The sequence below is a fragment of the Erythrolamprus reginae genome, chromosome 1 (assembly GCF_031021105.1).
Source record: "Erythrolamprus reginae isolate rEryReg1 chromosome 1, rEryReg1.hap1, whole genome shotgun sequence".
NCBI classification, from domain to species: Eukaryota; Metazoa; Chordata; class Lepidosauria; order Squamata; family Dipsadidae; genus Erythrolamprus; species Erythrolamprus reginae.
Window position 1 is genome coordinate 54,900,745 of NC_091950.1, and position 144,179 is coordinate 55,044,923.

Below are 144,179 nucleotides of genomic sequence, written 5' to 3' on the forward strand. Positions count from 1 at the left end.
TTAAAATCCTCAGATAATTCTTTATATAAATCTTAATTATTCCATCTGAATAAGATGGTCATACTACTAAAAAAGCTAGAATATTTGTATTATACATGGTTGATTCATAAAGTATTCCACTTCATGATAAGGTAATATTAATAATCAAACAGTGGGAAAGCTCACATAATATGGACTTTGTTATCCAAAGTGTGATTTCTATTTATTTAGGAAGTTATGTGAGTTTTATTTATTTTTGATGAGATATACTGTATGCCCAAAAAATACTAAATTAGATTTTCAGATTTGAATCAAGAGTAAAGCTGATTCAGTTTACTACGGAGCAATAAGGGCAGTGCAACATTTTTGTGCCTTTATTGTGTCTATGGAGTGCCAAGTGGTGAGCTTATACTCCCTGCTAAGTGATAAGTATGGCTCACATGAATGCTTCCAGGCCCCCTATAAGAACCATTCTAGACATCTGTTGTATTGAAGTCACCTGGATTAAAAATCTGACTATACAATCTATAGATTGGAATAGCCAGATTTAGTAATAGTAAAATTTCTCCCAGTTATCCTGGAAGAGTTCCAGCCAGTCATCACCGATGAAGTCAACAGTGTCATCAATGGTTTGAGTTCAGTCTCCTGTATTTTACATTTCTATCACCTATTGAAATCTTCTGGAAAGTGATGGTTGGATCAGGTAATTGTAAATGTTTATCTGCAGAAGGGTATGATTCTGTCTGCTTTGAAGGAGACAGGTGTCTTGGACCCTGACTCCAATGAACAGACAATTGCTGTGACCAATTTTGTACCCAATGGATCTGGACAATTTTCATCCAATCTTTAGCTGAAAAGGTGGGTGGTATAATCCGCCTTTGGAAGAAGCAAATTATCATTCTGGTCCATTTTTAGAGTATTGGGAGGCACAGTGTTATAGTGGCTTTCCTCCTTTGTTTGGATTGTAATCCAATCAGTGTTAATAGGAGGAGAAATCAAATTCTACCTTGAGAGGTAGATGACTATCTTGGCACTCCTATTTAACATCTAAATGAAACAGTTAATGAAATCATTTGTTCATATGGCTGTGGTATTATCAGTATCTCCACCCAGGATCAAGTGTTGCCCCTGAGGTTCTTTCCTTTGTACCTGAAAGCTGTTAGAGTCAGGATGTGGGGAGGAGGGAATGGACTCTGGCTCAAAACAATGGCTAGACTGATTGGCTGTGGATATTGATCCTCCTTCTTAACACCAGAAACTCCCCCCCTCCCCCACATTTAATTTTGCCTGAGGGTTACATTTGGAAACATTAAACTGCAGTTTCCATTGCTTTGACCATTTATCTAGTAAAGCTAAATCATTTACCATATTACAGATGCCTCCAGGAATATCAACCCTATTGCACACTTTAGAGTCATCAACAAATAGGCAAACTTTCCCTACCAAACCTTCCCATATGTCACTCACAAACATATTAAAAAGAATAGGACCCAGAACAGACCCTTGTGGCACACCGCTTGTAACCTGTCTCTGCTCAGAATACTCACCATTAACAATAACTCTGATGTCTACGCTTCAGCCAGCTGCAAATCCACTGAACTATCCAGGGATTAAGTCCAATCTTCACTAATTTATCTATCAGCTCTTTATGTGGAACCATATCAAAGGCTTTGCTGAAGTCCAGATAGGCAATATCCACGGCACCACCTTCATCCAACACCTTTATTGTTATCAGTGATGGCTGATAACAGTCGTTTTAATGTTTGCACATTGTCTGCAGTCATTGGTATGAGATGGGTGGCTATCTACATTATTTTGGTTTTACATTTCAGGGTCTAATAGTGACCCACTATATCTTTCTGAGCTTCCCAGTGGCACTGTCAGTGTTCAAGGCAATGCAATGCTGAAGGCATTAGGGATCAAGAATACATAATGAAGTAATGTAATGCTTCCACCTCCATAACTTCAGTTTAAATAGGAATATTTTAATAATTGAAACTATGAGCCCTTTTGTCACCTGGGTTTATTTCTCCACATACAATAATGGTTACCATTTTAAAGACCATCATGAAAGAAATGCATGTTTTATGTCTTCAACAAGGTCCTGGATGTCATTTTTATCTGTCCATTTGAATCAAACAAATATTTACTTAAGAGAAAAAGGACTCACATGAATCCTAATATGACAGATAGGGTTAATACAGTGAAATCTAACTTTACGTGTAGTTGCCTCTTATATATGTCATTAGGATTGAGGCCTGGTGTTGCCAAGATGCAGCAACATTTCCTTCCTTCAGATTCTTGTTTCAAAGTATTGTTAAAAAGTAGCACTTTGGATGATAGTTTTGCCAGATGTAGAGCATGTGAACTAATATCTGCATCCCAACAAACATGTGCAGGCAGTTAATAACAATAATTAGGTTTGACATATCATAAGCGAGCACGATGTCATGTGGCCACATCACTTAATGACAACAATCCTGCCATGCCCCATTGCCATCATAAAGTGAGTACCTAGCCAGTAGGCAGATAAGGCACAACACAAAAGTATTGCTACCAGGAATGGGTGCTGCTAGGCAGGGGAAGGGTGCAAGCAACAGTGATTCGTGACCTCTCTCAGTTTCCCCATTATTTTTGCTTGTGGAAAGCTGGCAGAGAAGGTAGGGAACAGTGATCACATGACTATAGGATGCTGCAACTTTTGTAAGTGTGAGTTGGTTGCCAAGAGTCCAATTTGTGATCATGTGACCATGGGAACTTTTAACATTGATTGTAAGTGTCCTTTTACAGCACCATTGTAGCTTCAAATAGTTGCTAAATGAACAGTCAGTAAGCGAGGGCTGCCTGTAAGCATTTCCTGCCTAAACTTGGGTTTTGACATTAGAGGGCTGATAATACTGAAAAATATTAATATGATCCACACATTCCTGGGAAAAGCCAAGCTTGACAGCAATTTTCTTTGACTTTATTCAATGTCCCTAATCAGTTCAACAATCTTTTTCATGTGAAAGTCCTCAGTTGATAGGTTGTTCACTTTGCTTTTGATATTATAAATCAACTCTTCTTGGTTCATTGTTTCACATTTTTTTGCCAGCTACTCAATAATCCCATCAACACAGTTATCACCAAAACCACCCTGTATTTGGCATGAAGTTCGCAAGAGGAGCAGGGGAACATTCCATTTAGCAATCAAAAATTCAATCATTGAAGCACACTTAGTAGCTTCCATTTCATAAGCAATAACAGTATACATTTTGTTCACGGGAACTTCCCAACAATTGAAGTGAAAGAATAAGTGCTATTCTTTAGCATTTAAAAATGTCAAAGCTTCTAGCATGCCAGTACTGTCAATTGTTGGTCACTTGTACTATTGGAAGTATTGTTTTTTATTCAATCCTCATAGGGCAGTAATAGCAAACCTTTTTTGGTTCATATGCCAAAAGGGGGGAGCGTGGGGGGTTCCACACCCATAATTTAATGCGGGGGCCGCCCCGCCCATGCGCATTTGACACCCCCACCGCTCCTGGCACGCAATGGCACACCAATTTTTTGCTCTCCCCAGGCTTCAGAATCTTTCTAGGAGCCTGAGGAGGGGAAAAATGCCCCCCCACGAGGCCCCCCAAGGGCAAGAAATGTCCAATTTTCCAACTTGAAACGGGCCATTTCTGGTCCTCCGGAAGGATGGGGAAGGCCATTTTCATCTTCCCCAGGCTCCTAGAAAGGCTCTGGAGCATGGGGAGAGCAAGACAAAATGGAACTTCCAGTCCAACTGGAAGTTGGCTAATGGAACGTTTCCAGCCTCCGGAGAACCTCCCGAGGGGGGGGGGGGCATTTTCATCCTCCCCAGGCTCCTAGAAAGGCTCTGGAGCATGGGGAGAGCAAGACAAAATGGAACTTCCAGTCCAACTGGAAGTTGGCTAATGGAACGTTTCCAGCCTCCGGAGAACCTCCCGAGGGGGGGGGGGGGCATTTTCATCCTCCCCAGGCTCCTAGAAAGGCTCTGGAGCTTGAGGAGAGCAAAAACGGGGCCTTCCTCACCCCCTCTGTTTCCTGACTCCCAATGGGCCCAGAAGGCCTGAAAATTAATCTTGTAGACCTGAGCTCACATACCCACTGATATGGCTCCACATATCACTTGTGGCACACATACCATAGGTTCACCATCATGGTTATAGGGTCACTCATCTAGGTGATGCAGTGCATGATCTTATTGCTTTATATTACCTCAAGGATACCTTATTCGATGCTGTGTCATGGAAGAAATGACTTAAAGCTATAGTTCTATTCTGCCAATATAACTGAATTAATTGCAGAGAAACAACTTTGAATAAATTGCCATATGGCTGCATTGTAAAGGACTTTTGATACCTGAACAAGTACCAATACAGTATTCTTCTTTTCCTTTACTTCATAGCTTAAGTACATGTTGTCATAAATAGTTACTTTTCCAAGAACAATAATTTTGAAGCTTTTTCTTTAAACGTTTTAAAGGAACTTCCTGCAATTTATCAGATATTCTATAAATTGTCAGTCATTTTAGATAAATGTACATATCTTCAAACTTTAAATTTCTTAATTTTTTTTAAAGTAAATTAGTGAATGTATATTTTACAAGAGTATTACACAACAATCATTAGCATTAAATTTTACAAAGCATAGCAGAGCAGCTGTTTAGATTTCTTATTCAAATTCCGGATTATTCTTGAAGAGATATTCTGCCTGTTGATTTAAAAAAATCCATGTAAAAAGATATGTTCAGTTTCTATAGGTTAAAGATAGCACTGCATTTCTTAAAATTAATGGAAGTACTGTAGACTGAATTATTGTTAGACAACCCTGGTAGTGATAAAACATTAGATCAGTGGTTCCCAACCTTTTTTTGGCCATGCCCCATTTAAGCATCTCTAAAATCCTGAGGCCTCCCCCCCCCCCCGGCCAGTCTTTGGAGAGGAGTGGTATACAAATCTAATAAATTATTATTAATAATTATTATTAATTCTATTATTCAAAAAGTGAACTACTCGTACGGAGGAAGCCTACAAGGCCATTAACTAGGTTTAAACAAGGTTCCAATTGCCCCCATTAAAAATGAAATTGCCACCCTGTGGGGCATGGGCCCCATGTTTGAAACCAGGGGATTAGATAGTATCTTGAACCAAAGCTATAATAGCAAATCTGCTTGGTATTCACAGTACAATTCCATCTATAAGCAATCTCATTATGAAAATGTGTCTCAGATGTGGAAGTGATTGCGCAATATATCTTGAATCCAAATCAAAGAAAAATGTAATCAATAGAGACAGAGAGCATAATGGAAAATTGTTGCGCTAAGGTTCCATTAATCAGATGAAAACCTGCATAAGCCAAAATCACCCACCATATTGAGATAACCTATTAATTAAAATCAAAGTCCAAACCAAAGCTATCTCCATAAAAAAAAGGATCTATCTCAAAACAAGGTAACCTGTATTTATACTTTGAAAGATAAGGTCTATTATTATGCAAATTAATGTTTAAGATAAAAATTCTGAAATGTTTATAAACTATGTCAGCTGACTAAGCTTGTTCCCCTTGTCATTCTATGCTGATCACCTAATCTATATTGACCTCCTGTTAGACTCCACCCTGAGGGTGGAGGGTGGCCTATAAATTTAAGTAATAAATAATAAACTAAATTACACTAAATATTTTGTCTCAGACTACTTTTTTACTTTTATTTTTTACTGGTAATGTGCCCAGTCTGTATTACAATCTATCATTTTCTTATATGCTAATGTTTGCTCATTTGGTGTCCCCAAATAGAAATCATCTCCATATGTACCTGGAAGAAAAACAATATTTTATGCATGCTAATAAGTCTGACTCTAGAGCTAAAATCAAAGTGTGTTTTTAAGACTGTAAAAAATGCTTATAACTATCCCTGATGGTTAGAAAACAGCCTACAGGGCTGTGATGGCAAACCTATGTCACACATGCCAGAAGTGGCTCGCAGAGCATTTCTCTGGGCATACCAGCAGTCACCCTTTGCTCTTTTGGATTGCTAGTCTTCAAGCATGCAGGAGTACTGGAAAACAGAAGCTCAGTTTCTCATTGAGCGCATATGCACTGGGAAACTGCTCTTCTGGCTTTCGGCGCTCCCATTTTAGCACTTGGTAATAGGGTAACAGCACATATATTATCTTTAGCATGATGAATAGAAATAATAATAATTATTATTATTATTATTGTTGTTGTTATTATTATTATTATTATTATTATTATTATTATTATTATTATTATTAATTAGATTTGTATGCCGCCCGTCTCCGAAGAAATAAGAGGCCAAGTTAGAAAATCTTATGGGGTACTGTTGATTTAGCTGTACAACATGTTTTTTATGTTTTTCTATACCAGATAAAATACAGTTTCAAAAAACAAGGATAGATAGATAGATATATAGATTAGATAGATAGATAGATAGATAGATAGATAGATAGATAGATAGATAGATAGATCAACAGATGATGATAGATCGATATAGATGGTAGACAGACAGACAGATATTCCCTTACCAGAAAGTCAACTGGGTCATCTGGCCTAACCATGCAACATTGATTCAAACCCTGCATAAGTGTTGGCATCACATGCTTCATTAAGTAGTTTCTCAGTGGAATTGACTGGGCTTCCAGAAGTTCTTGTTCTTGCCGCTTCACTTCTTCTAAACGCTTATTCTAAACAGAGACAAATATATTAAATTGCAGATAGGCATAAAAAAGTCTAGAGCAATAATATAAAAAACCTGCTTTTTCAGACCATATACCTGACTTTAGTTTCTTGAATTCTACACCCACTCGTTATCAAAATGTAGCAAAGTATGCACAAAAGAAAATGTCTACTGTGATGTTTCCTGTACATATTTTTCTATATAAATCATATCTAAACCAGCTGGACATGTTTCAGATATGCATGCATGTATACTCTGTAGATATTTAAAGCAACAGAAGTGATGCCAATCTTGATTGTGATACCAGATGACCCCACCCCCCAAAAAATTGCATGTAATTGCCCAGTAGAACAAGAAGCAATGGGTGGAAACTAAATAAGGAGAGAAGTAACTTAGAACTAAGGAAAAATTTCCTGATAGAACAATTAACCAGTGGAACAGCTTGGAGTGAATACTCCAACACTAGAAGTTTTTAAGAAGATGTTAGATAATCATTTATCTGAAATAGTGTAGGGTTTCCTGCCTAAGCAGGGGATTGGACTAGAAGACCTCCAAGGTCTCTTCCAACTCTGTTGTTGTTGTTGTTAGTTATGTTCAGTATAAAATCCACACTATTTATACTACCATGAAAGTTTAAATCATCTAAAGGGCTTTAAGCAATTATCTTATGCAGAAGTTTCCATTCATTTGTTTTTTTTTCTAATGACTTGAATTTGTTTCATTTTATTAGTTTTTGAATGTATGAAGACTTCACATCACAAATTTTAGCACAAGAAACTTATTATTTATGCAGGCGATTTGTCCAAATTTCAGTATACAGTATCTACAATATGTTAATTAACAATTAACAATAGCTGTAACTGCAAAACCTATTACAGTATCCTTTTCTTTTCCTAAATCTATTTGTTTCTTATCAGCATGTCAAACTAACACAGATATCACTTAAACAGTATACCGGTATCTAGTTTTGTTAATTCATTTGAGGCTGAGGTATGCTCAAGCTGTAGATTTGTAAATTATCCTCAACAGCATTCACAATATCCAATGTTTTGTCAAAAATGTAGCCCAAATAATAACATCATGATGCACGCAGAAAAGTGCCAAAAGCTATAAGCAAATTATGATGTAGGGCTGCTTTCATCAAATGCGATATAGCCCTATAGCAATGATGGCTAACCTTTTCCAGAACAAGTGCTCAATGTGCACAAGAACCCCCAAAATGCATATCCAAAAATTAACAATACAAAAAGCAAAATCACACTTCCTTTAAGTTTTCTGTTTCTGGCATACTTGTAGACAAATGCTGGGTTTCTCAATACTTTTTGTTAGAAAAGCTTATTTCCATTGAGTGAAACTTTCTACTCTTTAGTTTCTACAGAATAGTTATCAGAATTTTTCTGAACAAAATCTGGAGTGCTGCTTGGTTATTGTTTGGTGTTAGGAGATATAGGAGGTAAATGGGATATAGGAGATACAGGAAAATGGAAGCTCAAAAATGTCACGGAAGTAAACAGTGATGTTTAGAGCATTAGGGGGAAATGTGGCACTCCTTTTGGCTAAACTATTTATGAAATCTGATACAATCTACTTTTATTTGAGAGTTCTTCAAGTAATATTAAAAAGCATTTATTTGCTGCTGAAGTAGACATTTCATTTGGTAATTTGCTAATTGTAATTAAACTGGCTAAGATGACTTAAAACTCATTCATATTCAACTGTCTAACTACTAGTCTGGGATTACTACTCCCTTATGGAAATTGTTCTGATTCATTTGATTAAAAACTGTTTTGTTTGGGGGTGGGGGTGGAGGATAGAAGCAAAGCAGGAATTGAAGACCTCTGTCTACTTTCTGTAATGTGTTACTATCCATCCTTTTCAGCCAGTGAGTCTGTCTACTCCCCCTCCCATAACCCTTAATTTTGATAGAGCTAAAAGTCCTTTTATTGATGTTTCCCTTATAAAACTAGAGTACATTACTAATCTAGTATATCTGAATTTCTACAGGTACAGTATTAGCTACTTGCTCTTACTTGGTGAGTCACCAATCTTCCATTACTTATGCATGAAATGGATAACTCTTAGTAAAAGGTTCTTTTATTAAGTAATCAACACTCAGATCAGCATAGATTAACTCCAGGATCAATTTCAGAATAACAATCAAGTAAGCAAAACCCCAATCCAGAAATTGCCTTTAGCAAACAGCCCAAAGAATTCCTAACACCACCCCCAATCACACAGACAGGCAAGATATCAGAATATAAACTGATAGCAAACAGTATTCCTTATTAACACTGATGATATTATCTACCGGTAGTTAAGATAAAGAAATATTTGCAAGAAAACAAGCAAGCTCAGAGAGTATTCAAAGTGGCTTCTTAAGCTATCCCCATGCTTAATTCTCAGTGGAATAGTGTCTGATTAAACTTCTCATTTACAGTATTTCTGAAAATTCCCATCCCCTTATCCTTTTGACCTCAATGTTTTTTTTCCAGGGGATCCTATCTAGAAGTTCAGTAAGATAGTTGAAATTGGATGTCATAAAATCTATTGTGTCTACATGAGTCATGACTATATCCCAATTTCCCCTTCTGTAGTGTCTTGAACTCCAAGAATATGTTTTTGTTACTTGTAAAATTATCACTACTTTTCCTTCTTCAACTGGTTCCCTCCTTTTAATTCGGATCATATTTAGAATCACTCTAGCAGAAATAGGTAAGACTATGCAATATGACAGCAAGATTTGCTCAGAGGGATAGAAATTATAATAGGAGGTAAAGCTAACATTGTCTGTTCCTGTTCTCAAAAACTGTTTGCTGTCTCTTTCTGGTAATGGGACAACTAGGTAATGCAGATTTGTTAGTTCTCTAAGGCAGATCAGACTAGGAAATCACATTTATAGTAACAAAATCTTGCAAATTTGAATGTACTTTCCATATCTCTCCCTTAATGTTCATGAGAACTAGGGAGAATCTTGTCTAAGGTGTTTACTTGGGCTACACCTAGTACAGACTCAAATTTCTTTTATCTGACCATTGTTTTGGTTGTGTTTCTTCTTCCTGTTCTTCCTCCTTCCTATTACATCAGCCTTTGAAATAGGACAATAAGTTAAAAGTTGAATGAACTGAATTTTAAAGTACTGAAGGAATTTGATAAAGGTCTGGCTAAATATATATTATTTTTCTCACTTTTGGAGAACAGGCAAACTGTTGAATGATTTGAGGGCAAATGTCCTGTTTTTAAACGGTCTGGAATATAGGATAGAATATACTCAATATAGGAGTATTACATCAATATGGGAGAAGATTATAGATATTTTCAAATATTAAAAAAATGATTTATCAGAGGCCATCTTGGACTGGCAAAGGTATAGGTTTGCCCCTGTAATTGCATGTCTGTCTGTCTGTCTGTCTGTCTGTCTCTTTTAATTAACTTCCATAGTAGTTAGTGAGAATACTCTAAATAGAAAGTGTGATACTATTTTGCTACTGTGACGCTAGCAAAAGAATTTTTAAAAGTACACCATAACATCTTGATTGGCATGTGTGTGGTGGCATGATGGTTAAAAGGATATAGCTGGTATGAAAACTATACACAAAAAACACCAATCACAAAATTCCTTATTACAATGAAGTAAGGTTTCAAATGGGATGTCAAAAAGATTCATTTTTTGGCCCAATACTTTTCAATATTTGTATTCATGAGTTGCAAGAAGAGGTAACATGAGTCTTATCAGATTTGCAGATGAGCTGCCAATATACAGTACTAGAAGACAAAAATGAAATCCAAAGAAATGGGCTGAAACATTAACAAAAGCTAGTTGTATATTTAAAAAATAAATCAAATGTAGATATATAGAATGGGTTATACTTGGCAGTAGTTTATGTGAAAAAGATTTAATCATTGTTGACTATAAACTTGATATAAGTCAACAGTGTTATGTGGCTAGAAAAAATATTAATGCAGCTTTAGGCTACATTTACAGAAATTAATTTCCAAATCAAAGGAAGTGATGAGTCTATTGTATATTAAACCCACTTGAATATTGCATCCAATTTTGCCCCTCCTTAGAAGGCACATTCCCCAAGAAAGTGGGAAAAGTTCATAGAAAATCAAGAAAGATTATCAGGGGACTGGGAACTCAGTCCTATGAAGACTTTAGAAAGGAAGACCTAAACGAATATCAAATACGGAAACTAAGTTGCATGAGGAGCATGGGTAACAAATGATAACTTGGGAGTGTTCTTTAACAACACTTTAATTTGCTATCAAAGAATACATGTATTTAATGTCATTAAAGGAGACATATGTAAAACAATGAATTAACTTTCATGGATAAAAAAATTGGTGAAGTTTCCTAACAAAACAGTTTTACAGTCAAATCTATTTCCAGGAAATGCTGGGTGCTTGTTCACTAAATGTCTGAAATAGAGGTTGAACAACCATTTGTCTGGTTGAGTTCCTGCACTGAGGATTAGGGTGAACTCAACTCTAATAGTAATATCTAACTCTATTTTTAAAAACTCTGTTCAATTCAGCTCTTATCATTGCTCCTGAGAGTATTTATTTGAGTTTAGATATAAAACATCTAAAACTCTTAGCAACATTTCTTTTCAAACAAACTAAATAGAAAAACCAGGTGCAGGTAATCCTCAATTTACAACCACAATTGAATCCAATATTTATTTTGCTAAGTAAAACCTATAAGGAAAGACTGAATGAACTCAACCTGTATAGTCTGGAGGACAGAAGAAAAAGGGGGGACATGATCAAAACATTTAAATATGTTAAAGGGTTAAATAAGGTTCAGGAGGGAAGTGTTTTTAATAGGAAAGTGAACACAAGAACAAGGGGACACAATCTGAAGTTAGTTGGGGGAAAGATCAAAAGCAACATGAGAAAATATTTTACTGAAAGAGTAGTAGATCCTTGGAACAAACTTCCAGCAGACGTGGTTGGTAAATTCACAGTAACTGAATTTAAACATGCCTGGGATAAACATACTGTATATCCACTGTAAGATAAAATACAGGAAATAGTATAAGGGCAGACTAGATGGACCATGAGGTATTTTTCTGCCGTCAGTCTTCTATGTTTCTATGTTTCTAAGTGAGATATTTGTTAAGTGAGTTTTGCCCCATGTTATGTCACAATTGTTAAGTTAATCTGACTTTGCTTGCCAGAAGATTGCAAAAATTGATTACATGACCCTAGGACATTGCAACCATCATTAATATGAACCAATTATCAAGCATCTGAAACTTGATCACATGACCAGGGAGATGCTGCAATGGTCATAAGTGTAAAAATTGTCATGTAACTTTTTTCAGTGTTGTTGCAACTTTGTACAGTCACTAAATGAACCCTTGTAAGTCAAAGAGTATCTGTATAGTGCATTCTGAAAGATCCCCCCCCCCCCCGCCTCCTTTGGTATGAAATCTGTAAATAAGCTAAACTTTTTTTATATTTAGGATTAACTTACCCATTCTTCCCAATTTGCTATTTTCTGGGCCCTTTCTTCCAACTCCTGTTTTTCCAAGTCCGACTTTTCTTTAGCTTCTCTATCAAGGCGTTCTTCTGCTAGTTTCCGTTCAAATTCTTCCTTTTCTTCGTCTGTCATACCATAATTTCTAGGTTCACCAATGTTTTTGATTATTTCTTTTGTTATAACTCTGTTTTCCAGGCCCTCAAATTTTGAAACATCTTTCATGTGTAAAAAAAGCAGGATAGGAAAAAATAATAGATTTGTTATTACATTTTAATTGTTATAGACAAGCCAATTGTTTTCACCATTAATTTTTTACAAATTTAGTAAAAATTGTGCCAAATTAATGGCACCAAAGCAATATTATATATATATATATATATATATATATATATATATATATATATATATATATATATATATATATAAAATTAATATAGGTAAATGTATAGTGTTGTAATATTTGAGGAGACCATGTATTTATGTGATACATTATTTAGAATAATGTCTATATGTAGCAAAAGTAATGAAATTCGTCAAATGTACAAAACTGTTCATTAAAACAGTTTTAAAAAGTAGAAATGGAATATCTATGTCTTTATAACTGTTATTGATAACAGTAAGAAAATATTAAGTTATGGACATTTCACTATGATAGTTTTAAATCTAAGCAGTCATTTAATTCATTTGTTTGTCTTATTTATATCATATCTTTCCTCCAGGACCTCTAGGCAAAATATAATACTGTAATAAGGCTCTTATGAAAGGTGGGGAAGGTGGGGGCAGTCCGAATCTCCGGAGGGAGCTGGTTCCAAAGGGCCGGGGCCGCCACAGAGAAGGTTCTTCCCCTAGGCCCCACCAGACGACATTGTCTAGTCGACAGGACCTGGAGAAGTCCAACTCTGTGGAACCTGATCGGCCACTGGGATTTATGCGGCAGGAGGCGGTCCTGTAAGTAATCTGGTCCAATGCCATGTAGGGCTTTAGAGGTCATCACCAACACTTTGAATTGTGTCTGGAAACCAATCAGCAACCAATGCAGGCTGCAGAGTGTTGACGAAACATGGGTATATCTGGGAAGACCCATGACTGCTCGCGTGGCCGCATTCTGCACAATCTGAAGTTTCCGAACACTCTTCAGAGGTAGTGCCATGTAGAGAGCATTACAGTAGTCAAGCCTCGAGGTGACAAGGGCATGAGTGACTGTGAGCAGAGACTCCCTGTCCAAATAGGGCCGCAACTGATGCACCAGGTGAACCTGGGCAAACGTCCTCTTCACCATAGCCGAAAGGTGATGTTCTAAAGTCAGCTGTGGATCAAGGAGGTCTAACAACTGGCAACTTCAAATCTCTACCAACAAATGCTCCATCCTATACATTGTTAAAAAGAATCTGAATACTAAATACATACTTGGTAAAACTGAACTCACAGAGGACCCTCACTTAGTCAAAGACCTTGAAGTACTCATTTCCAATTACCTAAGTACCAGAGCCCACTGTAACAGCATTGCCAAAAAAGCATTAAGAATTGTAAACCTAATCTTATGTAGCTTCTTCTCTAGAAACATTGATTTATTAACCAGAGCATACAAAACATTTGTCAGACCTATTCTAGAATACAGCTCACCTGTGTGGAATCCACACTGCATATCAGATATTAATACAATCGAAGGAGTCCAGAAATACTTCACAAGAAGAGTCCTTCACTCCTCCTCACCTAACAAATTACCCTACTCCTCCAGACTTCAAATACTACATCTAGAAAATTTACAACTACATTGTCTCCAAACTGATTTAACTGTTGTTCATAAAATCATACATCATAATGTACTCCATTAGTGACTACTTCACCTTTAACACAAAAACACAAGAGCACGTAATAGATACAAACTGAATGTAAATCGCTCCAAACTTGACTGCAGAAAATACGATTTCAGCAATAGAGTATACGATTTCAGCAATAGAGTAGTCACCGCCTAGAACTCATTACCTGACTCTGTTGTTGCTTCCCCCAACCCCAAAATCTTCAACCTTACATTATCTACAATTGACCTCTCCCCTTTTTTAAGAGGTCTGTAAGGGGCGTGCATAAGTGCACTTTTGTGCCTACCGTTCCTGTCCTACTGTCTTATTATCCTTTCTATTACTACATTCTACTTATGGTATGTTATGTTAATATGTACTTGTTTGACAAACAAACAAACAAATAAATAAATAAATAAAATAATCCATATCAATGGGAAAAAAACATTTCTCACATGAATGTTACAGCAGCCCTGTGATCATTGGATCAAAATTCAGTTGCTTGGCAGCTGGCATATATTTATGATTGTTGCAGTGTCATGTGATCTGTTTTTGTGATCTTCTATCAAGCAAAATCAATTGGGCAGTCAGATTCACTTAACAAGTAAGTGATTAATTTAACAATTAAGTTACTAACTTAACAACTGCAGTAATTCATTTAACAACTGTGGCAAGAAAGATTGTAAACTAGGGCAAAACTCATTTAACTACTGCCTTGCTAAGCAATGGAAATTTTGGGTTCAATTGTGGTCATAAATCAAGGATTACCTGCAGTGAAAGAAACAAGGATATCTATAACTTAAAATAATCAACTGCCACAAATCTGAATAAAGTGTTTAGCAGCATATAATTAGATCATTTAGAAAGGCTATCTGAACTGTGTATGATTTTGTGAGAAGATTCTTCAAAGAGAGCTTACACATTCAATTGACAAGTGTGAATAGGTTCATGTGTGAGAAAAGGATGTGTTGTGTGTAAAAATGTATAAACAGGCAGTGTATAAAGTAGATGCTAGTCTCGAGACTATTCCCACTGTTACTTCATCTTTTGCTGGTCTCCCCAGTCATAATCAAAAAACCTCTCCAATCATCAGTGTAGCATTTCATATGAAAAAAGTCACCCAAATTTATCACATTGCTATTAATAAGACATCATTTGATCTAATGCAAATTTTATTTTCATAATTTAGTGATTATTGTTGTGGTGAAACAGAGGCTGTCTGGATTTTGTAAAAGAGTTAGTTTCTTTAATTGCTTGTACCTCACAATGCAGCTGAAGTTACACATGCTGACTGGGATGGGGCAATAATCCCTTTTTATATTTTAATTCTCCTTTTCTCATGTTGAGAAAATTGTCTCAGTATGAGTGGAAGGCAGAATTAAAATAATTACGGTAACCTATTTTCTTTTTCCCCTTTATTTGCTATTTTCAAGTTTGCTTAACAGAATTTGATGTATAATACTATGCACATTGTAATTTTAATTATTTGTTATGTACTGATAGTACATGAAAATGACACAAAAGATCAAAATAGTAGGTAAAGTGGAATGGAATTAAATATATGTTACATCATACCAATGTATTGTGGATGTATTTCTATTTCATCAAAATAGTTGAGAACAGTTTCATCCTCTGTGTTTAAGTCCCTAAAAAGACTGAGGGATCTTAAGTATCGATCCTGGGCATAATGTGTTCCAGCAACAATGCTTTCGGGGAGATTCATAATTCGGTTTTTCAAGAATTCATCAGAAGCATTCAAAGAAATAACATAGTCTACAAAGTAAAAAAAAAATCAGATAAATACTTCACACAATTAAAGGTATCTTTACTTTTATCTTTCAAGATATTTTACATATCCATGGACAAAATATCAATGTGAATAAATCATTTTTGAAAGACTGAATTCACATATTGTGCTGATTCAAGATATCGTTTGCTCAGCCAGAGTTTGTTGCATAGCATTAAGCGGATAACAGGGAATAGTATTTCATCATGTAAACATTATAATTTACATATTTCAGGATACAATTATATAATGAATGGTTGCATGATGACATCATTGTGTGTTTGTTACTTTGGCATCATTGCAGTTTATTACAGGTGATGCTGTGTGTCTTGAAGAATTCAATTCAATTCAATTCAATTTATTGGATTTATATGCCGCCCCTCTCCGAAAACTCGGAGAGTTAGTTAAAATCACACAATAATCTGGAAAGTATGTTTTACAACCCATGTTGGTTAGACTAAAATATAAGTAACCAACCATTATATTTAGTGCAATAAGTGGGTTAATCAAAACTCTTCGTGATTTATTTACCATTAGATGTATAATCCATCTTTTTATTTATGTGAATATCAAGGTATTTATGGCAGTTGAATTGTTAACTATAATTAATTACTTATATTTTTTCAAATTACTATTGTATTTACTGGCAATGCAAACCACTCATACGTTTTAATAATTTCAGTAACAAGTGATACCTACCACAATATTGCAACATAAACGTATCTATCTTAGTTTCAATCAATCATATATTTTCCCATTTTATTCCCCACTGAATGTTCAGCATATTCTGGCTGAATATTCTGGATTTATTAGAAATCCATTCTCAAGCAATGGAAATGATTTGACAGTGAATTTAAGAAGTATTTAACTAAGTTTATTTGATTTATTTAGCATTTTATATATTCTATAGCTCTTGGCCACTAGTTATGGAAATTGGCTAATGGTGAATTTTTAGTTTGATTGCCGATGTATTTTTTAGGATAGGTATTGTCCTGATTGTATTAAATGTAGAGGCATTTAAAACTATTGAGAAGATATTTTGACCCTTCCATCTGAACAATTGTAAATATATGAATGTTCAGTTAGCAATTCTGGAATTAGTTTTGGAGTATGAAGTAACTTCTTATATCTTGGGCATTTTTACTCTATTTCTCACCTGCCCCTAGCTTGCTGGACAATTTTTCAATGAGTAGTGGATACAGAACTGCACTGGCTAGATTCTGCATTTCTCATCAACTTTTTAAATTGATCAGTATTTAAAATACACTGCTCAAAAAAATAAAGAGAATACTCATAACACATCCTAGATCTGAATGAATGAAATATTCTCATTGAATAGTTTGTTCTGTACAAAATTGAATGTGCTGACAACAAAATGAAATTGATTCTCAATTAGTGTTGCTTCCTAAGTGGACAGTTTGATTTCACAGATGTTTGATTTACTTGGAGTTATATTTTGTTTTTTAAGTGTTCCCTTTATTTTTTTGAGCAGTATAATATCTTACATATGGGATTTGGAGTTGTGAAATCATTATGCTTGCAGTTATTTTTAAAGAAATTGTGTAGGAAGATGTGCTTCTGTAAACTATGAATGGGGAAAGGTCAAAGGCAATATGTAAACATACTTCCCCTCAAACACTTGTATCTTCAGCTTGTATCTTTTTACACGATAAATGCCATGGATGAAAAATATATGTTAACAGAAGAGGATGTGGGAAAATTTAAAGCAAAGAGCCTTTAGTTTTCAGCAGTATGTGATTTACATTTTTATTCTGAATGCTATCCATATTTGCCCAATCCAATATGACTACAACAAATCAAGGTTTAAATATATAGAATTGAAATAAATATTACAACTACACTTACCAGGAGTTATTAATTTGTCAAAGCGATGTATTTTGCCTCTCATATCATCTTCTTCCTCCTCCTCTTCAACTATTTTTATATAAAAATAAATAAATTAACATGGTTCTAATCACAACTGGTATTTTGCAGTTTGCAGTAGAGGTCTAGTATTAATGAGTATACAATTTAAGTTATTCCAAATATAATTGCTACCAAACCACCAGATTATACACCTTTCTTTAGTTTTACTCTTGCTTCTTTCCCTTTCATTTTTGTAGATATTGTATTGCTGATATTTGTATTGATATATGTATTGCTGATATTTTCATAAAAGCGTTTTTGTATCTAAGCTAAAAAATACAACCATTAGAAAGCAGGACAGACATGTTTCTATGTTTTTATTCCAACACTGCATTTGTCTAGGTTTTCCCACACTGTATTTGTTTAAATTTGTCATATACAGTAGAATTAATATACTGTATAATGGTAGAAATCTTAAAAGATATACATAAAATTATAGTCCTAGATAACCAGTTACAATGATCTAATTCTATTCCATTGTGAGTTTCAAACATTAAAAGGGGATGGGGAAATGATAGAATGAAAAATTTCATAAACACCATATGGTTAGAAGAATAAATACATTTTCACCTAGCATTTCAGTAAGTTTTACATTAAATATTAGGCTATGAGAAAACAGGAGACAATGTGCCTTGATTATTGATTGCATATTAGATTTTGACTAAATAATTCAATTTCAGCTGAAGAAACTTCTTGAAGAAGTGAAATGTCTTCAAAAAAAAAACCCTAGAAAGTTTAGTTGCCTCTTGAAAAAAGCACCTTTGGGACAACCATGACCTGGATGACTGAGAATCTCCATAGACAATTTTTTCACTATTTCATCAGCCTGCCTTTTAGAATTTCTCAGCAGTAGTCTTTCTTATCACTTGCTATGTGCTGGACATGTTAGCTATCCATGATTGTCACTATAACATAGGTGCTTTATTTCAGCACAATTTACAAGGCATAAAAAGTCTGTTATTGTGAAACAGGCCACAAGTAAGCAGCTGTAATGCAGCTTTAATGCAATGCATTGTACTGTACATTAATATCTAATAGAGCAGTATACAAATACTTACGATTAAAAAGATCTTTTGCCATGTCATAGAGTTTTGGAAACCCATCTAAAACATATCCTTGGTTTTTACAAGGCATAGATGTTAGCATTTCCTTCATGAACCGAACCACATAATTATCATCTAGACGACCTAATTTTAATGGGAGTTGTATTAATTGAGGCAGAGTTGAGTAGTAATTTGAAAATTACTATTATCTGGACACATACTTCTTATATCTGTAGTGTATTAGAATTACATAGCCATGAATTAGCCCAATTTAAATGATCCATAAACTAACTACAAAGATTAGCAATTCACAACATACTACACTAAATCATGGTTTGCTAGTTTGTGATTCAGTTTGTTACACAAATCAGTCACCTTTTTTTAAGTGCCATTGTAACTTTGAACAGTTACTAAACAAACTGTTGTAAGTTGGGGACTACCTATATTTCTGAAGTGATGTTCAAAAATAATTGATCATTAGATCTGCCAAATCTTCAACTGCAATGTTCAATATCATCATCATTTTAAACATTGTTTATCCAGTAAGATGATGACCTCTATATAGTGAGGTGCTAATACATGTGTAACAACCAACTCTGTCAGTTTCATTGCTGCCCATTATATTGCAAGCTGCCAAAGAGCTGATTTGCAGGTAATACAGGTATAGTCTTCAACTTACAACCACAATTGTGTCCAAAAATTCTGTTGTTCAGTGAGACATTTGTTAAATGAATTTTGCCCTATTTTACGACCTTGCCACAGTTGTTAAGTGAATCATTGCAATTAAGTTAGTAATGTAATTCTTAAGTGAATCTGTCTTCCCCACTGACTTTGTCAGAAGGTTGCAAAAGTCGATCACATGACACCAGGACACTGCAGCAACATAAATATGAATCAGTTGCCAAGCATCTGAATTGTGATCATGAATCCATGGGAATGTCAAACTGGTTTTAAGTGTGAAAAATAGTAATAAATCACTTGTGCTTTTGAACTGTCACTAAATAAACTGTAATCGGCTTTTGTGAACTGGTATGAATGGGTTCTATCACATCACTCATTCTGTACTATATTGTCTAGACTTTTGTAGCCAAGATCTGGTGGCTGTCCATTACAATACTGTTTTCAGCTATTTCTGTCATTTCTTTCCCGCTTACCATTTCTTATTCATATTTTATCTCATGTTTATGTCCTGATTTTCCTCTGATGTATCCATTTTAATCTAGATGAGACTGATAAACCTGGGAGATGATGACTGGATTCATATATTGTATCATCTAAAGGCATGGCAAATTGAATCAACCACAAATGGTTGAGATTACAAAATATTCAAGGCTATAAACCATGGTTTTCAAGCCACAAAATACTGTATAGGTTTACACAAAATCAATAAATCCAGGTTGTAGTTCCATGTTATTGTGAATCCAATCAAGAAAGTTAATTGGAGGAAATACTATACAAAAACCATTGAATTTACTCTTGAAGAGTGAGTTTGTGCTAATTTTTCATTTACCTGAATTTTGTTCCATGTTTTCTTTAACTGCATCTAGCAATTCCTGTGCTTCTTCTATATTATCTGCTTGTTGTTCTTCCTCCTCTTCCTCTTCTTCTTCCCCTTCATCTATAGACTCTGTTCCCTCTCGAGGAGCAACTATTTTTTCCTGCAGTTAAAATAAAATGCAAATAAAATTTGGACTACATTTTAATTCAACTGGGAAAAAATTAAAGCAACTTTGCACTGTTTTCTACAATCTATGACAGAGTTCCCCAACATTTCCGACTTTGTGGGCCAGTAGGGGCAGGGGTTGAGCTAATGGTTTCATGCAAGTGGTCAGCTATTTATCTCTACAGAGTAGGGAATTGAATAGTTTCTGTCAAAACTGACTCTGAATATTGTACATACTAAATGAATATTTTTTTAAAAAAAAAGATACAGTCAGGTTATCCCAGAGAATACTGAATTCCATATAAACACACCCTTTGTAAAAGGGATCAGCATCAAATATTTCAGATCCCGATTCTCCCACAAAAGTTGAAAAAGGTAAGCTTTAATTCCTCAATTGAAAATAGTTAACTAACTATAAATGCGATCTTGGCTATTACCAAACCTGTCCATCCAAATTCAAGGCTGAGTTTAAAAATCTATCCATGCTGCTGCAAACCTAAATCTTCATTAGAAATGTGACATTATCAAAGAAAATTTGAACCCCTATTCCCTGATTGGTTTTGCATCCTGAATTGGAAACCAGCTGTCATATCTGTGTTGCCCTTAGTCCATGATCATCCAATTGATTTAGACTTTGTACAAATCCAACTTTTGATTATTGTGCCAATAAACTTTAAACTTATTTTTAAAGTTTAAACTGGACTTCTATGTTTAATTTAAATAAATATTAAAGGGAAATGTACACAGAAGTCTACCATACTGAAATACAATATTGAACAGCAGAACTACTGTATTTTTCGGAGTATAAGACACACCTTTTTCCCCCATAAAAGAGGGTCAAAATGTTGGTGCATATACAGCAATTTTTGCATCCCAAAGCCCCACTCCACATCCCATTTTTGTGAAAAATTGGCCCATTTTTCCCAAAAATGAGGTGGACAGAGGATCTGAAAAACCTGCAGAGACCTCCTGGATGCTGGAGGATGGCAAAAATGCCCCAGTTTTTGCAAAAAATGGCCCACTTTTTTGCCTGTTTTCTTCCCAAAAATAGGGTGGGAGAAAGGTCGGGGAAGCCTGCAGAGAGCTTCAGGGGATTGGGGAAAGGTAAAAATGTCCCCATATTTGTGAAAAAGCATGCAAAAAATGGCCAATTTGTCACAAAAATAGAAACATTTTTGCCATTTCCCCAGCAGCCAGGAGCTCCTGCCAGACTTTCCAGACCTTTTGCCCACTCCATTTTTGTGAAACAATGGGCAAAACCCACCCCATTTTTCACCAAAACGAGGCTGTACAGTATTTGCCTTCTCATTACTCTGTCTAGCATGACTGGAGGAGGGATTCTGGGAGTTGAAGTCCACTAGTCTTAAAGCTGACAAGTTTAAGACTTGTGGACTTCAACTCCCATTCCTGAGCTAGCATGACTGGAAGAGGAATTCTTGGAGTTGAAGTCCACTAGTCTTAAAGCCGTCAAGTTTGAATACTCCTGGGTTAGGGGTTAGCGATGCAAGGGTTTTCAAACTTGGTAGTTTAAGACTTGTGGACTTCAAGTCCCATTACTGAGCTAGTATGACTGAAGGAGGAATTCTGGGAGTTGAAGTCCACAATAATTAATAATAATAATTTATTAGATTTGTATGCAGCTCCTCTCCGGAGACTAGTCCTAAAGCTGTCAAGTTTGAAATTTGTAAAACGTGTACATTGTTGTAAAAAAGTATACATGTTTGTAAAAAGTATTCTGCTACACTGGTATTTTATTAAATATATTACTATACCATTTGGTTCAGAATACCTTTTCGCTTGTTTTCTACCTCTAAAATCTAAGTGCGTCTTATACTCCAAAAATACGGTGTATATATGTTCCAGGTTTTTCTACTGAAATATTGTGAAGCAGAGAATAGAATGAACCTAAGTTATAAAGCATGTTTTGCATGCCAAATTAATTATTTCACACATCATGATATAAATCATAAAATGCATAATCTGATGACATAAAATGCAGGACATTTTTGTTTTTAAGTATATTCGTGTACAATTTATTTTTACACTAATATACTCCTATAATCATATTCCTATAATCTTTTATAACAGCCCACAACATCGGTGATCTGCTTACCAGATTTTCTATGGCTTTAGTGATCACATCCTTTATTTTAATGTGGTGCACTTTGTAATATTTGCATAGCTCTTCTGCAATTGAAGTTTTCCCTACTCCAGGAGGACCAAGTATACAAATTTTAACTGGCTAAAAGATAAGGATTTAAAAATGCATATTTTTAAATAATTTTTCATGCACCATGAACAAAAGTAAAATAAAAATAATACTACCTTTTATTCAGGTTCACAATAGCTGAAGCATATAAGATTTGGAAAAGTTGTTTGTTGGTTCAATTCTAGGCTTGCTGCCATCATAGAAGACTGCCTGGCAAAACACTATTGCTATAGTTGTTCTGCCAATCATAGTGGCACAATGATTGAACCATAGCAATCGTAAACAGGATGAATGCCATTGCAAAGGAGACTACCCATTATGGTGCATTGCATATTCCTATTAGGTCGTGGCTGCAACCCCTCTTCCCCAATTGCAGAAATTTACATTTACCCAAAGTAGGGAAATAGCTCTATCCATACTGACTAATCCATCTGCAAAATTTATCTATCTATCTATCTATCTATCTATCTATCTATCTATCTATCTATCTATCTATCTATCTAACGTAATGCTGCCCTTCTCCTAGTTGACTAAGGGCAGCTTACAGCAATAAAATAATACAAAGTTAAATTCTCCAATAAAAAGATAAAACAAGTAAAAATTTTTAAACTGCATATAAACAACATAGTCATTACTCATTCATACAACTGGCAGGAGCGGGAACTATCACTCAATGGCCCCAGGCCTGCCAACATAAGTGTGTTTTCAATGCCTTTCGAAAGGCGAGGAGAGTGGGAGCAAGTACAAATCTCTGGGGGTGAGGGTTTTAGAGGACCAGGGCCGCAACAGAGAAGGCTCTTCCCCATGGTCCCACCAGCCGACATTGCTTGGTCAACGGGACTTGGAGAAGGACGACTCTGCGCAACCTAATCTTGCCCAAAGACCACATGTACCCCAAGCTCTGTTTTTGTAGCCTTTAGAGGACTTTCATGGTGGCTGATTTCTGATGAAAATCTTTTTCCCACTAGGGATAGGAAACACAAGAAGGTATAGTGCTAGCCTTAGTACAGGCTTTTCGTGGTTAAAAGAAGTGGGGAAAGGAAATCAACTGCAGCCAGTCCTACCCACATAATGGGGTTTCACTCAATTTCTGTTGATAAAATCCTGTGTCAGACATAGTTAATTATAATGGGATTATATTTACACAAATACACAATCAAAACAAAGAATTTTAGTTAATGGAAGACGGATGAAAAGCATTCCTATCTGCATAAAAAGGGAATTCTTAATGCAGGTAGGAAATATTTAACTACATTCCCCACAATTTCAATCAACACTCTTCTAATTGACTTTGGCTATGTTTCCAGGGATAGTTTGTGTGAGAGGGTTGGGGTGAAATACCCACATTTATGCTGTTTTTAGATTTATTTATATATTTTTTCAGATTTCTGAGCTGCAGTTTCTTTATTCATCCCAGAGTTCAGCAAATCTAGAGCAGAATGATTGTTCTATTAATATATTGTACGGGAGTACTATATCTTCTCCAGTATATTGGAATTTGGGATCTGAACACAAATGAGATATTTTTATAGGTAATTGCTTGAACAACACAATCTTAAGCAGGTGTATTCAAAAGTAATTCTGGTCTATTCAGAGAAGCATAGTTCCATGTTAATATAGTTCAAATTTCAGTTTACAACTGATATATAAGTACATATTTTCTCCAAATTGTAAGGAAATAATAGTTCACCGTTCACTCATCCATTAGAAGTATGGATTTCCATTGTTATTACCAATAATCCACGAGTTACTTTATACTCATTGACAACTTGTTCAATGTTTTCTACTATCCCGCTTTGAGCAACCCATTTTATGTTGAAGTTCTCCTTCAAGAATACAGCTTCCATTCGTAGATTCACAAACAATTCATCCAAGTATGTTTGCTGTAAGAAGTGCAAGAAACTGTTATAGACAGTATTTATAAACAACCTTTCTGCATAGTACAATATATCCTGTTTCCCCCAAACTAAGACATCCCCTGATAATAAGCCCAATCAGGCTTTTGAGTGTATGGCAATAAGTCCAAGCACTTATTTCAGGGTTAATATATACTGTACATATATATATGTATACGACAGAGTCTTATTTCCGGGGAAACACGTAGACTATAAATGATAAAGTTTTCAAAGTACATTTGAAAAGTACATAGCAAGATGAAATTTATGCAAGATGTCAGACGTAGATCTTGCAACAGTGAGTAATACAAAGAACAATAATTACTTCTGACAGTTGGGCTTCAGAATTTTAGCTAGAGTACAGGTAGGTTGACTCAGCCTTCCATCCTTCCAAGGTGGGTAAAATGAGGACCCGAATTATGGGGTCAATATGCTGGCTATGTTAAAAAGTGCTATTGCTAACATGTTGTAAGCTGCCCTGAGTCTAAGGGGAAGGGCGGCATTAAAAAATTGAATGAATGAATGAATGAATGAATGAATGAATAAATAAATAAATAAATAAATAAATAGTTTTTGATTTACAACTGTTCATTTAGTGACTGTTCAAAGTTACAACAGCACTAAAAAATGTAACTTATGACCATTTTTAATAGTTACAAGCTTTGCAGTATCCCCATGATTATATGATCAAAATTCAGATGTTTGGCAACTGGTTCATATTTATGACCTTTGCTGTGTCTCAGGATCATGTGATCCCCTTCTGATAAGCAAAGTCAATGGGGAAGCCCAATTCACTTAACAATCAGTTACCAGCTGCAGTGATTCACTTAACAACTGTGGCAAGAAAAGGGCCAAGATGGGCCAAAACTCAGTTAAACAATGTCTCACTTAACAACAAAAATTTTGGGCTCCATTAAGGACTACCTGTATATGGATTTATTTTTTTTTAAGTTTCAACTGAATCCAATGAATATTTTACAGAATGGGTATTTTCTCTGTAACTCACATTATACAAACAATGTTACTGAAGTACTAGTTTAAGCTTACAAATCATATCCATGCACACGTTTATTTGAGTTTTTGACAGCAGCGAAAAAGTGGTTTGCTATTGCTTTTGTCCAGAGTGTTTTTTCAACTTTTCAATCTGCCCTAATCCCCTATAAATTCTTGGTGATTTTTCCCCCCCATTGAATAATTTAAAACTAATCTAAAGACAATTCAGAGTCAGCTGGGAACTGAACCTGCTGTGACAAAACCCATTGCAATATATCAACACAAACATAATATATTTTTAAAAGATTGAAATAGATATACAAGGAGAAAATATGAATACCGAAAATAGAACAGCAGACAACTTATCGGATATAATAACATTCTGACAAGCTAACTGAGGCAACAAAATTTAAGGCCTTATTTAAATGGAGTCAACGTGAGGGCCATACAAATCCTTGCTAGCAGTGTTCCCTCTAATTTTTTTTTGGGGGGGGGGGGGCGGAAAAGTATAGTGTCTGAGCGGCAGTCCCTTCGGGACTGGGCGGCACAGAAATAATAAACAAACAAACAAACAAATAAAAAACCCACCCTGTTTTGCGTCAGAGAATTTCAAAATAAAATACTGTACTGTGGGTCTATAACAGTGAGCTCATAATAGGGCAACTCTATCAATATCAAAATGCCACTTAAATAGTTGAGCTAGTTTCAAACTAGATTTAGATTTTCTTTCTCTCTTCCTTACTCCCATTCTTTTTCTTTCTCTTTTCCTTCCTCTCTTTTTTCTATCTGTTTCTCTCTCTTCCTCTCGTCCTCTCTCTCTCCTTCCCTCTCACTCTTTCCCTCTCGGCTTCTGGGCAGGTTTGGAAAACTCTTGAGTTGATGATGATTTTTAAGTGAGCGATTGCTCACTGCTCAGCTTAGAGGGAACTATGCTTGCTAGTAGAAAATATTCAGAAAAATAATAGTACCGTTAATTCTTTGCTTAGGAAAGCATTTTCCCTTGGAATCTTCTGTACTTTTCCTGGGCCCACGTTTTTGCTGATGCACTTAGAGAAAAACAACAATTGCATTTCAAATCTAGCCAAATCTAACCAAACATTAAAAATACAAAGTTTATTGCATTTTATCTTTTAAGCATAAAGCTGCAACATTAACACTTAATATTGAATCAATGATCAATGAAATAAAGCACAATCCACCACCTTTTTGATCAGGGCTACCCCTGCACTTCCACACAAAATTGCTGCAGATTGTATAAGATGTATACTAAGCAACTTGTTTTTAATAAATGTTTCACGATGCAGAGGAGTTAATTTGCAAAATTCTACATTTTTAGTTAAGAGATATGAGCCAGAGACATTCTTAATTGTATATCTGCTTTTCGGACAGGCATAACTCCATTCAGATTTATCATCTTTCAAGGATTGTGATCCTGGGACAATAATCACATTTTTCTTGTCTGGTTTCAGATTTACCGTAATATATTCTTCTTTTAATCTATTACTCATTTCAGGCAGGGAAGAATTGGAGAGGATAGATGAGACCTTCCAATGGTTCTGAGATTCCTCTGACAATAGCAAATGCTAAAATATTCTCTCCCTTAGCTCTATAATGCACACGTTTATTATATATTCCATTTGTCTTCTATTTAGAACAGACAATTTGAAAATCTGTTGCATACCATGACAATAAATCTGACAGTTAAAATTTTTAATTTTACCTTCACAATTTCACCCAGGGTTTGTGTTGATTCATCCACTGCAAGTATGTAATTGGTCCTCGGTCTATGATCTGCTATATTCTGCAATACTCTAATGTGAATGGATACATAGAATGTACAATGAATACATAGTATATAATAAAATATATAAAAGTGAGGAAATAATAATTTAGTTTCTTACATGTAACTCTTGAAAAATTGATTCAGTAGGGTTTGTAAGATTTAAAAGGGTATTAATTAATTATATTAAGTAAGGCCCAAAGTAATTAGAGATATCTATTTTATATTAGCATTCTACAAAAGAGATGGTGAACCTTTTTTTCGGGTGCTGAAAGCACGTGTGCATGTGCTATTGCAGAAGCGTGAATGCCCACACCCATAATTCAATGCCTGGGGACAGTGAAAATGGTCTCCTCCCATCCCCCCAGAGGACCTCTGGGGGCCTGAAATGGCCCATTTCCCAAACTGGTGGGCCCGGTAGGCCCATATTTCGCCCCACCCAGGCTGCAGAGGCAAAAATGCCCTCCTTCATCCCACCAGAGACTCTCTGGAAGCCTCCCAGAGCCTTCAGGTGAGCTGAAAATGCACATGCACACATGCACATTGGAGCTGAGCTAAGGTTATGGCTTGCGTGCCAGCAGATATGGCTCCATGTGCCATAGGTTCGCCATCAATGCTCTATAACTTGTTTTTTTGTTGATGTTCAATAAAGAACAGAAGAGACATCTAGAGAAGCAATGGAGGAAGAGTAAGTCCGAATCCGATCGAACACTTGTAAGAGTTTTTATTAAGACTTACAAAGTGGCGCTCAAGGCGACAAGATGCACGTATCATGCGGCCTTGATTGCATCAGCGGAATCTCGCCCAGCCACTCTGTTTAGGGTGACCCGCTCCCTTCTTAATCGGGGGAGTTGGGGAGCCCTTGCAGAGTAGTGCTGAGGAGTATAACACATTTTCACTGATAAAGTGGCTCGGATCAGGCCGGTCCTCGACTCCGATTGGATAACAGAGTTGACTGACAAGTCATTTGAGGTGACTGGGGCCCGTACTTGTCCATCTGTCTGGGAAGAATTTGATCTGGTGACACCTGATGAAGTGACAAGGCCACTGGAGCTGTGAGTTCCACCACCTGTTTGCTGGATCCATGTCCCTCCTGGTTGGTCTCGGCCAGCAGGGAGGTGATACGGAGCTGGGTCCAGGAGATTGTCAATGCTTCTTTGGGGAGGGAGTCCTTTCTGGATCCCTACAAGGAGGCACTTGTGCGCCCCCTCCTCAAGAAGCCTTCCCTGGACCCAGTCATTCTCAACAACTATCATCCAGTCTCCAACCTTCCCTTCCAATCATCGAAGCAGTGGAAGTGATGTACGGGTGCCTGGAGGCTGTTGGGGTCTGGATGGGTGTCAACAGACTCAAACTCAACCCTGATAAGACAGAGTGGCTGTGGGTTTTGCCTCCCAAGGATAATTCCATCTGTCCGTCCATTACCCTGGGGGGGGGGGAATCACTGACCCCCTCAGAGAGGGTCCGCAACTTGGGCATCCTCCTCAATCCACAGCTCACATTAGAGAAACATCTTTCATCTGTGGCGAGGGGGGCGTTTGCCCAGGTTCACCTGGTGCACCAGTTGCGGCCCTATCTGGACCGGGGGGTCACTGCTCACAGTCACTCATGCCCTCATCACCTCGAGGTTTGACTACTGTAACGCTCTCTACATGGGGCTACCTCTGAAAAGTGTTCGGAAACTCCAGATCGTGCAGAATGCAGCTGCAAGAGCAATCATGGGCTTCCCTAAGTATGCCCATGTTACACCAACACTCTGCAGTCTGCATTGGTTGCCGATCAGTTTCTGGTCACAATTCAAAGTATTGGTTATGACCTATAAAGCCCTTCATGGCATTGGACCAGAATATCTCTGTGGACAGCCTTCTGCCGCAGAAATCCCAGCGACCAGTTAGGTCCCACAGAGTTGGCCTTCTCCGGGTCCCCTCGACTAAACAATATCGTTTGGCGGGACCCAGGGGAAGGGCCTTCTCTGTGGCAGCCCGACCCTCTGGAACCAACTACCCCCAGAGATCAGAATTTCCCCCACCATCTTCGCCTTTCGTAAGCTTCTTAAAACTCACCTCTGTCATCAGGTATATGGCAGAATTGAGATATTCCCTTCCCCCTAGGCCTATACAATTTATGCATGTTATGTTTGTGTGTATGTTCAGTTTTTTAAATACGGGTCTTTTAATTATTTTAAATATTAAATTTGTTATATGTTGTTTCATTATTGTTGTTAGCCGCTCTGTGTCTACGGAGAGGGGCAGCATACAGATCTAATAAATAAATAAAATAAATAAACAACTACAATTGTTAAGCAAATCTGATTTTCTCCCATTGACTTTGCTTGACAGAAGCCACCTGGGAAAGTTTCAAATGATGATCATATGACCCCAGGACAGTGCAGCTGTCATAAATATATGCCAATTACCAAGTGCTCAAATTTGATCATGAGACCAAAAGGATGCTGCAATGGGAGTAAGTGTGAAAGCTGTCATTAAATGAATGGTTGTAAATCAACAACTAGTTGTACAGCCAAAAAAAAAGTATACTTACGCTGCTAAGTCAGTAATGTGAATGGTTGGAACCACATTTCGCCCATCTCCAAAACATGGTATTATAGGAGTCTCACCAAGCCAAGATAACTGCAAATATTTACGAAAAGTCTTAATCTACCATGTATATAGTAGTATGCTTTTCCATCCCACCCTTAAGAAGATAGCTTACCAATTAAAAGGACCACATTAATTACATGTTTTATAAGACTTAAATACTACATCTGGCTTTAAGTTTATACAGAGCCATTAAATGACAATAAATTACAGCTACAAATGGTAGAGAAAATTCATGATTGCACAACTGATCATGGTTTTTTTGTGGTGACAGAAGTAGATTACGAACCATGAGTGGGAACATCTTAAACAAGGAGTACAAAACTGTTTGGGGTTGAAAGCAGCACTTCAGTATTGAAAGATTTGTAATAGATCATATTTCAGAAACAGGTAAGCCAAAATAAGTAAGTTGCACTAGGACACAAATAAATGTTTTAATGAGCTTAAAACTATTTGTAAAATATGGTAATAATACAGATTTTTAACAGATTAACAGAGTTTGAAGGACCGTGTAAGATGAATGTGTGCACCCTCACTATCACAAACATAAATCCTTTTCAAAATGGCCCAACACCTAGCAACAGATTCTTCACCACGGATATGAATCAACTGTTGGTCATTCAGTTTTAGTCCAAGTATGCTAAGAGCCTTTTCATTGTCCCATTTAAAGTTAGCTATTTTATTTGCATCTCCATCACTTGAGGCATCCAAGGCAGTTATATCTGGTTGTTTAATTACCACAGTCCATAGCCCTTCACAACGTAACATCAGACTACATCCAAGGCAGTTATATCTGGTTGTTTAATTACCACAGTCCATAGCCCTTCACAACGTAACATCAGACTACATTTTGTAGACCAGGAAACATAGTTTGTTCCATCTAGCTGGGTTTTCAAAGATAATCTAGTTGTTTATCCCTGTAGTAGTGCCATTATTAATTCAACAATACAACTTTAACTATCTGATTATACTAACTGAATATTCTCACTATTAACTATCAATATCTCACTGGCAATACCTCACTAGGCCCATAACCAATGTTAAGGAGTGTGCAGAACCCTTGAGTTATCAAGGACATGCACAGAGGAAAATGTGGGATTCCAGCAGATATCCATGAGATATAAGTATTCAGTCATACAAAACAGTGTTTACTTTTAGAAACAGCACAAACAAGTTAAGCAGTCAATATCTCTCAATGCAACAGTAATATTACAAGCCTGTCTTTGTCTTACATATCATACATACATTATAACTTACAAATCCATCAAACTAACACAGAGCCTACTACATCAGTCACAATGAATCAGCAGAAAGAACAGAGAGAAAGAGAGAGAATCATGCTTCTGGCTCCCTCTTATGGCAATTTGCAACATTACCTCTTAAAGCTATGGTACTTTAATACAAACAAATATTCATGGTTAGCTTGTTTATACATTATATTGCCAACCCAACTGTCTTGTACATAGTATTAATAGTATTAGTACCTCCCTGGACCAAGACTGTATCCCTCTGTTAATGCAGTTTAGGGTTATATTGTCTTTTTGGCTGCCACTGCATATTGCTAGCTCATGTTTAGCTGGTTGTCCATTGACTTCAAGATCCCTCTTGTAGTCGCTGCTATTGAGTCTGGATTCACCCAGTTTATATGTATAGTTTTGATTTTTTTTACCAAAGTGTGGGACTTTACTTTTCTCTGCACTGAATTTCATTTTGTTAGATAGGACCCAGTGTTCAAGTCTGTCAAGATCCATTTGGATCTTGAGCCTTTCTTCTAGGGTGTTAGCTATTCCTGCCACCTTAGTATCATCTGTAAATTTTGTTAATTCCCCTTCTATTCTCTCATCTAGGCCATTTATGAAGATATTAAAGAGTACTGGGCTTAAGACGGAATCTTTTCATACCCCACTGCTTATTTCTCTCCGTGTAAACTTAGATCCATTGAGGACTACTCATTGAGTACAGTTAGTCAGCCAGTTGTGAATCCATCTGGTGGTGAATTTGTCTATGCCACTTTTTTCTAGCTTACGAAGAAGTAGGTTGTGGTCTACTTTGTCGAATGCTTGTCAGTGCCCCAAACAGCATCTGAGATATAAATCAGATTCCAGTCCAAATCTCTCATCCAGGGTTTGATTTATTAACAAAGCCATGTTGGTTACACTGTTGCCAACTTCTGCTGAAGTCTAATATATTATGTCCACAGTATTTTGCTGGTCTACTAATTTAGTCACTGTGTTGAAGAATGAAATGAGGTTGGTTTGGCATGACTAACAAACCCGTGTTGGCTGCTAGTTATTACTTTACTTGTTTCTAGGTGTTGGCAAATCTGTTTTTAAATTATCTTTTCCAGTATTTTCCCAGGTATTGATGTTAGGCTGATTGGTCTGTAGTTTATTGGGTCTGGGTTTTTTTTTCTTTTTTGAGGATAATAAATACACTTTAATAAGTAGCAACTTCTGAAATCCTCTAAGGTTCTATTTAATGATGGGGAAGGCTGCAATTTCAGGCTATGTACTTTACAGCTATTGCCATCTGCAGGCTTGAAGAAGCTCCATTTAGAAGACTCTGGTGCGATACTTAAGCCTTTCTACTCTGTTAAATTTATTTGTTTATATATTTATTTTATTTTGTCAAGTATGTATTGGTACTATACAAAGATGTAACACTGTTTATATACATGATATGGGTATTAATAAGAGTGAGACATTAGGACAGGGACGGTAAGCAAGCTGGTGCACTTATGCACCCCCCTTAAATTGTACAATATTAATTTTGTAGTACATTACCTTAAAAAAGTAGTGGAGAAGTCTTTCTTCAGCTCCATACTGAACACCTGAAGCAACAACGTATGTGCCAAATTTGCTTCTGCTCTGGGGAGAAAGATTTTTAAAAGTCTCTGTTCAAAAAAATTTCAAAACTTAATTGATTTCATTTCTATTGTAACAATCTATGTATTGAGATATAAAAAAATAAATTAGAACAGTAAACTAGAAGGAGAGAAAAGAAGTAACTGGGTGAGATGGGGGGAAAAGTCCTGTTTAGATATTATTTAAAATGTTAAATTTAATAGGCAAATAAAAACTTTTAAGTAAAGGCTAATTCTCAGGCTAATCTTCAAAATAAGCAGACATTTTAGTAGGTAACTTCAATCATTTTTACTTCCTGACAATTCCTTACTTTCAATAGCCTGCGTTCTTGTTAGCCAAGGAAAGGACTGTGCTGTCGCTGTACTGTATTTGGGGGTGGGAGGTGGGGGTGGGAGGAAGGAAACTCTTCAACTTCTTTAGAAGTTCTCAGATTATTGGTCCCCATCTAGCAGGGAGTTGTGAACATCAGGGGAGGCTTGCAAAACTAAATCCTTTTACAGTATTTCTGTCTTGTCCTTTGCAAGGATGACTTTGAAAAATTATGCCTGCATGAGAGTAAATGGATAGTTCCTACTATCAGAAAGTTTGGGAACCATTGTGGTATAGAATGCTATATATAATTATTAAAAGCTATACACTTATTATCTAACTCTAATCTCCTTCTACAAATCTTCTACAACCGAACCCATCCCATTGGGTTTACAACCCCTAGTGATCACAGAAAAGGAAGTGAAAGATCTATTTCACAGACAGAACCCTGTAAAAGCACCAGGCCCAGACAAGATAACTCCTTCTTGCTTAAAAGTTTGTGCTGACCAATTGACCCCATCTTCACCCAAATCTTCAACAAATCACTAGAGTTGTGCTATGTTCCTTCCTGCTTCAAACACTCTACTATCATCCCAGTGCCGAAGAAGCCCTCCATCAAGGAACTGAATGACTACAGACCAGTTTCTCTAACATCTGGAGTTATGGAAATCTTTGAAAGGTTAATGATGTCCCATTTGAAAACCATCACGGATCCACTCTTAGACCCCCTGCAATTTGCATACTGAGCAAATAGATCGACAGGTGATGCTGTTAATATTGCTCTACACTACATCCTACAACATCTTGAATTTCCAGTGACCTACACTAGGGTCCTTTTTGTAGACTTCAGTTCAGCATTCAACACCACCATACCGGACATTCTCTTAACCAAACTAAATCATCTAGCGGTACCTGAACACACGTAAGTGTATCACAAGCTTCCTAACAAACAGGAACAGCAGGTGAAACTAGGAAAAATCAATCAGATACATGTACAATTAGCACAGGACCCCCCCAAGGCTGTGTACTCTCACCACTTCTCTCTATACACCAATGACTGCATCTCAAACAATCCATCTGTTAAACTACTGAAGTTTGCAGATGATACAACAATGATAGGACTCATTAGAGACAATGATGAATCCATATACAGATGGGAAGTTGAACAACTAACCTTGCAGTGTGACCAGAACAATCTAGAACTGAACACACTCAAAACCGTAGAAATGGTGGTAGACCCTCCCATCTTGTCACATCTCACAATACTAGACAACACAGTATCAACAGTAGAGACCTTCAAATTTCTAGGTTCTATCATATCTCAAGTCCTAAAATGGACACCTAACATCAAAAACATCAAAAAAGCACAACAAAGAATGTTCTTTCTGTGCCAATTCAGGAAGTTCAAACTGCCCAAGGAGCTGCTGATACAGTTCTACGGAGGAATCATTGAGTCTGTCATCTGCACCCAACAAGACCGACACAGACTTCAGAGGATAATCAGAACTGCAGAAAAAACAATTGCTGCCAACCTGCCTTCCACTGAGGACCTGTATACTGCACGAGTCAAAAAGAGAGTGGTGAAAATATTTACTGACCCCTCATATTCTGGACATAAATTGTTTCAGCTCCTACCCTCAAACTGTTGCTACAGAGCACCAAGACAACTAGACACAAGAACAGTTTTTTCCCGAAATGCCATCACTCTGCTTAACAAATAATTCCCTCAACCCTGTCAAACTTTTTACTAAGTCTGCACTTCTATTTCTACTAGATTTTTCTCATCATTCCTATCACCCTTTTCCTCCCACTTAGGACTGTATGACTGTAACTTGTTTCTTGTATCCTAAGATTTTTATTAATATTGTTTCTTCATTGCTTGTTTGACCCCTCTGACAATCATTAAGTGTTGTACCACATGATTCTTGACAAATCTATATTTTCTTTTATGTACACTGAGAGCATATGCACCAAGACAAATTCCTTGTGTGTCCAATCACACTTGGCCAATAAAGAATTCTATTCTATTCTATTCTATTCTATTCTACTGTACTCAACTCTACTCTACTCTATTCTATTCTACTCTACTCTAATTCTATTCTATTCTACTCTACTCTACCCTACCCTACTCTACTCCTAGTGAAATCAGTAGCTGGATTCATGAAAATCATATCCATTTACCATTTTAGAGGATCATGATACTGCAAAGTTTGGAGCCCTGATCTACTTGCAAAAATAAAATATTTATAGCATTTATTCTTCCTAAGTGAAAGAATCAAAAAGAGCCTCTAGAGTAGGGCTATCAAACTGGACTGGATGCATCACATGCTGACCATGCCCATGCCCAATTTGGTGAAGGGGTGAAAAAGTTGTCATGTGATGCCACCGTGATGACATGAGTTTGACACCTGTGCTCTAGAGCAGTGATTTTCAACCTTTTTTGAGCCACGGCACATTTTTTATATTTACAAAACCCTGGGCAGGGCCGCCATCAGGAATTTTGGGGCCCCATACAGCCTAAGTGTCTGGGGGCCCCCCCCCGCCATTTTAAAACTACTTTTTTAAAGTTTTTAAGAAGATGTTAGATAATCATCTGAAAATAGCTGTAAATAAAACCCGATGTTCCCAGAATTAACTTTATTCATAAGATTATGATAGCAACAACTTGACCTTAGTTTTACTGGAACTATAGAATAATCATATAATAACCGCTGATGTTACAGGCCGTATAGCTATATAAAGAAGGAACTGTGAGGATAACAGTTCAAAAGGGACGGGGGTGGTGTTTGTTATGGTGTGTTGTTTTGTTGCTTGTCTTATAAAATGCAAATACAAAATTTAAACAAACAAATAAGTATATTGTAAAATGATAGATTATGTACTATCTTATTTTTTTAATGTTTACATAATAACTACTTTAAAAAAAAATCATCTGTCTGAAGTAGTGTAGGATTCCTGTCTAAGCAGGGGGTTGGACTAGAAGACCTCCAGGGTGCCTTCCCACTGTTATTCTATTCTAATTATCCAGGGGGTTGTGTAGTTATCAGTGGTATTAAAATAGGAGCTGTTTAAAAAAAAACCAACTACAATTTCATATTGCTTCACATCTCAATATCCTTTTCGATCTAGTTTTTACGCCCATCGGTGAACGCAGGTCTGAATGAGCCCGTGGTATCCAAGTTAATTTCAAAGTACACTGCTCAAAAAAAAGTGAAGGGAACACTTAAACAACACAATATAAACTCCAAGTTGTCAATCAGCGTTGCTTCCTAAGTGGACAGTGTGATTTCACGGAAGTTTGATTTACTTGGAGTTATATTGTGTTGTTTAAGTGTTTCCTTTATTTTTTTGAACAGTGTAGATCAGGGGTCCCCAAACTTTTTACACAGGGGGCCAGTTCACTGTCCCTCAGACTATTGAAGGGCCGGACTATTAAAAAAACGTGTGAACAAATCCCTATGCACACTGCACATACCTTATTTAAAGTAAAAAACAAAATGGGAACAAATACAATATTTAATATTTATTCTTCCTCTTTCTCTCTCTCTCCCTTTCTCTCTGTCCTTCTGTCTTTCTAATTCTCTCTCTCTCTTTCTCTCTGTCCTCTCTTTCTTTCTCTCTCTTCTCTCTTTTTCTCACTCACTCTCTTTCTATCTCTCCCTCTCCCTCTCTCTGTCTCCTCCTTTCTCTCTCTCTCTCCCTTTCTATCTCTCTTCTTTCTTCCTTTCTCTCTCCCTCTCTATCTTTCCCTTTCTCTCCCCCCTCTCTCTTTCTTTCTCTCTCTCTTCTCTTTCTCTCACTCACTCTCTTTCTATCTCTCCCTCTTTCTCTCTACCTTTCTTTCTTTCTCTCTCTCCCTTTCTCTGTCTCTCTCTTTCTTTCTCTCTGTTCTTCTCTTTCTTTCTCTCTGTCCCTCTTTCTTTCTCTCTGCCCCTCTCTTTCTCTCTCTCTTATCTCTCCTTCTCTCACTCACTCTCTTTGTATCTCTCTCTTTCTCTCTCTCCTTCTCTATCTCTCCCTCTTTCTCTCTCCCTCTTTCTATCTCTCTTCCTTTCTCTCTCTTTCTCTCTCCCTTATTTTTTTTCTCTCTCTCTTTCTCTCTCATGCACCACACCAGCAGCAGAGAGAGAAAGAGAGAGGTAGAGATCGGGCGCGTTACCGGGTGGTGGAGGCGGTGTGGGGCCATGTGTGTGTGTGTGAAGATGGGGAAGAGGGGGAGTTTTGAGGAAAAGATGGAAACGCCTCGCCCCAAAGAGGGAGCGAGAGAAACGCGCTGGAAGCGAGCTAGACAAATGGGTGGAGGCCAAGGTGAAGCCGGATGACAAGCAAAGCAGGTCCGCCTCCTTCGCAGAGGGGCGCGAAGAAGGTTGGCGCAGCCCAACGTCAGACGGCGGAAAGTTTGCTGAAGTCCACTGGCAGCCCGTCTTCATGGGCGGGCGGGCGGAGGGGCGAAGTGTTCAGCGAGCTCTTCGTCGCCCTCCGCTCTCTCTCTTTCTCTCTCATACACCACGCCAGCAACAGAGAGAGAAAGAGAGAGAGCGGAAGGCGGCTTGCTGGTCCACGCCCGCCTGGATAAGCGGTCCTGCATGGCCCCAGCGCCGTGGCCACCACCGGGAAGTCGGAGAGCAGCTTCTTGACGAAGCAGCTCGCTGAGGAAGTTCGCCTGGCCCACACTCGACGACTCGTCCACCAGGAAGACCAGCTCCAAGCGGTCGCTCTTCTCTCGCAACTGCCTCACCTGCCGCTTGAAAGCACGCCCGAGTTTCTCCACTCGGTTGCCCACCGCTGCAGCGGGAGACACCGGCAACGACATCCCGGCGGCGCCCGTCTTGAACGGAGCCGAGAGCGCCGCTAGGGAGCTCAAGTTGAAGGGGCGGTAGAGGTTGCGCGGCTGCCCGGGCGTCCATGCCAGAGCCCCGCCGACCCACAAGCACATCCCGGCGAGCCACCACATCCCTCCGGGCTCGTCCACCGTCTATGATTAAAGTCCTTTTTAAAAAAATTCCCTCGAGTTTCCTCACGTCGGGCCCGCGCCTTTCCCCCCCAGACGGCGGAAATCTCCTCAGTCGCCTCACCACGGCGTGCACGTGGCGAGGGCTGGCGCGCGTTTGTCTCGGTTTGGCGCTTTCCCGCTTAAAAATAAAATAAAATTATAATTACCCTCCTTTCGCCGCCCCCCTTGTAAGCCCTTCTCTACCTCTCTCTTTCTCTCTCTGCTGCTGGTAAAGGCAGGCAGCCGGCAAAAGAGGGAGGGTACAGACTGGGCATGTGCAAGGAGCCGCTGACTGCGGGCCCCAATTTGCCCGGGGCCCGGTACGGCGCTCCCAGTAGTACCTGTCTATCGGCGGCCCTGACCCTGGGGCACAGGGTTGGGGGGGGGGCGGCTAAAAAAAGTTTGGAGAAATTTTTTTTCTCTCTTCCTCCCTTTCGCTCTATTTCTCTTTCTCCCTCCTTCTTTCTCTCCCTTCTTCTTTTTTCTCTCTCCATCCCTCTTTCTCTCTTCCTTCCTACCTTCCTCTCTTTTTTGCTCTCATTCTCCCTCCCTCCCTCTATGTCTTTCTCTCTCCCACCTTCCCTCTCTTTCTCTCTTTCTTTCTCTCTCTCTTGCTCTCTCCCTTTCTTTCTCTCTCTTGTTCTCTTTCTCTCTCTCTTTCTTTCTCTCTCTCTTTCTTTCTCTCTCTCTCTTGATTTCTTTCTCTCTCTCTTTCTCTCTCTCTTGTTTTCTTTTTCTCTCTCTTGCTTTCTTTCTCTCTCTTGCTTTCTTTCTCTCTCTGAGCTTCGCGGCACACCTGACCATGTCTCATGGCACACTAGTGTGCCGCGGCACACTGGTTGAAAAACACTGCTCTAGAGGCAATAGAATCTTTGGCACTTTGTGGGAGAGCAATGAAATAGACAACCTTTTGTGTTAATACTTACTGTTTTCCCAAGTTTGATAATGTTTTTTTCAGCATTGATGTGTTCCACAAAATTAAGATGAGGTTTTCTTCTACGATAATCTTCTTCGGTGAAAGGTATTTCTGGATCTTCCTGGATAGAATAGATAGGCAGAGGATGCTTTTCTTAATGTGAACATTGTAAATTTCCCATGTTTTTCATTTGAAAGCTATTCAAGTCTTAATGGGAAGGAACAAGTTTAAGCTCAGTACTATCAAGATCGGTTCTCTCTCAGGGCTTATCTGAAAGCTGGTACGAGATAGCAATAATTAATCTCTGTTTTCAGACTGGTAGAAAAATAGTCAGTATAATTAGTGTAGGACAAGAAGCAATGGGTGGAAACTAATCAAGGAGAGAAGCAACTTAGAATTAAGGAAAAATTTCCTGAAAGAACAATTAATCAATTGAACAATTTGCCTTCAGAAGTTGTACATGCTCCAACACTGGAAGTTTTTAAGAAGATGTTGGATAATCATTTGTCTGAAGTGTGTAGGGTTTCCTGCCTAAGGGGTTGGACTAGAAACCACCGAGCCTCGGTGATGCAGTGGTTAGAGTGCAGTACAGTACTGCAAGCTACTTCTGCTGATCACAGTTTGGCAGATCGAATGTCAGTAGGCTCAAGGTTGAGTCAGCCTTCCATCCTTCCAAGGTTGGTAAAATAAGGACCCAGATTGTTGGGGGCAATAAACTTACTCTCTGTAAACCACTTAGAAAGGGCTAAAAAGCACTGTGAAGCGGTATATAAATTTAAATGCTATTGCTATTGCTGGAAGACCTCCGAGTCTGCAAAGAGGGACGGCATACAAATCTAATAAATAAATAAGGTTCCTTCCAACTTTGTTTTTCTAATTAATTATATTTATATTTATTTTTATTTATTTATTAGATTTGTATGCCGCCCCTTCTTTGCTTCTTCCATTACTCACCGGATCAAGTGGCTTGCTTCGTCCCCATGTCATTATTGTTGATAGAAGGATGAATATTTTCTGCTTTTCAAAGTGTTTTGATTCTGCCTGTAATTCTTTAATTTATAGCTTATAGGTTATAAATGGAAAATGTTTCAATATATACTTTATCACAAATATCGGGCTTTCCCCAGTACTACACAGAGAATAGCATTACTAAATACTGCATTGTAAAATTCTTATAATGCCCCTATCACCTGTGGGTTGGGTTGATACAGCCACATAGCTCATATTGATAGTGCTTAGTTGGAGAAGAAAAGAAATCAGATATCTTGATCCATTCACAAAGACTGTGATACTGTACATACATATCAGGGTTTCACACTTTTTCATTGCCTCTCCTTGACCACGTTCTGCTTACATATAGGATTATACAGCACAGAGGTCAAACCTGATTGCATCACCTGATATCACATAATCTATCATGATGTTTTTTGCCTTTATTGGGCCTGGGTGGGCCACAAGTTTGATATCCCTGTATTCAGAATAATTTTGAAGCTGGAGTAAGCTTGAAAACATATGACTTAAGTAGTGTGTGATAATCCTCTGTCGCATATCAAGGAGCAATTCCTATGCATTCCAGTTTAAGCATCATGATAAGCACTGCTAAAGTTCACCTGTGCACTTGGGTCAAGCTATTCAAATCAGCATTGTCACTGGACAACAGTATGAATGTCTAAAGATCCTATACATTTAGCACAAATTAAAAAACAAGGAAAACTACAGCAAGATATGCGCAAGTGAATTTCTGAAGGATTTGAAAAAAAATGTTTATATTTTAATGCTTCATTTGCAAAACTAGATTTACCATCTAAAGTTTGGTAAGACAAGATTATTGCATTCTCCATACTACGTAAAGAACACATTTAACTGACCTGTTGCTGCCCAGATTGCCTCATCAATTTGTTTGATGTCTTCAGTGATGTTATAAATAATGACGTCACATTCTAACATGTAAGTTAGCAACTGATCTCGAGAAGTTGTCTAAAAACGAGCAATTTATCTTAGATTATTGTGGGTTTTTGCCATTGATATTCATCTGTTATACTGTAAATCTCTCACTGCCTAGCTGAATTTAGTCACCATGTCATTTGTCATTATTTGGCATTTGGCATTATTATGAGGTGAGAACACAGTTAGCTTTAAAACCATAGTGTTTTTTCAATGATTTATCATTAAACCAGTATGAAATATCAAATGGAATGCAACAAGGAAAGCAGTGCAGACGTATGGGATGCTAAACACGGGGTTTTTTGTGTGTGTTTCGTAACAGTATATATAATAACTAAACATATGAATAAACTATATGAATCAACTTCTGAAACGACATACTGTATTTTTCGGAGTATAAGATGCACCTTCCCCCCCCCTCTTAAATAGGCTGAAAATTTGGATGTGGCTTATACTCAATGTAGATTTTTTGAAGTTTTTTCCCCAGTCCTAATCAGATGCTAACGATCTTCCCAGCTCTTCCCAGCTTGCAGGTTTGTTTTCATTGTTACTCCCTCCGAAAAAGGTTTTTTGAGCCCTAACAAGGTAGTAACGATCTCCCGATGTGCGGGATTTTTTCAATCCTATTCCTTCGGAAGAAGGTTTTTTCCAGCCCTAAGTCTTTGCAGGCTTGTTTTCATTATTACTTTCTCCGAAGAAGATATTTTTTCAGCCCTAACCAGGGGATAAAATAATGTGCTGAAGCTGACCAGACTAAGGAAACTAGCCAGATGAATACCTGGTAGATAGATTCCCCCCACCACACACACTATTTTCTTCTCCCAAAACTAAGGTGCCTCTGATACTCCGAAAAATACTGTATGTTATCTGAATCTGTATAAGTGCAATATAGTTTCCAAATAACAGAAAAAAATACTTCCATTATGTTTTTGCACAGGGAAGCCTTCCTTCCTTCCTTCCTTCCTTCCTTCCTTCCTTCCTTCCTATCTTTCCTTCCTTCTCTCTCTCTCTCTTTCTTATTTATTTATTTCCATCTTTTAATATAATATCTTACATAAAACTCAAGGCAAAAGGCATCCTCCTCCTGAGAGCAGAGCTTTAAGGATAATATGACAACTCAAAACTGATTTTCATTGACATGTAAAATTGAAGTATATGTAGAAAATGGCTAGTACGTATTGGCATTATTACAATACACAATTTATCATATTATTCCTTTCTCTAACTAAGAATGCCTATATCCACAATATGCTTTATTTTGTTGCTTTATATTGTAAGTTCCTGCAATTTTAAAAATTATATGCGAATCAAATGCACATCAAGGACTTTATTCAATAAAACGAACACTTACTGAATATACTTCCATGGCAAAATCTGGCTTTGTATTTTCTGCTTGTGAAAGAGTTCCCACTATTTGATATATTCCTTCTTTTGGTTTAATGGGCCCAGCTTCAACAACTGATCTTCCTTCCTCATCTTCTTCCTCTTCCTCTGCTATTTCTTCCAAGGCGGCTCCAACAAGACAACTGGCCAGATACTTACAATGTATAATAAATGATAAGTAGGGGAAAGGTAATTCAGTGTTATTAATTAGAATTTTTCATTATTGTCTGTCTGTCTGACTGTCTGTCTGTCTCAATCAATCAATCAATCAATCAATCAATCAATCAGTGTATCTCCAGTAGAAAGATCCACCCTGTGGAACATACTCTCTCTTGGGATCGGGCAGGTATCATTCTTCCAGCCTTCAAAGAGCTGGCTCCTCCCCCAAACATTGGGATGGGGTCTAATTGGAGCCCAACAATTGTTTGCTATTTGGGAGTGGCATTCCTAGGTGCTGTTTTGTCATATTTCTTTTTACATATTTCCTCCTTTTGTTTTAGTTATTTTACTGTAAGTCACACAGAGTTCTGATATATAAGATAGGAAAACCTGTTAAAATATTAAAATAAATAAATAAATAAATAAATAAACAAATAAATAAATCCCCCCCCCCCCAAATCTTTCTCTCATCTTTCGACCCAATGTTCTCGGCAACATATTTCGTGTACAGCTCTACCTGTATTATTAGGCTATATTAACAGAATTTTGCAACACTGAAAGTTTTCCTTTTAATCTCTAGAATATGTGGGTAGGTCCCTTCTCAAATGCTTCCACCCTACTTTCCTTTTTATGGACAGTGACATATCTTTTACACATAGATTATCCAGTCCGCAGCTTTTCTTCCTGTTTCCCAAGATCGTTCCCACATAATGTCCATATAACCCTCTTAAATTTCTGTTTAACTATTCAATGACAAATAGATTTAAGAACAAGCACTGTGAAAAGAACAAATTGATATAAGATCTTATGCACTCTTATTTTCTCCTTTTGCTATCTGTTCTTGTTCAATTTGTAATTTGTAATAAATCCAGTTTCCTATTTTGTCCAAATTAAAACCATACACAATTTATTGATCAAACCTCTACCCTGTTGTAATATTTTTTCTTGGTGGAGAAAATGTTTAAATTCCACAATCTGATTAAAACCAATCCTGATTATTATTTCAACTGTCCTCAAAATAGATCGGTCTTCCACATTTTCCTACAGTAAAGAGGATAGCCTGATCTCAATTAAGAGGCTGTTCCAAAAGCACAGAAAAGTGACATCTTCTATTTACATTCTCCCAAAGCTCTGACAAACGTGTCACTATACATAGCTTCTCCCTGGATGTTCTGATTGGCTAGGCCAGTGAGGCAAACATATGGCACAGGTGACATGCAAAGAGCCATATCTGAGGGCAAGCGATGCATTGCCCTATGTGAACTCCTGCACGCATGTGCGTGCTGGCCAGCTGATTTTTGTCTGTTTTCGCTCTCCCCAGGCTTAAAGCTTCCTGAACTCTGGGGATGGTGAAAAATGGCCCAATGGACCAACCATAAATTTGGAAATGAACTTCCAGTTGGTCCACTGGGTTGCTTTTAGTTTCCAAACTTCCGGTTAGCCCATTGGGTCATTTTTTGCCACCCCCAGGTTTTAGGAGGCTTTCCTGAACCCTGGGGAGAGCAAAAAAACAGTCCAATGAGCCTACTAGAAGTCCGGAAGCTTCAGTGAGGCCTGTGCACATCTGCGGGGGGCGGGGAGGCAGTGCGGAACGGTTGTGTACATGCATGGAGGCAGTTCAGGGCTTATGCAAATGCGTGGAGGGAGAGCATTGCATTATGGGTGTGGGCACGTGCGTGTATGCTATTATCCCCATGAGCGCACCTTTTGGCACCTGAGACAAAAAAGACTTGCCATCACTAAGCTAGGCCAATGCTGCTTGGAGTAGTCATACTCTAGTTCAGGGGTAGTCAAAGTTGGCTCTTCTATGACTTGTAGACTTCAGCTCCCAGAATTCCTGAGCCAATCATGCTAGCTCAGGAATTCTGGGAGTTGAAGTCCATATGTCATAGAAGAGCCAACTTTGACTACCCCTGCTCTAGTTATTGTCTCTGGTTTTTCATTTCCAGAAGGCCTCAGTGAATCAAAGTATCAATCAGAACTAAACCCAAAAAAAGAGGCCACTTGAGGGCAATAAGGCCAAGATCTTGGTTGTTCACCAGAAATTTGAGAAAATTTCCAAGCAGCCTTTTGAAGATTAAACCACATATATTAGGTGTACACCATTGGAATAGGTGCCATCACTTTGTGAAAGTCACAGGTAACTAGCAAATGATGAGGATGTAAATGGAATATATACCTTTCTAGATGACACGTCTAAGAAAAAAACAACTCTATACAGTATTCTGTGACCATTATATATGATAGGCCTGATATTATCTGAGACAAGCTCATGGAGGACCTGAACACCTAAGAACCAGCCTAGGGTAGGAAGGCTGGAATTCCCAAACAATGGAAATTATTCTTAGCCCAAATATTGGTTCCAGAAACTCTGGAAGGAATCCAATGGAGCAAGAATTGGTACAGCAGCACATCCCAAGCTACAACCCAATTCAACAAATAGGTATTCACACCACAGTGACTCAGTCACAGAATTCCTGATTACAGATAAGCCCTCCTCACAATCAACCTCACCCTTCCAACCATGGTGTTGCAGTAATGTAAAAGATTGAATAATCTGTCTTTCATTGTACAAGTATACCTTCAGTAACTTGCAGCTACCTACACTGTTAAGTACATTCAGTTATGTACACTGCTAAGGGGGAGATTGAATGCTGACTTTGACAAAGTATTGGAGAATATGTAGATGCAGTAGCTATGTCTGCATTGAGAAACTAGACAATCATATTTTAGCCTACAATCTTGTGCAAACTCCCATGTCAATGGGTGTGGACTAGCATTAGAACTTTTGATGAATTGAATTAACTGAATAAATTATTGCAAGTATGTTATACATTGATGGACATGGGCAGTTCAAAAATGAGAAAAAATAAGTAAAAAACAAAATAATCAAAATCCTGCCCTTGAAGGGAGGAAACACAAAGATATACCGTAGATATGAATATGAAGAAGCAACAAGGTTTAATCTCCTTCACAAAATATGGTTGTCAGAGTTCAAGAGGCAAGTCTTTTCTGTCCTGGCTCTCATCCTTTGGAATATTGTACCTCTTGATATAAAGATTTATGCCCACTTCCTTTAGCTTTCCAAAAAGGCCTTAAAACATTTATTGAGGATTGTTCTGGAGCCTGGATGGGGAGGTGCAATTTTGGAAGTGGTTATTTGATTAAGTAGAAGGTTTTACTTTTAACTCTTTTTTTTACTTGTTAATTGTATTAATTCTGTTTTTATACTTACTGTTCTAATATTTTGCAGTACTATTTTTATTCCATTGTAAACCGCTCAGATTTGTGTGATAGCATATAAATTTAATAAATAAGTTCATAAGAACGAAATAAGATCTAGACGTTGGGAGGAGGTAAAAGAAAAAGCCACAAAAATACCATACTGTATTTAGTTAAAAGCAACACAGGAAAAAGGCCTAATTTGGGCTGAAAATATGATGCTGTCCAAAGTCAAGTTGATTTTTTGTTTTCATGTCTCTTTTTTTTATTCATATAAAAAAACGATAATCTTCATAATCATTATTTATTCCATAGGACAGAATATACTAAGTTCATGATGGCTGACTTCCTGCAAATAAATATCAGGAGGAGGGCTCCAAAAACAGGTTGAAAATAAAGCATTTTATCTTTAAATACAGAGACAGTGATGTTTAGAGATCAAAACATTGGGAAGACCCTTGAATGCTCTCTGTCCAACCCCTAGATCTTATTACTACAGACCAGGGGTAGGCAAAGTTGGCTCTTCTATGACTTGTGCACTTCAACTCCCAGAATTCCTGAGCCAATCAGGCTAGCTCAGGAATTCTGGGAGTTGAAGTCCACAAGTCATAGAAGAGCCAACTTTGCCTACCCCTGCTACAAACGATCGCACTGAATATTGGGGATTGAAAAAATTGGCTGCTTTGAATGGCTGTAGGAAAAGTAGGTTATCTTGCATTAACCTTATGCCATCAACTACCAAAGTTCAGCCGATATTAAGACATCCTTCGTTTCCTTTCTCACCCATTCCCATATAACCTGTTAAATAAGTTATAATATACAGTATATATATATATTACGACTGGGGGGGGGAGTCGTGTGGACTCCTTCCCCAATGCTTCCTCTCCTTTCCAACCCTCTCTACAAGGTGACGACGGTGTCACTCATTCAATCGTGCCGACTTTCCCGTAACTTTGTTGCGATGGGAGATACATCCGTCGAGTCCTCGGCTTGCCCCGAAAGCGGACGGCCACCCTCCCTCCCGTTTCGGAGCAGCGCAGCCTTTGCGTCCCCCCTCTCCACCTTTCCAATGTTTCTGCCGCAGTAGGTGTCCAAATGGTTGAGGAAGATCCTCTGGCTGCGAATTATCTCTTCTGCCTCCGCCACCGCCTCCTCTTCGTCCGACATGGTTGCGGTTGACAAAAACGCCCGAGGTTGCCAGGCAACCGACCCATGCGCTTGGCATGGGGGGGGGGGGCAGCGAGGGAAAGGGAGGAGGAGCAAAAGGGCGAGCAGCCAAAGACCGGGCGGGGGCGGGGTCTAAGTCTGAAGGGAAACCTCCCGTCCTCCGCTACGCCAGCCTCTTAAGCGGGCACAAGTCGGAGTTGGAGTATTAAGTGATTTATTACATCTCGCACAGCTCCTCAATTGCAGCCGGAACCCCCTGTGCTGAAAAGCCTCACTCCAATCACCCTGGAGCGCTAAGGGCATGTTATACATACATTTATCAATCCAACTTGGTTTGGGGTGAAGTTGTTAAGCAGATGTTGGATAACCGTCTGTCTGAAGTAGTGTAGGGTTTCCTGCCTAAGCAGGGGGTTGGACTAGAACACTGTTTCCCAACCTTGGCAACTTGAAAATATCTGAACTTCAACTCCCAGAATTCCCCAGAATTCTGGGAGTTGAAGTCCAGATCTCTTCAAGTTGCCAAGGTTGGGAAACACTGGACTAGACCTCCAAGGTCCCTTCCAATTCTGTTGTTATTATTTTACAATGTAGGGAAAACGGATAATAATAGAGAGGAAACAAAGCATGTACCCTTAAGATTTTATTAATATTGTTTCCGCATTGCTTATTTGACCCCTATGACAATCATTAAATGTTGTACCTCATGATTCTTGACAAATGTATATTTTCTTTTATGTACCCTGAGAACATATGCACAAATTTCTTGTGTGTCCAATCACACTTGGTCAATAAAGAATTATATTTTATTCTTCCATCCATTCATCCATCCAACTCTTGTGTGTACTTATAATTAGAAACACTGGCTACATTTACTTATTACACTACATCAATTTTTCTTAATCCTAGCACCCTTTCTCACAGGTCCTCAAAATCAAAATTATGCGGCAGCCTATTTTGAAAAGTAATTCAGTATTAAAATCCCTTCAAACTATTATGAGAAATGATAGAGGCACTGACTGCAACAATATTAATTTTTAATATAGTAAATATTGATAAATGTAACCCATACAAACAGAAGCTCCATAATTTTTTAAAGTAAGAAGGGGTCCTAAGAGTATAAGACCCATTGTACAGATCATTTATGTGCCTTTATTTAAACGTACAACCTCTAACATAAATCGGTAAACAATAAACATGGCCAGGCTATTCACAAAGGAATATGTAGTCAACTACATAAAGTATATTTCCTCCTATAGGTCTAAATGTGAGCATATATATACTCAATTGTTGTGCACTTCATATTTTTAAACAAATGTACAAAACAAAATACAGCATTTTAATAGTTGAAAGTATAAATTCCTGGACTAAATTATCAGCTACAATAAAACTATCACCCAAATAAATTCAAAGGCGCAAGATATATTTAAGACCTTCAAATTACAAGTTCATCTATCCAAGAACTAGGAATGTTATCATTATAAGGCAGAAAGTATCACTGCACAGTGCTACTATGACTGCTATACGTAAACTTGCATTTAAAACAGGTCCTTTTTGTAAGTAGTAAAAATTAAAAACAAAAAACCACAGCACCATTAGCAAATTTCTTATTTGGGTATCTAACTGTTCTCTCAATTCAAATCCAACTTGACTCTTTGGTTTTGAATTAATATTGTGTTGTACGTTAATTTAAAACAATGGCTAAAATACTTAAAGGTAATATAGAAATATTTAGTAACTGGGAATATATTAATTAAGGCGTGCAAAATACTTTCCAATATACTGTACATTGTGTAAACATTTAAACTGTAAATAACCCTTTATAGAATATGCATTCCATTTTAGCAAAAACTGTAAGAAAGATGGGGCTTTGTGAAGAATGCACCTTTTAAATTCCTTATCTTGTGCTTATAACCATTTGTATTTCAATTGATGAATACATTCATTATGCCAACAATTCATCTTCTGTTCAGGATTCAAAGTTTGCAACCCATACAATAAACACTGCTTTTTACTGCTCATCAGTATGGAGCTTAAAATGTTTGTGAGTATTTATTATGATTTCCTAGTGAGCTAGAGAATCTACAACAAATGGAGATAAATATTGTAAATGAAAAATCTATTTTACTAAGCTTGGCAAGGCAATTTTCTGTTTTTCACAAAATTCCAAGTTAGTCTTGGAAAACACGACTGTATTGTGCAAATTTTGAACAAGCATTATCTTGTTACAAACATTTAATATCAACTGCAGCATTGCTAAAACTAAGCACTGAGTTAATACAGATTAAAATAAAAATATTATTTAATAATTTGAAAGAAAATTAACCAAGACTATAACTTTATTTGGAATTTTGAGAACAAAATGAGTCATTTACTGAGAACAGCTTCAGTTAGGAAGGTTATAGATAGTGCTATTACAACTAGTAGAGCAACTACTGCTAAAAGCAAGGAATGCAAGTTAAACAAAGTATTCCTTTGCAAGTTCTCAGCATAATCTCAAAATTCTCAGTTACATTTTTTGAGCTCTCTTTTGGTTGTGGATTCAATCAGGACTGCCCATCACTTTTCAAATCTTCTAGTCTTTGTAGTAATGCATTTCCAAAAGCTTCTCGATATGCTGGGCTAACTGAGTCTAACAAAGAGTAGACAGTCTCATGGTAGGGATTCTGCAAACTGTCATCCATCTGGTCAAAATCATAAGCAACCACCTACAAAAGGAAAATATATTTCAATAGTAAGAAAGGATCCAGTACAATATAGACACATGAATAAAGTAAGACAATATAAAGTGTTCTGCAGACCTGTTCCCCCCAACTCCCCCCCTTTGGATATTTAAAAAACAACCAATAACATCAAATTCTCAAAAACTGATTACAGTAATAATGATGTAGTTCATGGATTTATATAGCTATAGTAAATCAGGTAATTATGAAGCATTTATTGCATCAAATTACTGATTCCTGGAAATTAATTTTCTATATAAAATATTTGGAACTTAAGGAAAAGGAAGTCGACTGCTGTTGTTTAGTAAATAGTCTGCAGTAAACACTTAAAAATACATACACAAAAAGAACATTACCCTGAGTCCTGCTTCTGTCAGCTCTAGGCAATATCTGTTCTTCTCCCTAGTTTCCACATTGATGTATGCTACCTCCTCAACACATGGGAGATTTTTAGAGACAAACATGTTGCTCACAGCAAACAAAACATCATTCACAACAGCTTCTGCTTCTATTCTCATGTCTTTCACATCGGTTCCTTCAAAATGGTTCTCAGTTCCAATGTTACTAGATTCATCCATGGAATTATAATCAGTCTCCATTCTGCACATAAAAATATGTGTATAATATTTAGTATATATCCAAAGATCTCTTACATTTCTTCAGCCATAACTTTTAATACATTTCTAAATGTGATGTGAATTTTCAGAAAATCTAGAACTATTACATTAGGCAATAGGAAATTCCAAATAGAGCACACTTTATTTTTTAAAAATACCTGAATTTTAAAATTTTGAAATAAACCTTCATTTCATGATTTAAAGTGGAAGTTTCAAGTTTCAAGTTTCATTGGATTTATATGCCACCCCTCTCCGAAAACTCGGGGCGGCTAACAACAATCATGAACAATATACAATAAAATCCAATACTAAAAGCAAATTAAAACCCCTTAATATATAAAAACCAAACATACATACAAACAAACATACCATGTATACAGTTGTAACGGCTTAGGGGGAGAAAAAAGTCTTAATTCCCCCATGCCTGGCGGCAGAGGTGGGTTTTAAGTAGCTTACGAAAGGCAAGGAGGGTGGGGGCAATTCTAATCTCTGGGGAGAGTTGGTTCCAGAGGGCCGGGGCCGCCACAGAGAAGGCTCTTCTCCTGGGTCCCGCCAAGTGGCATTGTTTAGTTCACGGGACCCGGAGAAGACCCACTCTGTGGGACCTAACTGGCCGCTGGGATTCGTGTGGCAGAAGGCGGTCCCTCAGGAAGCTTTTGGTACCCTCATGTGTTCTGAAGAAATTGATCTGTATTCAACACAGTGGCTATTTCTACTTTCTTCTAATTAACCTCATCGTTTATTACTATTTCCAATCTAAGCATGTTTCTTGGAAGCTTCATTCCCACTTGCTGCAAGCTCCTATTTTATAAGTCACTCCTTTTTTGCCACTCTCCAAGAGCTTCTGAGATCCTACAATCCAGAGGCCCATATTTCTCATCAATCCCACAACCCTTTCTCAGTAGTTCGTGTGACATAACTCTCACTCTCTATGCAACCTGAGAACAATGTGTAACTCATGGTTGAATTGGAGGAATCTTTGATGCTGAGTTTGGTTGCTGACTTGCCAATGTTTTATTACCCAACAGGGTAACACTATCAGTGAAATGTCGACAAGCTAAATGAAAATACAGGTAGTCCTTGACTTACTTAGTGACCATTACAACAGCACTGAAAAAAGTGACTTACGATCATTTTTCAGAGTTATGACCATTGAAGCATCCCTATAATTATGTGATCAGAATCCAGATGTTTGGCAATTGGTTCACATTTATGACCGTTGCTGTGCCTTTTGCGACTTTGTACAAATTCAGTGGGGAAGCCAGATTCACTTAACAAACAGGTTACTAACTTATTATTAACTGCAGGATTCACTTAACAGCTGTGGCAAGAAAGGATGTAAAATGGAATAAAACTCACTTAACACATGTCTCACTCAACAATAGAAATTTTGGGGTCCATTATGATCAAGGACTACCTGTGTTTTCATATATTGGGAACAAATGTAGGGTTGCAAATCATCTATATGAATGCATACAGGACACTCTCTGGCTGGCACAACTTCCCTGTTTCTCTAGAAACCATGAAAGTTGTAGCCCCAACACCTCTGGAATTGCACACGTATCACCTCTCCTATGAGAACTGCTTTGGTTGCTGATTTGCTTCTATGTGCAATTCAAGGTGCTGGTTGTCACCTTCCTGGCTTGGGACCAAGTTATCTGAGGGACTGTCTCTTGCTGGTCACATCTACTAGGTAATATATGTTGCGGGTCCCATCCTTTAAGGAGATACATCAGGCGATATCCAGAAGAAAGGACTTCTCCGTGGTGGCTACCTCTCTCTGAATCATCATCTCCTCAAAGATTAAACTGACCTTCCATTCTAGCACTTTTTTGAAAGACCTTAAAAACTGATTCTGTCAGTGGGCCTGGGGAAACCAGAGTGGGATGGACCCAATTACACAGGGGTCCACAATCTTGGCAACTTCAAGACTTGTAGACTTCAATTCCCAGAATTTTGAGAAACGAAATCCTCAAATCTTAAAGATGCCAAGTTCAAAAACCTCTGGGCTGGGGTTATTATTTTATTAAATTTATTTTTTATTCTTTTGATTTCTTTTAGCCTGTCTTTCTATGTCCTGGTAAGAAGGCCAGATCCTGAAGATAAAACTTAAATACTTGACCGCCTAATGAGAAGGACTCACTGGAGACGAGCCTAATGCTAGGAAAGATGGAGAGCAAAAGAAGAAGGGAACGACAGAGAAGGAGAAGGTGGCTGGATGGGAGTCAAACGAAGCAATCGGGGTGAGTTTCAATGGACTCCGGGAGATGGTAGAGGACAGGAAGGCCTGGAGGAACGTTGTCCACGGGGTCGCGGTGGTTAGAACCCGACTTCGCGACTAACAACAACAAAGCCTGTTAACTGTTCTGTTTCCCCCCATTGTATTTGTATTGTATATTGTTGTTGTGAGCCGCTCCGAGTCTTCGGAGAGGGGCGGCATACAAATCTAATTAATAATAATAATAATAATAATAATAATAATAATAATAATAATAATAATAATAATAATAATAAAGCCGCCTTGAATTGCCATGTGCGGGCAAGGCGGCGATATACCTTTTCTAAAAAAAATAAAATTAAAAAAAATAAAATAAATAACACAGGGCAAATGCTAGCAGCGGGTGCTCCTTTCTACTCCGACTTTAGATTGAACAGTCGCATCACCACCCCTGCGGTCCCCCCGTGCAGCCCCCTCCACCCCACCTCCTTTTCTAGACGATTTCGCCCTCCGGTCGCGCCTGCATTATCTACCCGTATCCATTCTCCTTCGGGGTCTGCCCGTCGAATAGGCCTTGCATCAGAATCGCTCCCGGCCAATTCAACTAACGGAGACGATCAGCCTGTGCTTCTCTCTCTCTGCTCCCAACAGCGAAGCCCACTCGGTTCGCCTCTTCTCACTTTCCAAACTGTCACGTGCCACGATCACCAGCGACCGGAAAAAAACAAGAGGCGCCACTTCTCGCTGCCGATTGAGCTTGCACGTGGTTTAGGGTGGGCGGAAGGGGGCAATCGTAGGACCGAAGGAGACGAGGATCCGAATGGGGCTGACCCAGGGATGTGATAAGCCTCTCTTAAGGACACGATGATTTCATTGCGAAAGCACGAATAGTTTAGGCGATAGATAGATAGAGGGATAGGGATAGATAAACTATATGTGGATATCGTTTAGGCCAGGGCTCTCCAACCTTGGCACCATTTAAGTCTTTCTGGTTGAGGGATTCTGGACGTTGAAGTTCACAAGTCTTAAAGTTGCCAAGGTTGGAGACCTGTGGTTTAGGCCACAGGAGTGGGTAAAGCTAGCTCTTCTATGGCATGCGGACTTCAACTCCCAGAATTCCTGAGCTAGCATGATTGGCTCAGGAATTCTGGGAGTTGAAGTCCACAAGTCGTAGAAGAGCCAACTTTGGCTACCCTTGGTTTAGGCTTTAAAAAGAAAACAAAATTGCCCCTTATCAAATTCAACCTCGCATTCACCTCCGCTTTGGATTTATTTTTGTCTTTTATACGTCTTTCCACCGGAACTAATATGACATCTTTAAAAAAAAACAGCTATGGAGGAACGATTGGAAACCTTTGAATATCTCCCTGCGGCCGCTTGCGAACGCTGCCTTCCTTTTTTGATGTCGACATTGACTCGCAAACTGAAAGGCCTCGGCTACTCTTGTTTTTCTCCCTCTTATCTCTACATCCAAAGGCGTAAGGTCAGGTGACTCCCCGCCCTCTCCCACCCACCCAACCCGGTTCACCGCCCGGGGCCTTCTTCTCCTCCTCCCTTCCGCAGCCCAGAAGATGACGAGGCTTCCTCGCAAAGACTTGACGTCCTCCGAAGCGTGGTTACGCGACCAGGCTGAGCGACGCAAACTGAGCCTAAGGGGCGGGAAACGGGGGCGGAGAGAGAGCGAGAGCGAAAAACAACCTCGCGGCCAGACTTCTCTGCGGGACGTCGAGCGAGCTTCTGGCGGGGGCGGGAGGAGGAAGCCGAAGACACCCCCCCCCGCGGGCCGTGGAAACCTCCCACGCCCGCCCCTCTACATTTCCCAGGGGGGGAGGGGCAGGCAGGCCTGGGAGAAGATGGCGGCGGTTATGAGGGGCGAGATGGAACCTCCCGCTCTCGCCGTTGTGGCGGTGCTCTTGACGTGAAGCCTCCTCGAGCAGGGACTGAATAGACGAACCGCGAGGCTCTCTTCCTGACCACTAAACCGAGACTTCCAGACGGGTCCCCGCTTCTCCTCTCAAGCAAGGCTCATTGTCCCTGTCCTCCCCTTTCAACTCCCTCTGACATTCGGTTGACAGCCTCGGCAGTCACGCCCCTTTCTGGAGTTCCCGACCGGTGGGGCTGTCGACCCTCCTCTTCTCCCCCCGCGTCCATTTCCGTCCTCTTGAAGAGACCCACGTCTGGCAAACTCCCAAAGACCCCTTTTGTGGATTCCTTCAGCGCACCCCCCTCCCAATCTCCTTTCCTTCAACTTCCCTGCGCTTCCCCAGCGATCTCTCTCTTTCCCTATAGACTTTCTCTCTCCTCCCGGCCATCATGCCTTGGCCCTTCTCGGAGTCGATCAAAAAGAGGGCCTGCAGGTATCTGCTGCAGAGGTACCTGGGGCACTTTCTCCAGGAGAAGCTCAGCTTGGAGCAGCTCACGCTGGATCTTTACCAAGGCACCGGCTGCTTGGCGCAGGTGCCTCTAGACAAATGGGTAAGTGATCCAGTTTCAGCTGGCAAAGGAGAAATTGTATTTAGTTTTTAAAAAAAGATTTATTTGCAGTTTAAAATATATATACTGTACATCACAATAGTCTTTTATAGATCTTTATCCATTTAATTGTATTTCATTGTTTTACAGTACTATATACATTGTACTTTTTTTTTGTAGAAAATTTTGTAAATAGAATAGAGGAATAAGTATAGATTTATAACCATATAGAACAGTGATGGCGAACTTTTTCCCCTCAGCTGCCTAAAGTGCATGTGTACACACTATTGTGTTTGCGCGAGTGCCCACACCCAAAGTTCAATGCCTGGGGAAGGCAAAAATACCCTCTCCCATCTCCCCCAAGGCCCTCCAGAAGCTGAAAATGCCTTCCCAGAGCCTCCGTGCAAGCCAAAAAATCAGCTGGCCAGTGTGCACATGGGTGCTGGAGATGAGCTTGGGCAACGGCTCACATGCCGGCAGATATGGCTCTGCGTGTCACCTGTGGGGCCTGTGCCATAGGTTCGCCATCACTGATATAGAGTATAGAGATATCAATGAGTAAACATGGCAATATATAGCCAAATAGATAGAAAAATAGATAAGTGAAATACCTATGTATTTGTGTGCCCTGATACGTTGTATCATACTACCTTGTTTCTACCCAATTGTACCATTTATTCCATGTCTCATCAAATTCTATTTCTCTTATTCCCTTAATTTCCACTGTCATTTTACCCATTTCTATGCATTTGTAAATTTTATCTATAGTGTTGTTTTCTGACAAATGGGTAAGTGATCCAGTTCCAGCTGGCAAGGGAGGAATTTTGACAGGTGTAGCCAGCTTGTTTGTTTCAGTTTCCTGCCTGTCTTCTCTTTATTGCTCTGATCTGGTCCCAGGCCATTGAGCAATACTATCCAGTTCCGGCCAGAAGTAATGAATACTTTTATTTAATGAATGCTTCTAGGGGTTTTAAACTGTTTTTATATTGTTTATTTGTTGTACGCTGCCCAGAGTCTGAAAGGAATTGAGTGGCTTATAAATTATCATTCCATTGACAAAATATTGGAGAGGGATAGAGGCTGTTTGGAGCAATCCAGGTTTGATAAGATTTAAAAACAGATTTACCTGTGAGCAATGAATATCTTATTCCCAAATAATTTGGATCATAACCCAAGTACCTTATTTCCATCCTTTTGAATTGAAGCCGTCATGGTGGCATTGAAAACAGTTGTCTCATTCAGGTTTTTTTCAGTTGGTTCTCTTGGAAGAAGTGCAAATTCATGTTAGAGTTAACATCTTAATCAACTCATATTTTAATACATTTTATTTGGTCCTGAACAATACCATAATAGTTTCAAAAAGAAACCAGGTAAGGAAAATATATCTAGTTTATGGATATTCTTCAACCCCAGCATTACCTCAGAGAGACCTGGTGCATAATCTTGGCGTCCTTCTGGACTTGCGGCTCCTGTTTTTGGTGATGCATCAGTTGCACACATACCTGAACCTGAATACTGCTCACAGTAACTCAGGCCAATTCAAGGTGGTGGTGGTTACCTTTAAAGCCCTGCATAACTGGGACTGAAGTACTTGAAGGGTTGTAGGACTGCCTTTTTCCAAACCTTCTACCTGCCCAACCAGATTTAGCAGAATGGGTATGCTGCAAATTCTGTCTGCCACAGTGTCTGCTGGCAGGGACTAAAAGACAGCAATTTTTTGCAATAGCCCCTCCTCTATGGAACCTTGTCCCTTAGGCTTAGCAGATTAGAATTGCTGCAACCTTGTTAGCCTTTTTAAGGCCTAAAAACCTGACTATGTTTCAAACCCTGGGGCACTGAATTTTAATTTATGCTGCCCATGTCTTCTACAAGGTGACTTTGGACAGCTATTTCAATGTGTTCAGGACCCCGTTTTCTGACTATATTGCTACCTAACCAAATATCATGACTTGTGTAAATTAATTTTGTTTCCATTGTTTTATTCTTTTTTAAATGTTTTAGTATTTTGATATTATATATATACTGTATTAGAAAATTTTCATCCTGGTACTGATCATCTCTTGAATGTTAGAGTTGTTTCCTTTCTAGCTTTCCTTCTCCCTTGTAAGATACCTATAGCTGTTAACATTGGTCTTCAATGCATTATGATAGCATTGCTTTGACTCAGGTTACCCGAAAGGGTCATTGTTAGCAGTATCCACCAATGATTTGTTGAGTAAAATTGATGTTGGGTAAAATTAGTAAGCCAAGCCTTTTTGTTCCTTCACTTTAGCATTAAACATCCTCAGTTAGTTTACCTATTAAAACTTTTTATTTCATTCTCTAATACTCTGATACATAATAAATATTAAGTCAACACTAAATGCAACCACCATTTAGTGTAACATGTAAGAATTAAATATGCATGAATACTAAAGATACCATTTGTTTCTTAAAACATAGGGTCTTTTTAAAACAATTGTAATTATAATCAGTACTTTCTGTGTTACGATAAAATTGACAATGTTAAGTGTTCGGAGATGCAAGATAAGTTTCATAAAATTTGCCCAATAACAATTCTTTTCATATAATGGACAGCTAGAATTCTGTTCACTACTTGATCTGGAGCAGATTCCCTGTCTTTGCTTAGTCTATATTTTAATAAAATATAGAATATTACAAAAAGAATTTATCTTTTGACTTGAAAATGAACTTTAAAAATTTTGTGATGTAGAGGAAGGTAATTATGAAGGTTAAGGTAATTCTAAATACAGTAATACCTCGTCTTACGAACCTAATTGGTTCTGGAAGGAGGTTCGTAAGGCAAAAAGTTCGTAACATGAAAATGTTTCCCATTGGAAACAATGTAAAAGCGATTAATGCATGCAAGGGGGGAAAAAAAATCCCCAAATGGCGCTCCGCTGGGTGCCGCCGCCTGGCTGTCACCTTTTAAAACAACCGGGGGGCTTCTCGGCATTCACCCGAACCCGAACTTTTCGGGTTCGGGAGGGTGCCGAGAAGCGCTGCCGCCCGCCTCTCACCTTCTTAAACAGCAAGGGGGCTTCTCGGCAGCCTCCCGAACCCGAAAAGTTCGGGTTCGGGTTCCGAAGGCTGCCAAGAAGCGCCCGGCTGTTTCAGAAGGTTACAGCCGGGCGGCGCCACTTGGCGGAGCGTCGTTTTTGCGATTGGCGGGGGCATTTTCAGCCGATCTGGATGCTGGAAAGGAGGTGGAGAATCCCAGTAGGAAATTCCATGGGCGGAGCTTTGACGTCACGAAGATGTCCTTCCTGGTCGGCCGAAACGTGGCCTTGTAAAGTGTCATTATTCTAAATGGCAAGAACCCTTCTTCATTTGAAACTATTGGATTTATTGGGTAGTTTTGCTGTGACTTATTTTCTAAGCTGTCTGAAAAGTTCTTCATGTTTATTGAAGTCCATCTTGGAAACTAATAAATGCTTATTTCCATTGCTATAGCCTGAGGATGTAGAGAGAATCCCTGGAGAGGTGCAGTTTATCACATCCATCTTGTCTTGTTGGGCACTAATGTTATCCAAGACTAAGCACCTGAAAGAGATTTTTCAGTGTCCTTAATTTTACAGTCTTTAAATGTATTTCCTGATGCCTGTGGTTTCCTGGATATAGCCGCCCCGAGTCTGCGGAGAGGGGTGGCATACAAATCTAATTAATAATAATAATAATCATCATCATCATCATCTCAGTTGTATTCAGTATCATTTTTACGATGTTTGGCTTCATTGGACACAATCCTACTTATTAAGCATTCAAAGAACCAACCTTTCTCTGCTCTCATGGCTACCAAGTAGAACTTCCTACTCGGGAAGGAATAGAATTACTTTGCCTTAGTTCTTCCAACCCATTCAGGTGGTTCTGAAAGATACTTATTATACTTTTGGAGGCTTCTGATATTGCTTATATGACAAAGATGGTCATGTTTCCTCCACCAGAGTCCCTCTTTGGGTCATCCGTGAAGGAAGCCAGCTTGGTTTCAATCTCATGCCTAGGCTTCAATCTTGAATGTCACATGTCTAGATGTAAACTGTTTCTTCCACTCTTTCCACAACTCTCCACAAATATTCAAGGCTTGTTTGGTGAGCTTTTTGTAAATTTGTTTTCCTTGATTTATTGTATATTCAGCATTCTGTATTCTGACTGACATCTTTTAGAGCTTCTAAGCCTAATAAGCTCCCTGGGTGATATTTTCTAAAGGAGTAGGTCATGCTAGGTCAATAACTATAGGAAAATGCAATTGAGAACATCAATAATGGTAAAGATGTTTGAGCTATAAGCTGAATTCCTCAGGAAATATATATTCTTAAATAAACACATATTCTGTTATGTGTACTTTTATGGGATTGTTTTTAATTACGGTAATTTTTTGTTGTTTCATCATTTGAAAACATTTGCCTTGTTTCAGTATTTTAAAATGTCATTATCAATGTGTTACTATTAATACTTTTCCACATCTTTTTATTACCTATTAACACAGTAACATGTGCTTACATAAGCACAAATTGTTGTTGGCAAGTTTTATATACATTTTGTTAAAAATAACAATTTATCTTAATTGTAATAAAGCTTTTACAATCAACTTTTACCTGTTAGGTATGTTTATCTGTGAGTATGAAATTAAAGTTTGTAATACTTAAAATGGTAGTGATAACTACTGTATTTCTGGGGGTATAAAATGCACTCCCCCCCTCCAAAAGTGGGTGGAAATGTCTGGCATCTTATACGGTAAACATTGCTGAAGCCCTCCCCTCCCCGTCTCCCTGCCGGTCTCCACCCTTTGGCCTTTGCCTTCCAGCAATTTTCCTCCTTACCGTAAAAAGTCTGGTCAGTTTCAGTTTCTGCCTCCCAGAATACCGCCTTTCACCTGTTCCAGGCTGCTGATATCACCATCACCCATCGCTGCCCATCACCGTTGCCGCCTATCAATGCCTCCACATGCCCCGTTTTTGGCCCATCCCTACTGCCTAGAACGGGCTGAAAATGGTTTGTGCAAAGATGGCGATAGGCGGCAGCGGCAACTTGGGCAGTGGCGATCCCTGCAGCCTAGAACAATTGAAAGGTGGTATTCCGGGAAGCAGATTCAGCTGCCAATCTGTTGCTTGTGTTAAATCAGACTATGCTGAAGCTGACCAGACTGTTTGCTGTTTGCTGAAAAGAGGCAATTTGCTGGGAGGCTGAGGCAATTTTTTTCCTTGTTTTCCTCACCAAAAACCAAGTGCATCTTATAGTCTGGAGCGATTTATAGTTCAAAAATATGGTAATGGAATTTGTTGACACTGGATATATGAAGCGAAATGTATTACTTTATTGCAGCATAAAAGTTATAGAAATGGGTATATCCAGCCATATTGAGTATGTGAATTTCTATGAATGCATATCCGATTTGCATTAAAAATACAGATTGCAGAGGAGAAGGAAATAGGATTAAGGAATTTGTTTTTTTTGTTTTTTGTATTATATAGTAAGAGCTACGATGCATCAGATGAGAAAGCTGGATATATATAATATTCTATCATATTTTTTCCTCAATGGTTAACCATATGTCAATAATTACAAGCAGGACATTAGTACATTAATATTTTTCATGTATGTTTTGCACATACCAGAACCATTGTATACTCATTGTGACTAGTAGACTTTGGTAATTTTAACCTGTATGGATTGGTCTAATCATCTCCCAAAGGCATCCAAATTGACAATCATCTCTATTATTTTAAACACACTGGGATTTTTTAAAAATTGTTTTTGGTGTGTGCAATGCTTTAGCTTCCGTCTTCAAAAAGAGCTTCAAAGCACACAAGAGTATGAAAATAAGATCTGTCTGCAGTTTTTCTACCCACCTATTTTCCTCTAATTATGGGGCAGCTTCGGAAGGCAGCCACAAGGTGGGATCTAATAACCATACACCAAATACCCAAAAGTATTTTTTTTAAAAATTCTGTATCCACATTTCCACATATCGAAAAATACCTTTTGAAGATTGAATCTAAAGCATTGTACTACCCTAACGGAAACTTCTATTTTTTGGCAGCTAAATGTGATTTACCCTAGATACAGAAGAGAAATTAATTACCCATATTGATATTAAAAATGTAATTAATATTACAATTTCTGATAAATACTACAAATTCTATGTTCTTCCTGTGCTTAGAGCCTGAACGAGATTTTGGAATCTGCAGATGCTCCATTGGAAGTTACTGAAGGATTTATTCAGTCAATATCTCTGTCCATTCCTTGGGGCTCTTTGCTTCAAGATAACTGTGCACTTGAAGTAAAGGGTTTAGAGATGGTTTTCAGACCGAGGCCTTGTCTAGGTAAGTTAATAACAGTTGCTTGTCATTACATATTGTATAATTTTTTTGCATGTTGGAAGATGTAGATTAGTGTAAATGAACTAGTATCACAATACAGATAGTTCTTACTTAATGACCTTATTGGGACTGGCAACTCCATTGCTGAGTAAACATCATGTAATTGTCTCACATCGCAAGAGAAGTCCTGGCAGTCATGATTCCAGTTAAGCGAATCATTCATGGTCTTTAAGCAAGACATTACATGATGGCATCACATGACCTGCTGGTTTCCCTGTTGACTTTGCTAGCTGAGAAGGTTGCAAATGGTGCTCACATAGCCATAGGAACACTGTGGTAAATATGAGGTCTGATGATAACCCACTTTTTCAGCACTGTTGTAATTTTGAACTGTAATAAACAAATAGGTGTTAAGTTGTATCCACTTAATTTTTGCTAAGTGGAATATCTGAATATCAAATAGGTATGGTATCATGAGCCAATATGTATGTTTATCCATGTCTAATCAGATAATAAGGAAATAAGTATTACTGAAAATAATCTCCTTGACTCGGGACAAAGAATATTGGTCAGTGTTCAAATATATACAATTTTTGGCTCAAATACTTAATTTCAAAACTGATATGCTTTGTCTTATAAACAAGTTTGTTACTTAATATAAAGACAGCTGTAGGCTATTGATACGTATATAGATTCACTGAATTTACAACTTGATATTTTAAAGAAGAGATTGAATAGCCACTTATTTGAAATAGTAGAGGGTCTCATGCTTGAACTGGGGATTGGAGTAGAAGACCACCAAGGTCCCTTCCAACTCTTTTATGTTGTACATATTATAAACTCACATCTGATTTAAAGTTTCTTCATAAAATAATAGTTTTCATATTGCTTTTCTTTTGTTCAGAATCTTGACCATAACTACATAATTATATCTATTGTCTGAATTCTGACTATATGGGAAAAGCAGTTTTATTTTATAATGAGGACCCAATTTGTTGGGGGCAGACTCTAAACCACTTAGAGAGGGCTATAAAGCACTTTGAAGCGATATATGTCTACTATTGCTATTATGTAGCCATATAATTTTCATTTATCATATTCATGCTTGGAGAGGTCCTGCTTTTCATTCACAGGCAATATAAAATTGCTGATTAGCATCTCAGAGCATTTGGAAAAATCCTCAGAATGCTTAAGACCAAACCTATTACACGTATTAGGTGTTTGTAATATAATTATCCATATTTCCATGTTCTGCTGTAGAAGTCTACCCTTTTGAATTCTACAGCAGAACAATGCCATATTTTTGGAGTATAAGACGCACCTTAATTTTGGGGGAGGAAAACAAGGAAAGAAATTCTGCTTCCGCCATCCAGCAATTTGCCTCACGGCAAACAGTACAAATGATGCACACTGTTTGCTGTGTATTTCTGTGCATGTGTGCCTGACCCATAGAAATAGCAAAGAATTGGACAAATGTACATAATGGCAATATATTAATAATTTTATTATTATTATTAATAATAATTTATTAGACTTGTATGTCACCCCTCTCCAAAGACTCCAGAAGATGCCAGAAAGTTTTCTTAAATGTAATCACACTAACTCCTCCCAATTATTTAAATAGATCTACTCCAAACATGACTAAATCAAGATTTAACTCAGATGCCTTATCTTTATACTAAAGAGGACACTGTTACATTTCAGATTAAACTTTAAAGAGCTTTAAAATGTATGTGGCTTTCTGGAAGTATAGTTATTCTCTGATATTTAAAAGAAGATACAATACTACTAGGTCTAGTTGGATCAAGAATTTATCTTAAATAGCTTCTTCATTTTGTTTAGAATAATAATAAAGCAGTCTTTAAAAAAACCTTGAATAATTTGAACATTCTACAGACATTTATAGTTATTGACTTACCACCTTGCATCCAGTTCAGCAGAAAATAACAACCTGTGTCTCTTTCCCAGCAATTTGGCTCCTTGCAGCTAGTTTCACTTTCAGTTTAACAGGTGGCCTCAAATTAGCTGAAGGTGGGAAAGCTGATACTGAGCTGCTTGGCTTAACAGGCTCTGTTCTGTTTGCTGAAAGGAGGTATAAATTTCTAGGAGGCAAAGGTCACAGTGTAGGGGTGGCTGAGTGGGGCTATATCCCATGTATAAGATGCACCCAAGTTTTCACCTTCTTTTGGGGGGTAAAAAGAAACATACAGCACAAGCATACCATACATAAACTATATAGGCCTGGGGGAGATGTCTCAGTTCCCCCATGCCTGATGGCCATGAACTCCTGCACTAGCCCAGAGGCTTCGCCGAGCGACGGCGAGTTAAAGTCCCCCAAGACAATAAGTCTGGGGAACCCCACCGCCAGCCCGGTTACCTCTTCGAGCAGCACAGGTAGGGCTGTTGACACATAGCTGGGAGGCAGGTACGTGAGCAACAAGCCCACCTGAACCCCTAAGTCCAACTTCACCAGGAGGGACTCACAACCTGCAATCTCTGGGGCAACGAGTCTACGCAAGCAAAGGCTCTCCCTGGCTATAATAGCCACTCCTCCCCCCCTTTCCTGGGGTCGAGGCTGATGCCAAATCTGAAACCTGGCTAGGCAAATTTCAGAGAGAGGAACTCCTACTTCCGGGCGCAGCCAGGTCTCAGTCACAAATGCCAGGTCGGCCTCCCTATCCAGGATCAAATCCTGGATGAGGAGAGCTTTATTTACCACCGACCTGGCATTGAGTAGCAGCAGCCTGAGCCCAGGGCCAGAATTACATTCGTCACCAGTGCCCTGGGTTGAGCTCACGGAGTTGGAACAAGGGATTGCTGTTAAGCAGCGTTCTCTCCTTCCCCTAGAACAGCTAGCTCCATGGCTTCTGCCATATCTGCCTCTCCCCAGCAGTACTGGGATATTCTGACCCTCTGCCACCTCAGAGATAGGTGCCCCCTCCCCTCCTGCCTCTCCAGCGTCAGGTGGGCCAATTAAGTCAGTCATACTATTTCCATTCACCTCGTCAATACCACACTCCCACCCACCCCACCCATCCCACCCCACCCATCTCAATCATTCATCCCATATATGCTCCTAAACTCATTCCAATTATTCATCAATTAAAAAACCCCCCAATAATTTAGTTAAAAATATAAGTTAATTATTAAAGCACAAAATAGAGAATATAAAAATCTAAAAATATAAATATATAAATATATATATATAGAATATAAGAAATTGGTCAGCAGCAAAATAGTTTTGAGTTCTTAGTTGCTAAGTTCTGGATTAATTAGAATGTTCAAAGTCCTGGGTAAAAAAAAAAGATTTCCTATTACTGATTCATCCTCGTGATTTAATATTGCTAGTGGCTGAAGTTGACTAAAAATAAAGCATGTTTGACTTGTTTTTGTAGCTTCTAGTTCAGAACCAATGTATTGGTCAAGCTTTATGACGAGTAGCATGCAGCTTGCAAAAGAATGCCTTAGTCAAAAACTGACAGATGAACAAGGAGAAGGGTCCCAGCCTTTTGAAGGACTTGAGAAATTTGCTGAAACAATTGAAACAGGTACTGTTTGCTTCATAAACTACAAAGTAAATGATCAGTTAGTCAAAAAGTATATTTTGTTAATTAAGTCACAATAGTGGTCAAATTTTAAAATGTTGTGGCATTATTTAGTTGCATATACAGGTGCATATAGGTGCTGCTGTGGTGTGATGGGACAGGTTTGTATAAATTACTTTCACAATAGTTAGAAAAGGGAGGTCAGTGACAATGTTCCACATGTTCGTTCAGCAGTCTCAATTGCCCAATATTTTAGTCCTTAAACGTTTTCTACCCAGATGGTTTGAATTGTTAGAAGAAATGCATATACCAATTATTTTTCTTACATAGTGATTAGTGCATTGTAATCTGATTTTACTTGGGAAGGTGGGGGGGGATGAAAGAGTTCATTTGCCTATATAATTAAAAGGAACAATAGCAGCATCGTTATTTCAATTTTTTTATCAACCAGAAGCCAGGATAGAATTCAAAAGCACTATGCGTTTATTTTATGCTATCTATATGCAGGAATCTGATAATCTAACAATCAAGGCAAATTGGTGCCAAATAAGAGTCAAGGGAGTTAAAAAGAGTAGCTGGACATAAATCTCTTTTAGGATCGTAGCAGTTCCAAACTCATGAAGTGTTTAACTCCACCCTCAGGCTCAGTCTGGACATTCCTACATCAGTCAGTGGATGTAGGAAATAGTAGTAGTATCTACTTAGCTGATTATATAGGTTTTTAAGTATTTCTTTCCTTCTGGCTTAATATATTATGTGATCAATTATTATTTATAAACTGTAGTTTATTGCTCAGTGTGATGTGTATTGGATTTGATAATATGATTCTTTCTGCCTAGTCAGAATCAAGCAAGTGTAACACTTATTTCTTATCTTGGTATTTTTTCTGTAGTTTTAAGAAGAGTGAAAATCAATTTTTTAGACACTGTTCTCAGAATTGAACATGTGCCAGATAATTCTAAAAGCGGAACAGCACTGGAAATTCATATTGATAAGTAAGTAGATTTTGTTTTTGTTTTTTATTTTAAATGTTGGCTGGAATAGAATCAGTACTTTATGAGAATTTAAAATAAAGCTTCTATTTATTCCTCAATACAGTGATCCCTCGATTATCGCGAGGGTTCCGTTCCAAGACCCCTCGCGATAATCGATTTTTCGCGATGTAGCGGTGCGGAAGTAAAAACACCATCTGCGCATGCGCGTCCTGTTTTCCATGGCCGCGCACGCGCAGATGGTGGGGCAACGGCAGTTCGGAGGCTGGCAATGGTTGTTTTTCATGCCGGCCACCCCCCCCAGCGCCTCCGGGCTCCTCGCCGCTACCCCCCGCCCGATTCGCCCCTCTCACCGGCTTTCTTGGGGCACAAGTCCTCCTTCAGCAGCGCTTGTGGCAACGGCTTCTCGGCTTTTTCCTTCCCTCCCTCCTTCCATCCCTCCCTCCTTCCTTCCTTCCATCCCTCCCTCCTTCCTTCCCTCCTTCCTTCCCTTCTCTCCTTCCATCCCTCCCTCCTTCCATCCCTCCCTCCTTCCATCCCTCCCTCCTTCCTTCCTTCCTTCCATCCCTCCTTCCTTCCATCCCTCCCTCCTTCCATCCCTCCTTCCATCCCTCCCTCCTTCCTTCCTTCCTTCCATCCCTCCCTCCTTCCATCCCTCCTTCCATCCCTCCTTCCTTCCTTCCATCCCTCCCTCCTTCCATCCCTCCTTCCATCCCTCCTTCCATCCCTCCCTCCTTCCATCCCTCCTTCCATCCCTCCCTCCTTCCTTCCTTCCATGTATAGTCTGGAGGACAGAAGGAAAAGGGGGGACATGATCGAAACATTTAAATATATTAAAGGGTTAAATAAGGTCCAGGAAGGAAGTGTTTTTAATAGGAAAGTGAACACAAGAACAAGGGGAACAATCTGAGGTTAGTTGGGGGAAAGATCAAAAGCAACATGAGAAAATATTATTTTACTGAAAGAGTAGTAGATCCTTGGAACAAACTTCCAGCAGACGTGGTAGATAAATCCACAGTAACTGAATTTAAACATGCCTGGGATAAACATATATCCATCCTAAGATAAAATACAGAAAATACTATAAGGGCAGACTAGATGGACCATGGGGTCTTTTTCTGCCGTCAGACTTCTATGTTTCTATGTTTCTATGTTTCCATCCCTCCCTCCTTCCATCCCTCCTTCCATCCCTTCCTCCTTCCATCCCTCCCTTCCCTCCTTCCCTCCCTCCTTCCCTCCCTCCTTCCTTCCTTCCGTAAAAAGCACTTAAACAATGACAGAATAAAAAACCCCAGCCCTCACCTGTGTTTGAATTTCATTCACTCAGTCATTCATTCATTATTCTGTATGCCACTCAGTCCCAACACTTTCAACCCACAAATTACCATTTCCCATCCCCTTAATGTACTGTACTGTACCTCTACCTGTACCTGTACTGTACACATTGAATAACACACTTAGTCATCCTGATAGAAATAATAACAATATTTATTTACATTTTTACATTTTGGGGGGGGGGGTTAGCATAACTAGGATAAATCGGGATCTTCTTCTATCACCATGTCTACAATGGATGCTGCAGGTGATGGTGTGACAGACCTCGTGGTTTTTGTGACAAACATAGTTATGGGCAGTTGTTGGCACATTTTCTTTTTCTTGGCTAACATGGCTCTGTATGGTGCAAAGGTGTTGTCAAGGGAGGCCTTAAATTGTATAGACCGAGTCATGTTGGGATCCCAAAGTTCCACCATGCGTTGTACATTTGCAGCAGCTCTGTTCAGTTCTGCAAGCCGCTCAAGCGTTAGGCCAACATCTTCTTCCTCAGCTTGTTCAGCTTCCTCTTCCTCATCTTCTTCACTTGCTGACCTGGTCAGCTCCTCCAGATCTCTGTCTGTCAGCGGTAGGCCATGCTCATCAAGCAAACCATTGACTTCCTCTGGTGTCATGTCAACGAAGCCTTCTCCACCCAGTGCCTGTGCCAGCTTCACAGAGTTCTGGCCTGCAGCATCTTGAATTTCTTCGGGAGCAAATCCCCTGTAATCATGCACCACTTCTGGCCACAATTTCCTCCAGCAGGCATTCATTGTCTGTGACTTCATATCCATTAAGGCATTCTGAATGTTCTTCAGACAAGATGCAATTGTGTACTGACGCCAGTAGGCCTTCAATGTGAAGTTTTCATCAGCATCCATTGCTTCCACGATGCTTCCAAGAGAATTGCGCGTGTACAGTGCCTTAAATGCGTGGATAACACCTTGATCCATCGGCTGGATAAGCGATGTGGTGTTTGGTGGCAAGAATTCGACTTGCACCCCATCATGTTCATGTGCCAGGTCATCATGGCCTCCAGCATTGTCCATTAGGAGAAGCACTTTGAAATTGAGTCCTTTGGCAGCCAAATAATCCTTCACCTGTGGGATGAAGCACTGATGAAACCAGTCCCGTGTGAGGGGTTTTGTAATCCATGCTTTAGGATTATGCATCCATTCTTATTTCTGTTCTTGAGGGCTCTTGGATTTCGTGACTTATAAATTAGCCCTGGCTTCATCAAAAAGCCTGCTGCATTCCCACACATGATCAAAGTCACTCTATCTTTCATGGCCTTAAAGCCAGGGGCTTTGGCTTCATCTTGCATCAAGACAGTCCGTGAAGGCATCCTCTTCCAGAACAGGCCTGTTTCGTCCATGTTGAACACCTGTTCTGGAAGGTAGCCCCCTTCTGCAATTAGATCTTTAAACGTGCGCTGGCAAAGTTTTCGGCTGCACCTGTATCTGCTGAGGCAGCTTCTCCATGCAATGACACACTCTTCAGGCCATAGCGCCGTTGAAATTTGTCAAACCACCCTTTGCTTGCTGTGAATGTGGCTGGGGCTGAAGAAGCAGAAGATGTTGATGGCTGGGGGTCTTCAGAGTCACCAGCACCTTCATCTACAGAGAATGACAGGAAAGGGAGAGAGAAGTGACTTGAATGAAAGCATACAGTCCTTCCATCCCTCCCTCCTTCCATCCCTCCCTCCTTCCATCCCTCCCTCCTTCCTTCCATCCCTCCTTCCTTCCATCCCTCCTTCCATCCTTCCTTCCTTCCATCCCTCCCTCCTTCCATCCCTCCCTCCTTCCATCACTGCCTCCCTCCTTCCTTCCTTCCATCCATCCCTCCCTCCTTCCATCCCTCCTTCCATCCCTCCCTCCTTCCATCCCTCCCTCCTTCCTTCCTTCCATCCCTCCCTCCTTCCATCCCTCCCTCCCTCCCTCCTTCCTTAAAAAACACTTAAATACAGTAATGACAGAATAAAAAACCCCAGCCCTCACCTGGGTTTCCCTCATCTGCATCGCCTCCTTCTGTGTCTTCAAGACGGTTGTACAATTGCTGCGCCTTGGTTCGTATAGTGTTCGTATCCAAAGCAATGCTCTTTTTGCGGCAGTCTTGTACCCACACAGACAAAGCAGCTTCCATCTTCATAAGGCGTTTGTTTCTAGGCGTCACCATTCTTTTTGCAGCCTTGTTGAATGTTATCTGAGAAGTTTGCCTTATCTTCTTTTTGTCTTTCCGAATGTATCGCACAATCGATTCGTTGATCCCATAATGCCGACCAACATCTACATTAGAACGTCCCGCTTTCAGCATGTCCAAAAGTTCAATTTTCTCCTTGATTGTCAGCATCTTCCTGCTCTTTTTAGCGTCGCCGCCTCCACTCCGCATGCATCGTTCAGGAGCCATCTTCCAAGAAGTCTTCACAAACAGCTCCAAGAAACAGCTCCAAGAAACAGCTCCAAGAAACAGATCCAAGAAACACCTCCGACAAACAGCTCTGACAAACAGTTCCAAAAGTTTCAAAGCAAAGCACGCTGAGCAAACAACACTGATTGGCCGAGATTTCTGTCCATCAGCATTGTCGGGCGAAATGTTTGCAATGACAACGCTGATTGGCTGAAATTTTGCTGTATCACCATTGCCGGGCAAACTTATTGCAATGGCAAAGCTGATTGGCCGAGATTTCGGCCAACCAGCAATGGTAGACGTCAGTTTGGTGATGACGCGTGATGTCATCGGGCGGGAAAAACCGCGCACGTATTTTTAATTTATTATTTTTTGAAAAATCGCGATATAGCGTTTTGCGAAGATCGAGATGGTATTATTTGTTGAAAAATCACGATATAGCGTTTCGCGAAGATCGAGATCACGAAACTCGAGGGATCACTGTAATAGAACTTGACATTGATTATGTCTGTAGCAATAGTGATTAGAATTTTAAACTTGTAAGAATATATAGCAATTTTGTAATTAAATTGGTGCATTAATTTTATTAGAGGTTAAGTTGCATATGCTTCTGTGCCCATGTGATACAGTAATGCTTTGCTAGATTTTTATGGAGATTCTCAATTATCCAGATCATGGTTGTTCCAAAGGTGTTTTTTCCAAAAGGCAACTGGTCTTTCTTGGGTTTTTTTCTTTGAAGCTATGTATGTGATATAAACAAGAAAATTATAAATTTGTATTCTATCCTTATTTCATTATTGATTTCACTGCTTACAGAACGGTGTACTGTGATGAAACTGCTGATGAATGTTCTGGAAATGTACATCAGCCCACAGCTTTTGCTCACAAATTATTACAGCTCTCAGGTGTCTCTTTTTTCTGGGAAGAATTTCCAGCATCAGCAAAGTCCTCTCCAGTCTGTTCTACTACACAGTTGGTAAAATTCTGTTTATTTTTTATTGTATTTCTATAGTACCAGAAATTCAAATTTCAAAATATCAATTTTGGTAGGTTATACTATAAAAACAAAGCAAAACTACAGCTGAGTTGTCATTCAGCAGAGACAGTAACCTTCCATCTATTGAGACTAGATAGTTACTCTCCTGATCAGTATTCCAAGAACTTGAATACCATTTGTCACGATGGAGTGTGAAAATATACTTTAAAATATACGTGTGATTGTTGCTTAACATTCACTTGTTTAGTGATGCATTTGAAGTTCTGATGATGCTAAAGAAGGGGCACAGTGGTCCGTGCAGTTGCAGATGATGTAGCATCCCTAAGGTCATGTGATTACTATCTGCAACTTTCACTGCCAGCTTCCTTGTTGCAAAGTCAGTGGGGAAATTGCAAATGATAATCATTTAACCACCCCTACAGTTGTGTGGAATTTGCCTAACATCTGAGACAATCAAAACTGCTGTCATAAGTTGGTGTGGTTGCGTGGCTGTTGTGCTTTATAACTTTGTCACTAAGCAACAGAGCTTCCTCTGCCAGTTATCATCAGTAAGCAAGGGCTACCTGTATAAATTGTCTATGTATTGTAAAAATTACATATTTAAAAAAGCAGGTTTTCTCTCCCAATTTTCATATTTCTCTGCCAGGCATTTGTAGTTTTGAATGTCTATTTCTGTAAAGGCTAAATCGAGCAATTTAGCATTTACCAAAATGTTGTTAAATCCATCCATACGGATTATCATGCACCTTTGTAAATATGGCAGTAAAGAATATTCTAAATATTCAACGTTGCTTCGTGGTCAGTTATAAGACTACTTTATCCCAAAGTCAAGTAACCCTTCAACTTACCATTACCTTTTTTGGGGGTGTGGGGGCATTTTCCGGTAAAGCACAGGCCTATCACCACCAACTACCGTATATACTCGAGTATAAGCCGACCCGAGTATAAGCCGAGGCACCAATTTTTGCCACAAAAACTGGGAAAACGTATTGACCCGAGTATAAGCCGAGGTTAGAAAATGCAGTGGCTACCTGGTAACTTATAAAAATGGAAGACAATAAAATTACATTAATTGAGACATGTTTTAGAATATTTATTTTAAAGAAAACCAGTAAACTAGCTCTGTAAATTTAAAAGAGGGTAAACAAATTAACAATATTAACAATAAATTAAAAAGTTAAAAAAGTAGCTCGATCAGGAACAAAGCTAAAACCTAAGAGTTAAAATCCTTCAAAACTGGATTCCTTCTCATCATTAATTGGATTTACATTATTGTTCTGTTTTTATATATGCTGTGAGCCACCCTGAGTCCTTGGAGAGGGATTGCATACAAATCCATTTAAATAAATAAACAAACAAACAAACAAACAAATAAATAAGTGTATCCAAAGAAGAGCTTCAGCATTAGCTGCTGTGAGGTTATCAGCATAGAAAACCAAATAGATAGATAGATAGATAGATAGATAGATAGATAGATAGATAGATAGATAGAAATAGATACAGATAGATAGATAGATAGATAGATATAGATAGATAGAAAGATAGATAGACAGACAGACAGACAGATAGAAAAATAGATAGATAGATAGATAGATAGATAGATAGATAGATAGAAATAGATACAGATACAGATAGATAGATAGATAGATAGATAGATAGATAGAAAAATAGTTAGATAGCAAAATAGATAGATAGAAATAGATACAGATAGATAGATGATAGATAGATAGATAGATAGATAGATAGACAGATAGATATAGATAGAAAGATAGATAGACAGACAGACAGATAGAAAAATAGATAGATAGATAGATAGATAGATAGAAAGAAAGAAATAGATACAGATAGATAGATAGATAGATAGATAGATAGATAGAAAAATAGATAGATAGAAAGATAGACAGATAGAAAAAGAATTCCTGTCTAGCTCTGCCTCATAACACATTATTAGATCCTATCCAAGCAAGGACAGCAACTACCACAAAATACCATTTTTAAACAGTTTAAATCCTTTCAAAGGAGGGGGAGGAGAATCTGACAGCAGGGGGCCTTTTTAATCCGAGTAAGGGCAATGCAAAGAGAGCAAGGAATAGTTACTCACCATTGCTTTTTTCCACTCTCGGTTGGAGCAAATGGCTGCCTCATTTGCTTGAGCTAGGGAGAGGAACTACAGCGTGCGAGAGGGGACAAAAGCTGGTGCCTCCTTGCTCTGGCTCAAGCAATGGCGCCCTCGTGTGGTGACTTTGTCAATGACCCGAGTATAAGCCGAGGCTGTGTTTTTCAGCCCATTTTTGGGCTAAAAAACTCGGCTTATACTCGAGTATATACGGTATGTTATTCTTTAAAATGCCTTTAAGATATATTGTCTGTTTGTTAGGTTGGTGGTTAGCTTTGTATTAAAAAGAAGTGAAATGGGTAGACATACTTCTGAATTAGCATTTTCCCCCAAATTAGAGTTATCTTGCTACAAATTAGAACAATAAAACAAGGGAGTTTGTATAATAGTTTGACATATACTAATCGCAAAAGCTCCAGCTCATAATTTAAGTGACCTGTATCATGTTCTAGTCAGAACATTATGCATTATTATTTATTAAATTAAGTACTGTCCATCTGACTAAGTGTCTCTGGGTGGATTTTAGATAAAAATCATAGAACCGTACAAAAAGATAGAATTAAAATAGACTAAACAGGATGACAAACAAGTAAAAATAAAGAAAAATGATGTTAAAAAGGCAGAGAAAGCATCCTTAGGGCACCTTCAAGGTTGCATAGTGCTCTTGGATCCCCATGCAGGTTGTCAGAGTCAGAACTTCATGCTCTTCTAGAAGGCCAGAATATAGGGCAAGGACAATTGCTATAAAACCATAGTTAAATTTGTAATGTTAACATTTTTTTATTCCATTATCACAGTGTTTCTAGTTTTGTGCTGTACTGAAAAATTTTGTACTGTAGTTTTCTGATGGCTTGAACACATGTATTTCTGCATACAGCCAAGAAAGTGTACTTATCTATATTTTAATGTATTTTAAAGTTAACAGAACCAAAGCTTTCACCTAGCTGGAATCCAAAAATTATGTACGAGCCGCATCCTCAACTAGCACGAAACGTACCTGAAGTTTCTCCCTCAGATCCCGTGCAAATATGTAAGCTGATTGGAAATATGGAACTCAGTCTTACATTAAAACAAAACGAAGTACTTCCAGGAGCAAAGGTTAATTGTTAATTATAGTCCTGTTTTTTCCCACCCCTGGTACATGTTATTCAAGTTTTAGTATAGATGTCTCTCTTTATTCTACATTCCATTTTTCTTTGACAAAGCTTTTGTGTACCTAGTTGAACTCTGTTTTGTCTACTATGTAAAAGTGAAGGATAAGCATGTTGTAATTATTATGCTGTTGCATGTCCATTATTTAAAATCAGTGCAGATGATCTGAAGTATGTGTCATTAACTGATGAATGATTGCTGTCTAGGCTTTGAACTTTATTTCTATTTTAAGGCAAAGAAGGGGGAAAGAATCAGAAGAAATAAATACAACTAAACAAGAATACAGGCAATTAAAACAGCGGTGTTTTAGTTATAGACCCAGTCAAGAATAAAAAATCAAGTTAAATTAATACAATGTCATTTGTAACATTTTAAAATCAAATTATTTAACTAGTAATCACCATTTGTCAAGTTTAACTCAAAGACAAGAAACAAGTATATCAAGAGCAAAACAATAATAGCATTTCTTTGAGTTTTTGCAGAACTAAAACTTGTGTGCTTCAATATTATATAGAAAAACTATTGACAGCAGAAAAAAGAGGAACAGAGAAACCTTTGAAATAATCCCTAATTGTCAGGTGCAAAGAATCAGGTCTATTTATAAAATTGTAAGATAAAAGATTTATTCCAGCCCATACATAAGGAATCTGATAAACTAAAGTACAATAATAAATTGGCCGATAAGAATCAATAGAATTCAGGAGGGTTTTGACTTGGGGCACTTGTGGGAACCCAGTGACTCTAAACTGATGATGCTCTTAACTCTACTCCCACCCTCCTCTGCCTGCTCTTCTATACAAAGATCGTTTTAAAATATGAAAATGGGGCTTTTTAAAAATCTCTTTAATTAAATCAATGATACATAGAGACTCAATTTCAGTCAGGATATAGAGTAGATATGTATATAGTAAAACCTCCACAGTTGACCACTTCCCTAAGTTGATTGATCAATTGTATGTATAGTTTTTCAAGCACTGTACATATTTCATAGGTTTTACTTGACTTATATTTTGTAGTTGTGCGGTCTTTGGCGGTTCTGAGCTTGGTTGTTTTCTTGCAGGTGTTGCATTATCCAACTGCAACATCATCAGACTGATGATATTACCTAGTTGGGTAATTAAATGTCTGCAAGAAAACAACCAAGCTCAGAGGGAACCAAGGACTTCCCAGTTCAACCCTAACCCACAAATATTCTTTTCTATTGATACCATATATTTCAGGTGTTTAAGCATGTCTACACACAATAATAAAGCATTGAAGCTCCAGCTGTTAATTTCTATGTATGTAAAAAGAGACTGTTCAGTTTGGAGATACCAAAGAACATTTATAAACAATTAAGCTAAAATATATCAAAAATAATATGCAAGTTGGATTCCAATAAATCATTATATTTCACAGACTATCCACAGTATATTTCATAAGATAAAAGAATTAAAATAAGAGATAAAAGTTCTGTTTTTGTTCAATGGCAAGATTAATAACAGAAAACTGGTTCTTATCAAATCTTATCAAATCTTTTTTTAAAGTTGGATGTAGATGGACAGATAGATTCCATACACCTGTTCCTGTCACCCAGACAGGTACATCTTTTATTGGATATGTTTGCAGCCATTGCCAGACCAGGTAAGTTGAAACTGTTGTTTAATATGATTAAAATAAAGGGAGCAATCTGAGTTTTGCATGTTGCCACAGGTTTAAATATTTACTAGACAACGTTTTGTGTAGTTACAAGAAGGGTACAGCTTTTAATGGGGAAGCATGGTTGATAATGTTATGCCATCACTGGAACAGTGGGATTAAATTATTTCAAATATAGGCTTTGAAGCTTAAGGTGGAGAAAATTATCTTTCCTGGGACTTTGGAATTCTATTTTTTTTGTTTGCAGAGAATCCTAGCAGAATAGAATTATCTAATAAAGACAGAAAAAATCGGCCAATGCAGCAAGAAGATGAGTATCGGATTCAGATGGAGCTCAATCGTTACTTGAGAAAAGAAACTTTGCCAGTAGGCACACAGTCTGATCTGAGTTTTTATGAAGCTGAGGCAGCTAGAACTCCTTCAAGTCGTGGTGAGCAAACAATCCAAGCTTCATAGTGTGAGGGCATATTGCTATTTATATGGGTTTGCACATAATAATAGCGATTTTTAAATCGTGATTTGTGGATTTGACCTTATGGAACTAAACATTGCATTTAGCCAAAACCAAATAAGCCACATAATAGTTTAGCATGAATCATCGACTGAAGAATTGAGTTGAAAGAAATTCAACTTTATTTGTTTTCCTCATTTCTGCTACCACACAATCCAGAAGGGTTGACAGCTTGCATTAAAAACTCATTAAATACTCACAATACAACCCTTGTACAATCAGCAAAACAACACCACTCAAAGGGAAGTACAGTAGAATCTCTGATCCACAGCCATATTTCATTCCATAACTTTGGTTGCAACCTGATTTGGTCGGGACCCAAAACTAATTTTGGAAATGGCACAGAAGGGGAAATCAGAAAGTTTGTGAATTTTTTGTTTGAATCTAATTCCATCGTGTTCAGAAGCATCTGTGACCAGAGGTTTTATTGTATTGTTATAAGTAAAAACCTGAGTATTATCAGTTCATACTAAATATTTTAAAGTCATAGAGTAATGTCAAATATAATATATATTTCAAACTTCACAGAATGAAAGTAAAGGACCTACAGTAAACTAAACACTGGGACATCAGGTTTAATTTGGAATATGGTACATTTTTACTGTCTTAACAGCAATCCCAGTGTCAACCTTGTGACATAGCAAGAAACAATGAGACAAAAGTAATAACAGCATATCTAATATCATTCAAATTTCACCTCTAAAATATTTGCATTCCAACATATGATGCAAGTAGATAAGTTGTGATATTTGGATTATGATGCCTATTTTGTTACTTGCACATTATCTCATTTGTGAAAGCTGATAAGTAGTTAGTGATTTTTGTTAATTATATTAATAATTAACTAATGTTAAATATGTACAGTTTATTTTTATGCATTAGATCAGTAATGGCTAACCTCTTCCAAACTGAATGCCCAAAGCGTGCACCCACCCCCAAAATTATTATTATTATTATTATTATTATTATTATTATTATTATTATTATTATTATTTATTAGAGTTGTATGCCGCCCTTCTCTGGAGACATGGGGGCAATGCACATGCAATCCCTATGCATGTGCTCTGCCCCCGTGCACATACACATCCCCCGCATGACCCCCGCATGTGCTTGCAGTCCCCAATATGCTCCCACGCCCCACACATGCATGCACTCTCCCTGCATGCGCCCTGTGCATGGCACAACAGAGAGTGAGCTGGTTGGCAGGAGGTGCGTGTGCAGCTGAGCTGGGGCAATGGCTCACATGCCCACAGAGAGGGCACCACAGGTTCGCCATCACTGCATTAGATAGTACAGTAGTCCCTCACCTATCGCTGGTGTTACGTTCCAGACCTGGCCGCGATAGGTGAAATCTGCGATGGGGAATTTATCGACTGATAGTACTTATTTAAGTATTTATATTGTAATTGTTTGGTAAGTTTTCATTGTTTTAAGTGTTTATAAACCCTTCCCACACAGTATTTATTTTAGATACAGTATTTAAATACAATTTTAGATTATTATTTTTTTTGAAAAACCTGCCGATCGAGTTCGGCGGGCTGTTTAAATCTGCCGATCGACTTCCTCAGAAACCCGCGATGAAGTGAAGCCGCAGTAGGTGAAGCGCGGTATAGCGAGGGACTACTGTATACTTCTAAATTACCGTGATAGGGTGAGAAGTTGAGAGTAGGGAAATTGATGTAGAAGAAATTACAGATAATCTTAAATTATGTAGTGGCTTTTAGGGAAATATGGTATATAAGATTCAATTCATAGTACATATATATTGTTTTCCTATTTCTCTTTGTGTGACATAATGAATTATTCAATGCTTCTGCTTCTTTTCTAAATTGTGGTTCTCTTCCAGATAAGAGATTGTATAAATTCTGTCATAATGCTGTTTTTGAGACCTACAGCTTTGTGCTTTTCCTTAAATTGTGATTGGTTTTTTTTATATTGAATGTTACAAACACTATCTATTCTTTTCTTTTAGAAGAAGAGGTGTTTTTTTCAATGGCTGACATGGAGATGTCTCATAGTCTTTCTTCATTGCCACCTCTTGGAGAACCACCAACTATGGATTTAGATCTTTCTTTAACTAGTACATATACTGCTACCCCAGCAGGATCTCCACATGGTGCTGCGGTGGTATGTAATACTTAACTGTTTGCATTTGAATAAAGAAACTATGTGTTTTGGAGTGATTTTGTTTGTAGAACATACTTAACAAAATTTAGCGATAACCATGGACAAAAACATGCATGCCAATTATCCAACATACAATAACATTTACTACCTCAGTACCTAACTTCTGTGGGTCTGAAACCATTCTTATTGCAACAAGTTTGGTACTGGTTAATTGTCTAGTTTTTTTAATATATGTTTGTAAATAATAAAGTCTGTAATGGCCTGATAGGCCTTAGAGTCAAAATGCATGGATTGTGGACAAGCTAATACTCATTCTCCATCAGCTCATTTGTCGTCCCCCCCCCCCAAATTATTTGTTTGTTTGTGTTACTACATCTTGTATGCTGTTGTATTTCTGGAGACATTGAACCTCTTATAGTATTTGTATAATAAGACTCAAAGGAAAAAAAAACGTGTGGCACTATTCACATGTAGTATACTTTTACATCTTTCCAAATCCCTTCTGAAGAGTCATGTGTTTTTATAGTTGTCCAAAAAACAAGCAAAACAAACCCCCTACCAGTAAGTTGATATCTGGAGGCATACTTTCTAAAGGCGGGGAGCCATTGCTGAGAAGACTTAAGCCTTGAAGCTGGCATTCCAATAGTGTGGGGGCTCATAACAAACTCTTTCTCCTGGATCTTACTGGACAGTCAAAATCACCTTGGAGAATGTGGTCACATACAGAGGTGGCTGCTAAGGTGGAACGGTGTTGTATGCTTGCCACGGGCGCACCTGCGTGTCCGCCTGCGATTTTGCTACCTGTCCAGGTACAGTAGCAGAATTGTGCTGGACTCTGCTAGCACTCAGAGCCACGGAGGCGAGCACACAACACCGTTCCACCTTAGCAGCCCACCTCTGGTCACATACAGTATATACAGTGCCTGAGCTGTTAGAGCTTTAAAGGTATAAATCAGCACCTTGAATTGTACCCAAAAAATATCTGGCAGCCATTACAACTCCAATACTAGTGGTATTACATTGGTGAACCTTGGTATGATCATAACTACAGAGATTGTTGTATATTTTACAGCTGAAACTTTTGAATGGCATTAAAGAACGGCTGTACTTAACCTCATTGTTATAATTAAGCTGTGAGGTGACAAAAGAATTAATTATTGTGAATAGGTGGAACTAGGAAAGGTTGCAATAGGCACATAACAAGTAACTGTTCGTAGATATTTCCAGTTATATTGCACCATCTGGAAAAACAAGAATCATGAGTTCAAATTGCAACATAGCTCCATCTTTGACTAAATTAGCTTTTCAGTTCACAGCTACTTTGTCTTGGTAGGATTCAGTTTAAACTAGCTCTGCCATTTAGCATCCAACAACTCTCAGCGACAATCAGGACCTTCATCCCATTTCTTTTTCATCATTGCGTAGACATACTTAATTAGGTATCATCAGCATATTTTTACTACTTCACATTGTACTGATGGCTAGTTCCTATGGATTTGTGTCAGTGGCGAAATGCTCCCAGTTCGCTCGTCCTTGTAGATTGACAGAGAGCCTGTCACAAAGGAAGCACAAGGCTCTGACCATCTGCCCAGATGCCGCCATTTGGGTTCTTTTACCCTGTGCGCATGCTCAAAGCTTTCTGTGCATGAGCAGAAGGTAAAAGCCTAGCTGCCCTGAGTCTGCGGAGAGGGGCGGCATACAAATCTAATAAATAATAATAATAATAATAATAATAATAATAATAATAATAATAATAATAATAATAATAGAACCTAAATAGCAGTAGGTGGGTGGAACTTCGCGCTACCTTCGTGACCGGCTCTCCAACAACCGAAAGATACGAACGAACTGGGAGCATTTTATCCCTGGTTTGTGTAGAGTTCAGAAGTAGTAGGGAAGAGAGTAAGCCTTTCATTGTTATTGTTTTTGTAACAGTTGAGAGAGTGGGTAACATCTCTATAATTTATTATTAATAATAAAGTTACAGAGTGCTGAAATGTTATATAATGGAAGCATAATTTGTACTGTGTTTTATTGTTGTGAGCCGCTCCGAGTCTTCGGAGAGGAGTGGCATACAAATCTAATAAATAAATAATAACATTTATGTTCTTATTTTAATAGCAGTCAGCATGGGGAGACTTTGATCAAAGCAAGCAGGAACTGCCACAGTTAAGAAGTGCATCATTTATACCTAACACTGATCATTCAGTTCCACTACGAAGAACTTGTAAGTGAAAATTGGGGAATATCATACTTCATTATTCAAAACCAATGTAACATATTATTTCAACATAGTGCAATGGAACCTTTTTGTTTCTTTTAGTGCTGTGAATAACACCATGCATATTGTTACATATAGTTTCAGTTTAAAAATAAAATTATGTTTACTTCAGAAAATTTGGATAGTTGTATTTTCATAACTGCATTTAACTGTTAACAATGCAAGAATGTCACTAAGTTATGTTACTGCCATATAATGTATTGCTAAGTGTGAATTTGAATATGATATACCACATGCTTTTTAAATAAAAAATGTTTGACTGTATTTTTATTATTGATATGCATGAATATTGTATCTAGATACCATCTTATTTACAGGTATGTAGAGAATTGAGCCATATCTGAAATTCTGTTTACTTAAGAAAGTAAATATTTTAAATATGTAATGTATTAAAAATGTAATTGATACTAATGCTACTTTCTTATGTAAGCAGCTGTTTCAAATATGTCTCAACTACATAGATGATATCTAGCTTCTGTATATATTATTTGATTAATAATACATTGCAGTAATAATATATTACAAGTGTAGCAATTTAATACTTAATGCTGATGTTGTAGTAATTAAAAGTAGGGTTAAATTGTGAGGACATACTATTGAAGATTATTTTTAAGTAGTGTAATTTTTATTTCATTCCAGCTCTTCCATCCAGATCTATTTCAGTGGATGAGTCAAAACCTGAACTTCTTTTTAGGCTAGTAGTGGGTGCTTTCTCGGTGTCTGTGCTCCATATTGATCCTTTACCACCACCTGAAACTTCACTAAACATTAGTCCTCTAACATCAATGGCACAGGATTTTTTTACCCGGATAGAAAAAGTTGATCCAGCTCAGATTCCCACAGAAGATTTTTTGTTGCTCCGAAAAGTATTTGCAAAGGCTTGTTCACATGACCACCTTCGGTACATTTTTTTCTTGTTTATCTAGTAATGTAAGAAATAGAGCCCAGCAGTCTATATGAATGATGATAGATTAACATTAATTTATTGTTTTGTTAATATATAAATTGACATTAAAACATAACAGCTTTCAAACATAAGAGAATCCTGTGAATAGAAATATAGTACGCTTTGAATCCCTCCTAAATGTAGTAAGAAAGTGGTTGCTTCAAATCCACAGTAATTTATTCCATAATATGGGCATCATCATTGACAATTGAATTTGTTTTTGATATGAAACTTATTACAATAGAACCTGTTTAAAGTGCCTGGTTGATGATTTTAAAGTATGGATACAAGGATTATTTTTTAAAAATTGTGTTTTGTTTGTTTATTTGTATCTAGCCTTTATTATTTTTTTATAAATTAAATTCAAGACAGTGAATGTATCCATCCTTCCTCTCCCTATTTTCCGTACAACAACAAGGTAGACTGGACTGAGAGAGACCCAGAGTTAAGCAAAGTTACCCAGCTTTCATGCCTCAGGCAGGATTTGAACTCATGATCTCCTGCTTTCTAACCTGGTGCTTTAATCACTAGCTCAAACTGGCCAAATTACTCCTTTTCCTCTATTGGCTAAGAAGTTCCACCATTCTCGGTTACATACCGTGTTTCCCCGATAGTAAGACACCCCCGATTGTAAGACGTATCGGGGGTTTCAGGGGGGTCGGCTAATATAAGCCGTACCCCGAAAGTAAGACATATGTCTTACTTTCGGGGAAACACGGTACTAAAAGCGAGGGAGCTGTGCGCCCAGGAGAGTCTCCCTTACGCAGCCTGGTGCCAGCTGGCGGTGGCGCGCTGCGCCCAGAGCTTGGGCCACCCGGCGGGCGAGGCGGCAGCCCTGGATGAAGCGGCGCGGCTCTGGCTGCGGCACGAGCGGGAGCTCCGACTGCGCTTCCTGCGCAAGCCCAATGTGTCGGAGGCGTCGGAGCAGTTCGCGGCGCTGGCGAGGGAGCTGCGCGCCCAGGAGAGTCTCCCTTACGCAGCCTGGTGCCAGCTGGAGGTGGCGCGCTGCGCCCAGAGCTTGGGCCAGCTGGCACCAGGCTGCGTAAGGGAGACTCTCCTGGGCGCACAGCTCCCTCGCCAGCGCCGCGAACTGCTCCGATGCCTCCGACACGTTGGGCTTGCGCAGGAAGCACAGTCAGAGCTTCCGCTCGTGCCGCAGCCAGAGCCGCGCCGCTTCGGCCAGGGCTGCCGCCTCGCCCACTGGGTGGCCCAAGCTCTGGGCTCAGCGCGCCACCGCCAGCTGGCACCAGGCTGCGTAAGGGAGACTCTCCCCGTCGTCGTTTACAAGCTCCCCGCGCGCCCCTTGCCTCGCTGCGGCGCCACCGCCTCTTCCCCGGCTTGGCAAAGCAAAGGACGGCGCTGGTCCGAAGCGAGCCGACCGGGCGGCGGCTTGCAGCGAAGGCGCTCGTCCCAGCAACCGAGTCCTGCCGAGGCTCGGCTGCAAGCGGCCAGCGAGGCCGACCGGCTCCGAGGCGAGCGGCCGGAGCTGCGCCCTCCTTCGCCCGCCTCCTTTCCGGCAGGCAGGTGGGGCTGCCCAACTGCGCAGAGCGGCTCCTCCCCTCCAGACACACGCTTCCCCGACACGTGTCTGCGGCTCCACGCGTGCACACCGCTTGGAGCCCTGAGGTTGAACTTGGAAAAGGGCTCACGAGGCTCCTGTCCCACGGCTGCCCTTGTGGACTCTGGGGAGATGCCTTCGGGAATGCGACCCTTTCAATTTTTTTCCAATGTAAGACATACCCCGAAAGTAAGACGTAGTGGGGCTTTTGGGGGTAAAAAGAAAGTAAGACACTGTCTTACTTTCGGGGAAACACGGTAGTAGGCAGTTGAATATGTTTAGGAGGCTCCGAAATCTGGACTACAGAGCAAGTTTTGCCATTAATTTTTTTTTTTTAAACCTTGACCAATTTTTCTCTTTAGTGGCAGATAGCACTTGGAGTGAATTACTTTCTTGTGTTTGAGATACTGTTGCATATTTGAAAAAGTTAGCAAAACAGATGTTTTATTCTGGCAGTTAAAATTATGTCTTTTTACAACTTTATAACAATCAGTAAAGAGCAATTACATGTGTGTTCATTGATTAATAGTTGGTTCTCTTATTTCTCATGCTAGATTTATAGGTACAGGCCTCAAAGTGTCCTATGAGCAGCGACAAAAATCAGCCTCTCATTGTTTAAATACAGATTTATCCATTGGACAGATGGAACTTCTGGAATGCCTCTTTTCCACAGACTCCTATTCCCAAATTCCTCACTATACAGAGGTAAATTATGTGTGTGCAGTTAATATAAGTAGTTGAAACACTACTGAGAAAAGTATGAAATTGTACTTATACTTTTACTTACACATAAATTGCATTCAGTGCAGTGGTGGGTTCTAAAAAATTTTCTACCAGTTTGCGCTTGCGCAACGCTCCTTCCGCCAGCACTACTGGTTCTAAGAACCTGTCCGAACTGGGAGCAACCCATCACTGATTCAGTGGGTAAATGTGTAAACATGATTGTTTTATGACAATTGACTTTTTGGTAGCTAGATGTTTCGATTGGAAATACCTATTTTGAAAAAGTTGCTATAGGCAGAAATATTCCCCAGTTGGGAAAACTAACATTTTAATATAATATAATAATATAATATAATATAATATAATATAATATAATATAATATAATATAATATAATATAATATAATATAATATATAAAAACTGTACACACCCATGATTAAAAATGGTCAGGTTTTTGAGATGTAAAAATAATCACCTCAAAAAATTTTCTATATTCATTCATTCATTCATTCATTCATTGGATTTCTATGCTGCCCCTCTCCGAAGACTCGGGGCAGATTACAACATATAAAACAGTAAATTACAATAAAAATTAATCCAATTAAATTAAAATTACATAGCTATCTAAAATCCCTAATTGTATTAAAAATCAATCATATTCATTCGTACAGCAATCATACAATCATTCGTTGGCCAGAGGCTAAGATCTAATTGGCCCATGCCTGACAACATAAATGAGTCTTAAGATTCTTAAGACTTTTTAATATATCAACTGTACAATTCAATTTTTAAAAAGCCTGAAATATTGTATTTCAGTTAAAATATGGCATTTTAACAGGTGTACAGACTTTCAATATCCACTATAGAAATTCATGCCAGCCAGGGCTTTTATAATCCAGCAATCAGAAAATAGTCCAAAATGCTTAACTATTTCCCCCTTTTTAAAGCTCTTTTTTCTCCAATCTCTAAAGGTGTTGCAAAAAGCAAAATAATAATAATAATAATAATAATAATAATAATAATAATAATCATCATCATCATCATTATCATCATTATCATCATCATTTTAGGGATCTAAATTCTATTAGATTACTCTAGATAACCAAAAAAAGCAAGGAAGATAATGAACTCTCTGGGTTGCTTGGTAAAAGATCATGTAATGAAGTGAGGTGAACAATAACGTTCTTATTTTCCCCAAAAATATTTTGAGCCTTGTCATTCTGATAATCTGCTGATAGATTGGTAACCACCCAAAGAGCAGATTTATTTCCTATTTCATCACTCCATGTCTTCATTTCCTCTCTAGTGTTTTAGAAGGCTGATGCTGAAAGAAGAATAAGAGTAAGGGGATTTCACAGTGGGCATGTGGAAACCCAGTCACAAAATTGTAGACAGTGCTTTTGGTTTTTCTAAGTTGTGTCTTAATTAGAATTATTACCAATTTTGTTATCTTTCTTTTAAAGCTCCTTAGGTTTAACTGTGAAAAGCAAGAAAACAAGTTACATTCTTCTTCATGCCTTCAACTTCATTACAAGCACTTGGACAACAAAGGACCTCAGGTAAAGTTGATAAAAAGTTTCTCTGAGTTTTGAAAAATATAAATACAAATTTATGCAATTTTGTAGAAATTGTATTTTACATTTGTAATAAGTCTGTAGTGTTTTATTAACAGGGTAGCCAGGGGAGACTGAGCTCTGTTCCCCAGAAAACAGATTTACAAATCAAGCTGAGTCCAGCATTCTGTGAATTGGATATTAGCATTGTAGACAGACTAAATTCATTGCTTCAACCACAGAAGCTAACTACAGTGGAAACTATGGCATCCCACATGTACACATCTTACAACAAACATATTAGCCTGGTAAGTAGAAAATCATTCTGCTTTACTTGTGTACTGGTTACATTTTGATTAGTTATAGCAATATTTGATTTGTTGGAAATTTGATGCATTGAAATTTTTGTTTTTTATTTGTTTACTCATTAGTCATATATTGTAACTATCCTTTAGATAACTCAGAGCAGTAAACAATAAAAAGGCAGAAAACAAAACTAAATTGTGGTAAGATACAAAGCAGAATAAAAATTTTACCAAGGCAATTCAGCTATAATATTAGACAGAATTGCAAATGCTCCTGACTGAGTCCCTGAGGAGAAAGCCAGACATGAAAAACATCACCCTGAAAATATCTTTTAGTGTAGTGATTTTTACATATGAGAAGGCCTGAAGGTTTCTCCTGGTTAAGTATAAGATGGGCAGCAAAATATTTAAATAAATAAATGCACAAATACAAACATTAATTTGTGGTGGTCATCCTCAACCTATGACCGTAATTGAGTCTGGACTTTCATTTATAAATTAAGGCACCCGCATGACCAGTGTTCCCTCTAATTTTTTTGGGGGGTGGGCGGAAAAGTATAGTGTCTGAGCGACAGTCCCTTCGGGACTGGGCGGCACAGAATAAATAAATAAATACATACATACATACATACATACATACATACATACATACATACATACATACATACTGTGTGTCTATAACAGTGAGCTCATAATAGGGCAACTCTATCAATATCAAAATGCCACTTAAATAGTTGAGCTAGTTTCAAACTAGATTTTGATTTTCTTTCTCTCTTCCTTACTCCCATTCTTTTTCTTTCTCTTTTCCTTCCTCTCTTTTTTCTATCTGTTTCTCTCTCTTCCTCTCTTCCTCTCTCTCTCCCCTTCCCTCTCACTCTTTCCCTCTCGGCTTCTGGGCAGGTTTGGAAAACTCTGAGTTGATGATGATTTTTAAGTGAGCGATTGCTCACTGCTCAGTTTAGAGGGAACTATGCGCATGACTGGATGTAATTTTCTGGCCTTTTTTGTGATGATAGTCAAACAAAATTCAAGATCATTAAACAAATGCCACATTCATTAAGCCCATTCAAATATGGGCATTTGTTGTTTTGTTTTGTTTTGTTCAGAAATCAGCAAAATATGCTGAAAACTGACAAGGAACATTGTGAAATACCGTAACCCATCTGATATGCAGTCACATGACTGCAGGAGGCAATGATGAGACAAGACTACCTGTATAAATAAACATATACAGTAAAGTTACTAAAATATACCCCGTCTAATGGAAATTATAGATATTTGCTAGAATTCAGAGATCTATAATCTAGTCTTCAATTACACTGTAGTATCCATATGTCTAGATTTCATCATTTTTTGCCCAGTTTTAATTATGAGACATGGGGAAGTTGTCCAGCCCTGAGCGAAGGGTTAGTTTGCAAAAACTTCCAGTGCGAGTTTAGAAATCTCATAAATAGTTTTATCATTTGTTTTAGCACAATATTGTATATATAACAACCACAAGACATGTGGACAGTTTTAGCTAAGAAATATAATACATATATTTCAATTATGTTCCCCCTCCCCCTGTGCTTTAAAAACAGCATTTATTTTTTTATAATTATGCACTGTTTCAGCACAAGGCATTTGCTGAAGTTTTTCTGGATGATTCACGTACTCCCACTAATTGCAAAGTAACGATTCAAGTGACTGCACCATCACTGAAGCTTTCAGTTCGCTTCCCAATACCTGACCTACGATCAGATCCAGAACGAGGACCATGGTTTAAAAAATCACTTCAGAAGGAAATTCTTCAGTTAGAATTCTCAGACACGGAACTTAAAACAGAATTTATTGAGGGGCCATCTTCAGAGGAAATTCAAATAGAGCTCACTTTTAAAGAACTAACTGGTAAGATAAAGAACCAATAATACTTTATAACAATTGCTGCCATGAAGTGCAAATGATCAGATAACAATAGCATATTTACCATTCCCTTTAGGAAGGGAAATGGAAATAGTTTTATACATTTGGCATATAAGTGAAAGTAATTAATTATAACTTTAAATAAAGCCCTTATGTTTTTGTTGTTTTAAGATGGAAATAGGAACTATGGCCCTTTTATGACTTGTGTACTTCAGAATTCTGGGAATTTAATTCCAGAAGTTATAAAGGGGTCATAGCTCCCCACCTCTGTCTTAAGAGGATGCTGTCTGCAGCATATATGATATCTACTCTTCTTTGCAATTGAGAATCATGGTTACAAAGACAAAACAATCCTAAGTTTTCTTTATGATTTGTTATTGCTTTACTATTGTAAATAGTGCATATGTAATTATTTTCTCTTGTTTTCGTTGCAGGATCATTTGAAGAGAACAAAGACCAATCTGCTATACAATTTTTTAAAGTTTCCAGTGGTGTTCTTGGAGAAATGGTTTCATCAGACAATTTTGACTGGCCACGGTAAAGCAAGATATTTCATCTTCCTCCTGCAATCGTAAAATGTTGACACACTGTTACATTTATTTTCTGTGTAAATCTTGGGTTTTCTTACCCCAAAAAACATATTATTGAAACCAAATTAATTATACTCTGACAAATTTGCAAAAATAGTTGAATGTCATTGTAACCGTTAGATATTGTATTTTAAAATTTATTTTTATAAATTGGATGTGTTCCCTATTGCTGTGGAGGTGCTTTACTATACCCCCAGATTAAACATTTCTCAAGTCAAGCATGGAATTCTATGTTTCTATGGCATTAACTAGATTGTTCTCTTGACAATAATACAAATGATTTACCATTGTTTCTGCTAGAATATATTTAAATTCCCTACTTTGATTTACACCAGTGGGATTTTCTGGTGATCTCCTATCCAATTATTAACAATCTGACTCTGTTAAGCCTTTTCCAGATTTGCCAAGGAAAGTTAGGTCCCATCATCTCAATCCATCATAACTACTCTAATATAATAATCATTTAAAATTAAATGAAAATTACATTAAAAACCACAACAATACACAAGCACACAATAGATACAAACTTAATTGTAAACCACTGCAAACTCAAGTGCAGAAAATACGACTTCAGCACAGAGTGATCAATGCTTGGAATTCACTGCCTTACTCTGTGGTTTCTTCCCCAAACCCCCAAAACTTTAACTTTTAGACTGTCTACTCTCAACCTCACTCCATTCCTAAGAGGTCTGTAAGGGGCTTGCATAAGCACACCATTGTACCTACCACCCCTGTCCTACTGTCCTATTGTCCTCGTTTATCTGTACTTACTTTGCTTATGTTTATATTTATACCTATACCTGCTATCTTGTAAATATTTGACAAAGAAATAAATACATAAAGTAAATAAATAAATAAAAACAAGAGTTGCCAACCTATGGCTGCAGCCCGCTACAAGGTTGTAGTGTGTTGGCCACCGGGCCGTGGGAGTGCCTGGCCAGAGTGTGCGTATGCATTCACCGCACACACTTGCACTACCGTCACCTTGAGTGTCACATGGGTGCTACTGTTGATGTGAGCATTGTGCATGCGCATACACATGTAAAGGCACCGCCCCCCCCCCCCCCACTTCTGGCCACCAACCCAGAAAGATTGAGGAACCCTGATTTAAAACATCAAGGATAAAAATATATTTGAGACACTTTACAAATTAGCACATCATGTTGTGAGCTTATAAAAACATGAAAAAATACTTGAAATGTAAAATAAATAAATAAATGAAATGAGAACAGTTGACAATACAAGGTGAAAAGGGATGCTATAGGAAAAGGACAGAAAATTATGTATAATGTTTCCTGCTTACCTTTTATTACAATGTATCATACATTTAACTGTTTGGGGAATTTGCCTTTTTTGGAAAACAGGATTGTACTGAAAATAAACCCACTTGCTGTACACTCCATTTTGGAAAGAATGGCTCCAGAGGAAGAGGAGGAAATTGATGGTCATTTTCATGAGGAAGAAGAAGGAGGATGTCAATCCCTGAAGGAGCTGTGTGATCTTAGAAGACCAGAACCATCTCCCTTTTCCTCTCGTAGAGTAATGTTTGAGAATGAAGAGGTAGGATGAATATTCATGTTTAGAAATCATTTATATGATTTTGGAAATCTACATCATACCTTTTTTAAAGCATGTTTGTATCATAATTTTAAAATATAGCAGCACAACTAATGAAACTAACAAAAAGAATAATGCCAAGTAAATACAACCTGATTTCAATTTAGGAACTTAGAATTAATTTTGTGCTGCTTCATTTATAATTATGTCTTGAAGTTGTTGATAGTAAAATACTGTAAAACATAGTATTTGTCCATCAATTCATAACATTTCTAGCCTACAGAACAATTGTACTCAGATTCTTTTTTCATCATGTACATGTATACATCCAAACTAAACTGTGTTTCTCTTTGTCATATAATATATGTGGGTACATGCATATGTATGTATGTATGTATGTATGTATGTATGTATGTATGTATGTATGTATGTTGTTCATGTTTATGAAATATATATTGGAGGTGGAGACCCTTTGAGAACTGTATGCAATGAAATTTCATTTTAATGTATGCCGATTAGTGTAGATTCAAAGTGATAATAAATTTATTCTAAGCCTAACTAACTCTGGATGGTTTTACAATCAAAAATAGAAAACAAAATAGCTTGAAGGAAGCAGATAGAAATAAAAGCTGTCATCCTACCTTTCTTAAAGCAGCCTGACCAATGATGACATAGCGCTTGGAGGAATAGCTAAGCTTTTAAAGCTCATTTAAAGGAGAGGTGAGGGCTTTGTGGATCTCCAGGGGTATTATTCCAGAGGACAGGTACAGCAACAGAGAAGACTTACTTCCTGGATCCAGCTATACTGCTTAATTGAAGGGACCCTAAAGCAAACTGGTTCTGTTGGGTCATACAGGACAGGCACACATTACTGAAGGGTAGATGATTCCTCAAATAATTAGACTCTGTTTATTGCATGACTTTAAAAATAATCACAGTCTTGAATTGTACCCAGAAGTTCTGCTCGACTAAAAAGGGGTTTCATTCCTACCTAGATATATACACTGCTCAAAAAAATAAAGGGGACACTTAAACAACACAAAAACTCTTTACAAAAATTAAATCAAACTTCTGTGAAATCAAACTGCTCACTTAGGAAGCAATACTGACTGACAATCAATTTCACATTCTGTTGTGCACATTCAACTTTGTAACCGAACAAAGTATTCAATGAGAATATTTCATTCATTCAGATCTAGGATGTGTTATTTGAGTGTTCCCTTAATTTTTTTGAGCAGTATATTATGAGGTGGCAGATCTAATAAACAGTATAACTGTGCCCAGTAAGCATGCTTTTGAGAAATGGCTTGTACTCATTAGTGTAGTGGTATTTCCATTGATTAATGATTGTAAGCTGTTTAGCCAACATGAAACCTTATTTACGGTGATTAATTAGCATGATTACAAACTATTTCCCTAAGACAGATCTGCACAACACTAAGAATTGCCAAAAGTTTAATTATAAATTTTATTATAAACCTTGGAATGTACACTTCAGATACCTTAGCAGGTCCCTAGATTTAGAACTCCTCTGCATAACAAATTATTTGCTTTCAAAACATTTTAGTTTAATTAGTATATGTACATGTCTCTAAGACAGGGGTCCCCAAACGTTTTACACAGGGGACCAGTTCACTGTCCTTCAGACTGTTGGAGGGCCGGACTATAAAAAAACCCTGAGGTTTTCTTACGCCGCCCTGGAGGAGGAGGCGAAGTGGAGCAAGTCCCCAACTCCTTGCCGAGTTTTCTCTTTCTCTCTCTCTCACTCCCCTTATTCCTCTCCTTTTCTCTCTCTCTCTCTCTTTCCCTCTCACTCTCTCACTCTCTCTCTTTCTCTTGCTTTCTCTCTCTCTCACTCATTCTCTTTCTATCTCTCCCTCTTCTTTTCTCTCTCTATCTCTCCCTCTTTCTCTCTCCCTCTCTTTCTCTCTCTCTCTTGCTTTCTTTCTCTCACACTCTTGTTTTCTTTGTCTCTTTCTTTCTCTTGTTCTCTCTCTCTTGCTCTCTCTCTCTTTCTCTCCCCTATCTCTTTCTTTCTATCTTGCTCTGTCTGTTGCTCTCTCTCTCTTTTTTTTCTCTTTCTCTTGTTCTCTCTTTCTCTCCCTTCCTTTCTTCTCTGGAGGCCGGTGAAAGTTTTTCTTATTTTGAATGTTGCACGCGTGTGTGCTTGCACTCCCCATCCCCCTGACAGCCCACCCGGGGGGGGGGGCGGGGAGGCTTGGCACCGGCTCATCCGCAGCGGGCGGGGGCAGGGGTGGCTGCATCTCCCTTTCCTTCTCCCACGCCTATGTCTACCGCCGGCGCCTCCCACCAAGCCAGCAGCCATCGCCACAGGTTCCTCGGGCAGGAGCTGCCACTTTCCTACAGGCAGCCCAGGGTGGGCTGCCCAGAGGGAAGTGGCAGCTCCCCCTGAGGAACCCGCGGCGGCGGCCACTGGCGGTAAACATAAGCGGTAGGAGAAGGAAAGGGAGATGCGGGCGCCCCCACCCCTGCCGCGGATGGGCCGGTGCTGAGCCTCTCGGTTGTGGCCTCCCCGCCCCCCCGGCAGGCTGAGTGCGTGCGCACACGCGCATCTCAAATCTCACATTAATTGATTGGCCTGTGTTGAAGAAACAACAAAAATGGGATAAATATTTTAACCATTTTAATTTTTAAATTGAATTAAGTTTAAACAATTTTTTTTGAAAATATCTCCATTTTTTTCTGGAAAGAGGATATATTAAAATTAATAGTAGAGCGTGCATTTCTGTTTGTACTTCTGATTTTATTATTTTTGTCCCTATTTTATTTTCCCCATTTGTTTCATTTCTAGATGGTAATGCCAGGAGATGCAGTGGAGATGACTGAGTTTCAAGACAAAGCAATCAGCAATTCCCATTATGTTTTAGAACTCATGTTGCCAAATGTTTATTTAACATTACCAAGCAAGAGTTTTTATGAGAAACTTTATAACAGGTAAGTATAAAATTAAAGGTCTTTGGGAGCCATCAGAAACATTTTGAAATAAAAACTTAGGAAGGTAACTTTCTTCCCTTGCAGCCCATTATTATATCTTCCACATGATCTTCAGAATTCTTCAGCCTGCTGAGAGATATTTTCAGCAATTACAGGGAAGTGCAAGATACTTAGTTTTTCAAAGAAAAAGCATGAGGTATTTTAGAGGACCAGCCTATAAATTGATTCCTCATTTCTGGCAAATATTTGAACCATATTCATATGTTTGGTGTATCTGCTATTTCTAAAGAAATATAGGTAGTCCTTGATTTGCAACAGTTTATTGACTGTTTAAAGTTACAACAGCACTGAAAAAAGTGACTTATGAGCATTTTTCACATTTACAACTGTTGCAGCATTCGCATGATCAAAATTCAGATGTTTGGTAACTGATTCATATTTGTGACTGTTGCAGTTTTCTGAGATCACATGATCACCTTTTGCGACCTTCTTACAAGCAAAGTCAATGGGGAAGCTAGATTCATTTAACAACCATGTTACTAACTTAACAACTGCAATGATTCACTTAACAACTGGCAAGAAAGACAGTAAATTGGAGCAAAAGTCACTTACCAAATGTCTCACATAGCAACACAAATTTTGGGGCTCAATTGTGATAATAAGTTGAGGACACACCCTTTTTGTCTTATCTTAATGTTTCTTCCAAATACATTTGACAAATATAGCAAATATAGGGAAGGAAAGATAAATTACTAACCTATATACGACATACCAGGTGTTTCTGATGCATAGGTTCACTCCTCTCTTTAGGATATATTATTAAGTTTCATACAGTTAACCATTTTAAAAATACTTTTCCACAGCATAGATTTGTCATGATTCATTTTATTCTCATATTCACTTGGTTAATATCAGAGTTTTTTCTTTCTTTCTAGGATTAGCAATGATCTACTATTGTGGGAACCCACAGCTCCCTCTCCTGTAGAAACATTTGAGAATATTTCATATGGTGTTGGGATTTCAGTCGCCAGCCAGCTGATCAACACATTTAGTAAAGACAGTTTTAGCCAGTTCAAATCTACTATTCATTATGGTAATGTATTGCATAAAATATATATCCAATTTTATTCTGCTAAACAAAAAATACATGTACGTATTTACGGTAATCTATTTAAAAGAATTTAAGAATTAACCCTGGGAAAATCTCTGCATAAATATTCTCGACCTAGATATACTGTTCACCTAAGTATATAATGAACTGGTTATTTTGATTAGTTTCACTAATTAAATATTTAATTGGTTTTATAGATGATGAGAGTGGATCTGAGGAGGAAACATTACAATATTTCTCCACTCTTGATTCTAATTATTGTTCCCGAAGAAGGAAAAAAACCGAATTGCAAAACAGAAGCACACAAAATTTTCTTTCACTTCTTTTAAATATAAACCATGGATTATTATCAATATTCACAGATATTAAGGTGAGATCCTAAATAGGAATGACTACTGTGGGTTGAACATGTGGGATTTTATGTATAAAACACTATTTTGGTATGCTGACATTCGGCATGCAGACACCCTTTAAAAAAACAGAAAACAAACAAACTACGTGTTAAAATCGCTGTTAAGGGAGCACCTGGGAAGTTCAGGGCTATTGACTATACTGAGAAGAAAAAAAGATCTTCAGAAGGCAGCAGAGACCATTTCAATAATACTGCTTTAAAAACCTGCATATTATAGACAGAGCACTAGGTATCAGTATCAGATCAAGAATGTCTTTATCTTTGTGTATTAAGCAGCATAAGATGCTTATGAATAATGCTATTCATTCTAAACAAAGGCTATCAGATTCAGCCAGAAAATGATGTTAATATACCTTTTTCACTATTTCTGCAGCAGGATGATGGAGGAGTATTTGAAGACAAACATGGAGAATTTTGGTTTCAATTTTGTAACGGTTCTTTATTTTGTGTAACCAAGTATGAAGGTTTTGAAGACAAACATTATATATGTCTCCATTCGAATAGTCTTAACTTATATCATCAAGGTATGAAATTGAAATATTAGTGTAGATAATGAATTTGTGTTCAACTTTTGGAAAAGATGGGATAGTAAAAATCATAAATGTATTATAATTTTGGGGGAAAATGCAAAGTTTTGCTAGTATTAAAGGAGTCTTCGGAGAGGGGCGTCATACAAATCTAATAAATTATTATTATTATTATTATTCATTCTGAACTATTGTGTTGCTAAAAATAGAATGTTATTTATTTACACTTCATTCAGAAAATTGGAATTAAGAGTTTTTAAAAGAAGATAGCATGACTATCACTAAAATTCTAATTAATATAAACTATTGATATCAAAATATGAGAAGTGGAACAAAAATTAAAAGGTCAATAGTTGATGTACTTATTTATCCACCCCATTTATATTCTGCCTAATCTCACAACTCATATTTTGATATCAATAGATAGATATATTTAATTAGAATTTTATGATTTATAAAACTATATACAGAGAAGGATGGAAATAATTTGGAATAATTATGTCAAAACTGGATAGTATAATATTTCAGCTTGTAAGAGGTGCTTCAGAATAGCAATAGCATATTTATAGACTGCTCCATAGTGCTTCACAGCACTTTCTGTATATTGCCCCCAACAATCTGGATCTTCATTTTACCAATGTTGGAAGAATGGAAAGCTGAATCAACCTTGAGCTGGTCAGGATCGAACTCCTGGCTGTGGGAAGAGGTTTCTGCAATACTGCATTTTAACCGGTATGGATATCAGATCTGTAAATCCCAGAGAGATTTTGCATATATACTCCTGCTTGTTCCATACAACTTTTACCATACAACTTTTTTTCAAACACATCTCAAACGTTAACCAATCTAAATAAAAACTAAGACTAAAATTGTACTATACTTTTAAAGCATATGCACCTTGGTTCATGAAAGTAATAGGAATGAATTCCTTAGTTTTAGTTCCATTTGAATCATTTAATAATTTTATCAGTTTATGTCCATGCATGAAGAACTTCAAATCAGCTGTGGCAAGCTTTCAAACAGCTACTTTACTACACAAATACAGAGTGCTATTTTATCTTCAAGCAATGCACCTCGCATAGCTCTATTAAAAGATCTACTGATGAGTGTGAAATATGTTGATAATTTTTTAAGAGTGACTCTGGTTAACAATGTCTTATACATTTAGAATATTAGAGGACACTGTTAGTCATTGGAAGATTTATTGGAGTATTTTCATTACAGAAAGAATCTGCAATGTACTGTAATCTAATTTTTCAAATACCTTTTCTGATTTTTGTGTGTGTGTGTGTGTGTTAATATAAGTATTCAAATAACTTTCTGATGTTTGGCAAACTTTGATGTTTTGTGAAATATATTGTATAACTTTTTAAATGTATATATAATAGAAAATGGTTTGTGTAAAACTTTAAAGCAAAGACAAAACAATGCTTTGGCATGCAGTTTAAGCTTCATTCTGCAAATCCATAAACTAAAGGTGCCTTCCTGGAATTGCATAGTAATTTCATGATTCCCCAGAAGTATATATTGTTCCTAAGAAATGGTGTGATTTTTGAAAATGCTGCAGACAAGTGCCACATTTGTATTCCTAATCCCAAACACCTTTTGTTTTTGAATACAAAGCATTCATGCTTACTATGAATATTACCAGACTTTGTCTAGCTTCATTTATTCTGAAAGATCATAGAATATATGTTTTCATTCTGCATTCCAAATAGCATAAAGTAATAAGCAAATCATCCTTTTGCAGGAGTGGTAGAAGAGACCGTCTCTCTATCCGAAATAAAACTGCCAAGTGCAACACATCCACATTGGCTAGAACCTACTGTTTATTTTTCGGAAGAAGAAGGTTCTAATACAACTTTTTCAGATGGTGTAGGAGCAGAATGCTTAAGCATGTTGTCAGTTGCCATTAAAATACAATCAAATAAATCAGAAACAAATACAAAGGTTTGTATTTGGAATTAACTTATTATTTGTCTATTAATATTTATTTTGGCTTTTCTGTGAGAGCTTACAATAGCATATAGAAATATCCCCCCCACCCCGCGCCCCATTTTATCCTCACAATAAATTCATTGGATAAGATTGTATGATAGGAAAATGGCTGGTAAATAAAATCAGGAAGGAATTTGAACCCATAATTCTATACATTTGGTTCTGCTTGATAGGGCTACCTGGACATCTAGTCCAACAATTCTGGAAGGTACCACTTTATCACTGCACTGTAAAGTCTTTGAATTTCCAGTCATGTAATAACTTATTATACTGTTTACATACACAAGAGAGCCGGGGTGGTGCAGTGGTTAGAGTGCAGCACTTCAGGCTACTTCATTAGTTCAGCAGTTCAAATCTCACCACTGGCTCAAGGTTGACTCAGCCTTCCATCCTTCCGAGGTGGGTAAAATGAGGACCCAGATTGTTGGGGGCAATATGCTGATTCTGTAAACCGCTTAGAGAGGGCTATAAAAGCACTATGAAGCGGAATATAAGTCTAAATGCTATTACTATTGTTATTCTTGTTATATTACTAACATTATTAGCATTGTTAGTGTTAAAGAAAGGATAGGTTATGATTTTCATTTAATTCCAAACATTTCAAACCATTAAACTAACTAGATATACTTTGTTTTCTAGGAGTTCTTAGTTGCAGTTGGGTTAAGAGGAGCCACTCTGCAGCATAGAGTGCTTCCTTCTGGTTTAAGCTGGCATGAGCAGGTATATATATATCACTTTGCTATTTTTTTTTGTTTTCAATTACCGGTACTTGTCTAATATAGCCAAATGAAACTAATGAGAAACATTATAGATATTCTCAGGTATTAACAGAAAAATTATTAATTAAATAAAAATGCCTAAATACAATTTAAATATACAGTACTCCACAGAATTGAGAGCACATATTGCTAAAGAAAAAGTCGACTGGGAGAATGACATAACTTATTTGAAAGAAAGTCTACATCATGAACGTACAGCATCATTTTTATGATCATCCTTGTCTTACGACCATTCGTACAATGGCTGTTCAAAATGGCAAGAGGTGACCTGAAATTATGGCCATTGCAGCACCCCAACAGTCACGATTGTGACACTTGCTGCATTTTTGCACATACAACTAGTTGCCAAGTGCCCCACTATTATGAGTTCATCATTTGCAATCTTCTCTGCCAGATTCCCCAGAAAGTCAAATGCCTCTGTCCTCTGAAGTCCCTCTAGTTTCAGGGAGCTGATGAAAAAAGGTCCATGCAGAAATCCAAGCAGGATTTTTAGCCACTGAGGAGTTTCAGTTTTGGATCAGAGAAATTTATATCTCCATTCAGTACTAAAAATCCTGCTCGGATTTTGATGGAGAAGATTTTCAGCTCTGGATCAGAGAGACTTGTTGTGTTTCCATAGCCTTATTCTTCAAACCGCACAAGGCTTGCAGAATGATGCACATGGCTTGCGGAAAGAAGGTCTGTCATGAGCACAAACTGTCTCAGATATGTTGGCCAGGCCTTTCAGCAGGAGGAGAAAAATAGGCGAAGGTGATTGGTGCAGAGAAAATCGGAGAGGCGGCAAGCACGGGATTCACAATGTCCCGTCAGGCTTGTACACACTGAAGAACAGCACACAACATTTGTCAGCAGCAGTAGTGCTAGGGGTGAAGATGAGGCCTGGGGGAGTGGCAATTGACTCAGGCTACTAGTGGCCTTGGATCTTTGTTTTGAGCTCAGCCCCAGAATTACAACCAAATGCTGCAGGTCATGCAACCTAGGTCACAAAGGAAATAGGTGGATGTGGGAAATTGGCAGCATTTCTCAGTGGTGGCAGTGGGGGCTGGGCTGAAGTCATGGCCTGGGAGCAGAGACAAATGGCAAAGACTGCTGAAGGCCTACAGGCTTCTTCACCAGTACTGCTGCCACCAAGTGCAGCACTTCATTTCTGAACTTGCACACTGTCTCCCAGGACATCCCTCACCCATCTGAGATACTTCATTGCTCCTTGGGACTGTATCCACCTAAAGTCCTACAAGTTCATTTAACAGCCACAACTAAGGCTGCAGTAGTTGAGCAAATTGGTGAATATGACATTTTGTTTAACCACCACTTTACTGAGCGATCAAGATTGCAGTCCCAGTCATGAGCATATGTTGAGGACTACTTGTAATATGGGCCCACAGCCTTAGAAAATTCTTATAAGCTCAAATGAAAGATTCTATCCAGTTTAGCGGAGTTCTGTATGTTCCTCAAAACATATGCTATTTCTCACCCATCCTTGAGGCCTGGGGGCTTCCTAGAAACCTACACTGGAAGTTTTTGCTTTAGCAAAGTTAGGAACACAATTTGAACGAGCAAAGCTGCATTGGGATAGTACATGTTTTCCCCAAAATAACACCCTGTCTTGTATTTTTTTGAACCCTAAAATAAGCAGTTAGCCTTATTGCCATGCACTCAAAAGCCCGTTTGAGCTTATTATAAGGGAATGTTTTGGAGAAAACAGGGTAGAACTATGAAAATTACCACTGAGTCCAGTAGTTCACTTTTTAATATATGTTATGAAGTGGCCTTAAATTGTGGATAATTGGAAATCAATGGGTCTACTTTTTATACTTCTGTAATTGCAGATTTTGTATTTTTTGAATATTTCTGATGAACCTGTATTGGGATATAATCCTCCAGCCTCCATTACAACATTTCATGTCCATCTCTGGAGCTGTGCTCTGAATTACAAGTAAGTTAAATGAGAAGAATATTCAGAGTAGCATATTAAGGCAATTGTTGTCAGTCTTAAAACTCATAAATACTTTGGTCCAAACTTTTGGAAATGACAACATAGGTGGAATTTATTTATTTATTTGTTTATTTGGCAGGCCTTTATTTTTACCAATTAGATGTCTTCTTACTGTTGAAACATTTAGCATTTCAAGTAGCATGGCACTGGATAAATCATCTTCTACTCTCAGGTAACATTTAAAAGGCCAACAGCCTCATTTTTACCTTTATATTTTATTTTAGGTGTTATGAAAATATGAAACCATATGTAAGTTTGAAGATGAACTTTCAGTGAAATTCAATGAATTTTTCATAAGTCATAATCCATTGTAAATCTATAATTGTTAATAGTTGTTGAATCACTCATTTTTGACTTAATTAAAACTTAAATTGGTATTTGATCAATCCCATAATTTTTCATCTATCATTATACATATTTAAAGTTCATTCTTGTAGTTTCTCACTTTTCCCTGACAACCAAAGACTTTATTTGCTTATACAATCACCAAAAAGTGATCCCCCAGGTATTGCGATCCCGATCATTGCGAAACGGCTATATGGCGATTTTTCAACCCGGAAGTAAAAACACCATTTGCGCATGTGTGCCCTTTTTTCTATGGCCACGCATGCGTAGATGGCGCCGGGCTGATCAGCTGCTGGGCGGCTTCCCTGGGTCTTCCCCCTCTTGCTGGCGGGAGGGCGAGAAGCCCCCCCCAGCACCCGCTCGCCCGCCGTTCGCCGCTCGCCCGCCCTTCGCCCGGCCACCCGCCGTTTGCTCACTGCTCGCCCGGCCACCCAGGTTCGGGGGGGTGCTGGCAAGCCCCCCATGCCGGCGGCGATGTTTTAAAACAGCCGCGCGGCTTCCCAACTGAGTCCCGAAGCCAAACGTCAAAGGCGAACTTCCGCGTTTGGCTTCGGGACTCAGTTGGGAAGCCGCGCGGCTGTTTTAAAATGTCGCCGCCGGCATGGGGGGCTTCCTAGCAGCCCCCGGACCCCCAACCCGGGTTTGGGGGGCTGCTAGGAAGCCCCCCATGCCGGCGGCGACATTTTAAAACAGCCGCGCGGCTTCCCAACTGAGTCCCGAAGCCAAGGCGAACTTCCGCGTTTGGCTTCGGGACTCAGTTGGGAAGCCGCGCGGCTGTTTTAAAACGTCGCCGCCGACATGGGGGGCTTCCTAGCAGCCCCCGGACCCCCAACCCGGGTTTGGGGGGCTGCTAGGAAGCCCCCCATGCCGGCGGCGACGTTTTAAAACAGCCGTGCGGCTTCCCAACTGAGTCCCGAAGCCAAACGTCAAAGGCGAACTTCCGGAAGTTCGCTTCAGGACTCAGCTGGGAAGCGGCGCGAGCGAACGGCGTGGGCGGGCGAAGGGCGCGCGGGCAGGCAGGCGGCGGACAAGTGGCGGGCGCGGCAGCAGCGAGGAGTTTGCGTGGGTGGCGGGGAAACCCCAATCTTCGGCTCCTCGCTGCTGCGGCGGAAGTAAAAACACCATCTGCGCATGCGCAGATGGTGTTTTTACTTCCGCAGCGCTACTTCGTGAAAAACCGATCATTGCGAGGGGTCCTGGAACGGAACCCTCGCAATGATCGGGGGACCACTGTATGTCGTTTTTGTGATCTTCCCAGTTGCAATTCAATGAACAGTGTGTCTCTATTTTGTTTTCACTTTGAGAGTTTATTCCTACTTGTAGTTAAACTGCCTTATCAGAACAAATTCAATAACAGTGCAAAGTTAAGAAGATGATCACATTTGTACTTTTAAGTCAAGTGGTTAAATGCATCATTTATTTGTATACCAAATACACAATTTAGGGTTTTTTGGCTGTAGGATAATCTTGGATGAGGCTGCTTTGCATTTATCTGACAAAACTAATGCTACTGTGAATCTCCAAAAAGGTAAGTGTATTTTGCATTTGAATAAATGCAGAGAATAAAACAACCAGTTAGGATATAGAAAAATGATAGAGTATTTGAGCATATAGGATTGATTAGGAAAATGTCAATTGGATCTCTAGTTTTTTTAGTACGTTAAGACTATAGCTGTCGTCTAATCTTAAAATATATCTGTGGTGGCAACTACCATGTTTTTCGGAGTATAAGACACACCAGAATATAAGATTCACCATAGTTTTGGGGAAGGAATATGTGTGGAATTCTAACTACTCATCTGGAAAGTCCTTAGCCTGCTCAGCTTCAGCACATTACTTCGATCGCCGATGTTGAGGTTGGGGATGGTGGGGGATAAGCTTCAGCACATTTGTTCCCTTGTTGGTTTTGAGGTTGGGGATGGTGGGGGATAAGCTTCAGCACATTCATTTGCTCACTGGTTTTAAGGTTGGGGATGTTGGGGCTATGCTTCTAAAGCACAGCTGATTGTTAGAGGGAGCAGCAATTAGAAAAGCAGGCAAAGCACAGAAGATTGCTTAGCTTGTGTTTGGGCTGAAAAACAACTTCAAAAGGACAGGTGATCCTCAGAGGGAGCTCCATTGACTAAAACAGACAATGCATGGAAGGGATAAGAGAAGGCAGCAGCTGTTCTGAGTAACCATTTTGGGCACTGCACGAGCATTTGGAGGCTGAAAATGCAAAGCACGGAGCCCCAAAACACAAGCTAATGCCAGTGACAATCTCTGCAGCCAGGAAGAGGACGTATGAGGGCTGGCAAATGGGAAGGGATACATTTGGAGTATAAGACACACCCAAATTTTCAGCCTCTTTTAGGATGGAAAAAAGTGCATCTTATATTCCAAAAAATATGATAATCTCTCTAGCTGAAGCTAGAAATGCAAATAGTGGCATGCTTTGGAGCTAAACCTTATGAAAATCTAAAACTGAGAAAGACCAAGTCAGTTTAAGGTATTCATTTGCATATTTTCAACTTCATTAATAGGCCACTGAAATAATCTCATTTCAAAGATTTATTCCTTCTTTATCTTTAAAATTACACATTCAATTATTTGCCTTACTTACGTTTTTTCTGTTATTGCTTTCCTATCCAATTTGCCCTTCTGGCTATTTACAGACTTTGTTCCATGTATGCATCCATTTACCTTCCCTTCTGCTTTTTATTCTTCTGGGCTGAGTCTGGAAGAAAATGTTTATTGTTTCCCAGCCTATCGGGAGAGAAATCATAGCAAGGATACAGAATATTTGATACTAAGAAAAAAACAATAACGAAGAGTGTGAGAGGGGAAATTAGCTTGGACACTGACTGTTTTACACAGTCATGGCCGTATATATACTTCTCAATCAGAAGTGAAATATCATCCCGTAAAGATGAACGCAGTATCTGTTGATTTATCCTCTTATCTTCTCTAGATTAGAGTGGATTTGAATATTAATTGTAATTTTATTTGTATCAAGTGGAAACTGCATAAGAAGCAGGTGGCTTGGACAAATAAAGCTAAAAGGTGGAGGAGGAAATTACATTACATATAACCTCAGTTTAATTGACCACCATTTAACAGTTATTGGATGCCACTGAGCAAACTATTTAGAATTAATTTGGGAAATAAAGAAATCTGTTGTTACTGAAGTATATTTGGCAGTTTACTTCATACAAATTATGTAAATTGATACAAATCACATTAAACTATGTATTGTATAATAGAGAAAATGACAAAAGTTGAGCATGGTTAGGAGGTTTACTATACATTAATATGGAAATACAGTTTTTTAAAAAAAAAATAAAGAAGCAGTATTGAAGTAGATCTTTTTATTTTTTTTCCTCAGATTACGTTCAAGTTATGGACATGGGACTGTTGGAATTGACCATAAGGACAGTAAAACCTAATTCTGGTGAAGAGAGGGTAAGTTAAATTTAAAAAAAATTATTTCTTTACAATTTTGACAAAATAAGGTTAATTTTGAACATATATAAAACATATAAACATACAAAAAAACCATATAATCTTAAGGGGACTTATTTACAAAGTAGGGAAGGGTTTATTTACAATGAAAATGAAAATCAGTTAGTAGGACTAGAATTTTCAGTTTTTCTTTTTTTAAAAAATGTCTTTATTAAGTTTTACAGAAAACAAAAATAGAAAAGATAACTTGTAATAGGTCAACAGTAATTTAGTTATAAATCAGTACAATTGATATCTATACCATAGAGATATACCAGTTTTTCTTATTTGTATTTTTAATTTTTTATAAAAGGTGGTGACTATATCTTAATGCTCCTTCTTCCTCCTGTTTTTACACCACAGTAGTAACTTTATAAGGTAAATAGGACTGAAAGAGTGACTTACCTAAATTGGCTTTCATGTCTAAAGTGGAATTAGAGCTCACTATCTCCTAATTTCTAGCCTGATGCCTTAACCACTGCAGTGAGGGTCTTCTAAGCATACGTGTTTTGTTTGTTGGTAAATATGAGTGTGTGCAGTTTTCATAGGGATCAAAAATGTTTTACTTGTTTTACTTTCTGTTGCCCAGAGCAATCCATATTTTGAACTACATTGTTCTAGTGATGTTATCCACATTCGAACATGCTCAGATTCATGTGCTGCCTTGATGAATCTTATACAATATATTGCAAGTTATGGTGATTTGAATCCTCCTGCTAAAACGGAGTGCACTTCTGGAGTGACAAAACAGAATGTGAAGGTATGAATATATATTTCTCTTAATCCTTACTCAACCATCCCCCAAGAATAATCTAATTTTCATTACTTAGTTTGGTCCATATTAATATCATGTTTTGGTTTAGTTTGGTTTGGGGTTTTTTGTTTTGTTTTATATTTCGTTATATCATATAATATCATAGTATAACATTGCATTATATTATTATAATATTTTATAGGGGGAAGAATTACTTTACTAGTTCATCTTAATTTACTAAGACAATGACTGGCAAATGTAGAAGAATACATTGACACATATAGATTTTTTTTTCATTTTAGCCTCTACTGTTATTTCTAGAAAGAAAGTTACTACTAAGTTGTTTTTAAAAAAAGATTAATTTGCTTGATGGATTTTGCAGGCCATTCACAATTTTTTAAAAAAAAATAATGAAGAGGTTTTTTTCTGCTTCTCTGTTATTTTCTTATTTAATTATGATAGTCACATGCAAACTTTTCACAGGACAGTCAGTAAAATAGTTATTTGAATAGATCACACATGACTAGTTATACATAACAAATAAGACATTGGCCCCTTTTTGCCTAAGGGCTGCTATATACTTTCAGTTTGAAGGAAAAATTTATCAACAAATCAAAGATGCACTCATGGATCACTGCTCATGATCATCACTAAATAATTTAGCAGATTAATTTGCAATAACAGGGCTTTTCTCATAGCAAAGCTTTTATATAATGTTGGTTTAGACTACATTTCCATTCTTAGTTCTACCATAAAGTAAGTATTCTTTGATAATATTAAGCAACTGTCATCATATAATAAAGATTCTGGGTTTTTTGTAGACTTGTAGTTTTTATATCATGCTGTACCACTGGGATCACTGCCTTTACAATTTTACATACAAAATGCTTTAATGTAATATTTGTAATTTCCATGGCATTTATGTTTATGCTGATGAAAATGTGATAATTATATATTATAGTACTGTAAATAAGTGAGAACAGTCGAACTTTAAAATCAGCAAGGAATGCTGTGGCACCTTAAAGTATATCACATTTATTGTGAAATAATATTTCATCAATGACAGATTGTCTATTTTTCTGAGATACTGAATGATAGCTCTTGAAAGCTTATAGATTACTATAAATGTGTTAGTCTGTTGCAATTAAAACAGTAAAGGTTTTGCATTATATAATAGACTAATTTGGCTCTTTGAAAATAATTAGTAGTTCATTTCATTACTTTAAAAATGTATTTGTTTCATATTTACATATAGTAATGTTTTTAAAAAGACAGTTAAATCAAATAAAGATGGAGGTATAAAATAGAATTCTTTATTGGCCAAGTGTGATTGGACACACAAGAAATTTGTCATTGGTGTATATGCTCCCAGTGTACATAAAAGAAAAGATACATTTGGACACTAGATCACCAAAATCATCTAAACAACTTTAATCTTCTAAGTCACTTTATAATATATGGAGAAGTAGCCTAAGATATCTTTGGATGTTCAGGAGTAACTTCTGAAGAAATTTGTTGTGTTTCCATTTCAAATTTGGTTGTCTATAAATTTCTTATTTAGACAGATGCTTCTAGTTGGCCACCTTCCCAAGGGCCAGTTCTTGCTGAAGCTGATCAACAAATTTTACGTGATTTAATGAGTGATGCAATGGAAGAGATCGAAACCCAGCAGTTGCTTTCCCCCTCTAACCTACAAGTTAATGGTAAATCTATTTGGACTTTTATTTTTAATCAAAAGCTATTTAAATTTCATATTTATTTTTTAACACATTGCATTATGTTTCTCATTTGCACACTTATGGATATTAAATGCTTAATTAATATTTTAAGACAATTAAAAATTCATAGACACTTATAAGCCACTCCGAGTGTACGGAGAGGGGCGGCATACAAATCTAATAAATTATTCTTATTATTCTTATTAATTTATTGTAAGACAAAATAAATCACTGAAAAAGCTATGAGTGAAAAGCAAAGGAAGAAAGAAAATAGAAGTAGCTTTTGATTTTACAATAGTTATAAGTACAATTATAAATTTAGCTCTTATTGTATGGTTAGAACACCTCTTTATTTTTTCTATAATTTTATAATAATCAAAATCATTAAATCATAACTCTATTTTTCGTTGCATGCAACAAATCTATGAGGGATTTCCAGTAGCCATAAACATAGGTTTTGTTTTTTTCTCTGATCAAAAATTTAACCATTTCCTCAAGTTTAATATTTTTACTAATAATTACTCCATTGTGGATGATACTGAATCCTTCTATCTTTCTGTATATTAGAATCTTGTTGTAATGATCATATATAAAAAGAAAGTAATGTGTTTTTCCAACTGTTTGTCCATCAGTCTCAAAACAAAACCCTCCCGTTTCAATTGTAGTCTTTAAAATAGTCTGAATCAGTGTATTGAATCCAGGGGTGGGCTACTGCCTGGACAAGGGGGGTGGGTGCAGTGGGGTAGCCATATACCAATGATAATATTTTTATAAAAATTCTCCTTAAGATCATAGCATAATGTAAATTTCAGGCACATGTTTTCCCATTATTCCATCTATACATTGTAGTCAAAGTTTTTATCCTACTTTTATCACCATGCCATTCTTAACTAAGTGTCTATCTAAATTATCTTCAAAAAATTCTTTCAATTTTGTTTTACGGTCCTCCACTATTGTTTGTTTCTGTAACAACATATGGAATGTAAAAAACTGAAAACAGTAAAAATTGGAAATAGTTTAAGCGTTTGGGTGACATGTTAAAGTATGATTAATTTCTGATCTTCTTAGAGTCATATTAGAAGAGTAAAGAATTGCATTCAGTCTATCTCGGTAATCTCTTGATTACATGGAAAAGTTGAAACTTCTTCAACACCTTCTCTTCTTCTAGGAAGCATGGATGAAAAGAGTCAAACACCAGTACCAGCATGTTCAGATCTTTTCCTATTTCCTGATGAAAGTGGGAATCTCTCTCAAGAGCCAAGCCCCACCTATGCGTCATTTACTCCCAACATGATTAATGAAGTTATAGGAGATGCACCTTCCGAAAATGATGACTTCTGTATTCTTTTTGCACCAAAGGCAATTATTTCCGTAAGAACTCCTAATGTTATTAAAAAATCAGAAATTAGAAAATGGAAAGTATATTTTGGTATACATAGATTAAGTTATGGCTATTGAAATGCTGTAAAATGACCATCTGGAAAGTCATTACTGTTAATAATATGTATACTTATAATATTTTATATATTAGAATCCTTGATGGAGTGATTGATTAGCAATGATATTTATTCATCCATCTATCCATTTAGAGGAATTTGGGCTAAACTGAAAATTTTCAGCCCATGTTTTTGGCTTGCATTAATAATGACTTCAGTTGCTTTTCATATATATTAAGTGAGTTTTAAGTATTTTGTTTTGTCATTATTTTTGGTTCATTAGCTGTTTTAGAAAGTAATTGTCAATTGTGAACTTAAATTGTCTTGGATTAATGAAATACGATGAATTGGTTAGTTTGGTTTGGTGTTTTTTTAATTTTATGACTGGATAAAAATAAAACCTAAATTAATTATAGGAAATAATTTTAAATTTTACCTCGCTTTTTATAGAATATTTTCAGGGTACTTGAAATCATATATCTCTTCATCAGTTGAATAAAATAATTGTACATTGTACATTACGATTCTGAATAATTTGTACTATTACTGTCCTATTGAAAATATGTATTATAATTTTATAAATTTATAATTTTATTTTTCTCAGTTCCAATTTCATATTTGATATTATTTCATTTGCGAATATATAATTATATTTATAATGCAACACTTCTGAAAGTGAAAAGGGAAAAAAAAGGAAAAAGAAAAAATACCCATTCAGCTAATAGTCTGTAATCCTTTAGGATAAGGAAGAAGAGCCAATAGTGAAAACAATGGTTGAAGATGCTATTATAATAAAAGAAAACCATTTTAGCTTACCAGTGAAAAAGGCAGATACAAGCAAGACATCATTGCATTTTCCTGTTCCCCTCATGCGCTATGTTGTGAAAGAAATTTCACTCATTTGGCATCTTTATGGAGGAAAGGATTTTGGGAACATAACACCTACTTCTCCAGCTAAAAGTTATATGTAAGTATTTCAGTACCAGTCCCTTCTTTTTTACACAGGAGCTGAGAATTAGACTTCTAAAAATTAGATATTACTGTAATTTAAAGAATTCCAGTTATTCAGAAATATACATACCTTCTCCATCATTTTCTCTTGTAAAAGAGAGGATATGGTCTACCAGCCATGACCATGAGCTCCTGAATGCACATGGTTGACCATTATAGGTCATGGAGTACTGGACAAGATATGTAATATAGGCTTGATAATTGGCATTATATTAAGCATAAATGATTGCTTCTTAAATTAAAATTTGTTAAACAAAACATCATAAAAATGACTTCATTGGATGTGTGAATCTAGCCAAAATCTTCTTTCCTTCATGGTTGGGAATACTTTAGTTATGGAAAGAAGGAAATATGTTTCTGATGACAAGATACTGGTAGTACATTCAGTTTCTGTTCTTGTTCACAAAAAGATTGTATATTGAATGTATCTGAGGTCTGAATGAGTTGTTGTGAAGTAAACTTCTAATTTAAAGAGAAAAATGTTGTGCTCTTATCCAGTAGTCCTCAGAGTTCTCCTTCTCATACCCCAACGAGACATGGACGAAGTACTGCCTGTGGAGGGAAAGGAAGGAATCCTGATTTTTTGATAGAAATACAGTTAAGCAAGGTAAAGGGGGGGAATGGCATTATTTGTTTTATTTCTCTAAAACCGTAACCCATCAAATTCACTCTTTTTCCTTTCCCTTGTTTTTTAAAGGTGAAATTCCAACATGAGGTATATCCCTCAAGTGAATCAGAGTGTGAACTCAGCATGTTAGAACAACCTGTATCACGTCAAATTTTTATGGTTCAAGATCTTGAAATCAGAGATCGCTTGGCTACATCTCAAATGAATAAATTTCTTTATCTTTACTGTAGTAAGGAGATGCCTAGAAAGGCACATTCTAATATGGTAAGTGCTCATAAACATAAACATTTGCTGAATATTTTAATTCTTCAAAGGAAGATAATACGTTGAATTGTAGGCCACCCACAGTCATTGACTGAGATGGGAAGCTGATAGAAATAAAATAAACAAATAAATAAATAAATAACAACCAAGTACACTGCCGAAGTACAGTATGTATTCTTTGGCAACAGCGCATCATTTACAGGTTATCAGTTCAGAACTATTTTAGAACCTCAAAGAGCTAAACTTCATTTTGGTGGGTCCAAATTGATCCTCCCCTTTGTTTCAATTTCTTTTTATTTCTTGATGGAAATATATAAAGGTGCATTTTTCTCTATATTTATTAAATAATTTTATTTTCCTACTGAGCTATACCTTTAAATGTCACTTAAAAGAGAAAAGCTATTTGATTTCTTTAGACACACATGTTTTGGGCATTTAAGGCATGTACTGTATATCAACTTCTTATGGTTTTGACTATCCCATTTAGAGAATAATCATCCACCTCAGATATTTATTTTATTTAGAAGAAAGGCTCTTCATGGATTTTTCAATTTCTTTGCATTATCTCTGCAATCTGCAGAACATGCAAGCTCATTTTGGAATACTTTTTTGGAAAAAGGCATATTTATACAGAATGACTGGTATACTAAGTTATCCAAATGATTGATAACTCAAATCCAGTGTAATAATGCTTTAGCCAGAGTTTGTATCTGATCTTACCAGCTTTTTGCAGAACTACTATAACATGCTGACAAAAATCAATATCTGCAGCCCTGATACTACACAAATTTGATAGTGAAGAACTTCCTTTTTTAACAAGAGATTGCTAGAACTAATGGCCAAATAGTGGCTCTTGAAAAAGCAACATTTGGGATCTAATTGTTAATTCGTTATAATAAAAATTACACAAAACACTAGCACACTTTATTGCAGTCTTAGATAAGAATTTAAATTGTTACATAGCAATTGTTACATGAAATCAGTAAACATTGTAATCATGGTCTTTATCTCCAAGAATACATATTGCCACATATATATATCAGAGTTAATCTATTCTACCCAGATCAATAATCTTAATTATAATAATAAGGGAATGTTATTGATTGGGATCTACACATACTACTTATTTTTAATTACATTTATAAATATTTGCATAGCCATAAATTACTAACAGAAAAATGTTCCTGTTCTCTCAGAGACATGTCTTGTTCATATGCATTCCAGTAATGGCATAAGACTCACCCATATAAATACAGCTTAACAGCTACCAACACACACTTTGAATGTGAAATTGGCTTTATTCATGTTTGCCTTGTAATGTAGGAAAAGAATTTGTGATTATTCAAAGAGATGACATATTTATATGAATCCTCTGTTGATTATTTATTTATTTAAGCAATTTATATGGGATGCCCATCTGCCAAAAGTGACTTAAAACATCACAGCATACAACGATGTTACATGTTAATAAATCAGCTATAATGCCCAGGGTCACAAACAATTCCAACTGGTAAAAGGACAACATTAACCAATATATGTTTCATTTAACAGTTGATAGTTAAGGCATTGCATGTTCGTCCTGAGTCTGGCAGATCACCACAAGAATGTTGTTTAAGGATATCTTTAATGCCACTTCGTCTCAACATTGACCAGGTTAGTTAAGAAGACACTATGGTGGGGAGATGGGTGGACCAATTGCCCCCTTTTTTCTCTTTGAAGAAAAATATTATGCAATTGGTTACCATAGCTGCTGTTCCTCCTCCTCCTCCTCCTCCTCCTCCTTCTTCCTCCTCCTCCTCTTCCTCCTCCTCCTCCTCCATGAAACTCAGTCAATTTAAAGATTTGTCATAAATTCCATTGACAGGTGCTAATGGTTGATACAGGGTGCTGCCAGTGTCCTAGGCATCAACCAAATATCTTCTTAATAGGTAGGTAGGTAGGTAGGTAGGTAGATAGATAGATAGATAGATAGATAGATAGATAGATAGATAGCTATAGCTATATTATTATTATTATTATTATTATTATTATTATTATTATTATTATTATTATTATTATTATCTTTTAATCTTTTTATACATCAGTCATTGTAGCAAACATACCTAATGCTCCTGCCTCCCATTTTCTCATAAGATAACCTTCATTGTTAATAATGAGCCGAGGTGACGCAGTGGGTAGAGTGCAGTGCTGCAGGCCACTAAAGCTGACTGCTAGATCTACAGGTCAGCGGTTCAGATCTCATCACCGGCTCAAGGTTGACTCAGCCTTCCATCCTTCCGAGGTGGGTAAAATGAGGACTCGGATTGTGGGGGCAATATGTTGGCTCTGTTAAAAAGTGCTATTGCTAACATGTTGTAAGCTGCCCTGAGTTTAAGGAGAAGGGCAGCATTAAAAAATCGAATAAATAAATAATAATAATACAGTATTTTGGGTTTTATATTCAAAAATCCATCTGGCAAATGATTAGTTAGTCAGATAGTGTTTAGTATACTACTTAGTATTATACTAATTAGTAATACAGTAGTACTAATTTTCCATCTCTACATATGATCATCTCTACCATCTCTACATATGATCACCTAATGAGCAATGTAATAATTTCCTTTTTTAATATGTACTTCTTTTTATTTTGTAGGATGCCTTGTTTTTCTTGAAGGATTTTTTCACTAGCCTATCAACAGAAGTAGACGTCCTAATGACTCCAGATCCTGAGGGTAAATATTATGTAAAATCATATTATACAATATAAATACTAAATATAAATTATACGAATTACATAAATATGTAATTAATTTGAAAACAGCTATGTAGAAATAATAACTATTTGTTTGCCTTGGATTTTAATATCAATTATTTTATTTGCAGTTAAAAAGCCGCCTGCCCCTGAAGTAACATGTATTTTGCCCAGGCATCAAAGTGGCTTCAAAGAACCAAATCCAGTCATTTCTTTTTCATTACATAAGCAATCAAGTCAGAATGGAAGTGTTGATTCTGTGGATATGCTCAATGGAGATGACCATAATCTCTCACATGAAGAGGCATCGTTCAGTGATCAGCCAATATTTTTCAGGTACACTTTGGACACTGCTGTAAACCTTTATTTGTTTTCTAAATTTTGGCTGTTTGATCTAAAATGTGCTGCAAATAGGAGGGACACTATCCAGTCAGTGGTTGCTTACCCCTACTCTAAAATGTTTGTCTGTTCTCATGTTACCTTTTCAAAACCTCCATTTCGGCATTCTTGCCTGTAAAATCAAATGACTTCTTTCAAATGTTTGTTGTCATGAATTCTCTGAATATAGTTATGCTGAATATAATCACTGCTAAATATTTCCCTTCAATAAAGAGGAAATTTACCTCTCTGTGATGATATTTTCATTTTTATTAAAGTGTATTGCGATAGGAAATTTAAATGAAAACTAAGATCAGAAAAAAGGGAAATGAGAGAAGGAGGAAGAAATACAAGAAAAGAAAAAAGCAGTGATTTGATTTTTTTTCAGTGCAGTAAAGTACAGAATAAAGTTACAACCAACTTCTTGCTTTACATTTCTAGTAGATACCAGCCACTTTTGTAACAATTAATCTAATCATCTAAATCTCAGAAAATAAGAAAGACTGGAGATAGGCCCTCTGTTAAAAAAAAAAATCCATGTGATTCTCATGAAGCAATGCTGATTCTAAGAGCATCCAGAGATTAAGATCGTGATACTTGTAAATATTATCTTCCAACCTCATTTTTCCCCTGAGTCTTTTTCTGTGTATCATCTTGCCACTTCTCTTTTCAGAGAGTTCCGATTTACATCAGAAGTTCCGATACGTCTTGATTATCATGGTAAACATGTGTCTATGGATCAGGTTTGTTAAATCTTATGCTGTCAGATAACATATCTTCTTTCCATTAATCATGTGGGTTCATATCTGCTTTAGTAATACCTAATGATTTTTCAGATCTTGATATAATACAATGGTGAATTTAGAAATTTAATGGCACAGAAATAATTGAACCAACCATTTTTGAAAACTTGTGTTTTTAAAGACTGAACTTCCTGTGTTTTATAAAGGATTCATGTTATTCACTGGAACATTTGCCCTGTTTGCCAACCTGAAATAAACAGTGAGACCCTTTCAAATCAAGTGCTTTTCTCTCAGTTTATTCATTAGCTTTTTAGGCCACTGGTCTTAGGACATATGTCAGTTTGCAGGAAAAAAAGCATCTATGCTGGTATAATATTATATAACAATATCACTTAGATTTATATACCACTTCACAGTGCTTTACAGCTCTCTCTAAGCAGTTTACAGAGTCAGCATATTGCCCCCAACAATCTGGGTCCTCATTTTACCGACCTTGGAAGGATGGAAGACAGTCAATCTTGAGCTGGTGAGACTTGAACTGCCGGCAGCTGACAATCATCAGAAATAACCTGCAGTAGTGCATTCTAACCACTGTGCCTTCACACCACAATATACCAATTCCTATAGCACTATTCTATTTAGTTTTTTAAAAGCCCTCTAGTAGAAGCTTTATTTTGCCAACTTCCAAAAAGCCAGTAAAGTTGAAGCAAGCCTATCTTTCTTAGAAAGTTGTTCTGTAGGAGGATAATACATATGGAATTTGGGAGCAATATCTGAAAAGTAATCACACAAAAGACAGTTATTATATTAAAAAAAATCCTAGTTGGGCTTATTTTGGATTTCCATTACAGATAGTCCTCAAGGTATAACAACACATTCAGCAATTGTTCAGAGTTATATGAAGAGGATTGTCCTGCAAAATTGCAGTCGTTGCAACAACCCACAGTCATGTAATCATTATTTGCAACCTTGCTTGCCTGCCTGCTTCTAACAAGCAAAAAAACAGGAGGAGGTTGCAAATCACTGCTGCTACCATCTTTTTTTTTGCCTGCCCATTCAGATGATCCCTGCATGTGTCCACTCTTCATAGCATCCACCCACTTTTCTTACCCACAATTAACTATTAAATGAAAATAGGCATAATATGTGAAAAGCAGATTGAAAGATTTCTTTTTCTTTGAGTTTTTTTGAATTTATAGATGAACTAAACATATTTAATTTTCAGGGTACATTGGCTGGGATTCTGATTGGTCTCGCTCAGTTAAATTGCTCAGAATTAAAATTGAAGAGACTTTGTTATCGACATGGGTAAGCTTATTTAATTATCCTATTTATTTATAGTTAATGTTTACCAAGAGACTAAAACAAATCAAAACAGTTTAATTCTCACTTTTCCTTTTCTTAATTTCCAAATATCAGTAGTTTGTGTGTGTGTGTATTAATAATACTATTTATTATAGGTTGCTGGGTATGGATAAGCTGTTTTCTTATGCTTTATCTGAATGGCTTAATGACATCAGAAAGAATCAGCTACCAGGTATCCTTGGAGGTGTTGGGCCAATTCATTCATTCATTCAACTAGGTAAGACTGTGAAATGTTCTCCACATTTTTTCAAAATTATTGTTATTTGTATTATTAAGAGCATTTCAGTTTAAATATATATGTGAATGTGTTTTCCATATCTGCTTAAAGAAGAAATACTTGGCCATATTGGTTATTTGTAATATACTCTCTTTGATTCAGTTCAGGGCCTAAAGGATTTGGTGTGGCTACCAATAGAGCAATACCGAAAAGATGGCCGTATTGTGAGGGGCTTCCAGAGAGGAGCAGCTTCTTTTGGTACATGTACAGCAATGGCAGCATTAGAACTGACAAACAGAATGGTTCAGACCATACAGGTATATTTTCCATTTATGCTTGCTGACAATCAAAGACTATTCTTTGGTTAATTTTGAAGGACATAAAATATTAGAACATACATGAACATGCAAGCTTTCATGCAAGATGTCTGTCACCTACTTAATTTGGATAATGGAAGTTCTAGCCTGTAATGAAGAATAACTTCAAGGCTTTGGAACAATGTACAAAGGGTTTAGATTTTTGTTAGATTGTCTTCATTTAAAACTAGACAAATGCCCATTGACCTGATAGGCAACATGGATGGTAGTAGAGAAAAGAGGAAACCTTACTTTTGTCACTGCTACATGGGATGCATCGGTAAAGGGCAGCCTTCATGGCCCTACTGGAATGCTCTGGTGGTGGTGGGGGAGTGTATGCACAGACATGCGCACACGTGCACACCCACCCTTCAATTTCCTGCGCATGTGCAGAATCATGGCCTGAAACAGTCTCACCTGGGAGCCAGCAGCCTCGCTCCTGCTTGCCAGGAAGGAGAGGCGCCCAAGTCAATGAGCTGCTCTCCTTCCTGGAAGATTCGTGCTGATGGATCCAGGGCAAGATTGACAGGAGCACCTCTGCCGCTGCGGGAAGAAATCCTCCAAGAAAGAGAGCAGTTCAGAGGGGTAGACGACGTCACTCCTGCTTTGCCCCCTTGCCAGGAAGGAGAGGTACCCCCAGTCAATGAGTTGCTCTCTTTCCTGCAATAAATGAATGTATTTTGAACAACTGTCTTGTAACTGGCATCCTTAATAAATAAGATTCAAATAGAATTATTTTCTGTGAAAATAGTTGTTCCCTTTAAATTTCAATACCTAATCTTGAACTTTTGTAAATAACTTTTGTAAGCATAGCTTATAAGTGTTCTATTATGTTATATTAAATGTTAGATGATGTGTTAAATTAAGATACATCTTAAATCCTGAGGCATTAACAATGCATGTTAGGGATGAAACATAGTTATAATTCATAAAGCATTGGTTTATTATTTGTTCTATTAATGATACATTGTTATTTTTATTGAATTAAAATCTAGGCAGCTGCAGAAACAGCTTATGACATGGTTTCCCCTGGGCCTAGCTTAAATGAGACAAAGAAGCTCAAACGACTTTCTCGCCGTCTAGCTTACCAGCCTGTGGATCTTCGTGAGGGTGTGGCAAAAGCATACAGTGTTGTAAAAGAGGTAACGTGTAAATTTATTACTAAAAAACTCCTGTTTTGTGGGTAGATTGTATCCTTCTTGTTATTTGCTATAATTTAAGATATATTTATATTCACCTTCTAAGCATTAAATTGAAAACAATATTAAAAATAATGAAAACATTGAAGGAATGGGTGGGGGGGAAAGCTGAAATAAAACATTTTCATCCAACATTAAGATGACTAATTAGCAACATATGGAAACTACATGCATACTTTTAACAGAATGCAGGCTCCTAGAGAAAACCTCTCAAATCCATTCACTAATGACCCACCAACAAAGTCTTAATCTGTCAGGATTTAGTCTCAATTTACAGGTCTAAGATTATCATCCCAGTATAAGTATTTATTCTTCAGAATTTTTGACATTCAGTATCTTTCAGGGTACTCTAAACACATACAACATCTAGCAAAAGCGTCATTTAATTTTGGGATTTTTTGCTGTATTTAGATCATTTCCTATAATATTACAAAAATGTCAAAATGCATAACATTTGTAATTATTTTGTATAATAATGTCACTGTACTATCAGCTTTTATGATCACTAAAGTTTGATATCAATTTTTCCTTTATACCAAACCTGATTTGAATATTCTAGTAACTTTAGTCAGCAAACTAGTTTTATTAATTTTTATTTATTTACGGTACCGTCTTTTTTATTTATTATTTAAGGGACCGTTTTTCAATTTTAAATTGCCGCATGCCTCCCAGAGACCAATTAGAGCAGTGATTGTCAACCTTTTTTGAGCCGCGGCACATTTTTTACATTTACAAAGTCCTGGGGCACACCACCAACCAAAATGACACTCTAACACAATACATATTATACATATAGTTAATAATGTAGTTTCTAAATGTATTTATACACACTGTGAAACTTGGGCCTGTTTCGATGAACACAAATGGGATATCCTGGCAGGAATGGTAGTTTGGGGACCCATGTTAAATTTTCCCATGGCACACCTGACCATGTCTCACGGCACACTAGTGTGCTGCGGCACACTGGTTGAAAAACACTGAATTAGAGCACACATTTTAATTAAAGTGGCCTGGGAGTTCATGAATTAACAACTTTCAGGGCCAAAGCGTATGAATATTTTGTGTGCATGTTGTTGTGATTACGAAATTTATGGGTTTTTAATTAGGGTTTTATAAAATTTTAGATTTTAAATTTCACTTCTTTTTATTGTTTTATATTTATATTGTTGCTGTAAGCCTCCCTAAGTCCTTTGGGATTGGGCAGCATAGAAATCAAATTAAATAAATAAAACAATAAATAAATTAACTCCTTCATCCCCAAAAGTAGAGATGGCATCAATATACAGTGGGCGTGGGGGGGGGGATTCTTTAGTCAGACACTAGTTGTGCAAGTTCTCCCAGTTAAAAAGATGAGAGAGGCCTGTAATTGACATCATAAGTAGACCTCAACCATGAGAGACAAAATGAGAAAACACATCCAGAAAATCACATTGTCTGATTTTTAACGAATTTATTTGCAAATTATGGTGGAAAATAAGTATTTGGTCACCTACAAAGAAGCAAGATTTCTGGCTCTCACAGACCTGTAACTTCTTCTTTAAGAGGCTCCTCTGTCCTCCACTCATTACCTGTAATAATGGCATCTGTTTGAACTTCAGATGTGCAGAATGCAGCTGCGAGAGCAATCATGGGCTTCCCTAGGTATGCCCATGTTCACTCCGCAGTCTGCATTGGTTACCAATCAGTTTCTGGTCACAATTCAAAGTGTTAGTTATGACCTATAAAGCCCTTCGTGGCATCAGACCAGAATATCTCTGGGACCGCCTTCTGCCGCACGAATCCCAGTGACCGGTTAGGTCCCACAGAGTTGCCTTCTCCGGGTTTACAGCAGGTAACAAGAATATTAGAATATTCACATATCCATTAGTCATTAGCTTCAGATTATTTGTCTATTCTGTACTTTCATTTTTGTTAATAAAATTACAGTGATCCCCCGTTTATTGCGTCCCCAACCATTGCGAACAGGGTACTTCGCGATTTTTCAACCCGGAAGTCAAAATACCATCTACGCATGCGTGCGTTTTTTCTATGGGCACGCATGCGTAGATGGCAACCGGGAGATCAGCTGCTGGGTGGCTTTCCTGGGTCTTCCCCCTCTTGCTGGCGTCAGCGAGGAGTTTCCCCACCGCCCACGCAAACTCCTCGCTGCCGCCCGCCCTTCGCCCGCCCACGCCGTTCATTCTCGCCGCTTTCGAGCTGAGTCCTGAAGCGAATTCGCTCCCGGACTCAGCTCGAAAGCGCCGAGAGACAGCGCCAAGGAACGGCCTGTCCACGCTGTCTCTCGGCGCTTTCGAGCTGAGTCCGGGAGCGAGTTCGCTCCCGGACTCAGCTGGAAAGCGCCGAGAGACAGCGCCAAGGAACGGGCCTGTCCACGCTGTCTCTCGGCGCTTTCGAGCTGAGTCCGGGAGCGAGTTCGCTCCCGGACTCAGCTGGAAAGCGCCGAGAGACAGCGCCAAGGAACGGGCCTGTCCACGCTGTCTCTCGGCGCTTTCGAGCTGAGTCCGGGAGCGAGTTCGCTCCCGGACTCAGCTGGAAAGCGCCGAGAGACAGCGCCCCCCGGACCCCCAACCCGGGTTTGGGGGGCTGCTAGGAAGCCCCCCATGCCGGCGGCAAACAGCCGCGCCGCCCCCAATCTTCGGCTCCTCGCTAGCGCTGTGGGAGTAAAAACACCATCTGCACATGCGCAGATGGTGTTTTTACTTCCGCATCGCTACTTCGCGAAAACCCGCTCGTTGCGGGGGCTCCTGGAACGGAACCCTCGCAACGAGCGGGGGATCACTGTATATTTTATTATGAAATAACATAATTAAAAACATGAATTCAAGGGAGAAAGAAATCACAGTGTAAACAGAATTGAATATTTTTGTGAAAGATCTTTATATAGAATTTTAGTCCCCCACCCCACCCCAAAAAAACTCGTCATGGAATCATTGGGCCCTTCCAAAAAATAAATAAAACAATTGATATGTGCAAGAAACAATATCATATTTTCATTTTACATGTCCTGTCTTGGAGAGTGTTATTTACTTGTATTTTCTAGGAAAACATTCAAATGGTTTGTGCATTGTGCATCTATTAAACAGCAGCTGTTTTTTTCACTCTAATCTTTTAGAAGTACACTTCTGTATCCCAATATAGGTTCTGATTGTTGTAAAATCTTGTTTCCTTCATAATCTGCTAATTTCATTAAAGTCACACTTAGGATTATGTATTTCTGCAAAAGATTTTTCATTTCTATTTGAATTCACTCCCTCTGAAAATAGTTTGTTGAATTTGATTGCCCAAAAACTATCAACAGTAGCGTTGGCAGAATGTTGATTTATTGTATTATCTCCATATGGGAAGGTGCCAGCTCTCAAGTGAAATTGAGAGATTTTGTTGAACGAGATCCTCAGCCTAGAAAATTGCTGATCTAAATCTCTTAATTGGTGTTTGGAGAAGTGACTTTATTAGACAAGACTCTTCAACTCTCATTTTTTGTATATTTGTAATTTTTTCAGGGGATTACAGATACGGCACATACAATTTATGAAACTGCTACACGTGAACATGAAAACAGAGGGGTAACTGGAGCAGTAGGAGGAGTTCTCCGCCAGATCCCGCCAACTGTAGTAAAACCGCTAATAGTTGCAACAGAAGCAACATCAAATGTTTTAGGAGGCATGAGGAATCAGATAAGGCCTGACGTACGACAGGAGGAGTCTCAGAAGTGGCGTCTTGAAGAGGATTAATATGTTAAATATATTTGAAATGCAGAGATTGGGAATCTGGAAGAAACAATTTCCTCATAGTAATTTAAGATGGGGACATAGCTTTTCCATATGCTCATCTCAGGAATTTAAAAAGCGCATAAACATATTTGATGTCAAAAACTGGATTATTCATAGAGAAAAGCAAGTTTGACAAAATGCATGTTCCCAGTACCTGCTGGTCAGTGCCAAACAAGGTCATCATGGGTTGCCAAACCTATAATGGGTTGGTTTGTGACCAGGTAACGTTTTGTGTTGCAATCTTTTTCCTTTGAAATCCCATCAGCTACTCTGAGTGTAAATGTAAGTTTTAAAAGATTCCCAAGCTTAGGGCTGTATCAATTCCCTTCTGTAACAGGGTAGAATTTGACACGAGAGAGGTCATTTCAGGATATGAAAAATTGAATTTTCAAATATTTTCAGATAGTTACTTTGCCTTTCATGCAGCACTTAAAACAGAGGACAATCTCTCTTGGTACCTAATCAAAGTGTCATTTTCATATAATTGTGAAGATTAATTGTGTTGACTACATGCTGAATTCCTCCTTTTGTGGAGATCCGAGTAATCTGAACGTTGCAGACATGTTCTGTTGTTTTGCACTTTAAAGAATTTAGCCTGTACATTGCTTTTTTAAAATAGTTAATAAAATGAACTTTGTGGTTTATCCCAGTATGAGTTCAGCATTTATGCAAGTTATTATTTATAAGCAAAATACTACATGATTGTCAATGACAATAAAAATGGATCATGGTGCTTTAAAATATTCAGGTTTGCTGTGTAACAAGAAGGATTGCAAGATGTGTGCACTCGCACATATACACAAATAACAACTATGAAGGAAGAGTGATTTCTTGAAATAAAAGTACTGGTAATTGTATAAATTAGTATAGATTTCAGCTTTAAAATATATGTTCACCCTATATTTTTCTTCCATTTTCCCTATAAGAATATTAATTTCATATGATTTTAAAATATGCTGCTTCTTTCCTATTTGTTTCTTTAATGGTTTTGTCTTCAAATATTACTTTTTGCTAAATCCATCCCAATAAGACAGCCAATATGCAGAATTCAGTAATAATATATATGCAGAAAAGATATTGCTATAGATTCCTGATTCCAAAAACAGAAAAACCACCCAAAATTTTACATTGATGAAAAATATAATCCAATTATTTTCACTATTTATTAATGTAAGTATTTGGAAAATAAATAAACTGCTGTTCAAACAAGCTACCGGTATTTGTAAATATAATGAACTTTTTAAAGCCTACTAGCTGTAGGTAGCCAGTCAGTGTTTTTTATGCATGTGCTATAGACAGACATTGTCAGTATCTTGCAATTCTGGTGGATTTAGATGCTAATCAAATAAAGAATACCATGATATCTAGGTGCAAAACAGTAAGAAAAAAGTCATGTGTGTGTTAATAGGAAAATTGTATACTAACCTGCTAGCCTCTTCATTCAATATTTATATTTATGACATTAGTCATAATAACTAATCCTATGACATTTGCCCATAGATGAATACTTAGGTTCAAAATATTGCCTGATAGGCATACATGGTTGTGATCATCTAGGTTGGATGGTAAAAGTCCTTTATAATTTTTTTAATATCAATTAATAATTCTCTTTCCACAGTGATTGTAAGAACAGCAAAAACACCAAACTATAAAGCAGTACATTTTATTGATTTAGAATATAAACACTCTAAGTGCATTACAGAGAGCATCTACTATTAATAGCAATTTAGCTAGGTGGCCATGGCCTTTGGCAACTTAAGATGAAATGTAAAGAAAGATGAGTTGATAAACTTTCAGGGAGTGTTTCTAATAAGAACTAATTTTATCACAGGAATAAATCAAAACCTTAAATTAAAAAAAAAACATTTTTCTTGGTTAATTTTCAAAACCTCATTGTAACTACTAATTTTTATTTTATAATAAAAATATTGATATCCTATTTGTTAATTGCCCTTTAAGAATTTTATCCAAGCCCTACTTATAACTAAATCACATTATATTTGCTGAATGAGTGAACCAGGCCACAATAATCCTGACTTTCTGATGTTGCACTTTCTGGGACCTAGAGGCATCTGCTTATAGTCAAGCAAAGCAGTTATGTTCGTCTCATTGCTCAGCATTGGTTGTCCAGAAATTTAAATGCTTGATAAATAGACATGATTTTGTCCCCTTTATCTTCGGGGCATTGACACTTTCTTTGCCAATTTTTATTAGCTCATTATTTGGCTTCTTTGTTGCAGTGCTAAGCAAGCAAACAAAACAATCCAACATTTACTTTTTAAATATGTATGCTATATAGATGGCTAATTTCTTGTGCAGTGATCAGATCTCTAAAAGTGACAATACAAATAAGGGCATGGTATGCTTTAATTGCTTTACTGCCTCTGAGTCATTCAGGATTGTTGTAGATTATTTCATTAAATTTACTATAGCTGCCCATTTGAATAGACTCTGCTGGTTTACAAACATGTAACACTGATTAAAATAATCTAAACACAGACAAAATAACCTGAACTAAAAATACCCATTGAAGCATACCATGACAGCCTATTTTCCCAAACCCAATAATTTCATGCCTGGGACTAAAGCCAGGTTTTACCTCTTCTAAGAGACACTATTCCTTTAAAAAAATACATCAAAACTCTTGATGTAAATTAGGAGTGTCCAAACTTGGCAACTGTAAGACCTATGGACTTCAACTTCACGAATTCCCCAGCCAGCATAGAGTTGAAGTCTTCATTCTTAAAGTTGCCAAGGTTTGATGCCCCTGATGTAGATAATAATGGGCTATTAGTTGTACACTGGCAAAATCATGAGTTCTTCATATTTAAAATATCTTACGTGAATAACTGCCTATATAGGTCTTGCTTGATTCTTTAAAAAGCTGCTAACAACCCTGATCTCTGGTTTTGATATGTATACTATAGTTCATAGGAACTGAACAATTTGCTTTCCTCTCCAAGTGTTACTTAATGATAGTTTAGCTTTAAGGCAGGTGGGCCCATTAACATACAATTAGCAAGTGAATAGAATTGTCTATGGAAAGTGATTCAAAGCATAGGCATTTCATGTATTTATCTAAAGAAAGCACTTAGAAATAAAGCAAATCTCCTACAAACATGAAGCTTCACAGCCATAGAATAGCCATGGGTCATAATTGATAAGACATTTATATTTTGTCCTTTGCTTTAAAACCATTCTTAGTTTGTAATTAACATCATTTTATTTAACATTGTTTAGTGATCTATACCATAAAAATAATTCTTGGTATTTTGTATCTTATATCAGCTGCAGGTGTAAAGAAATAAACTGGGTCTATTTCAGATGAAGCATTTAATCAATCTGTAAATGTGATAACTATTTTTATTTGTAGCATACGTGTAAAATAATAGTAACAGTTAATTAAGGTTAAATGTATATTACAAAATAGCATCATAGCAATAGTTTTCAACACTAAAACAGGTGGGTGTTTATGTTCCTGGATTATTTATTATTTCACCTCATCTATCACCAGCCTAATAGAATTTATGCTTTTGAGAGCAAATTTGATGTGCTGAAAAAGCTGAATCATGTTTACATTTTGAAATAAAATTAGCTCATTACTGTTCACTTCTGGATTTCTGAACCCAAAAACCCACCATTGCTCAAGAAGATGCACTGTTTACATACATATGTATTTTTACTTATATTTGTTGGTTACTTTTTGTGGTATCATTTGTATATAGTTACTAATGCAAAGCAACTGTATAATCATGAAAAGCAGAAGCTTCTCTGGAAATAGAAAATAGTTGTACTCATGCCTCTCTCCTCCAAGCTACATAGCTCATTTATCACTAATTTTGATGCACATTCAATAATAGAAACTTTATATTAACCAGGTGTTCTGTCCATAACTTTTTCAACTAGTGTCATTATTGAAATAAACATAAACTGCTTCAAGTAAATATTCTTGTATGAGTATATTAGCACTTGCTTTACTTCTTTTGCTATAATCTTCCCCGACAGAAATAAGAGTAAGGCTTCTGCATTCCACAGAACACAGCATAGCCCATCTCATTTGCAGAATACAACACATTAAATTGGAATCTAAAGGACAGTGCAAGGCAAGAATATCAGCATTGAATAGTGAGATGGACATGTATTGGTAAAGAGCCAGTATAGGTCAAATATTATTGCTATCTGGTGATGACTTAAAGATCGCTTAGAAACATTGTTTACTGTCAACACTCAATGAGAAATCAAAGGATATGTACATATGAAGTGTTAGCAAAATACCCTTAGAAAAACCCTTCAGTGTATCCTTGGTAAACTAGGATAGATATGTCTCAGCCTGGTCCTTCAGCTCTCCCAACATGTACTCATCACCGTTATAACAATCATTTCCCACATTTAATCTATAAACCCAGTTTTAATAGGAGGAGCGTTACTATTGTAGCAACAATTAATTTCAACAATTTATGTTAATCCTTCAGAATAAAATATTAATAGTTTATCAGATTTATATCCTGCAATCACAAAAAAACCCTCTGACTAATGAAACACAATACAGATGGTTTTTTTTTAAATCTCATAATGCATGGTGTCATATGTCCCCTTTGAAACTTACTGCTTGCAAATGTCTTCTGAAAAGTAGGTTATGCTGTAGATAAAGGAGAGCCATCCTCATCACAAAAAATTCTTCCAGGCTTCATCCCTTCACCAATGAGGGACAACTGGCTGTTTTTTCTGATACCATGAAAATGATCGGTTCAATTCTATTGGGAAGTGCAATCCAGCAAGAAACACAGCATCAAGCAGTGAAGAGATTTATAAAATATATAATGACCAGTACTGTAAAGTGCACCATCTTTTTTTTTAAAAAATTTTTTTCATTTTTTCCAGGTTTTTTTCTTCTGCGCATGTGCAGAAACTGAGTTTCTGGCACAGCACATGTGTCGCAATTTTGTTTTTGTTTTGTTTTGTTTTAAAAAAAACTTTTGCCATTGCACATATGCGTGCATGTAATGTGTGTGTTTGGCATGGGAGGAGGCAAACTGGCAGCGAGATAAGTTAGAACTCATCCCTACTTCAGAAGTGCCAACAAGTTGTGGTTTTAAAAAAAGCTTCCTCATTTGAGTAGCATTTCAGTGGCACCACTTTGTCCACCTATTTTAACATTGGAAATCAATTTCAGTGATATTTCTAATAGTTCCTCTTATTTTTCTACAGTGCTTTGGATAATTAAATCTTAGATAACCCAGGAGGCTTGCTTATTCCATAGTCACATCCTAGTAGTTTTTAAAACCTGGCTTTTCAATTTTTCAGGCACAGAATCTTGACTTTTATATTGCTGTAATATAATGTATATTTAACTTCACAATTGGGAAGAAGGACTTGCAGTGGGGCTTCCACAGAAGAGCCAGCACCTGTCATATCTGTTTCTTCTAAATGTTTGCATGCAAAGCATTTTTCCTAAAAAGGCTTTTCACAGACAAAGCAACAAAATGTAGCATGGCTGTACTATGGTTTTGGATTGAACTGAGAGTGGAAAATTCATTTTTCATTCCTGTCCTACTGGCTTAATATAGAAGCAGGCACAGAAATCTTTTGAATTTTTCCACCAACTTCCTGCACACAGAAATTAGGTGGATAGTTTCTCCAAAGTTCTTCATTGGAGAATATGCAATGAGTTTTCCCAAGCCTTTTTGGGATTGTCTTGAAACATCATATCCTAAAGAGCCTCCAGACAGTTGGAGAAGTTGATTGTACAATTAAAGGAAATTGACCTGATGCATCTTAGTTATCTAGATGCAAGAACACTCCACTAATTATTAGTGCTTCACTATCATTCTGTTCTCTTTGAAAAGTAATTAGAAAATAAATTCATTTTCATCAAACAAAGTGGATGGGGGGAAATCAGGAAAATGTATTTGACAGCTGCTAATTGCACATTTGTTTTAATGAGCTATTCTCATTCAGTTAAAAAAGGCTGACACTATCTGCTATACCACACTTAGAATTAAGTATTTTAAAAATATGAGGCTTCTACAGACTTCAGCAGAATATGGGATTGTTTTACAATCTACAGTAGTAGTGCATCCGAAGGACTTTCTGCTTAGGTTCTTCAATTTCATTCAGAAACAACTCCATTCCCCATGTATAAATCACAAAATGCATGCAAATTTCTTATATATTAATTTTCTGCATTACATTTTCACCACAGCCCATTAAATCTGTATTTAGAACCTGACTTGATGTAACTGTTGTATGTGTGTATTCAATTGCATCAAGGCCAGCATGCAGGAAGATTTATTGGTTAATGTTTTCCTGCTATTTTTCCTGGATTCATAAGGTAGCCCTTTGCCCTGCAAAGTAGCAGATACAGGTACAGGTGTGGACAATATGTTGCAATGAACTCTGCTAGTATTTTACGAATCAATCTTCATGCCACATCAGCTAAAAATGATGGATTTCAATTCCTACTATCCCCAGTGGTCATCATCTTTGGTGGGTTGAAATCTAGCAAACCTGAAAGAATGCTTTTGTAAACCTTCACATTAATTTGCCTGAATTTAGACAAGCCGAGACTTAGATTCCTGAAAATCTCAAATGCAACCCTTAATCCAAACATATTTGCCATGTTGTAATTTTTAAAATAACTGAACAGAACTGTAGTCTTATGAAAGAAGCATAATTTTAATCAAATGGAAATGAAATCTCAACTTGGCCCTGGTTCCACCTTCTGCTGTACTGTTGTGGAGTGACATTCTCCTGTGGTTGATTAAAATCATTGTAAAAATACTTACTTTCAATATTAAAGGCATGTGGCAGTGACGGCTAACCATTTCAGCACTGGATGCTCAAACTGAAGTGTCCATGCTGTGCATGCGCTGGAGCGCCAGAACCTGGAAGAGAGCAGCTGGCTGACGCACATATGTGTGGCAGCCAGATGCTCTTCTGGGTTCCATCACACACCTGTGCCAGACAGATGGTTTATCATGCTTGCACACCATCCAACTGCTCTCTTTCAGGTTCTGGCATACGCATCAGTGTTGGACAGAGAAGCTGGCTGGTATGCATGCATGCTCCACAACCTGGAAGAGAGCAGCTGGCTGGTGCACATGTGTTGCATGCATGCATGAGCACCAGACAGCTAGTCCAGCTGCTAGTCCAGCTGCTCTCTCAGGTTCTGGCATGTACATGAGTGCTGGACAGACAAACTGGCTGGTGTGCATGCATGTGCCAGATCCCGGAAGAGAGCAGCTGGCTGGTGTGCATGCATGCCAGATCAGCTGTCCAGTACGTCTGCGTGCAATGGAACCTGGAAGAGCATCTGGCGACAGCGCACATGCCTATAGAGAGCCATAGGTTTACCATCACGGGCATAGGGGTTATTAACACCAATCATTGAGGTTAATTTGTGAAAGTCTGAACCATAGACTTCCTTGTTGCTAGTTACAATGGGTTTGATAACAAATGTGAAATTAATGGGTTCTTGGGGAAGCCATTTCAAGCAGAGTGTCTTTGAGATGTTTCCTTCCATGGGAACCATCTCTAGTGAAGCGCAAGGGACAGACACAGAATTCCTGCTCTTAAAGTGGGTTTTTTTCCTCAATGTAGAGATGCCTGGTTTTGAAAAAGCTTCTCTTCTGCTTGACTGTGCTCCTACCCCAGCCTCTCCAATACTTGTTTGACATGCTTCCAAAACAGCGGTGGGTTCTAATTTATCTCACTGCCGGTTTCCTCCCATGCCATCTGGCCATGCCTCATGGGCGCGCATGCCTGTGCTTCGCCCGCCCGCACAGGCACAGTGCCAAAATATAAAAATTCAAAAAAGAGATCCCAAAACTAGACGGTGATGCATGTGCAGTGCTGGAAAAAAATTCCAACAAAACATAAACATAAAAATAATAAAATAAAATAAGTAAAAAAGATGATGGTGCTGAACCGGTTCCGTAATATCCTTGTGATGTCACCAGTGGTTTGCTAACAGTTCGGGGGAACCAGGAGGACCCCACCTCTGTTCCAAGGGATACCACTATGGTTTGACAAATATAACAGGGTGTAATGTTTTGAGAAGTGTGTTCTCATGCTTTGGCATGAGCAGTTGAACAAGAGAGAAACCTATCAAGAACTCAATTCAGTGCAGCTAACATGATTATGTGGATGAAGTTGTAATGCCAAAACACAATGTGGTTCTATTGAATAATATATAGGCTGTGTCCATCCCATTATTTTTCTGGAATCTACGTGGAGAGTGCAAGAAAATACAGAATTCTAAAATTAGTAACATCTGATTAAACAAAATAGAATATCAGCATATATTAATTTTATTTAACATGCGCTAAGCACAGCTCAAGATCTTTATTACATAATAATATTATTACAAAATAACAATTTTGGAATTTAGAGAACCGAGAAAACATTTTCTACAAGGAAACAGTTTTCAAAATAATAGACCATTTTAAAAATTACATGTGTTGATGTGCATTTATATTAATCAGAGGTAGGTTCCTGCCAGGTCAGACTGATTGGCCTGGGTTGCTAGAACCAGTAGCAACCCAGGGCCGCCCCACCCCAAAATCAGCTCTCTCATAGGCAGAAACTATGGCACTGCAATCTTGTGTTTTGCTTCTTTGCTTCAGAAGCTGTGTTTTGCTTCTGCATATGTGCAGAAGCTGGTTTTTTAAGCGGAACCCACCCCTGATATGTGTACAAATCAAGTAAAGCAATAGAAACATCACAAATATTCATAATTCGTAGTTTCAGTGGTAAACAAATCCACTCAAAGAAATACAGATTTAAAACTGAGTTAAAACAACATGTAAAATATGAACACGATTCAAGTTTTGCAGTTGAAATCCTTAGTTGATCTCTGACAAAACATAACTATCTTGATTTGCTTCCAGTCACCTTACTATACCGTGTTTCTCCCCAAAAATAAGACAGGGTCTTATATTTTTTCGAACCTCAAAATATGGCATTGGCCTTATAATCAGGGGTGTGGGGGTGCTTATTATTTTGGTTGTGCAATAGGTTGCAAGCATAATCGGGGGGAGGGGAATTATTTTGGTGGTGCAATAGGTTGCAAGCATAATTGGGGGGGGGGGTGTTATTATTTTGGTGGTGCAATAGGTTGCAAGCATGGGACATGATGTCCCATCGCCGCCGCCTCCTCTCCCTGTTCTTGGTGCCGGCCGAGCGCCTGGCTGACCGCAACTGGCTTGTGGAGCAGGACTCAGCAAGGTTTATTGTGCCGTTGCATGCACAAACTGCAGGACTGCTGCTGGGTCATCACAGCTGGGATCTTGCTGCCATTTGTGCATGCAACGGCACAAGCCTTGCAGAGTCCTGCTCCACAAGGCAGGGGCAGTGATGTGACAAGTCTCACAGAGACTCATTTCTGGCAGGTGGGACTGGTTGGGCCGTGACATGTGAGTCCTACCTGACTTGGTAGCTGTGTTGTGATCCTTGGCACTGTGTCCAGAAAAGCCCATTGTAAAATAAAACTTCTCATGAGTTCAATCAAACTTCTCAAACTTGTGAGAAGTTTTCATTTACAATGGGTTTCTCTGGACACAATTCCAAGAATTGTGACGGCGCTACAAGTGTGAGGCAGGACTTGTGTCTCGTGATGGGTCACAATTTGGGGGTGGCAGGTCAGATGGGGCGGGGGGGGGGGGGTCACGAGACGCATGTCCACCTGACACTTGTAGCTTCATCACATTCCTCGGCGTTGTGTCCAGAGAAGCCCATTATAAAAGAAAACTTCTTGTGAGTTCAATCAAACTTCTTGAACTTGCAAGACGTTCAGTACATATCAGGTAGGACTTGCATCTCATGCTGAGGCACAATCTGGTAACTTCACATTTTAGCCACAGTAAAAAAAAGAGTTCTGTTGATTTCTGCTAGCTGATGTCATGGAACATTAGGGCCAGCACTTTCAGACCCCTATGCTCCATAACTATGTCCCCCTTGCTATCCCCATTAGCTGCCAGGCCCATTACCTTCTATGGACAGAGCAGGTGGAGGTGTATCAGTTTATTAGACAGCTGAATTACTGAAACAACTCCAGGTGGCTATTATAGATAGTCCTTGACTTACAACCGTTCCTTTAGTAACTGTTCAAAGTTACGACACTGAAAAAAAGTGACATGACCATTTCCCCACATTTATGACTGTTGCAGCAACTCTATGGTCCTGTGATTTGCATTCAAATGCTTGATAACTGGTTCATATTTATTTATTTATTTATTTAAATATATATTTATTAATTTTTTCCTCTTTTTTTTTTTTTAAAGTACATAGTCATATTTACAGATGAATCTACATCGTATATACATTCCTATCGATAACTGGTTCATATTTAGGTGTTACATTGTCTTGGGGTTATGTGATCATCTTTTGCAACTTTTCTGACAAATAAAGTCAATGGGGAAGCCAGATGCATTTAATAACCGTGTTACTCACTTAGCAACCACAGTGATTCACTTAACAAATGTGGTAAGAAAATGGGGCAAAACTCACTTCACAAATGTCTCACTTAGCAAAATAAATTTGGGATTCAATGTTGGTCATAAGTTAAGGACTACATATATAGCATTATCTCCCAATCATGGTAAATAAGAACTAAATATGTACATATGGGTCTGAAGTATTCCTCATGGCAGAGCAGCTTACATTTAAAAATACTGTATATATATATTAAGTTTTTATTTTATAACATAAACATTCTGATTTCAATTGAACAGTGTGTTGTCTGGGTACAAATCATTTTAGAAAATAATAATCAAAGTGTTTACTATAATATTCATTGCATTAATATCAATTCTAATAACATTATTAATCATAATGATAGCCATAATATCATGTTTTTGTCATATAACCATTGATAAAATAAGACCCAAGTCAAACAATAGCCAGTTTCTGTCTTTTCTGCTTCCTGAGAATACCAGACTTTGTTAAAAGGGCCTTATGGGTAAACAGTTGCACAACTGATCCCGCAGGAAAGCAAATGCTTGGAGCTGACACAAAATGTGTTGTAACTTGGAGCTTTTTGTTTGGATGTCACAGCAGGAGCAGTTACCTTCTCCTTTTTGTATATCCCCCCTTCTTTTTGTGCTTGTTTTACTTACGTTTATACAAACAACTACTATCCTGTACATATTTGACAAATAAATTAAAATAAAAAAATAAAAAAATCTGGATAGGATTTGGGCTAATTTTCATGTACAAAAAAAAAAAAAAGCCTATACCCGTGATGGTGAACCTATGGCATGTGTGCCACAGGTGGCATGCGGAGTCATATTGGAGAAGCGTTGCCCTATGTCAGCTCCTGCGCACATGTGCGCATTGGCCAGATGATTTTCAGCCTTCCAGAAGGCAGGGGGAGGTTGTTTTCCTCCTCCCCTGTCTTCAGGAAAATCTCCTGTAGCCTGGAGAGAATGAAAAACAACCCAATGAGCCTAGCAGAAGTTCATTTTCAAACTTCCAGTAGTCTCATTGGGCCTGTTTTTTATTTATTTATTTATTTATTTATTTATTTATTTATTTTATTTTATTTTATTTTATTTTATTTTATTTTATTTTATTTTATTTTATTTTATTTTATTATTTTATTTTATTTTATTTTATTTTATTTTATTTTATTTTATTTTATTTTATTTTATTTTATTAGGCTTGGGGCGGCTCACAACAATAATAAAAAACAGTATAAACAATGGAACAAATCTAATAATAAGAATTATATAAAAAACCCCAACTGTTAAAAAACCATACAACATATACATACCAAACATAAAATATAAGAAAGCCTGGGGGAGATGTCTTAGTTCCCCCATGCCTGGCGATATAGGTGGGTCTTGAGTAACTTGCGAAAGACAAGGAGGGTGGGGGCTGTTCTAATCTCCGGTGGCAGTTGATTCCAGAGGGCCGGGGTCACCACAGAGAAGGCTCTTCCCCTGGGGCCCACCAAACGACATTGTTTGGTCGACGGGACCTGGAGAAGGCCAACTCTGTGGGACCTTATCAGCCGCTGGGATTCGTGTGGTAGAAGGCGGTTCCGGAGGTATTCTGGTCCAATGCCATGAAGGGCTTTAAAGGTCATTACCAACACTTTGAATTGTGACCGGAAACCGATCGGCAGCCAGTGCAGGCCACGGAGTGTTGTAGAAACGTGGGCGAATCTGGGAAGCCCCACGATAGCTCTCACGGCCGCATTCTGCACGATCTGACGTTTCCGAACACTTTTCAAAGGTAGCCCCACAGGCTCTGGAGGCTTCCCTAAAGTCTGGGGAGGGTGAAAAAACCCAGCCCAATGGCAGTCCACAGGCTTCAGTGAGGCCTGCACGCCTGCATGGAGTGGCAGCGTGGGGGCTGCGTGGGTTGTGCGCAGTGATGGGCTACCAAAACTTTTACTACCACACTGTGGGCGGGGCTTATGCAGGACGCCCTGCATTTTGTTTCAACATCTTTCAATGGAAATTGGGTGCTCTGGGGTGGAGCTTCATTTTCTCTAGCCCATTGTGTTCCTCCCGTCCAGGCAGTAGCTTACCCCTGATTATCTGCTATATAAAGTGTATGTACACACACGCACGCAAAGCTCTTCTAAAATTATACACATTCAACCTCATTTAATGCGATAGGAAAAACATACCCAGAGTCCAGAAGGGAAAAAAAGAAAAAAAATCAATATTTTGCTACCAGTACAATGTACATGATGAAAATTTTGCTACCAGTACTGCGTACCTGACCGTACCCGTAGGAGCCCATCGCTGGTTGTGCATTATGGGTGTGGACATGCATGCATGTGCTATCTCTCTCATGGAAGCCTTTTTGGCACCCAAGTCAAAAAAATGTTCGCCATCACTGGCCTATACAGTGGCTCTTCTTCCTATGGATTCCAGAGCAAAGGAGTACATCAGAAGATTTCCCAAGTATTTGAGCATCTTTGAATTCCCTATTAAAAGACACACATGATTCTTCTTTGCAGAAAGATGTTGGGGTATTTTTTGAAAAGGATCTTCAGAATCTGATATCTGATGCAGATATTTGATCTACACATAAACATATTTACAAGCAAATATGTAGAGACGTACTAACTCAGCCCCATTCATTGACTGGGGCTGGCATCCTATGCAAACCACAATGTCAGCTTCCACAAACTTTAATCAGTAATAAATTCATCTTTATCAATGAAAATGAGATTCCATGTAGATCCATAATTTTACTTGCTTTGGGGATAAACTAGCAGATTTTCCCCCTTTGATTATTATATGCTGATAACGAAGTATGGCGAATTTCGATGGTGGTCGTTGATGGTGTTGCGCTAGGTCTTCGAAGAGGTCTGCCAAAGTAGACTTCCTTGCATTTCCTTCGGAAATGTTTGCCTACAATAACATAGACTATTGGATTAAGACAACTGTTGATGTAGCCACAAAACACAGTAATCTGGGTAGTCACATTAAGGCCTTGATTTACACGACAACTAGACATGATACCTATTTGAAAAAACTGATCTATGAATGTGGTGACCTGGAACGGAAGCCAACAGATGATAAACAGAAGGAGGACTGCAAGAACCAGTATGGTGGCTTTTTTCTCAGTCTGAATGGTTTGGATCTTTTGAATGTCACGGTTTTGTAAAGCTTGGACGATTTGAACAGAGCAGTAGGTAATGATACAGACTGGTATCAGAAAGCCCACTGTGTTCAGCAAAATGGCCGTGGCAATTGTCCAGGGAACACAAGAAGGATACTTCAAAATACAGGACATACCTTCGTAGCCACGCACCTCATCTAATGACCTGAATGCCAGAGAAGGAAAGGAAAGGAAAACGGCAAAAATCCAAATCACAAAGCAGTTCCATTTGGCATACTTCGTCTGGCGCATGCGTCCCAGGGACATTACTTTCACCAAGGCCAAGTAACGATCAATGCTCACCATGACCATAAAATAAATGCTCGAGTATAAGTTGATAACAAGGAATGAATTGATGGCTTTGCAAAGGAAGAGCCCAAATGGCCAGTGGAATCCATTGCTTGTGTTGATAGCCCAGAAAGGCAATCCACAGAGCAAGAGAAAATCAGCTGCTGCTAAATTTGCCAGGTAAATTTCAGCCACAGTGGAGCGGCTCTTATGGAAGCACCAGACGCTGAGAACCAATGCATTCCCCAGTATTCCCACTACAGTAACAAACCAGAGAAAGGCAGGCAGCATACGGAGCAACCATTGCCAGTCGTCTGGCCAAGGGCATACTGTTGTACTCAAGCTGTCTGTACCATTAGAAAGGGCTGTACTGTGCTCAACCATGATCGTCGTTGCTTCAGTGCTGAAAAATAAAAAAGAGAGGATTAGATCCCTGTTCAGTGCAATATTTAAAAATCAAATCTTAAATAAAAACTAAGGATGGGATTCAGCAGCTCATTTAGGGCAGCTTTTGGGGCAGCTTGTTCCCCTTTGGTCCCCACCTGTCACTCAGATTTCACCCGTGGCTCCCAGTAGCTGTAGCATGCACAGCAGCCACACCGTGGGCAACAGCTTCGACAGGCTGGCCAAACCAGGCTGAGAGTATTTATTTATTATTTATTGTATGCCGCCCTTCTCTGAAGACTCGGGGCAGCTCACAGAATACAATATTTATTTATTTATTTATTTATTTATTTATTAATCAGATTTGTATGCCGCCCCTCTCCGCAGACTCGGGGCGGCTCACAGCAATCGCCATACAATGTAAACAAATCCAATATTTAAATTAATTTTAAGACACCACAAGTTAAAACCAATCATACACACTAGCATACCATACATAAATTTTATAAGCCTAGGGGGGAAGGAACATGTCAATTCCCCCATGCCTGACGACAGAGGTGGGTTTTAAGGAGCTTACGAAAAACAATATGTGTACACATCTAATAGTTAAAAACTATAAGCTAAAATCCCATTACATTAAAAAACAGTCAATTAACTCAATCACATCCACACATAACATTTAATGGTCAGAGAGGGTCATTGACCTTCGGCGAGATAGGGACTTGTCTATCTCGACCATGTGAAGACAGATTCCAGTGGACTGAGTGGATGAAACCTACTAGAATAGGTCAACGGTCATGAAGGCGGTCTCTGCAAGCGATGTGGCATGCTAAGAGCACGGCAAGACACGAAAGACGCCCTGATCAAACCTCCATTGCCGTGTGGCTATATCCATTATTGGAAAAGGCTTCAGGAGTAAACCTTGAGGCAAAATCCGGAGCCGGAGTCCTGGAAGCAGTTCATGACTGAGTACAGCCATGTTCTGATAACTCCTGTGACGTAGCTGGAACCAATCGTATTGGCCTTTGCCATTCCATTAGAATATTTCAGAGACGTGGAGAGGAGGGGGAGGGAGGAATCTGCTGCTTGGGTAACAGTCTATCCTCCATACTAACCTACCCAGACTTCATCCTCTGGGGAATCCAGAAAATGATACCATAGTCTGGTATAAGGATGCCAATGCATGCGGGATGAGTTAACTCGGCTCAATCATTTGTGAAAATTGTAAAGACTTACAAGGAGAAAATGGATAGTAAGTGTCCAGCCATTAAAAATTGTGCAGAATACTCCTTTGAAGTCTGACTTGCCTTGTTTTGGGGAACATAAACCAGAGACATATCTCATATAATGTGTTATTTGTGGAGTGAGGGAGTGGGAAGGAGATTTTGAATTGAATAGCTGCTATAAACTGATGGGGTAGGTTTTTTTTTTTCTAATTTAGAGTGTTTGTTTGACTTACATTTAGAAAGTAAAATATAAGCCAAATAAGCATGCTAAATTCTTGGGTTTTACATGTTGCATAATTAATGAAAGGGGTTATTTAAAAAAAAAAAGATTGAGAAAATGTCCTTTTAAATATATATATTTGAAATAAAAATTATTATTATTATTTTTTAAAAGAAAGGGGTTATTTTCCTAAATGTTTAAATTAGTTGAATGGAAATATTTAACTAGAGAAAATAAAGCTTGCTTCACTTCAATTAGATTATCTATATCTATATAAATATAGACAGATTATATATAGATGTATAAATGTAAATATCTCTGATGTCTGTGGTGTTGAGTTACTCCAAGGTAACATGGGTGGGACTGAAGCCGTAGCTTGAAATCTGAACTCAAAGAGGCTAATTTTGATGTAGATACTATAAAAAATATTACCATGTGGTAAAATCCTATAGGATCTCAGCTGACCATATCCTTTGTGAGAATGTCCTATTCCATGCCCACTAAATCATGCAGCCAAAATAGCAGCATTCTCGTACCAGTGGAAAATTATGATGAGACTTAACATAGAAACATAGAAGTCTGACGGCAGAAAAAGACCCCATGGTCCATCTAGTCTGCCCTTATACTATTTTCTGTATTTTATCTTAGGATGGATATATGTTTATCCCAGGCATGTTTAAATTCAGTTACTGTGGATTTATCTACCACATCTGCTGGAAGTTTGTTCCAAGGATCTACTACTCTTTCAGTAAAATAATATTTTCTCATGTTGCTTTTGATCTTTCCCCCAACTAACCTCAGATTGTGTCCCCTTGTTCTTGTGTTCACTTTCCTATTAAAAACACTTCCCTCCTGGACCTTATTTAACCCTTTAATATATTTAAATGTTTCGATCATGTCCCCCCTTTTCCTTCTGTCCTCCAGACTATACAGATTGAGTTCATTAAGTCTTTCCTGATACGCTTTATACTTAAGACCTTCCACCATTCTTGTAGCCCGTCTTTGGACCCGTTCAATTTTGTCAATATCTTTTTGTAGGTGAGGTCTCCAGAACTGAACACAGTATTCCAAATGTGGTCTCACCAGCATTCTATATAGCGGGATCATAATCTCCCTCTTCCTGCTTGTTATACCTCTAGCTATGCAGCCAAGCATCCTACTTGCTTTCCCTACTGCCTGACTGCACTGTTCACCCATTTTGAGACTGTCATTTTAAAGAATTGCAGGAAAAAAAAGCAAGGTGGTCAAGTAAGAACTGGCATATGGATGATAATAATATAGAATCTGGGTTTACCAATTGAGGAAAAGTGACGGGTAGATTGAAGAGGAGAAAGGAGTTAAGCATCCTTGACAAGGATCAGATTCCAATTCTAAGCAAATGCATAACCCTGCAATAATTCATGGCAAATTCTGCTAGTAAGTGACATTGTACAAGGAGGTTAGCTTTGAGGACTCATGTGTTACTGTGGGAAGCCATTCTTTCTCATATATTTATAGCCACATAACAATAGAAAAGGAAATGGAGAGCATGATTGGATTTCCTGTCACTATCGCTGCATAATAATGTTATGACTTCACACAAAATATCCAAAGATATATTGTAGAATCAAGGAAAGGAGTTTACCCCTATTTAGTCAACCAAACTTTAACCTGCTACAGATTTTCCAATTGTGAAGTGATCACAATTCTGCAGTTAACGCAGTGGCCTTATGTTAAGGAAACATATTTCAATGAATTTTCCTGATTTATGATTAATAAGGAGTGTGGTTTGTTTCTTTTAAATTAAATTTAAAGGTTTTTACCCTTAATCTTTGTTGTGATTCCGTCTGAGGCCCCTCAGGGAACGGCTGATCCTCTGCCGGCTTCCTGCTCAGAGGGGGAGGATGAGGAACAGGAGGTTCAGGCAGATGGGGAGGAGGAATCTCAGGCTGAGGGAGAGGGAGGACAGCCAGAGTCCCCCGAGGGGGAGCTCTCCCCAGCAAGCAGCCTGGATTCCTTAGATGAAAATGCACAAGCAATCATCGATCTCCGGCAGAGAAGAGCAACACAACGAAGGGGACAATTAGCCAGGTACTTTCAGCACTAAAGAGGCAACAGCTGGGTTTGGGTGTGGTGCTCTCTGGAAAGGCTGAAAAGGCAGACCCACCCTTCCTGGCTTGTGGAGTATTATCTTTGGGAGTCCTGGGACCTGGCTGTGATCTTTGGCGTCTTGGAATTCTGGTTTGTGACTTTGAATACTGAAACCTTGGGGGAAAAAGGTGTGGGTCTTATTCTCTACAGTGGTGGGTGTGCCAGCAAGAAGTCTGCTGTATTGTCTGGCCGTCAGGACTCTGCTGTGAAGTCTCATAGCCTGCCTGTTGGGAAGAACAGGTTTTTCTCTGTGTTTATTTTTCAAACTATAAAGTGCTTTTGCTTTTACCAGCGTGTCTGGCTGCTTTTTCCAGTTGGTGTTGAAGTCTGGGGGCACCCAGACAGAACAATCTTGTTATAAGTGTAACTTACCTGAGAAAACCCCTTCATTTTACCTTCCACCTGTGATATCACTGCTGTTTTAATGCTGTTATTTTTTTATTATGAAGTAGTATTCAATTTATGTTACTTATGACAACTTCCAATAGCATCATTGAAAACATTACAGGTAGTTAAATTGTAAACATAAATTCCATGAATTAAACGGAATATACTCAGAATGATACCCATAAATTCTAGAAACATATTCCTTAGTGAGGCAACACGTAAGTACAATAATTTATTTATTTATTAGATTTGTATGCCATCCCTCTACGAAGACTCGGGGCGGCTAACAACAGTATAAAAAGACAATGTAAACCTAATATTAAAAATAATCTAAAAAGCCCCAATTTAAAGAACCACTCATACATACAAGCATACCATGTATAAATTCTATAAGCCTAGGGGGAAGGGAAATTTCAATTCCCCCATGCCTGAATTTATCCCTTTAATATATTACAAATTCTTCAAGTTTTATCTCAATTCCTAATAGTGGAAGACAAGTTACATACTTTGATATGCCCTATTCTCTCTGACTTGTGATAAATAGGATCTCCCAGCACCAGTTCCCCCTTCTCTCTAAGCCTTTTTAAGAGCAGGATCAGACCTGAGTAAGGATCAGTAGAGTAGGTTTTATTGATATAACCAAAAGGAGATTTATTTAGAGCAAATACATTGAAATGGAGGACAGTACTGTATTTCTCAATTCTAAACTGATTTTAACTCCCAGAATTCCCCAGCAAGCCAAATTCTGTTCGCATTCTGGTACATGAAATGTATTGCTTTATTAAAGTTGGACTATGTTCCATTTTTGGATATGTTGGTACAAGATCTCCACATTTTAGAGTGTCAGATTTGAAACATTGACCAGCTCCACTTTTGGTTTAAAAATAAATAATCATCAAAAAGGAATCAAGAACCTTGATTGTCCAGAACAAACAAAACAAAACGAAACATACTACAAGCAAGTAGATCAGAGAAAATTAATTTAGAAAAGTAAGTAGGACAGTGTTATGCTTGTATTGGAGAAACTGCATGACCGTTGTGTCCTTAAAGTTCAATAGAAAAAATATTTTATTTGATTTCATTCTCTTTTAAAATTAAAATTAATGAATGAATGAATATGCTTATTCTAGATGATTCTTGCACCTTCAATCTTAATTTCTTAACAGGCTGTGTACTTAGTATATTTCTTGCTATAACTTTAAGCAATATAGTTTGTTAATTGCATGTGTTGACCACCAGGGAGCGATATCTGACTAGTTTCATCTTACTCGTGATTCAGGGTTCGTAGTAGCTACAATTTCAGTTTGAAGCTCATAGAAAAATCTTTAGTCATATATGCCTGATGAGCCCCAAATAAGTTAAAAGCCAGTGGTGGATTCAGCTGGTTCTAATGGTAATGCTAATGGTAGCTAACTAAACATTTACTGATACTCACAGTAAAAAGGAAAAAGACAAAAACTGCATATTGAATCCTTATAATTATAATTATAATGCTCAAGCAATTGGAATTCTTTACTCAATCATCTAGTACTACCCTGTTTCCCCGATAGTAAGACACCCCCGATTGTAAGACGTATCGGGGGTTTCAGGGGGGATCTGCTAATATAAGCCGTACCCCAAAAGTAAGACATATGTCTTACTTTCGGGGAAACACGGGGGTATTGCCGGGGGGGGGAGCCCGATGACGTTGCTTCCAAGCTCCCCGCGCGCCCCTCGCCTTCGCCTCGCCGCAGCGCCACCGCCTCTTCCCCGGCTTGGCAAAACGAAGGACGGCGCTGGTCCGAAGCGAGCCGAGCGGGCGGCGGCTTGCAGCGAAGGCGCTCGTCCCAGCAACCGAGTCCTCCCGAGGCTCGGCTGCAAGCGGCCGGTGAGGCCGACCGGCTCCGAGGCGAGCGGCCGGAGCTGCGCCCTCCTTCGCCCGCCTCCTTTCTGGCAGGCAGGTGGGGCTGCCCAACTGCGCAGAGCAGCTCCTCCCCTCCAGACACACGCTTCCCCAACACGCGTCTGCGGCTCCATGCGTGCACGCCGCTTGGAGCCCTGAGGTTGAACTTGGAAAAGGGCTCACGAGGCTCCTGTCCCGTGGCTGCCCTTCTGGACTCTGGGGAGATGCCTTCGGGAACGCAACCCTTTCAATTTTTTTCCAATGTAAGACATACCCCGAAAGTAAGACGTAGTGGGGCTTCGGGGGGTAAAAAGAAAGTAAGACACTGTCTTACTTTCGGGGAAACACGGTAATCATGACAAATATTTCTGAGAGGATAAAGAAAATTATTTTGTCAAAATACAGCAATATCGGCCATGAATGTATGCAGGGGTTTAACTATTTGTATTGTAAATTGTTTTAAAATTGTTTTTAGAAGTTTTTGTAGTATTATTGATGTTTTATTTATTTATTTTATTTATTTATTTATTTATTACTTAGATTTGTATGCCGCCCCTCTCCGAAGACTCGGGGCGGCTCACAACATGTAGAAACAGGCTACATGTTTATATTTTTGCTGTGCGCCGCCTAGAGTCCCCAGGGAGTTGGGCAGCATAGAAATTGAATGAATGAATGAATGAACGAACGAACGAACGAATGAACAAATGAATGAATTTGACAATGGAGGACAGAAGGGAAAGGGGGGACATGATCGAAACATTTAAATATATTAAAGGGTTAAATAAGGTCCAGGAGGGAAGTGTTTTTAATAGGAAAGTGAACACAAGAACAAGGGGACACAATCTGAAGTTAGTTGGGGGAAAGATCAAAAGCAACATGAGAAAATATTATTTTACTGAAAGAGTAGTAGATCCTTGGAACAAACTTCCAGCAGACATGGTTGGTAAATCCACAGTAACTGAATTTAAACAGGCCTGGGATAAACATATATCCATCCTAAGATAAAATACAGAAAATAGTATAAGGGCAGACTAGATGGACCAGGAGGTCTTTTTCTGCCGTCAGACTTCTATGTTTCTATGTTATCATTATATTATGCTATTTATGTATGCCCTAGGCTTGCTTTTTAAAATAAAATGTGTTTTATGCAAATTATAATTTACCAGAAAGTACTATCAAGTAGTGATAGTACTCCTTACTTTTTGTTGCCTGTAACATCTGAGGTTATGTTCCTACCAGGCAGTTGGGAAGAAGTATATTCTGAAAGTGCTTGTCTAAAAGTGTTTGCATGTCAGAAGCTGGGGGGAAAAGTCTGAAGGAAACACATGAAACTCCATTAAAGCACAATTCCACTCTGGTCAGTTTAAAATTGTTTCTCCAGGTTATTTCTGAGAAGAACTAAGTAAATGGAAATCAACTTCCTGTACAAGTGGATGTTAACTCAGCTCATTACAACCGGAATAGTTTAGTTCAGTTCTTCTGGACATGCAGTCTACTTCCTTACCTCAGGAAATTTTATTTTTAGTCACTAGCATATTATATTAATATCAAAAGCGTTTGACCAATTTCCTATTCAGTGGTAAGTAATTCTCATTTTAACTGATAGTTTACCTCTGTCCAAGACTCAATAACAAAATGACAACTTTATCTCAGCCAATCTTTTTGAATTGCTATAATCACTAAATAATTCTAATTTTAATCATTTTAATATTGTAATACCAATAATAACAACATTTAAGTTTATATTATTTTTAAAAAATCAGACAGAGATAGAAATATCAAAATCAATACAGTAATGATTTGAGAATAAAAAAACTTTCTTTCTCTCTCTCTGTCTCTTTCTTTCTTTTTTTCTTTCTTTCTTTCTTTCTTTCTTTCTTTCTTTCTTTCTTTCTTTCTTTCTTTCTTTCTGATGACAGAGCCAAGAAACTTTACATTTCTTATGTACAGGGTGAGTCTTTTCTTAAATAGAATAAAGTTTGTGGCATAAAATCAAAAGAAATAACATTTTAAAAATTATTTTTGCCCTGAGTCACAAAGCGCAAGAGGTTTTTTTGGTAAAACTGAAATCAAAAGTGAACAGATTGTTTCAATAAAAAATTCAAAAGAGACGGTGGGGCAGAGGTAATTTTAGAACCAGTTCACCTGAACTGCTGTGAACCAGCTGAATCCACCATTGGCTTTTAACTTATTTGGGGCTCATCACAAATCCCCAAAATTTAAACCTTAGACTGTCTATTGTTGACCTCACCCCATTCCTAAGAGGTCTGTAAGTGGCATGCGTAAGTGCACCATCATGCCTACTGTCCCTGTCCTAATGTTCCCTTTTATTTGTATTCGTTTCATGTATTCAAATCATTTTTATACTTATATATAAATTATCTAATATATGCTTGAATGAATAAATGAATGAATGAATGAATGAATTTTCTTTCAACAGGTTGCCAGTAAAATAACAATAACAAAGCATCCTGTTTAGTTTTCCAGATTCTCACAAAGAAAATAAAATGTATTTATTTGAGTTCTTTTTGTCAACTGCAAGGTTCTTTGCTGCTCATAGAAATAATCTGATTCTATTAAAAACAAGATTGAGTTTTGTTTTCCAATTATTTCCCTAGGCTTTCTGGCAATTGCATCCAGCTCACTTAATTCATTCATCCTTTTCATGAATCAAGGTCACTTCTGCATTAGTAATTTTGCAAAAGAGGAATTACTTGCAGTTCATAGAGATTTTACAATCTCACGTTACTAATTCAAAGAGCTAAAATGACTAGAGTGGATATGAGCATTTTTGCTTGATTCTAATGAATATGTTCTTTTAAAAAAGTCTCTTACACCTTGATATTATTTCTGCGGGGAATATTGCCCCCAAATCCGTAGTAAATAATATACTAGAAGAGGAACTGCGTATGTCAGCTTCAGTGAAGGTTTATGAATTTCAAAACAAGTCTCTAATTACATAGAGAGCAGAAGTGCAACAACTTGGTTGCACTTTGCTTGGCTCCAGATTACTAGATTACATCTGTGACATGTAGGATGAAAGTATCAGTAATTGGATTCACACACATGCGCCAAGTCAAAATGTTTACATTATGTACTTGTACAATATTTTATTTATTTACTAAGAGGGAAGTTTGAATGAGTTCAGAGGATTTCCTTCTTAGTAAACAGACAATTGGACTGTAGCCCAACCTAATGTCCAATATTTTCTACATTAAGGCCACCGCATTAAGAAAGGCAAGCACATGGTAGACTCTGGATGTTAAAGACTGTAAATCCCACAGTCCTTTGCCCTGATGAACACTGATGAGAGCTGAAGTCCACATCATTGGGGAACAAACCATTTCCCCTGCTGTAAGGTAATTGTGAATGGCTGTTCCTAGTATATTATCCTCAGTGAAGGGCTACCAAGATTTTTACTACCACACTGTGGGCGTGGCTTATGCAGGACGTCCTGCGTTTTCTTTCAACATCTTTCAGCGCAAATTAGGTGCTGTGGGGTGGAGCTCCATTTTCGCTATCCCACTGCGGTCCCCCCCCTCCAGGCAGTAGCCCATCCCTGATTATCTTGTTCATAATAATTGTTTAATCTAGCAATTTCCATTTTTAAAAATGCAGGACAACTTTTTAATTCTTTTGCTAATGTATTCTTCCTTCGCCTCTCTGGATTTCTCCCCCGCTTTTTAAAATCAAAACACTAAAAAGACCATCATTTTACAAATAATCTCATCTTGACTGAAGATCAGCAAGCTTACTATAATCAACATAAATAAAATCCCTCTACAACTGCTTGCCCCACTACCACCACCCCCTCCCCCCAAAATAAATTTTGACTTATTGAGCAATCCTTATATACTGCTCAAAAAAATAAAGGGAACACTTAAACAGCAGAATATAACTCCAAGTAAATCAAAGTTCTGTGAAATCAAACTGTCCACTTAGGAAGCAACACTGATTGACAATCAATTTCATTTTGTTGTCAGCACATTCAACTTTGTATAGAACAAAGTATTCAATGAGAATATTTCATTCATTCAGATCTGGAGACCTCACCTACAAAAAGATATTGACAAAATTGAACGGGTCCAAAGTCGGGCTACAAGAATGGTGGAAGGTCTGAAGTATAAAACGTATCAGGAAAGACTTAATGAACTCAATCTGTATAGTCTGGAAGACAGAAGGAAAAGGGGGGACATGATCGAAACATTTAAATATGTTAAAGGGTTAAATAGGGTTCAGGAGGGAAGTGTTTTTAACAGGAAAGTGAACACAAGAACAAGGGGACACAATCTGAAGTTAGTTGGGGGAAAGATCAAAGGCAACATGAGAAAGTATTATTTTACTGAAAGAGTAGTAGATCCTTGGAACAAACTTCCAGCAGACGTGGTTGGTAAATCCACAGTAACCGAATTTAAACATGCCTGGGATAAACATATATCCATTGTAAGATAAAATACAGGAAATAGTAAAAGGGCAGACTAGATGGACCATGGGGTC

At 37.9% G+C, this 144,179-nt stretch overlaps 4 protein-coding genes across 5 annotated transcripts; 1 reads left to right on the forward strand and 3 right to left on the reverse strand.

Annotated features, from left to right (window-relative positions):
- Positions 1–2,907: 2,907 nt before the first annotated feature.
- On the reverse strand, positions 2,908–46,849 carry AK7 (adenylate kinase 7). Its single transcript, XM_070752626.1, has 18 exons — positions 46,711–46,849; positions 42,236–42,421; positions 40,809–40,917; positions 39,895–39,989; positions 38,951–39,061; positions 32,642–32,725; positions 29,803–29,891; positions 27,202–27,292; positions 26,450–26,527; positions 24,327–24,476; positions 22,498–22,626; positions 20,232–20,379; positions 18,737–18,865; positions 17,619–17,687; positions 15,542–15,739; positions 12,162–12,382; positions 6,531–6,689; positions 2,908–4,698 (listed from the first exon to the last, which is right to left on the reverse strand). Exons 1-18 carry the CDS (start codon positions 46,813–46,815, stop codon positions 4,660–4,662), a joined length of 2,190 nt encoding a protein of 729 aa, XP_070608727.1. The 5' UTR covers positions 46,816–46,849; the 3' UTR covers positions 2,908–4,659.
- A 983-nt stretch (positions 46,850–47,832) lies between these two features.
- GSKIP (GSK3B interacting protein) lies at positions 47,833–54,091 on the reverse strand. 2 transcript variants are annotated; one of them, XM_070752752.1, is made up of 3 exons: positions 54,069–54,091; positions 49,892–50,135; positions 47,833–49,520 (listed from the first exon to the last, which is right to left on the reverse strand). In XM_070752752.1, the coding sequence occupies exons 2-3, from the start codon at positions 50,132–50,134 to the stop codon at positions 49,359–49,361; spliced, it is 405 nt and encodes a 134-aa protein (XP_070608853.1). In that variant the 5' UTR covers position 50,135; positions 54,069–54,091; the 3' UTR covers positions 47,833–49,358. The 2 variants fall into 2 exon arrangements, with proteins under 2 accessions (XP_070608853.1, XP_070608845.1); XM_070752744.1 differs by lacking the exon at positions 54,069–54,091 and adding an exon at positions 52,904–53,145.
- Positions 54,047–120,761, forward strand: ATG2B (autophagy related 2B). Its single transcript, XM_070752637.1, has 42 exons — positions 54,047–54,845; positions 61,003–61,165; positions 64,558–64,710; positions 65,600–65,702; positions 70,233–70,392; positions 73,448–73,627; positions 75,208–75,304; positions 75,567–75,749; positions 77,803–77,957; positions 80,079–80,184; positions 80,878–81,139; positions 83,297–83,447; positions 84,929–85,024; positions 85,138–85,326; positions 86,937–87,210; positions 87,660–87,762; positions 89,180–89,375; positions 92,185–92,327; positions 93,263–93,420; positions 93,636–93,808; positions 94,224–94,374; positions 96,128–96,327; positions 97,015–97,095; positions 98,984–99,090; positions 99,230–99,322; positions 100,956–101,023; positions 102,860–102,936; positions 103,565–103,735; positions 105,291–105,432; positions 106,616–106,818; positions 107,624–107,850; positions 108,393–108,501; positions 108,592–108,786; positions 110,338–110,439; positions 111,422–111,500; positions 111,652–111,856; positions 112,572–112,641; positions 113,867–113,949; positions 114,102–114,223; positions 114,386–114,540; positions 115,575–115,721; positions 119,279–120,761. Exons 1-42 carry the CDS (start codon positions 54,684–54,686, stop codon positions 119,507–119,509), a joined length of 6,225 nt encoding a protein of 2,074 aa, XP_070608738.1. The 5' UTR covers positions 54,047–54,683; the 3' UTR covers positions 119,510–120,761.
- An 11,994-nt stretch (positions 120,762–132,755) lies between these two features.
- Positions 132,756–133,843, reverse strand: BDKRB2 (bradykinin receptor B2). The gene has a single exon (XM_070733533.1). It carries the CDS (start codon positions 133,835–133,837, stop codon positions 132,773–132,775), a length of 1,065 nt encoding a protein of 354 aa, XP_070589634.1. The 5' UTR covers positions 133,838–133,843; the 3' UTR covers positions 132,756–132,772.
- Between the last annotated feature and the right edge of the window lie 10,336 nt (positions 133,844–144,179).

Coding starts and splice junctions, on each gene's coding strand:
- BDKRB2 (XM_070733533.1), bottom strand. CDS start 133,837: ATGGTTGAGCACAGTACAGCCCTTTCTAATGGTACAGACAGCTTGAGT.
- GSKIP (XM_070752744.1), bottom strand. CDS start 52,950: ATGCAAGGCCTATTCGACGGGCAGACCCCGAAGGAGAATGGATACGG. Junction 50,136..52,903: donor CCGAAGGAGAATGGATACGG/GTAGATAATGCA, acceptor TTTTATGTGCAG/AATGGAGACTGATTATAATT. Junction 49,521..49,891: donor TGACAGAAGCAGGACTCAGG/GTAATGTTCTTT, acceptor TTCCTTTTGTAG/GTGGTTGCTTATGATTTTGA.
- ATG2B (XM_070752637.1), top strand. CDS start 54,684: ATGCCTTGGCCCTTCTCGGAGTCGATCAAAAAGAGGGCCTGCAGGTAT. Junction 73,628..75,207: donor AAGTACTTCCAGGAGCAAAG/GTTAATTGTTAA, acceptor CTTTTTTTAAAG/TTGGATGTAGATGGACAGAT. Junction 111,857..112,571: donor GATCAGCCAATATTTTTCAG/GTACACTTTGGA, acceptor TTCTCTTTTCAG/AGAGTTCCGATTTACATCAG.
- AK7 (XM_070752626.1), bottom strand. CDS start 46,815: ATGTCGGACGAAGAGGAGGCGGTGGCGGAGGCAGAAGAGATAATTCGC. Junction 24,477..26,449: donor TCCTAAGCAAAGAATTAACG/GTACTATTATTT, acceptor CACTTCTTACAG/CAAACATACTTGGATGAATT. Junction 12,383..15,541: donor AATACATCCACAATACATTG/GTATGATGTAAC, acceptor TACACATGAAAG/ATGTTTCAAAATTTGAGGGC.